General features: G+C 50.9%; 1 protein-coding gene and 1 pseudogene across 3 annotated transcripts in view; both read left to right on the top strand.

Moving 5' to 3' along the window:
- Positions 1 to 6,010, top strand: part of EDN3 (endothelin 3) — a 21,097-nt gene extending 15,087 nt beyond the window's left edge. The window contains exons 3-5 of one of the 2 annotated variants that reach the window (XM_084887858.1): positions 2,136 to 2,309; positions 2,500 to 2,580; positions 4,546 to 6,010. In XM_084887858.1, the coding sequence (XP_084743984.1) occupies positions 2,136 to 2,309; positions 2,500 to 2,580; positions 4,546 to 4,582 (292 nt within the window). In that variant the 3' untranslated portion in view covers positions 4,583 to 6,010. Of the gene's footprint in view, positions 1 to 2,135; positions 2,310 to 2,499; positions 2,581 to 4,541 lie in introns of both variants that reach the window. The other variant, XM_084887859.1, reaches the window with a different exon arrangement.
- A 16,658-nt stretch (positions 6,011 to 22,668) lies between these two features.
- LOC311624762 (CDK2-associated and cullin domain-containing protein 1-like) lies at positions 22,669 to 115,606 on the top strand (annotated as a pseudogene). Its single transcript has 3 exons — positions 22,669 to 22,700; positions 23,665 to 23,805; positions 114,310 to 115,606. The product of its transcript is annotated as a CDK2-associated and cullin domain-containing protein 1-like (transcript).
- The last annotated feature ends 27,992 nt before the right edge of the window (positions 115,607 to 143,598 follow it).

Below are 143,598 nucleotides of genomic sequence, written 5' to 3'. Positions count from 1 at the left end.
CAGATTGATTTACAACCATCAGTTCTATACCTGTGGGAGGCGGGCCCCATGGAGCTGGAACTCCCATTAGGGTGGGTCCCAGGTCGGCCTGCAGAGCGCACACATCAAACACCTGTGCTGGGGGCAGGTTCCGCCTCTCCCTGTGGGAAAGGACGGAGTCCTCCCTCACCCTCTGCATGCTAGCTCTTTGCCCTTGGCGGCTGGTGGAGCGCCTGGTGTCTTTCTATTAACAAAGACCGCACTGCCCGCTTCTCACCTGAAACACCCAGAGTTTTCACGGAGGTTTGGAGCTCCACACACGGAAAGGCGTGATCGGCTGAGGGCAGTTCCGGAACGGACGTCTCGCTGTCCGTGGGAAAGTGGGAGCTTTGTTCTTCCTTGTGTGTGACTTTCACCAAGAAAGGGGGACTGGGCGTAATGTCAGCACCGGGAGATTTAATGTGGCCCCATGACTGGAAAAATGCACCTCGAACCAAATCCTGCCTCACAACAGAGTCTGCATTGTCTGGCCACCCCCTCCCCCACCCCCACCCCCGTTTCCCATTCCTCAAGAAAAATACTGTGTTTTTCTTGCAAAGGTGACGCTCAGAAGAGGCCTGGACCCTGCCTGCTTTCTCCAGCCGGTGAGCTCAGGCTGCTGCGCACTGGGCCAGCCTGGGTCGGAGGGAAAGCTGCCACGGGTGACAGACAGTCCTTGGTGGCGCTCCGCAGCCTAGCCCCGCAGGGCGGAAGTGGGGTCCAGGCGTCAGGTCACAATGGGGCACCCCCCATTTGGCCTCCCCATCCCAACAAGCCTCCATGGCATGTGTTTTAAATTAAAGTAAATTCAGTTTCATTTGACTTTGACAGTGGGGAGAGGACGTCAGATGCCCCTTTGAGATGGGTGATTGATGAGGCTCTGGAGGGATCTCAGAAACCAAGGCGGTTTGTGTTGGGGACCGGCAGGAAAACCGAGACTTATTGGAAAAGTGGCTTTGGCCACGTAAGTTTCCTCTGCTTACTGGCAGTTTATCCTTTGAATCTGGCTCAATGGCCTAATGAGCGAAGCATCTGCTGTGAACGCCCCGGCGCTGCCTGGCCCGGCTGCTCCCCAGCGACTCTGCAGAGGACCTGGATGTGCTCGCTGGAGCGTAAACCCGGTCCGACCCTTATTGTCCGATGGCATGGTCCCTCCGCCCAGCTCCAGCCGTAAACAAAATGGTAAACAGTTTCGGGCCTTTTCTTCTCAGGCCTTTCCCATGGCAGGTCCTGTCATCGCCGCCCTCACCGGCACGAAGGGGCCTCTGACGTTTGTCTCTTCGGGGCAGTGACATCTGAGGCCAGGATGTGTCTCTGCGGCCGTATCTGCATGGTTGTTGTTTGGCTGCAAGGCTGGTGTGGGCACTGAAGAAACTCGAGGACAGCCCTAGCCGGTTTGTCTCCGTGGATTGAGCATCAGCCTGCGGACCAAAGGGTCCCAGGTTCGATTCTGGTCAAGGGCATGGACTCTTGTAGGGGCTCATGCAGGAGGCAACCAATCAATGTGTTTCTCTCACATCTATATTTCTCTCTGTCTCTCCCTTTCTCTTACTCTCTCTCTAAAAATCAATGGAAAAATCTTCGGGTGAGGAATGGATGGATGGGTGGATGGATGGATGAATTGATAGATAGATAGATAGGTAGGTAGGTAGATAGATAGGTAGATTCCAGGACAGGCGGGTGGTGCCAGGCTAAGGGTTAGGAAAGTGTCACTTTGGGTCACTGGGCCCGGCAGGCGGGTCCATGGGAAGTCTGTGCTGGGGTTTGGGTGGGAAGGAAACGAGAACTACCCAGCAAAGGCGGTGACTAGGAAAGCCTGAAGGGCCCATGTGCTCATATGAGGCATCTGCTCCCCCTCAGACCCTCCCCCCCGCCTGGCTGCAGGAGGGTGTGAAGAGGTCCTCTCTAGCTCCCCATCCTCCTCACCTCTCCATCCGGGGCCCCAGCACACTTTCTGGGGGCTGAGCGGTAATATGGGGTGAACAGTCTACTCCAGAAGCACCCTCAGACCCAAAGCGCAGGGGCCGGGTGGGGACCCCAGGTCCCAGGACAGTGCCAGGCCGCGCGGCTCGAGCATCCCGCTGGGACCCGGATGCTGACGACTCTGTGCTTTGCAGACAGACGGTGCCCTATGGACTGTCCAGCTACCGAGGACACGCCCGCGGCAGGAGGTCTGCGGCGCCGTTCCCGCAGAGCCCACAGCCCTCCAAGTGGGCGCTGCGCTGTGCGTGTGCGGCCAGCCCCGACCCCGCCTGCGAGCGTTTCTGCACCGGAACCCTGGCTGTCAGCAGGTACGCCACCCCGGCTGGCTGAATCACTCCCAGGTGTCAGCGGTCCCAGGGCAGTGAGGCCGGGACGCCTGGCTGCAGTGCAGGGGGTGGCCGTGCCCTGACTGCTGGGAAGAGGAAGTTATAACCTGACTCGGAAAAACCAGCCACAAGGAAACGCAGGTGGCTTCACTAAACCAGCCTCTCCCCACAGGAACTCTGGGGCCGAAGAAGAACTGGACCGAGGAGAGGCAGTGCTGGCCAGTGGGGTGGACAGAGGCCCGCATCGGAGGAGGTGACGCTGCGCCTTCGAGGGCACATGGGGGAGGGAGGGTGGCATCTGGCCTGCGCGGCGGCCAGGGGGAACCTCACTGCACATGGGCTGCCCTGTCTCAGGCAGGCAGGGTGCCTTTGGTAAGTCGTCTCTGGAGACAGAGCAGGCCAGGACTGTGGACAGCCACTCCTTGCCCTGCCCCTGGCCAGCCTGCCCTGCACCTTAGGCACTGACCCCGGGCATCCCTTGTGGCATCAATGCAGTGATGTCCACCCTGGAGCTCACTGAACCCGGCACAGCAAGCCAACCGCTGCCCCTCGGAGCCCTTGTCCATCTCCCCTGGCCCACACAACCCAAGGTCTCACAGAAACACAAATAAAACATTTCACAGATAGATGTAGATGTAGATGTAGATGTAGATGTAGATATTGCTTTTAGAGAGGAAAGGAGGAGAGAGACAGAAACATCACTTGTGAGAATCGTTGATTGGCTGCCTCCTGCATGCCCCACAGTGGGGAAGGAGCCTGCAACCCGGGCATGTGCCCTGATTGGGAATCAAACCGTGACCTCCTGGTTCGTAGGTCAATGCTCAGCCACTGAGCCATGCCGGCTGGGCAAAACAAAACATTTCTTAATTTTCAGCCACTGCCTCAGGATAGAGGTGAAGTACGACGTGGCCCCCCAAATTCCTTTCATTTTGTTATATTTTGTACCCCCTTGTCTTTTTCATCTGAGATCCTCAGGGTTTCCTGCAGCCAAACTGGATGTATGTGTCTATCTGTCCGATGACCCACCCACACGGCCGCCATGGGTGGTAATTCGTGTTCCTGGGAACAGCCTGGAGGTGGCTCCGGTTCCTACAGGGACTGATCAGGGGGAGATGAAACCATGCTCGGTATCCAGGAAGCTTTCCAAATTGGTGGCAGTTTGCTCCTTGTGGCCCAGAGAGGGATCTGTCAGCATTCATAATAAAAATGGAGACGGAGGAGGGAGGCCGAGGCAGCAGAGAGAGGTCCCTGGGGAGCGTGAGTCAGGCCCCAGCTGGTCCTGCTTTCCTCTTTATTCTTTCTTCTCTTCCTCGCTCTAGACCCAACTCCTCTTGGCGAGGGAGGGCTGTGATTAAAGCCATCCATCCATGGCATCATTTATGCACCCCCTCACGCATTGGCTCAGCAAAGAGCTGCTGAGCACCTGCGACACCCCGGGCACTGTTCTCGATGCTGGGGACACAGCAGGGAACAAGGCAGTGAGTCTGCCTTCATGGAGCTTAGATAGTGGGGGAAGCAGACGGCAAACAAATACGTAAAACACTGAGTGAGATGCGTGCAGGAGACCAGGGGCCCAGGCAGGAGAGAGGAAGTGTTGGGGCAGGTAGCCATGTGGGTTGTGTAGACAAGGGCTCTGGCACGAAGACCTGAGGGAAAAGAGGGGGTGAACCAGAGGGGTGAGTGAGGGGGGTTTCAGGCAGGGAACGTTAAGTGCACAGGTCCCGGGGCAGGAGCGTGTGGGTGTGCTCAAAGACACAGGAGGACCCTGCCCAGGAGAAGCATGGCTTTGCCTTTGCTGCTCTGGCGGCCCGATCTCCACCAGGGTCTGGAAAGCTCCCGGAAGAAGCTTCGCTGGGGCAGAAAAAGTCTTTTCCTATAAACCAGGGCCCCTGCTTCCTTGTAAGACTTGATTCACGTTGTCAGAGGGGAGGCTGACAGACAGATTCACATTGTCAGAGGGGAGGCTGCGCTGTCCTGCGCTTGTGCTAATCAAAGATGGAACTGGGCTGGGAGAGCTGCTGGCAGCAGCGCCTGCTGGTGTGAAAGTCACACCTTCCTCCGTGCGTGCGTGGCAGGCTCTGAAATTGCCGAGAAGCACTGGCGAGGAGGATCGGTTCAAAACCTGGGGTGGGGAGAAATGGCCTTTTTTTTTTTTAGCCAGTAAAGACGCCTTCTGTAACACTCTTCCTTTTTCTTTTGCCCCCTTTCTCCAAGATAGGTTGAAATCCAGGACAGACAGACAGAGCCGTCTTTAGGCCTCCACCATCACAGGCTAACCACTCCGCCTGCCACTCCGCCTGCTGCCTCTGGAGCCCTCCCAGGAGGCCTGCCCAGCCTGTGTTAGGAAGCCTCCGTTCCTGCCCCCACATGGTTCACACTTCTGCCTCTTTGAGGCCAAAGAATGAGTTCTGCCTGGGGGGGGGGACCCCACCCAGAGGGTCCTCACCTAAACAGCACACCCTTCCCCAGGAATCCCCCATCCAACAGCCCAGTTTTCCTTCTGGGGACAGTGATTCCAGATGTGCCCTGGGCCAGCACCCTCTGTGGCCTTCCTGCTGGAGAGGGTGTGGAGAGGTCTGGCACATTGGAAAACTTTCGACTTGACTCCTCTTGGCGAGTCAGTAACTCCAAGGTAATCCTTTGCAGGTAAACACAAGTCCATCTCGTAGCTGCTGCCGCACGCTTGGATCCCAATGTAGAGCAGGGCGGAGCTGTGTGCCGCACCAGGAAGGGCGGCTGTGGATGCAGTCCTAGCTGCACAGGACTCGAGGAGTTAGAGGCATATAAGACTTAGGCAGACAAGTTTAGCTGTGCTTGAAGAAGGAGGAGGAAATGAAGAAGGAAAAGGAAAAAGAAGCCTTGATGTTTGTGCCAAGGAGAGACCGGTTAGCTGGGAGATTCCGCCATGACCTTGTGTGGAGGAAGCTGCTGGAAAAGCTGCCCCGGGTCAAGGCTGTTAAGTGAATCCCATGTTTGCTTTCATGAATAAATGTGGGTCTTCAGGAAATGGCTTCAAAATAAGCCTTGAACACAAACTATTTGTAAATTATGTAAATTCCTATTTATCTGTATGATTGGGAACAACTAGGAATTGTTACGTGTGCCCTCCCACACCCCAAGGGCCCCCCTCCCCCATCTTGTTCAGCTGCGTGGTCCCAGCCAGGCTGAGGTGACTGTGTCTGAGCCTGTGGTTGGGGGTGAGCTCCTCCGGGGCCCAGCCACCTGTCTCCCCTCCAAGGCAGATTGGCCTTGGGGTGTGTGCTGAGGTCTCGACATGGGGGAGTTTAGGGTGATGAATGACAGCGTTGGCCTTGACCAGATGTTAATTCTCCCTGAGCACCCTAAGTTCTGACAGGTGTGAAGGTGAATGTCTCCCCCCGGGACCCGGAGGGCGGTTGCTGGCAGGCTCCCGAATAGTCTAGAGAAGCAATTATTTATTGTGAAGCTCTTCTCTCCTCCGAGTGCTTTATGCGGCTGTTCAAAAGGAAGCTGTTCTGCATAGAGAGAATTTACATTGTGTTCTGAACCCAAGCTCATGTTTCTTGGAGTTTGAATTACATTTTTTAAATGCATCCTCACAGTTTGGCTCAGTGGCACGACTATCTGCGAGAATTCCATGCATTGTGCTAAACTCACGAAATACTGCCGAATGCATAATAAAAAGGTCTCAATGTTTCCTCAGATTTGTGGGGTTTTTTGTTTGTTTTTTTTCCCCTTGTGTTATAGGCCGGCTATGCATCAGCGTTCCCTGGACCTCGGGGAGGACGGAGGCTGTTAGCGTTCAGGAAGCAGACTCCATCTAAAATCAAGTTTGGAGCTAGGCGAGCAAGGGGCTGCTTGCATACTAAGGCAGGAGAAGGGTTAGGGGGCACCTGAGGGAAATAAGGCTTTCCAGCTGGCCGGGAGGAGACAGTGTGGGGAAAGAGCGGGCTGCTCCCCCTGGCATCACCGTCCACCTCATGGGATGCAGGGCCTTCTGTCCTGGGCCCGGGCAGGCCCCCGAGCAAACAGCCGTGGCCAGCAGCCCGAGGCCGACCTCTTCCCCTTTCTGGGGCATTTTGTTGCGCTCTGTGCTCACAGTTCTTGAGAATTAGTAGCCAGGAGTGGCCACATTTTGTCTGATCTTCTCTACCAATTGCAATGTTCTTAAGCCTTCAGAGACTGAGAAGACATCTCTGGGAGTTGGGAGTGTCAGGATAGAGGGGGCTTTCTTCATTTTAGTTTGCCCTCCCTTTCTCCTTCCCCCTCCCTCCCTCTTTCTCTTTTTCCTTTCTTTTCAGTCAACAACCAGAGACCATCAGAGGCAGGGAACCGGACAGAGAGGCCCAGCTAAAGAGCAGAGAGGAATCCAGTGTTCTGAGTGGGTTTTATCACACTGACTCTGAGAAAACCCAAGAGCCTCTTGGCTTACCTGAACTCATTGTAGAGGAGTCTGACTTTGGTGAACTGATGGGGATGGGCACGGATTTATTCTGCAGGAGGTGAAGCTGCATGAGGGGCTGCCCGTGTTTACCGAAGGCCGGGTCAGGGCCTGGGACCCCGGAGCCCACAGACCCCACAGACCCCGAGGCAAGGGAGGGGGCTGGCTGGGCAGGAATCCGGTCCCAGACGTGCTGGCGTTTCTGAGATCTGGGTGGAGCCAGGGGGGAGTCTGTGGAGCTGCGAGCAGGACCCGCAGCAGGACTTGCAGGCTCCGTGCAGAAAGCAAACGCAGGGTTCCTGGCTCAAAAGCACCGAGGAGTTCAGATGGTGACAGCACAGCACTGAGCCAAGCGGGCCCACAGAGAGCCAGGCCCTCACCTGCCCAGGCTGTACCCTGTGAGCCCCAGCAGAAGGGGCTGCTGAATCTAGAGACCTGGCTATGCCACCAAACCCCTGAGCGGGACAGGCCTTCACCTGAGCCTCCATGTCTTCACTTATAAAAAGGTGGGGTGAGACCACCTTGCCTACCCCACAGCTCCGTCCAGAGGTCAAATGGAGAGAAACGATGGTTTTAAAACTCAGTAAATGTTTTAAAACCCTGAAGGCAAAGGCACAGACTTCCGCTCTGCAAAGTTTGCCTCAAAGTAATCACCAGCTCCTATTGTTACTAAAAGTTTTGCATGGAAGCACATCTTTGAACTTAGAATGTTCTTCAAAGTAATAGAATTTGATTTATCAAAATTGTCAGGATAATTACTTTTTACCCCAGAAGACAGTTATTCTCTAAATCCCAAATTCTTTTATATGACTCTTTAGTATCTCAATGCTTAAGAGAGATCAAGTTACCTGTTATTCAGACCATTATAAACCCACGGGTCCTGCAGTCACTGAATATGCAATTCCTTTATTCTTTGCTGGCAGGAGCACTCAGAATTGTCGGGATCTGAGTGGTTTTCAGTGCGGGGAAATTGTGAGAACCAGGAACTGTCAGGGACCGGAATGAATGAAGGCAGCGCCCTGTGCGAGGCATGCCTCATTCATCCTTCCAGAACAATGCGGCACTGAGCGAGTGACAAGAGGTGGGGGGATAAATGGGAGAGGCAGAGGCATTAAAGCTTCATGTCAGAGAGAAAGCGTCCCATGGGACAGTGGAGGTGTTTAATGATCATGAAATTGCCGCCTCCACTCTGTTCCTTCCTCTTTCTCTTCTCCTTCCTCCCCTTCCCCGTTTCCTCCCCCGTCTCCACCAAAGTGAAGCTACTTCATGCCAATTCCTACTGAGGTGCATGGTTGTCAAGGGCCGGCAGGGCCGAGTCCGGCTTCTGGTGTTGGCAGGACTTGCACGTCCTCCATTGGAGCACCACACTCTGCTCAGGGCTCCTGCTGGGCTTGTCTCCTGGGGGGTACTCACCCCATCTTCTCCCCTTCTCCCTCCATGACACCCTCAAGACAAATGTCCCCTTTGGTTATCCTGGCATTGGGTGTGCAAATTTATCAGTTCTACCAACCCTTGCCCCCGATCAGGTTGGCTACCTCCCTGGAATGACTCAGAGACCTCAGGAAAGTTCTCTTGTTCCTGATTTTGGCTTTATTATAAAGGCTACCACTCAGGAACAGCCCAGTGGAAGAGAAGCAGAGAGCAGGTTCCTGGGGGAGGGGGTGTCAAAGTGGCCAGACCTTCCATGCTCTCTCCAAGCCCACCACCAGCTCAGCACATTGATCTACTCACCAACCCGGAAATTCCCAAGCCCCATTAGGGGTTTTTATCAAAATCTCATTACCAACATCATTGATTAAACAGCTGGCGACTGTGATTGCTGTGTAAGCGCCCCAGACTCAGCCATCTCATTGGCACACAGAAGACAATCAATTCTGAAGGTCTTAGGTTCTTTGTGCCAAGAATTGGGGGCAAAGACCCACTATCGACTTTTTATTACATCATAAACCCACACTTTTTTAAAATTTTAATTTCTTTAATAGATCTGAGAGATGGTGTATGCATCTTGGCCCACTGATGGCAATTGGATGGCTTTCAATATTTTGTTATGACAAAGAATATGAAGAGTAACCTCACAATTGCCAATTCGTACGCGTGTGAGTCTATCTGTAGAATAGATCCCTAGTGAGATTGTTGTGTTAAAGGCTAAATACTTCCATATTTTGGGTAGATATTATCAAACTTCAGGAATGTATCCTTATTACCCCATCTTTAGATAAGTAACCTAGTTGAGGCTCGAAAGATGAAGCAATTTTCCCGAAGTGACCCAGACAATGGAGTAAAAATGGTCCTGACTAATTTCGGAGACAGGAAGAGGGATGGATGGGAACGGGAAGTGCTGGGGATAGCAGGTGAGGAGCTCAGTTGCTGGACCACCGTACCTGTACCAAACAGCAAGTGGAGTGAGGGAGGGAGTGGGAGCCACTGAGGGCTGTGGACCATCTCCCCCTGCCCACATGCTCCTGGAAGGGTGTGGCTTGTCCCAATTAAGCCCCAGTTAATTGATTATCTGTCTAAACTTAGTGGGACAAACGCAGGTGACCAGGAGTCAGCAATAATGGCCTATCCCCTCGTACTTCAATGTCTAGACAGCTGAGCCGAATCAAAACACATGACACAGAGACAGAATTGGTATGAAATCACACAGGGTTTAGTTACCTATTCCTAATGGGTCCTGGGCTCCAGCAAAGGCCACTCGGCCATGCACACTGAAGGACAGACAACGAAAATACAGACAGGCAGGTGGCCACAGTGATTCAGGCTCACACAGCAGAGCAATCAGGGTCTTGTCTCTCAGAGTGACGTGGAGTCCTCTTATCAGGCAGGAGACCTCCACTGAAGCTGGTCCCGGGGTTATATGGACTGTGGTAACCAGCTGTGTCCTTATTGGTGTGGGCCAGACTGTGTGTCTTATCCTGGGAGCAGGGCGTTTTTACTTTAAGGGCCCAGAGCTTTTACATCAAGATATTGGGGTCTTCGTCAATTTTGGAAGTTACAGAGTATTGGGGTTTCCATACAGCCAACATCTCACACAATAATTAGAGGGGTTACGTTATTATAACGTGGCTCCTTGTCGGAACTGTGACGTCATTGGGGAGGAGCATGGAACGTTCAGACCAGCCCCTTTTTCTTTCTGCTCGCTATGGAGTGCGCCCCCCACAGGACTCGGTCGGAGCGGACCACGTGCTTGCTTATCAGATGACCCCCATCTCCCCAAAATCGCCTTTGCATCTTTTTACCCAGAGGAGAATCTTACCTCAGTGAGAATGCAAAGACAAGCTCCCTGTGCGTGTGCACCAGGTATCTGGATTGTCTATAAAGCCCATTCTTTGAAAACAGCCTCCCCCACCCCCAGCGGGAAGATCTCCGGGGCCAAGTGTAAGCAGAGGACCCCACTGCTCTGGTCAGATCAGCGGGGCCGCGCTGCGTGCCTCAGCAAGCTGTCGCCAGGAGTGAGGAGTGGGTGGTGAGAGTGAGGTGAGCAAGCTGGAGGTTTTGTGCCATGTCTCTGGAGCGACGCAGAAAGCGGCCTTGAACAGAGGGACAAGGAAGCTCACCCCTGGCAGAGAGACGAGACAGCAAGCAGCCTCGTTCTTGGTGAAGGTTTGTCTCTGGTTTAACTTTTGAGGACTGGCTTGCTTTAAACTTGGATTTCATGCACTAATGCATTTTCCTCTCTAATAATGCAAAATCCCCCCAGTTCCTGAGCTCATGTAACCGGGTAAAAATGTTCATGGGAACACCCTCCTCTCACTTACCAAGGAGAATCCAGTCATGACCAGCTTTTATTGCCTCAAGTCCAAGGAGGAAGAAAGAGCTTTGTCCTCAGCTGCTCCTGTACAAGTCCTGGCTCCCTGGTGATTGGGCCAACCTGTGTCACATGTCCATCCCCGACCAACCACTGGGCCGGAGGATGCAGTGCAAGGACTGGCCTGGGCTCTGACGCGCACTCAGCTCTTGGGCCGAAGGAAGTTTCCACGATCTTTCCAGAAGGGAAGCTGGGTGAGGGGCTAACAAGCCCACCAGGGCCCATTGCAGGTGCCTGGGAACCCAAGGCCCCGGCGAAGACACCAGACCTGTCCAGAAGGAAGTGATGTCAGTGCTCCTTCCAAGAGAAACCATGGTTTCTGTCCGAGTCCAGCCTGTCACACCCAAACGCATCTCCACAGGCTTATTCAGCGCCTTCTCATCAGCACACCTCTCCCAGCACTGCTCACGGCAGGGCCTGGGACACCGCCCTCCCCACGCCTGTGGCCCACCGCACAGTCTAACCCTAAGAGCCCAGGAACATGCTTTCTTCTCAGCATGTGCTCGGGGCAACTGCCTCCCAAGCTGCACTGCGACTCTAAGTCTGAGGCCAGAGAGAGTGTGTGAAGCTTGATGACAGGGACACCCAGGAAACCGTCACCCACAAGCATCGCGAGGTCATACTCAGGCCAGAGCATCTGAACCTTCAACAACCGGGGGAAATAAACGCCTTTGTAGATATCGATGGATTCACTTGGGATCAAGGAGCCCTAATTACAGTATAAGTGAGCAGTATGGAAACACCAGTGCACATTAGACTGGCTGTTGAATCTTCTCCAAAAGTATTTATTAGCAGAGGTACTTCCTACGGGAGCAGGGAGCTTAAATATGACTCTCGCTTAGAGCTCGGGTGGCAAAGGGTGAGGGCTTCCACTGGCGAGGCGGAAGCCCCTCACTGAGGGACAGTCGCTGCTGGAAGGCAGGTGGGTGTGACTGCTGACCGAGGAGGGGGGCCCCATGGGGCAGGATTAGCGTGTTCTCGGGGCAGGAAGGAGCTGTGAGCAGGGTTAACATTTGAAACCAGACGCTGGCTCATGAGGAAGCTCTGAGCATGGGAACCCCTGGGCCCAGATGGTGGGAAAATTCTCGGAAATCTTCGGGATTTGGGGCTCTGCAGCTGAGCGGCAGCTGCCGGCCTGGAATTGGAGCCAGCCACAGGTGGTGCCACCTGGTGCAGTGGCCACATTTTTCTCACCCTCGGCAGGCGTCTCCCCCTTCAGTCCCCAGGACCATGGAAGATGCTGGAATGAGATCCTTTGTTGAAAGGATTAGGGAGATGGGCCTGCAGCCCAGAGGCTTGGGGGGGATTACCGAAAAGGCCGGGAACAGCAGGATCTGGGCTCTTTCAGGGACGCCTCCATCCAATCAGCTTCTGACGTCACGCTTCCCGCACCTGCGGAGCTGTGTGCTCAGTGCTGGTGGCGTGGACTCCATAAATCTAGAGTTGGTAATTGTCCTGACAGGGCATGGCTTGCATCTTCTCTTCGAATTAAGAAATTAAGAGCGTAGCCCTGATTGCATGGGACGGGCCTGGCCGGTTTACGGGAACAAGCCCCGTGGCCTGCTGAGCTTGTTCTGTGGTCTGTTACCGAGTCCTAAAGTAATAAGGTAACTCCCAGCGCCTTTCCCTGGCCGCACAGTCCCACGGGACAGTCCCTGGTGTTTCCTATGCCTGAAGTCATGGGTTAGGCCACACAGAGCTTTATTCAAAGCAGCTAATCACAGCGGTTCCCTCTGCAGTGAGTGTGGAGGACATCTTCGCCTACAGCAAAGCGTGAGGGGGCGAAGAGCTCCTGTCTGGAGCCATGCGCCTGGGCCCCAGCCCCAGCTCCTCCACTTGCTGCCCCGGTTGGTTCCTTCATCTCCCTGAGCTTCAAAGTTTCCACGTGTAAAATGTGATGGTAACAGTACCCACGGCTCACACTCAGCACCAGTGTGCCAGCTCAGTGAGCCGATCCCCTGGAGGTGGGCCCCCGCCATGCAAGCCTTCCAAGGACCACAGCCTGGATGCCAGACCCCAAGTTCGAACCCCAGCCGGCCACACCCGAGCCCCTGATCACAGCAGCTTTCCGGGTGGTAAGTAAAAGAAGCCACAGCCAGCAGCAAGGGCCTCAGGGGCCTTCTGAGGATGAACCGAGAGGACGCAGAGAAGATGCCTGGGGTGGCCTGGTGCCCAGCAAGTGCCCGAGGGCATGGAGGCGCACGGCCTGCTCCGACGTGTGGAAGGGAAGCACGTGAATTATCAGAATTATTATTATTATTATTATTATTATTATTTTAAAATGTATTTTATTGATTTTGTACAGAGAGGAAGGGAGAGAGATAGGGAGTTAGAAACATCGATGAGAGAGAGTACAGCTGCCTCTTGTACACCTCCTACTGGGGATACGCCCGCAACCAAGGTACATGCCCTTGACCAGAATCAAACCCGGGACCTTTCTGTCCCCAAGCCGAAGCTCTATCCATTGAGCCAAACCCGGTTTTGGCAAGAAAGCCCAGTTCTATCTGCGTCTCAGACAAACAGTGAATAGACGTTTGGTCTGTGTGTGTTCCATGCGACCGCTCAGACACGATGCTGGAAAATCATTCATTGTTTCTCTGAAAACCAAATGTCGCCCTGTGTCCTGTGTTTTACCTGGTGAGCCTAAAGAGGGGTGTGTAGTCTCTCAAATTCTGACAGCTGTCTGTCTCTGGTGCGGTTCATCCTTCCTCCCCTATTGGCAAACAACTGATTTTAGCAGTTACCAAACCGGACACGACACAGCGGGCTGCCATCCTGGGCCATCCTGGTGGTGGTGTCAGCTGACGGGGCCTCCTAGGAACTGTTAAAAAGGTTGAAGGACCTGAAACTTGAGCCTTGGAGGGAGCAGAAACAAGAGGACACAGGAGGCCGCTCATGCAGAGCCGTGGCGGGAAAAGGCGTCCTGGGGAGGAGCCTTGGCTGGTTTCAAAGCAAGTGGGGGGCGGAGAGGAGGGAGGGGACAATTAGGTTCTCATTTTTAAAGTCATTTCATTTGACTTTAGCGAGAGGAGGGGAGAGAGAGAAACCTCGATGTGAAACATGCACCCCAACCTGGAATTGAACCGGACAGCCTTTGGTTTATGGGATGACACTCCCACCGACCACGCCACACCAGCCAGGGCGAGGTTCTCATGTTAGAAAGAGCACTTGGACACCCATTGGCGGTGCAGGGGGTCGGGCGGAGCCCTGGAGAGCCTGAGGCCCGGTCAGCGGCCCAGCCCGGCGAGCAGTGCCGAAGGCTGGATCTGCTGCGGCCCAGCGACCCCCACGCCGCCCACGTGCTCGCTCGCAGGAGAATCTGCTCCGAGAGATTTATGGCTGGTGACGTCTCTCTCCAGTACTTCCCTTTGAGGGGGAGCTTGGCCGCCAAGCTTGCATAAACATGGAATGAAGCCTCTTTCCCAGAAAGCTCTGGAGCCTCAGCGGAGCTGAGTGGCTGGGCAGCACCCCGAGTTCCTTTGTCGCGGAGAGTGTCGTGGGACAGCTGTGATGACAGCCGGCTGTTATCTGTCTGGTCACCCCTCCGATGGCCCGGAGCGCTGTCCGCAGTGCCCCGCCATCTGGCTGGTTCCTGGCCACGCCCGGCAGATGGGTGCGCCAGCAGAAAGGAAATGAGGACACGGTGCTTTGGGGCATGTAGGGCGGTGGCAGCAGTGCGCCCGCTCTGTGTTGGGCCCTCTTGTGCTGGGGCAGCCGTGAACTGCTCGGACACTTGGGTGTGGGCTTGGGGACAGCTCGGTGATGAAGGTCATCGCGCACCTGAGCGCTGTGTCAGGTCGGGCTGAGATCCCAGTCACCATCCCACGGACTCACACTGCACCGGTGTGGGACGTCCCGGGCTTCCTCCCGCAGAAGAGGAAGGCAGGGAGGGCCGGGCACCGGGACCAAGGGACGGAGCCGCTCCTGAGCTTAGGGCCTTTGAACTTCATCGTCATCTCCTTGGACCAGGGCTCCCGGCCCGGGCACCGCTGAGGTCCTGGCCTGCCTCCCTCTGCATCGTGGGGCCACCCTGTGTTGTAGGATGTTCAGTGACAGCCAGAGGTGTTTCCGGACACGGCCAGATGTGTACAAAACCGGCCCTGGGTGACCCTGAGCCACTGCCTCAGGGAGAGGCTGAGTGACCTCAGAGTGTGGTCAGCTGCCTCTTCCTCCGACCCAGCCCGGGCCCAGGCCTGTCTTTGGGCGGAGCTGCTGAAATCAGACCTGATCCCCTGGCCAAGGCGGCGTTATCAGATCTTCTAGCCTGAAGTTACTCTTTGTTTCTCTCTCTCCTTCCCACCGAGTCTGCTCTGGAAAGAACACAGGGAAGGGCGGGCTCCACGTCCTCGAGGCCGGGACACGCCAGCCGCGTGCGTGGCATTCTTCTCCGTGGACATCTGTCTCTCCTCCCTGGCGATGGGTTTACTCAGTCATCTGCTTCCTCATGGGGCCCCAGAGATGTTTATTTTCAGTTCTGCCTATAGTTCAATACCACATTGTCCCGTGTGTCCCCATATCACTCCAGCCTTGACCACTGGGCACCTTCCACTGCTCCCGTTTCCTCCTTTGCCATAACCCGTCACTGTGCCTGGTTATTATTACTGCTATTGTTTGGTATTGTTATTAAGCAAGTCCTCCTTTCTTAAGGTGACCAGACGTTCCGCTTTTGGCGGGACAGTCCCGATTTTTAATAATTTGTCCTGAGTCCCTCGGCGTTTTAAAAAAGTCCCGATTTTTTGCTGAAACCGGGTTGGCTCACTGGATAGGGCGTTGGCTTGCGGACTGAAGGGTCCCGGGTTCGATTCTGGTCAAGGGCACATACCTTGGTTGCAGACACATCCCCAGTAGGGGGTGTGCGAGAGGCAGCTGATCGATGGTTCTCTCTCATCGATGTTTCTAACTATCTATCCCTCTCTCTTCCTCTCTGTGAAAAATCAATAAAATATTTTTAAAATAAATAAATAAATAAATAAGTCCTGATTTTTGGAAAGACTGCACAACAAGCTAGGAAACGGCGGGAGAACCGGAAGGGAATATATGGTTTTCGGTGGCCATGTGGCTATTTAGCCAGGATATGATATATTATTTTTGTTAATTTTATAATGTTAAACTTTAATAATAACAAATAATTGTTGAGAACTGATTATTGAGAACTGCTTATCAAAGTTCATATTGTTGATCAGTTGTTAGAATTCGACCACCATTGTTTGGACTTAATGAACAAAGGCATTTTTGGGGATTGGCAACGATGAAAACATTTTGTAACTGTCTCTCAGACAATACACAATGTAGTGCGTGCTAGTATGCTAGTTAAACAAGTGATGTCATTACAAATCAGCTATTCAGATAATTTAGGTAAGTAATTTATTTATTTATTTCATAAGTACATAAATTTTCTTGAATTTACAGACAGTATTCATATTATTTATATTTTATAGTGGCGGCAAAAAGTCTAGAGCTGGCCTTGAAAGTGACACTTATGACTATACATAATTTTTACTTATTTATTATATTTGTAAATTATACTTACGTTGAAATTTGAAAAAAATATATTACAATACTATTTTTGAGTTCTATGGAAATTTTTGTTGCTCCATATAGACCAAATTTTTAATCAAGAACAGCCTCTCCCCGCTGCCCCCCCCCCCCCCCCCCTCGGGTCAATGGTGTCCCGCTTTGCCTATGTTAAAATCTGGTCACCTTATCCTTTCTGCACTGTAAGGTGCCCAGGTTCCTGCCTATTCCTGTCCAGAAGAAGCGATGGGTCCCAGGATCCGGGGCCTCTCCCTGCGGGAGGCCTGGAGCCCAGGCCTGGGTGCCGGGTGCTCTCTGCTCTGGGTGCTGCTGCTCTCGCTCTCAGCTGCAGAGGAAGGAGAGGGAGGCGAGTATGCCAGCCTGGACACGTAGCTGCAGATACTGCATATGTGACCCCCCGTGTCGACATCCGCTTCCGCGGGGGTTCGTGTCCACTCTGACAGATACTCCTACGTCCCGTCTGTGCCCCGGGGTCACCCAGCACTGACTCCCCAGGACACCGAGGTCAAGCAAGCAGGGAGAGCAGTGCACTCAGCCAGCCCCGTCTTCCCCGTGCACACTGCGGGCTCCTCCCCTGGAGACACCCTGGGAGGGCCTTTACCTCTCCAGGGACTACGTTGGCATCTGAACAGATACAATAAAACAGCAAACGTGTCTGCGGCAAACAACCGACGTTTCATGGGGTGTGTCCCAGGCCGGGCTGCTGGTCACTGTCCTTGTGCTCGTCTCCTCCCCCAAAGATCTTTGGCCAAACAGGCCCCTTTACCCGGGGAAGCGTTTTGGGTGCCAGGAAGCTCTGGGCCTGTGCTCGGCAGGCCACCCGCAGGCCACCCAGCTCTTAAAGATGTCAGCGAGGACGGGCACTCGAAGGGCAACTGCGAGCTACCCTCAGTTCTCTCTCAGGAGCTCCCCTCCCCCAGTCACACACACACTCCCACCCCCCAGCCAAGGGCTGTTGCTGAACTTGCTGGGCAAGGTCTCCATGCTACACTATCTGAGTAACCCCGGGCCGCTCAGAGCCATATCATCATGGAGGTGGAACCATGAACCTCTTTGTCCTCCCTTGAGCATGGAGTCGGAGACCCTCTTCAGCCTGCCGTTGCCTCCTGTGCTGCTCCTTACCCTCCCAGGGCCAGGCAGAGGACACAGTGGCTCTGTGCTGGGGCCTTTGGCTTCCATCTCCTCACCACCTCGTCTTGAGCAGCACAAGACAGGGACTGGGAGCAGGTGGACTCTGGGTGCAGGTCACCTCTGGGAACCCGTCATTTTTTACTTCATTCTGCTAAGCTCAGTCCTCTCATCTGAACAGTGGAAAGAATGATGGCCCCCAACTCAGAGGTATGATTACTATTTTCATTTTGGAGAGGAGGAATCTGCACACTAAAATGGGAGAGGCAATGGTTTAATCATTGGTTGACAAATCATCTATCCTTCTCTTTCCCCTCTGTACCTCCATCGTATTTCTGCCTATCTATCATCCATCTATCCATCCACCCATCCACCCATCCACCCAGCAATCACTGAGTACCTCTGTGATGTGAAGCCCTTAGGAACACAACAGTGATCCTTCTAGAAGACCTCAGCGAATCAGGGTGGGAAAAGTTAATCAAACAAGTACCTCAATTCAGCCCAGTCAGACTCACGATGATTACAGAGGCGCTGGAGGCCCTGGGCCCAAGGGCCCTTCCCCTTGGCAGGTGGGAGAAGCACCTTGCGGTGCTGTGTGCCAGCTTGTTGAATGCGAAGGGAACTCTAGGGCAGGCCTTGCCAAGTGAAGGTAAATTCTAAGAACAAAAAAGGAACAAAGGAGAATGACCCCAACTCCCTCTGCAGCAGTGGCAGCCCTCACAGTCCTGGGGCCTGGAAAGTTCTGCATTTGCTTCACCTGATGGAGCATGGCCACGACATGGCCACACTTTTTGGGAAATCTTTCATCTGAACAGAGGCAGACGCCTTCCCCTCCAGCGGGAGCTGTGACGTCAGCGCTGTGTCAGCAAAGGACTCTGGGGCTGGTCGCCCTGCACTGATCTGGGAATTGATCCTTTGTTCCTAGGGGAAGATGGCGAGCTCATAGGGTCTCCGTCCGTGATGGCGAGATTTCTCCATCACCCTCCAAGAGCACAGCTCCTTCTGCTCCTCCCTCAGGCCCACTGGATTCTGATGGTTCAGAGATTCTGGGGTTTCCTGGGGTCCCCCCCCCTTCTTTGTAGCTGGCATTTCTTTAGTCACTTGGGCTGGTTTTCCTTATAATTTATCTCCCCACCCCATTTCTAGCAGCTCGCTGGGCCAGTTGCACTCCTTGCCTCTAGGCAGGTGTGTATTGCACACACCCAGGTAAAGTCACCGCTGGAGGCCTCCCCCCTTGTAAAACAAAACCCACTGTGAACTGGAATTCACTGGTTTCACACAAAACCCAGGATCCTTGCTTCTCTCCGCTTCTCTCCGGGAACCAGCTAATCTGGACATCCCTGTTTGTCAACAACGGCCTGGGGCCAGCTGCCCCTCTGTGGGGCACGCTCCGCCTGCCTGCGTGAAGCTACATGAAGGATGGGGACCGTCTCCTCCCTGGTCTCCACCCATGCTTGCACCCATGGCATCCCAGGCTCACTGACAGGGAGGCAGAGACGAGCAGATTGAAATATTCTCAGGGTCCTGACCCAACCTCGGGTACTGGCCAGACTAGAGCTGGTGTCCTGGATGAGCTGGAGAGAGAGGGGTGGGGCAATTTGGTGGAGATAGGGGGGCAGGAAGGGCCAGAGGAGGAAGGTAGGGAGCTCGTGGGGTCACCAGCCCCATCTCGTGGGCTGGGACAGTGGGCTCCTTTGTGGGTGAGGGATCTTCTCTACACTTGGAGCCTGTGGAGACCTCAGCACAGCCCGGGGCGCCCACAGTGCCCTTCAGCTGGCAGAACAGGCACCGGCAGTGAATTCTGGTAATGGCAAGAATAAGGAGTGAATTCTGGTGATGGCAAGAATAAGGAGTGAATTCTGGTGATGACAAGAATAAGGAGTGAATTCTGGTGATGGCAAGAATAAGGAGTGAATTCTGGTGATGGCAAGAATAAGGAGTGAATTCTGGTGATGGCAAGAATAAGGAGCAGGCCTGTTCCCGCCTCTCTGACTTGTGGCTGACATTCTGACTGGCTACATGGGCCGCAGAGCCCTGGGGAGCAGAAAGACCATTTCTCCTGCTCTGTGTGGCCCAGGGCTCTGGTGTGGGCCGGCCTGGGCTGGCAGCCACCACCTGGGGGCGATAGCAATTTTCTTGTCTGGCCAACCCCTTCCCCTGGGACTAAGGGAGGTGCCACACCCGGTCTCAGAACCTTGCCCCAGGTCACATGGACTGGGATGGACCCCAGGGTGGGCCAGGCTGAGCTCACCTGCTCCTAGTTGGCAGCTGCTATGGTGCATCTGTTCTGTCCTGTCTGTAAGGGGCAGAGATGGGGGTGCATGGGTCCCTGTTCCCGTGGGAAATTAGCTCCTGCTCCCCTCTGCCTGGAGCTCCACTCTCCCGTCCCCTCCCCTGGCCAGCTCCTTCCTGTCTCAGCCTAGACACAAACCCCGGGATCCTCACCTGAGGCCTCTTGCTTTGCTTCTTAAATGAATGGAATTTTTAAATTTAAAAAGCAAAATCAGACCTATGTCTTTTGCGATAAAAACCATTTCCCCCTCAATTAAGTGTAATTACACAAAGGCATTGTCTTTCCTGACAAGGCTGAGCTTGGCCATAAACAGTCTGGGTTTTGGCTTCCGTGACTTCCTCGCACAGCCCCTCGTGGGCCTGGGGTTCCTGTTTTAAGTGAGTCCCTAGAGCCTGGGGGCGGGCCTCTCGGAGGAGCCTGCGGGGAGGACAGCCCCTCCACCACGCGTCTAGTCCTCCTGTGCTCACGTGTCTGCTGCGGTTTGGTCTCTTTTCGGGGGATGCCATCCCGAGAGTTGAGAATCCCCCCCCCCCCCCCCAGCATTCCCTGTGCCTTGGAGGGGCCGAGTGAGTAAAGCACATGAACTAGGGCAGGGAACCCCATGGGGTGAGTCATGGGCTTCCCGGCTCGGCCCTCCAGCCTGGGCCCCTGGCAGCCGACCCCGGGCGGTGGGCCCTGGACTCCTGGAGCCTCGGTGATTCTCGCGTCTGAGGAGTGGATGGAAGCACATCACCTCTCCCCCGGGCTGACGTGAGCATTCGCTGGGACAAGGCCCGTGCCCAGGGCATGGCAAGAGCTCAGGAAGCAACTATTTTTAATCTCCTCGGTGTTATTATTATTCGCAGCGCATGTGAGGAAGAAGGAAGAAGGCCTCCGGGGGGGACCCCATTGTCACGGGTTTATCTCCAGGCCGCAGGGCCTGGGGGTGGCCCCCCGAGAACCGTGGGGACATCTGCCAAATGGCTCCTGGGATCCAGGAAGACAGAAGGGAAATGCTGCCTCAGGCTGTTTGACCTCTGGGGGGCGGGGCACCCGCTCCTGCCCTGGAAGGTGGGGAGGGGGCTGCGGGCTCCAGGCCACGCTTCCTCTGCCCGCTGCCCATTGTCTCTGGGACAGATGCGACTCTCTCCCCCTCTGTCCCTCCCCCTCTGTCCCTCCCCCTCTGTCCCTCTCTGTCCTCACCTGCTCACAGGGCAGGGCCGCCTTCTGGGGAGCACGAGGCAGTTTCCTCCAGAGCGGGGTGACCCTGCATCCTCCCAGGAGGCCCCCGTGTGTGGGCTGGCGGCTGCCCTGGGAAAACCCAGGGAGCCTGTGTCTGGGTTCCGATGTGGCACAGCCTCGGCCCAGGGGGGACCCCTCTGGGCGCTCCCCCAGGGCCACATCCCGGATACGGCTGGACTGGGTGAGGTCACCGCAGTGTGCTAAATGCTGACTGGGCGAAGGCAGCAGGTCCCCGCTGGGCCTCAGCGGGAAGGAAGGAAGCAGTCATGAGCCTGGCCGTGCCAAGCCCTGGCTGTCACACATGGGGCCCAGCACATCCTCGCCCCTCCCGCCCGTCCTGAGAGGAAGCGGGATGGTCAAGGTCGTCAGCGTGCAAGTGGACACGGTCGGCATCAATCCCACCATGTTTGAATCCTAGCAGCTGCGTGGCCTGGCTGTTCCCAGGCCTCCCTGAGCCCCAGTACCCTCGGCGGGGTGGCTGGGAGGACCATCAGGGATGAAGCCGGACAGGGCCGTGGGGAAGCCTGGCCACGCATGCTCATGCTCTCCCATCCTCACGTTTCAGCCCCGCTGTAAAACAGAAGAGGCCCAGAGGCTGCAGAGAAGGAAGGCCTGGGGCTCCCCGGTTACAAGGGGCAGGGACACAGCACTGAGCTCCGGGCTCTGCAGTCTGGACCTGAGAAGCTGGTGAAATTGGCGGCCCACCTCATGGGAGCAGACTCCTTGGCCGCCTTCCCTCACCTTCACCTCGCACTGCTCCATGTGCTGGTCCCATTGTGTATCCAGCACGGTCAGAGGGGGCCCCTGGAGTGGACTGCCTGCCCCTTTCCTGCCAATGGGTGGCGTCCCTGAGCTGAGCCGTGTTGGCGGGCTCATCACCACATCCCCCAGCCCCAACACGCAGGAGGCGCCTTACAGGTTGATGGATGAATGAATGAATGAATGAATGGAGGTCATATGCAGGTCCTTGGCGCTTGGTGTGGTTTGGGTTGCACGTTCTTTCCCTCCAGCCCTGTCTGCCCCAGAGGCGCAGTGCCCAGTGAAGGCCAATGTGGCTGCTCCTCCGGTGGCTCTGACTGTGCCTCTGGCTCCGCATCTGGTCACGTGCTATGGACTTGGAGCCTACAGGCCGAGGAGAGAGGGAAGGGAGCGCAGGCCCCGGGGTCAAGGCAAAAAGTCACCCAAAAAGCATCGCCTCCCAGCACCAGGGTGCCTGAAGCTCGTTGGAGCCAGTGGTTCCGAGGGCTTTTCCTTCAGGACGGCGAGGGGAAGTGAGTTGCAATCTTGGGAGGTGAGTTTATAGATTCTGGAGGCCTGGTGCTTATGACCCTCCACCTTCACTGGAGCTCCAGGCAAATCCAGGCCCCGACCACGTGCTCATTGCAAATGCCCCGAGGGAAGCAATGCTGTCGTCATCTTGTAGCACATCCTCCATGTCTGACCTTTGGATTCAAAGAATAACTAATGGGGCACTTGGGCGGTGGTTGGAGTGTCAGCGTTTAATTAACACACTGGACTGAGTATATTCAGCTGGACCGTTCTGCCCGGTCCATCCAGTTTCCCACACTCATTATGCAACTGGATTGCGTTTCCCATTACACAGCGACTCTGCTAAACGGGCAGCCATGCTGCAGACAGGCAGCCGGTGCCAGTGTTGGTCAGAGGACCAGGACGGTTTACTGCTGCATGGAGGCGGTGCTTGGCCGGGACTCTGGGGCTGGACATGGCCCCCCTGCAGCCTCCAGGTGGGGGCGGAATTGTGTTTGGACGAAGCATCTCAGCCATCAGCCCTCCTTCCAGACTCGCCAGGGTTCTGCCTTTTGTTAAGTGGAATTGCCTCCCCGTGGCCAAGGCTCCCCCGTAACCAGGCCCCTCTGGATTTAGCAGTGGGAATGGAGGAAAGGTGCTTGTCAAACTCCCCGGACTGGGTGCCAGGATGACGCAGAGCGCGTGCCTGCCAGAGGAGGCGTGAGCCTCCTTCCTCCTCCAGCCTGAGAGGGGGGCCCGAGCCAGTCCCACAGAGTCCTCCCTTGCATGGCCCAGGGGACCAGGAACCCCAGGCCCTCAGTGTGACAGCAACGCGGCCAGAGTGCAGCCCGAGGTCCGGGAACTGGTTTTAGAGACTGGATTGTAATTCAAGAGCCCCCCTTCCCCACCCCCATGGTATCAGGAGTATTCCTTCATTCACGACAACCTTCCTCAGCTTCCATCGCTCCTCAGGGCTGGATCTATGTTTCCCTGATCTGAGACACAGAGGGGAGATGGGGGAGAGAAGGGAGAGAGGGGAGAGACAGTGGGGAGGAGAGAGAGGGGAGAAAGGGGGAGACGGGACGGGGGAGGAGGGGGAACAGAAGAAGGGGAAGTCGCAGTTGGGCTGGTTGCTTCCACACAAAGGCCAGGGAACACCCAGTGCTCGGCAGGCAGCGCACACCTGTCATCTCCAGTCCTCGGCGACCTAGGGCGCCAGTGTTGTGGTATATGCTTTGCTTTTTACTTTTTTAGAGATCTTTAAATTGCTTTTTTAGGGAGAGAGAAACATCAGTGTGTGAGAGAAACATCAATTGGCTGCCTCCCGCACCCCCCTGGTTTCAGGGATTGAGCGTGAAACCCGGGCATGTGCAAGGATCATGCAACCTCCCATTGCACGGGGAGATGCCCAACCAACCGAGCCACCCCAGCCAGGGCTACTTTTCGTTGTCAGGTGATCTCAGACGACGGGAGAATTGCAAAAGGAGTAGAGAGGGCTCCTGGAGAGCCCCCACCCCGCTTCTCCTCGTGTTCACACGAAGAAAGTGTTTGACCGGCGGTCTTCACGGGAAGCTGCGGCCGGGGAGGTGGAAAGGCTGCACCGGGTCACGGAGCGGTAGCGGGATGTGAACCGGGGTCTGGGTGTGGCTGTGCCTGTGAGCATCCTTCTGCCCTCCTGTCCGAGGTCCTCCGAGGAGGAGCAGGTGCGCCTCAAGCAGCCTCTGAACCAGGAGCAGGCTCGGGCTCGGCAGAGGGGGCGCCTGTGCCTGAGCGCCCAGGGGAGCCCGGACTGCATTACGTCCGAGCGGAGGCCTGGCTGTGTGAGGTGCGGGCGGGAACAAGACAGCTCTGGCACCGGCCGACCAGCAGCCACACGCCCCTCCCTGGTTCAGACGTTACCAGTCCTGTCTTTGGGCCCCAAACTCGGCCAGGCAGGCCTGCGCCCAGCCCGTGTGGCCAGAGCCCATGAACATCTAACCGGGCTTGTGCGACAATCCTGTTGGCGAACTGAAGTGTACAATTACCAACAATTAACCTTACCCATAAATGAGCCATCACAAAAGAGGACATTTTGCTTTCGCCAAGTTCTACAAACAGCCTTTCAACAAACACCATTTGATTTCCTGAGTGCTCCGATGAGGAGAGGGGCATGGGCGGTTTAGAGGCATAGACGGTCCGGTGAGGAATACGTCCCGCCATTAACACGCCTACGCCAGGCTTGGCGCTCAGCACCCAACGTGGATCAGCTCTCTGATCCCCTTAAAAATCTGGTGAAATAGGCAGTTACATCCTTAAGAAAGACAACTTTTTAATTTTGAAATAACTGTGGGCTCACGGATTGCAAAGGTAGTCCACAGAGGACTGAGCTGCCCTCCCCCGCCCCCCACCCCCACCCCGAGTGACTGGCATGTGGCCGAACGGCGGGATTGAGGCAGGACACGGAGCGGATCCATCCGCAGCCCTTACTCAGGCAGCATCCCCAGCTTTGCATGCACCACGTGTGAGTGTCTGTGTGTGTGCAGCTGGTGGAAAATGCCTCCTTGCTAAGTGATCTCCTCCAAAGATGCTGCACAGAGGGCACAGCTTACTCCCCAGCCCCCCCCCCTCCCAACCCCACACACACAAAAAAGTATGGCTCAAAGCATCACCCTGTCCGTGCGTGGCCTTGATGCCACGGCCAGGGGGAGGCCACTGTGCAGTGTGCCGGGATGTGCGGACAGAAGCACGGAGGCCTGAGCCGGTAAGCCCACCCCCGCAGCCCGGGGCCTCACGCACCCGGAGAGGAGGCCGCTGCTCACATCCCAGGGCTGCAAATTAATAACAAATTGCAGAGCCCGTGCCCCCGGGGGCTTGCCTTTGTTCCTGGAGCCCCTAGGAATGTAAAAGGTCACACACACACACACACACACACACACACACACATACACACACGGCAATAAATAACGGGGAGCCCTGTTTTGTGCAGAGATAAGGAGAGGAGTGGGCGGTGTTTTAGCAGCTCTGAGGAGGAGGCCTGAAACCATCCTGCTCTCTCCTGCGCTCTGGGTGGCAGAGGGGGTGAGAACTTTCTGCAACTTAAATTAAAAATAAAATCAATAGCACTTCAAATGCTTGTGAATTAGGGGTTATTTGCCGAGGCGTAAGGGGATTAAGGTTCAAACCTAAAGATGATCAATGGGCAATTACTGCCCAGGTGGAGGTGGGCGGTGGAGTGTGGGGTGAACACTGGCAGGCAAGGGGGGCAGGAAGGGAGAAGGCACCCTCCCAGCATCACAAACATGCGGTCTGTCTGCATGTGTCAGACGCCAAGAAGCATGGCCCTAACGCATTAGGGAAGCCACGGCGGGGTCACCAGCCCCGTGAGGACCCAGGCCCTCTGCCCCCCCTCCTGACCTCCCCGGAGCCGCCCCGCCCTCCGGGAGGAGAGGAGAGCTGCTCCCATTCAGACCTCCGCAGGCAAAGACCTGGTGCGATTGAGGCCGCCTCCACGCCAATCAATCCTGGGGCCGTAATAACTACAATTTTCTGATTTGAAGGCAAAACCAAATAACCCAGAGGAGCAATTGAGGCCACATGTGGGCCTCTTCCTGAGAAGGCGCACACATGGATTTTTCTTTTCTAAGCCCAATTTTATGCTGCTCATCGACCCCCTCTGCCCCCTCAGAGCTCCCCTTTCTTCCTGTCCGCTGGAGGCACAATTAACGGATGCTCAGAAACTTTCTCGCTTCTGGTCTCAGTGTCTTTGGTGCAGCTTCACTTTGGCTGGAAGGCTGAGGGAGGCACTGGCCTTGGCCTTGGGAGGGCGCGTCTTGACCTCTGTGAGTCTCGGTGTCTTGACACTAGCTCTGGACCGAAGTGCACCTCCTCCTCGTTCTGAATGAAGCTGGAGCTGGGACTGTGACCACCGGGCCTCCCTCCTTGTCACTGCCCGCACACCGAGGTCACTCTTCTCCTGACCTGCTTGCCACACTGGCTTCTCCCAGTTGGTAGGACTCTCCAAGTTGGTTCCCACCCATGGCCTCTGCCCGTGCTGTCTCTCTGCCTGGCACGCTCTGACCTGCCCGTGGCTACCCCCACCACATTCCTCCACCCTTTGCTCAGCTGTCACCTCCCCTTCTTGGAACATCACCCCACTTTTGTATCTCCGTGGTCCTCATCCTGGTCTGGGATTTTGTCCCTTTTGCTTGTTACCTGCTTTGGATGCCCCCGTCCCACTAGGACACGCTCTTCCCCCCAGCCCCTTGTCTGTCCGTAGCGTGTTCAGGTATGTCAGCTGAGCGAAGGAGGGAAGTGTCTGTGGTCGGACGAGTTGTGGAGGCCCCGGAGCAGAGCAGACCCTCCTTACAGGCCTTTCTGGCTGCGACCTTTTCTGGCCGGCTCTTCTCTCTCAGGCTCCTCATTTTACATATGAGAAAGCAGAGGCAGCGGGGGAGGAGGAGAGGGGGGAGGAGGAGAGGGTTCCTGCTGAGGCGGCTGCTCCTGCGGCCGTAGCAGGGTTCCCTCTCCGCTCGGGGCACCTCCAGGCGGCTTTGGATTCCAGAAGAAGGTAGCTGGTGCCTCTTGGCCTCTGAGTTCAGAAGAGGGGGCCCTGGGGGCAAATGGGACCCTTGTCAATGACTTCCCCCCTCCCCCCCACCACCAAAAGGGGGAGTTGAACCTGGTGCTAGGAGCTGGGTTCCTCCAGTGAGAGCCTTTCCAGGTGGACAAGCTGTTCAGAGCAGGTACTCAGAGGCCTGGAGGTGGGCCTGGTGCGTCCCAGGCTCTCGACCTGCCCCTCACTCCTTCATTAAGAGCTGCTGTCAGCTCATCCCTGCACATTTAAAATGTGTTAGTCACTTCTCCCCTCTGGCGAGCTGCACTCAGGAGACTGAGCCCAAAAGCCCGCTCCTCCAGGGTGGTGGGGCCCAGGGGCTTGGGGGAAGGGTCTGCCAGGGCCTCCGGATTTCAGATTCCAGCCACTGGTGGTGTTTACTTCCAGTCAGAGCCAGGCCTGCTCCACTTCAATGCACAGCACCCACTTGAGACAATCCGTATGTGTGTGGGGGTGGGGGTGGGGGTCCTGGTATTCCCCTTTCCTTCCCTCTTCCTGACCAAGTGACCACCCGTCAAGGCCTGAGCGGGGCCCCTTCCCCTGCCATCAGCCCGGCCCCGCCTCCACCACCGGGAGAGAGGAGATGCTAGCGTGGGTGCTGACACGAAGATTTATGTGCTTGTTTCTTTGTGCTGAAAACTTTTCCCTTTGTTTGGCTGCAGAGTGGACCAGGTGCTCCCACTTAGGTCAAGGAACACTTTCCGAAAACTTCCAGCCAGCCCTGCGCTTGCCCCTCCCCACAAATGGGGCCAGGCTCATGCATGTCCGAGGGGGTCAGGGCACCGCCCCACCTTCGCTGGTGCTCCTGCCCCACCCCTCAAACAGGTACTGCCATGGAATCAGAGCACACAGTGCCCAGGCGTGTGGGGCCACCTATTAGTTGTTATGGAAACTCATTACTCCAGGAGTTTGTTCAGCTGAAAATATAAACAATTTTCCAAAAAGTTTTAGCAAAATTCATGGGTAACAGCCTAATGGCATTATTAGGAGGGAGTAGGGCATGGCAGCCTTAAGCCCTGGGCCCAGCCGCCTCTGGTCCGGTGGGGACCCGCTCGCCCACGTGTTCCTGTGGCCGCCCACCCGCAGCGTGAGGCGGCACACGGCCATCCTCGTGAGTCGGGGCCACACTCTCCGCTCAGATGGACATCCACCCCTATGGACCGACATCTGAGAGGAGAGTGTGTCGGGGTGTCGCCTCTTCTAGGCTTGCTGAACGAATTCCTGCTATTAAGCTGGGCACAGAAAAACATCCACGTGATGAATGATGGTAAATTATGACAGAAATAATGTGCTGGTAATACATCATCAAGCATTCATCATTATTATCGCATTGTATTACTTAACTATATTATTAATGACCAATTGTTATTAACCTTAATTAATAACAGTCCCATAGGATCCCATTATGTGCCAGGCGACTGCTGTGTGAGAGCTATAGTTCTAATCACAGCCCTGTGGGGAGGCACTGTCATCATCCCCATTTTACAGATGGACAAACTGTTGGGCCTTCTAATAGCCCTTCATTCCATTCAAAATATGGCTGAGGCCCTGTGCCAAGCAGGACTATTAAGTTCCCCCAAAGCACCATCTTTCTCTCTCACTTTCATCCATCAAGTACATATTGAGCTCCTACTGTGTGCTACATATCGTTCTGGACAGTGGAGAGGCAGGGCACACACCATGCTTGAATTGCCTTCTACGTGGCTCCCTCCCACTCATCTTCCAAAACCATTATGTTTCTTTCTCCCTTGATGCCTTTTCTGAACTTACCAGTAAATTCTGTATCTCCTCTAGCACAACACTTAGCAGTCCTGGCAGCTTATTGTCTTGCACCTGCCTCTCCCTCTGGAGCTGAGGCTACATCTTTGTCTTTGTGTTTCCAAGGTCAAGCACAAAAGGGACAGCCACTAGATGTTGGTTGGATGTTATTGCTTGGAAATAGGCTTCCAACAGGCTGGGTCTGTGTTGCTCACCACCATATCCCCTAGAACAGTGTCGGGGCAGAGTGAGTGTGAAATACATGTTTGCTGGAAGGATGGGTAGATGCATGAATGGATGGATGGACAATGGATGTGTGGGTGAGTGGGTGGATAGCTGAATAGATGAGTGGATGGGTGGATGGGTAGATGGATGGGTGGATGGGTGAATGGATGGATGTGTAGATGGGTGGATGGGTGCATGGGTATATGTTTGAATGTATATTTGGATGTTAGATGACTAGAAGGATGAAGAAAAGGCAAACAGACAGATGAATGGAGGGTCAGATAATTAAATGGATGAATGTCTGGATAATTAAGTAAATGGATAAAAGAATGTTGGTTATTAGAATAGAGGGTTGGATGATTAAATAGTTGGTTAAAAATCTAAGCATTGGTGAACAAAATGCTTCCCCTTAGCTTGCTTTTGACAGAAAAAGAAAGAGGTGGGTGGGTGGGTGAAAAAAAGAAAGAACCCATCTCCCACCTACAACTCCATCCTTGTTCCCCTCTCATTGACCTTTCTCGTGTTTGGTTCCAGTCCGAATGTTGAAAAACCAAACCATGAGAAAGTGGTGCCTATTGGCTCCAGTCCCGGGGTGTGGAGCTCTTCCCTCCTGTGTGTGCAGACAGCTGAACAATCAAAGTTTGACTTCTGCCTGGATTTCCTCAGCTCGCTGGACATGAACTTGTTCTTGGAGCTGTGAAACTTGACATACGTTATCCTGAGACTTTCAACTCCCAAGTTCGCTTGGCCAAAACAAGCACCTGTGTTTAATCTGCGGGGCTCTCTCCCGTGGGAAGACTGCTGCATCTGTGGCCATTTCTGGAGGCCCCGTATCACGGCACTTCCCCCAGCACCTCCACGGCCTCTTCCTGCCGAGGAGTGTGTCCTCGGCCATTCCAGTCACATTTCTAGAAACTGGAGAAAGATGATGCTGGAAGGATGGTTCACCAAGAGTTGAGGGACCCCACCTGGGTGGCCCTTTAGAAGCTCACGATTTCCTCAGTAGAAACCTAACAGCCTGGACCTTGGCAGCCTCGTGCGGCCGTGGCTGAGACGTTGCTGCCTTTGCACATGTCCTCAGCAGAGCTGGCCAGTGTCCTCTTCCAGGGCAATGCCACTCAGTGTGGCTGCCGCCGGGCGTCTGCAGGGTGTGGTGAGGGTGCTCATGTCCAGTGAGGTCAGGGCGGGCAGCCAGAGGTTCTTAAAGTGCAAACATGACCAGTGGGCCCTCTAAACCTGCAGCTTCCAGAAGCGACAGGGTTCAGAGTGGTGGATAGGAAGTGTGGCCGTTATGTCAGTGGTATGGACAATGAGAAGGATGGTCATTCATTCATTCATTTATTCATTCATTCAGCCAACATCTGCTGAGTGCTGGGTGGTCCTCGAGGCCAGAGCTGGGCTCCTTCTCCTGCCATCTGCCTCCAACATCCCCTCACCCTACAAGACTGCCACATGCGAGGTTGGCCTCCAATGCTCCTCACCCCCACTGCCACTGCCACCCCTGATGGTCCAGCCACCAGAGGCAGAGCAGCTGCTCAGAAGACCGGTAGCTGCCAGGCTCCGGCCTCGGGGACAGAAGGCATGGCTGGACCACAGAGTCTGACGAGTGTGTTCAGGATAAAGTGAAGATGCCGGGGAGGGGGGAAATTCAAATGGCAGTCACGGAAGAAGTGATTGGGCCATCCAGACTCCCAAGGAGCCAGCAGGCTCATTCCTGAAGAGGCGGCAGCCTGTGTCCTGGGCCTCAGTGAACCTGGGAGAGGAGCAGTCCCCCGGGGCACTGCCTATGGCACTCCCAGCGAGCGAGGTGCTCAGCCCCTGGCAGGTGCCCTCCCGCCCCACCTGAGGGGCCCAGGAAGTTCAGGTTACTTATAGTCACAGTTTCTCTTTCGTTGTTTCCATCAGCTCCTCCATTTGTGTGGGCAGGGCTTCCGGGAGTCCTCTCTCAGCATCTGGCGGGGAGGAGGGGCGGGGAGAGGACTGCTGTGTTGTGCCCCAATTTCCCTAGCCCCCTTTCCTTCCAGCCTCCTCTCCCACCGCCCTTCCAAGCATGCTAATGCAGGTTTGTATCCAGGGTTGGCATTTCCCAAGGAAAGTTAGCATAATTTTTAATTTAGAATATCAGGAATCCAATTTACTCACTCAGTCAGTTAATGATGTGGGCTGCTTGAAGAGCACACTCCCGCCGGCCTCTGCGGGTCTGACTTTCCCTCCAGCGTGATGACAGGGACGAGTCCACTCCCATGGACCAGCGGAGGCAGGTGGGGTGGGGGCTCAGAGGGGCTTTGGTTCAGATGGAACTTGCCATTGGAGATAAGGATGAAGCCGGGTCTGGGCAGAGCTGGGCTTGGTCTCAGCAGAGCAGTTTCTTTCCTATTCAAAGGGCAGCTCCCCTCTGCTGCCCCGGGGACCCCCAGCACACAGGCCCTTTGAACTAAGAAAGAGCAACAGTACGCAAAGCCTCTGCAGGGGCGAGGCGTGGACCTCAGCCAGCGGGGCTCACTCCTGCCCTGCAGGCTAGCGGCCTTCCTGGGACACATTTCCTGTCCCAGGCCAGCACCCCAGCCAGCCAGGAAACTTGGGGGAAGGCTGCCTTCCAGACTGTCACAGGCCCGGCTCCTGCTGGGACTTTCCTCTGAGGGGTCAGGACTAGAGAAACCATTCCAGAGCCATCTGCCTCTGCCCGGGGCGTGTTCCCGGCTGGCAGCTGGGAAGCCATGCTAGAGTGATAAAGATATTTTACTGCGCGGTTTTACTTGGGCAACACATTTTATTGTTTAATTCTGGAAATGAAACAGTCCATAGATTGATGAAGGCAAAGTGACCTTGCAGTTGAGCAAACACCTCCGCGTCTCCCCTCCCGCGCAGTGGCTTCACCCAGACGCTCATGATCGTCCCTTAATGGCTGAGTGCGGGCCGCGCGTGCGTTCTGCTTGGGTGTCTGACGTTCCCAGGCCTCTCGGCCACGCACAGGCTCAGCAGGCATGCTTCCAGAGGAGACACGAGACATTATTTAGGGTCTGCGCCTCTGCTGACAAAGCAGGCTCACGCACAACATCCTTAATCGATGGAGCAAAAATCTAATCAGAAAGAGTGTGTGCCCAGGAGGCTAATAGAACAGATTGCCAATGGGGTGCGTGCCAATCAATCCGTCAATCCATACTATTGAACATCCACCCCATCCCCAGCTCCATCTCCCAAACTGGGTCAGCTCTCAGATCAGTGCTATGGGGGACGCAGAGCGTCAGCTGCCCAAAGGGTGGACCAGCTCCCAGGTGTCAGGAGACTCACTCGCCTGAAATGATAATCAGGCCAGAGGCGCCCCGGTTAAGCCGCTGAGAAATGTCAGGAGGCAATGGGACCCTGGCAGACACATGAGCAGAACCGTCCGGGGGACGTGGATGGGAGGTTTGCACAGTCAGAGGGAGTGGCGGGGCAATGAGTGAGGAGGCGGCAGGCTGAGGGTCCCCTGGCTCTGCCACTCTGCACTGTGGGAACCCTGCAGGCTTCTGCCTCTTCCTTCTCCCCTGTATAAGGGTGATCATGGCCCGGGGCCCCAGAGCTCTTCTGAGGTTCCAGGGAGGCGAGGGGTGGGGGCAAGCCATCTTTGGAATGGTTGGGAAATGAGGCGGTGGAGCGAGGGGGCAGGATAAGTAAATATGCAGAAGTGGGAATGTGTGGTCAGGTCACTATCAGCTTGGTGGGCCATTAAGCCTTCCATCCATCATCTGGGAGCTGCCCCTGACACCGACTCCCAGGTGGGCTCCGGGGTACCCTTCTCCCCATAAACAAAATTCCATCACTGATAACACAGACCTTCCTCAGCCTCCGTGCGTGGCTCCGACAGAAACTCCCGGGCTGAGAAATGGCAGGCATAACGTTCTCCATATTAGGCAATAAAACACCCAGAGTGTAATGCAGACAGAACAGCTCCACGCATGCCCTCCACATCATCACAATGGCTCTCTGTTTGCCTTGACTCCCTTTGTGCTTCAGACTTTGTGCTTCAGGCTTCTGACAGTGCCCGCTGCTCCGTGTCCCGGCCAACCCTCAGCTTTGATGGGCATGGAAGGTGTCCCATCCTGAGCTGACGTGTGGAAGGAAGGAGTGTGGAAGCGGTCTCGGTTGCTTCCGCCTGGGGTGCTCTGAGGAAAAGTACAAAGCAAACAAACAGTAACAACTGGCGGTCTGTGAGGTAGAATGAATAATGGAGAGTGTGAGCACAGCAGAAGGCACCTGAGACGGGAGCCCTGGGCAGGCCAGGTGCTGCTCTGAACAGTCCTGTGGGCAGGCATCTTCCAGAGCCCTGGCTTTCAGGGTCAGGCAGGGCAGCTGAGGGTCCCCAGGGGGAGAAGGTGAGGCTCCGGAGGCTGAGTCCTCACTGTATGTACATTGGGTGGATGCATTGATGGCGACTGGGAGGCTACAACCAAGATGGCCACCACCTGGCCAAGAAGGGCTTAGCAGGTGCAGAGAAAGGTCACAGTGATGTCTTTCCCAGGATTGATTTGTCCCCATTGGAAGTGCGAGCTCAATGCTGACGGCCAGCCACCAGCCACCAGGGTCTGTCCCACTCCAGCTCCACTGGCATCTCTCCCTCTCTGAAAGTCCCGAAGCACTGGGAAAGGTCAGTGGGCTGGTCTCGGCCTCGGCCAGGCAGCCTCGACCTGGCTCCAGAGTCACACCCGCGCGCCCCCCCACCCCCCCAGCTGCAGGTCCCCTTCACCACCAGCCTGTGGCTCCCTCTCCAGGCTCCCACCAAGGACATACCAAACCAATCAACAGCAATACATTTTAAAATGAGGAGGATGAGGATGGTTATGATGCCAACCATTTCTCTCTTTTTAAATAATTCTTCATTGTTGAAAGTATTATGTATTTCCCTCTTTCTCCCCTTTGACTCCCGCCAGCCCACCCCCATCCCTATAAGTCTTCAGCACCCTATTGTCTGTGTCCATGGGCCACGCACATATGCACACAAGGTCTTTGATTGATTCCTTTCCACCCTTCCACCTTCTGAGATTCCGCACTCGCCATGCTTCCATGTCTCTGGATCCACTCTGTTCATCAGTTTATTTTGTTACTTAGATTCCACATGAGTGAGATCATGTGATACTTGTCTTTCTCTGACTGACTTATTTCACTCAGCATGATACTCTCCAGGCCCTCCATGCTGTCTTAAAGGGTAAGAGATTCTTCTTTGTTACCGCTGCATAGTATTCCATGGTATAACTCTAACACATCTTTTTTGTCCACTTATCTGCTGATGGGCACTTGACTGTTTCCAGATCTTAGCATTGTAAATAGTACTGCTATGAACATAGGGGTGCATATATTCTTTCTGAGTGGTGTTTCGGGATTCTTAGGGTCTTTTCCTAGAAGTAGGATCACTGGGTCAAATGGCAGATCCATATTTAATTTTTTGAGGAAACTCCATATATTTTTCCATAATGGTTGTACCTATCGGCATTCCCACCAGCAGTGTACTAGGGTTCCCTTTTCTCTACATCCTCACCAGCACTTGTCATTTGTTGATTTTTTATGGTAGCCATTCTGACAGGTGTGAGGTGATTATCTCATTGTGCTTTTAATTTGCATCTCTCTGATGATCAGTGACTTTGAGCATTTTTTCATATGTTTCTTGGCCCCAGTATGTCATCTTTGGAGAACTGTCTATTTAGGTTCTTTGCCCATTTTTAAATTGGATTGTTTGCCTCCATTTTGTTAAGTTGTCTGAGTTCCATATATATTTTGGATATTAATTCTTTATCAGATGTATCATTGTCAAATATGCCCTCCCATACAGTGGCTCCCTTTTCATTTTGTTAATGGTTTCTTTTGCTGTGCAGAGCTTTATATTTTGATGTGGACCCATTTGTTTATTTTCTTCTTAGTTTCCTTTGCCCTGGGAGACATAGCTGTAAACATACTTCTCCAAGAGATGTCTGAGGTTTTGATGACTATGGCTTCTTATACGATTTTTATGGTTTCACGACTTACATTTAAATATTTTATCTACTTTGAGTTTATTTTTGTGTATAGTGTAAGTTGGTGGTCTAGTTTCATTCTTTTGCATGTATCTGTCCAATTTTCCCAACACCATTTATTGAAGAGACTCTCTTGACTCCATTATATGCTCTTGCCTCCTTTGTCAAATATTAATTGAGCGTACTGGCTTGGGTTGATTTCTGGGTTCTTTGTTCTGTTCCATTGGTCTGTATGTTTGTTCTTGTGCCAATACCAGGCTGTTTTGATTACAGTGGCTTTTATAGTATAACTTGAAATCTGGTATTGAGATTCCTTCAACTTTAAGTATCTTAATTCGTTGTTGTTGCAATAGTAAATGGGATTTTTTATTTTATTTTATTTTTTTATTATTTTTTTTTTAGTTTCTCTTTCTGAGAATTCATTATTGGTATATAAAAAGCAGTTTTTTATCCTGCCACATCACCAAATCTAATAGTTTTTTTTGGTGGAGTCCTTAGGGTTTTCTATATATTATACAATATCATGTCATCTGCAAATAATGAGAGTTTTACTTCCTCCTTTCTAATTGGGATGCCTTTTATTTCTTCTTCTTATCTAATGGCTATGAATAGCACTTCCAGGGCTATGTTGAATAAGAGTGGTGAAAGTGGACATCCCTGTCTGTTCCTGTTCTTAGGAGAAATGGTTTTAGTTTTTGCCCATTGAGTATGATGCTCGCTGTGGGTTTTGTCATACATGGATTTTATCACGTTGAGATATGCTCTCTCTATTCCCACTTTGCTGAGAGTGTTTATCAAAAATGGGTGTTGAGTTTTGTCAAATGCTTTTTCTGCGTCTGTTGATATGATCATGTGATGCCAATCATTTCTTGATTGCCTATGGGATGATGGACTCCTTCCCTCACTTACCTACAACAACTATGATGCAGGAGTGAAGGATGCCATTTTGGGAGAAAGAACTGGGCTGGAAGTTGAGGAATTTGACTGAGATCGCACAGGAAGGTCAGGAATTGAATCTCCCAGTGTCTTCTCCATCCGCCTTGTGGGGAAGCAAGCGGGCCCCAGCTGTACCCAAGACCTGTGTGCTCAAAGAAGTCAGAGCAATTAGCTGTGTGTGGGGCAGGGGAGACCTGTCCTGGGCAGGTGTTGGCGCCCAGCTCTGCCCAGCTCACAGCGGGATTTGGAGAGTTCTCTCTTCACTCCTGTCAAAATCCCAAATCCCATGTTTGTGTCTTGGGATACTGAAACAAATATTTAGAAGATTCTGAACCCTGGAGGGGATTTGAGGGAAGCTGTGAGTGAAGAATTGATATGGGACAGAGGAACTGCCCGGGCCTGATCTGATTTATGAGAGGTGCGAGTGAGGACACATGCTGATAACCCAGGCCTGCCATGGAATAGAAAGGAAGAACGTTAGACACAGCATGAAGCTCAGAGTGTGGACAGCAGGCCCTGGGAGAGCTCTGAGGCACCTCTGACCCAACAGGAGGCTTTGTGGAGCAGTGGACTTCCTGCACCATGTGACCCAGAAGGTGCAGCGACACCTAGCCTGCCTGTTCTGCTCTCACCCTTAAAATCTTGCTGGATGGCTCATGTACCTGTGTACAGGCAAAGAAAATCAGCCCTCACAGCTTCTCCAGGAGCCACTCCCGTTCGGGTAGCCTCATTCTACAGATGAGGAAACTGAGTCTCTTGACACAAGGGTCTTGAAGTTGATAGCTGGGCCTTATCTCAGGTCTGTTTGATGTTAAAGGACATGACTGGCTTGTTCTGTGCTGTTGAGCTCTATCAAAATACACAACAGGAGAAATGCACAGATGGGGAACAACTTGAATGATCCCAAAAGGTCCCCGGTTCTCCAACCTCCTCCTCAGAAGCAGCAGTAGATGGCAACGTCTTGCACTTCCTTCTAGGGCCATGGTCGGCAAACTCATTAGTCAATAGTACAAGGACTGAAATTTTTTTTGAGAGCCCAATTTTTTAAACTTAAACTTCTTCTAACATCACTTCTTCAAAATAGACTCGCCCAGGCCATGGTATTTTGTGGAAGAGCCACACTCAAGGGTTCAAAGAGCCGCATGTGGCTGGTGAGCCACAGTTTGCCGACCACAGTTCTATGGACGTGGCATGCATATCAGTGCATACTGACTCTCTTTTTACTTTTTAGCCAAATAGCTGCATCTCACGTGCACTTTCCTGAATCCTAGTTTCTCAATCAGCAGGCTATTTGGGAGACAGTTGCACACCCATGCATGTGGACGTGGCTCAGCCTTGGGGTGGTGTATAGCCTGGTAGGTTGAGCCCTGATTTATAGAGCCTCACCCCACTACTGAATAACTGTAGTTTCCGGCATTTTTCCTGTAACTTTGGGTGCTGTGTGAGAAGGTCTGCTGGACAAATTTCTACCAGAGAAGTTGCCAAATCAAAGGGTGTGTCTGTTTTTAATCTGAATGGGTATTGCCAATAGCTCCTACAAAGTCACAATGTTCAAGGGTGTCAGATGTCTCCATGCCAAGAGATTACAGGGTGTTGCCAAGCTTTGTGACCATGCCAATCTGATAGATGTCTCATTTGCATTGTTATTATAACTGAGGCGGGGCAGCTTTTCATTTACTTTCAAAGCCAACAGCAATTTCCCTGTGTCTGAGCTGTCAAGGTCCTTCAAAAGTCACACCCTTGGCATCATCTTACCCCGCTCCCCGGGGTCTCCTCGGGTGGGCCCCTGGGGACTGGGCCAGGTGGGCAGGACAGGGTCACAGGAGTCTTGGGCTCTAAGGCTGGCGCTGTACCCATCTCTTCGTGTGGTCTTATGCAACCGCCTTGAATGACATTTCCTTCAAAAAGAGGAGTTTGGATCAGATAATCCTAAAAATCAATGACTTTTGTTATCGCCCAGACAGTTGTGGCTGGCAGTTTGCTATCTGTTCAGAAGAAAATGGATCTGCGCTTCAGAAGAAAGAATTTAATTTAGATACTGTGGAAAACTTCCTGACGTCTCAGGATATTAAACTCGGGGATGAATGATGACGGGCTGGGGCAAATGTCTTTCTAATACAAAGAACTTCAAAAACAAGATGACTCACTTGTCCTAATGGGAAAAGTTTCGCTCCAGATCCGAGGTGGGAGCCTGGGGCAGCGCGAGGGTCTCGCTGGCTCCGAGTGGGATGGCTGTCACGTCCCCGGGCGCGTGCCAAGTCCATTGTCGATGCCTGGCCCATTACCTGTTCCCCCTGCAGCTCGGGCTTTATCTAATTTCACGATTTGGCTCATTACACATGTTAGAAGCAGACACACTGTCAGGCCTAACTTAATGAATTACTAAAATTAGCATTATTGAAAAAATGAACTGCAAAGGAGACTGCTGGTTTTAATCAATAGTTCAAGTGAGCATGGTTAAAGAATGTCAAAACTCAGCAAAACCACCCAGAACTGCTGCAGTGACACCCGCATCCGGTGCTCTCTGTGCTCGGGGTAAGTGAGCCCTACAGGTCAGGGGCGCAGGCAGCATCGGGAGCTCTGGGACGGCACTGCCCTCGGACGGCACTGCCCTCGGACGGCACTGCCTCGTTACCAACACGCTCAGCAGCATCTCACCTTGACTGAAGGCCTCGGGGTCCCGTTGCTAATGCAGACCCCCGGGCTCACATTTTGTAGAATTGTAGAATATTGTAGAATATTTGTATTATTGGGGGGGGGGGGCACTCAAATTATCTCACCTGACCCTCTCAGTACAGAGGAGCACCTTCCGGTGGCCTCAGAGAGACCCACATAACCCCCATGGAGGGGTCTCAGTGTCTGGGGGGTGCAAGAGAGCCCCAACTCCCGTCTTTCTTTCTCCTCTGTTTCCTGAGCTCCATGCTCTGTTGCAGGGGCTCAGGAATCGGTGGTGAAACAGGCAGATCGGGTCCCTGCCCTCAGGAAGCTTGAAGTCCATGGCGGTGACAGAGATGAAATAGACCCCCGCAGGACTGACCAGGGAGAGCTGGCCACGAGTGCCTCCAGGAGAGGCACGGGGTCCAGGGAGGTGACGGCGGGTGACGGCGGCGGGACCTGAAGTGCTGCTGTTTCACAGACACCGCGGCAGCACACGTTCCCCCGGGGTAGACTGCCGATCACCGACTCTGCTCTTCCAGCCACAGGAACGCCGGCCACGTGCCTGTGTTCCCTGGAGCCCCCGGCCTCGCGGGCCTGAAGGAGCAGGGTCCCAGGCTCGGTGGGGGAGGCGTGGCCATCCCCTACTCTGAGCCCTAGCCCCTCTGGCCATCCTTCACCCCGCCCTGCTCCCTGGCACCTCCAGCCCAGCCGGGATAAGGGACAAATGGGCAGAACCCAGGAAGCAGGAAGGGTGGCGAGGAATGAAGTTAGGCCTGGGGTTGGGTCCCAGGTTTGGTCACCCCTAGGCGGGTGCTCTCTGGCCAGTCCTGCCCATTTCTGAGCCTCAGGCTCCCCCTCGGTTGGGGCCAAGCTGGGTGGAGAGGGTCTGCTCAGTGGCCTGAGCAGAGGGCAGCACCCATGTGGCCAGGGAGATGGCCCCTGCCTCCGTAACTGCGGACTCAGCTCTGGGCTCCCTGCCCTGGGCCTGGGCCCCTCCTTTTCCTGGCCGAGGACCTGGAAATTGGATGTGGCCTCTGTCCTCTGCTAGAGGACATTCCTGGGACAGGGAGCGGCCAGGGTTCTGAGGAAGGGCTCGCCTATAGGTGACCATCGAGGCATAGGAACAGGATAGCAACAGCCTGAGATGCGCCCCCTCCCACCTCTGCTCCTGGTCCCCTCTGTCCCTTGTAAGGCACAGGGGACCTAGGGGGTGCAGGGAGCCAGGTCATCGCCACCTCGTCCCTCCTCCACCCCTCGCCCTGACAGCAAACTGGCATCTTCCTGGGAACGCAGGCTGCTTCTGGCCAAGTTCAATCCAGTCAATTACACCGCGCTGCTCGGCCTGCTCTTCTTGGCAGGTGCCCGCGAGGCTGACGCAGCCGGTAGCTACAGCGTTAGGTTTGCAATCTTTTCTGCGGTAAATGAATTGTTCTTGGGAGGGAAAAGCCAGGGAAGGTGGTTACACCGGAGCCCTGAGGGGGTCTGGCTGGTGGCGCAGCTCAGACCGTTCATTTCCTGCTTCAAATGGAAACCTGGAGCTGCTCCTTGTGGGCGACACAGGCTGTTCCGGGAAACCATCTTCCCTGGGCACCAAATTAAACGCTAACTGGTCTACTGAGTCGCCTGCCTTCAGCACTGATGAATCTGGCGCTGGTGGTCAGGGGTCCAGTGACCAGAGGCTTTCTCAGAAGTGGTCCTTTTGGGAAGCAGAGCTCACGCTCGGGCCCTGCTGACGGCCAGAAAACGTGCTGTGGGAGCGGCAGCTGCAGGCCTGGGGAGTGGGGCCAGGCCGGGCTGGCTGCTCCCCATTCCCCAGCTCCAGAGCTTCGGCGACATTGCCGGGCCGTGGCGGTGCGTGTTCCTGCGTGTGGACAGTGGTCTGTCTGCTCATCCGCTGTCCATTCCTCTCCAGGTGGAGTTGGGTCAGGGACCAGGAGGGTTTAAGGATTTGACCCAGCCATGCAGTTGCTTCTCCAGCCCTTCGACCCCCCGCATGGCAGGACCAGTCGGAAGGTGGCAGCGGGCTCTCTCACTTCCCACGCTGTCCCGAACCTTGGACTGTTTGCCAGAGCCCCATGACCTCTAGTCTTGGGAGGAAGGTCTTGCCTGTGGGGACAGGCCCGCCACGCAGGCCTCCTGGGGTGCAGCCGCCCACTCTCCCACGCTCACCCCCTTTGACTCTCACTGATGTGATTTTTGCAATTTTTTCTCTAAATCAATTCACCTTTCTTTTAGAAATGACACAGAACTCTTTACAGAGTTTCAGAAGTGGAAAATCATTATTCCTTGCTCAACAATAACCATGAAAAGAGAGGCAATGGAACAAAACATGAAACTTGGATGGCAACCTTGCCTGAGGACGATTCTGAGCCCAAGGCCTGCTTCATTCAAAAGGGCGCTTTGCGAGCATCTGGGGGTCGTTGAAATGTTAGATTGGAAATGCTCTTGATGTAATCAGAAAAATGCCAAAGAATTGGACAGGAAATAAATTTTTTCCTTATGTGATTTGTCATCGCAACACCACACTCTAGCGAACTCCAACAGAGCATAGCCCTTCCAGCCCCAGAGGGGGAAACTGAGGCATGGAGTGGAGATGTGAGAGGCCCCAGGTTAAAGCAGGCCAAAGGTGGGTCTGCCTGGTTCTGTGTGGGACCAGGTGTCAGAGAAGAGCATGAGCCCCGACAGTGCCTAGCCAGCCTCTGTCTCTTCCTTTGCCAAATGAGGGTTCCATGGCTGCCGAGGAAAGCCAGAGCAAACCTGTCCCCAGACACTCATTGTTGGTGGAAGAAGAAGATGCAAATCCTACCAATTCCTCCGCAAAAGCCAGAGAGAACGTGTGGAGGGAAGGTCCACCATCAGGAATGTAAATTTCCTTGCTTCTTCAATCATTCCCTCTGGCTTCTTGGTGTCAGGACAGAATTAGTTTTATCTCTCCCCCTGCCAATTGTCCTCACATTTTGCTTCGTGTCCATGTGCGGGGAGGTGTGTGGGGGGAGGCCACTGCTCAGGAACAGCACTGGGACACGAATGCCATCAAAGCCTACCTCCCTGGGATGTGGCTGTGATCCAGGGCTCGAGGATGTTGGGAGCAGTGTGGGTCACACCTCATTCCTCATGGGATCATCAGGTTAAGTAGGCTAGGCGGCCAAGTGGTAGCAAGCTTCAGGCTCTGCTGGACCCAGTTGATCGGTGTCATCACAGGCCTCGGTCTCAGTGTCTTGTCTACACATTGGAGCCAAGATTCTGCTCCCACTGGCTCCCAATGCCCCAGGCTCACAGTGAAGGAGAATATCTACTTCCTGGTTACTACAGCAAATGTCTCAGAACCAGCCCTGATTGGACAGTCTGGGATACATGCCCATCCCTCAGCCAATCACTGTGGGCAGGACTGTGTTGATTGAGTTCGGGCTGAGCTGCATGACCTCTTTCCCAAAGATCTGGAGAGTCAGCCCCACTCAAACCACATGGACCAACAAGGACAATTATTCCTCCAGGAACATCAGGATATGGTTCCTGGAAGGAAGGGAAATGGATGCTGAGTCACCTTAGGAGCACGTGTCCTCTGTGGTCCTTTTCATGCAAATCCTGATGACACTTTCAGGAGGTGGGTCCTGTTATGACACATTTTGCAGATGAGGAAGTGAGGCACAAAGGTTAACTCAAAGACACACAGTTGATAAATTATAAGAAAGACTCCAACTAAACTATAAGGCTCTTTCTGATGACCCCAAAAAGAATTTCACTATTGTTGGTTCTCTGCTATTCTTTATTTGTGGCTCTGCCATGCCAGCATGGTGCCAGACACACAGTGGGTCTAAAAATGCCCTCAGTTGTGTCTATTGATGTCTCCTTCCAGTGTTTGTATGATAGTTTTTTCTTCAGAGTTTTTAATGACGACAGAGTGTTCCCAAGGGCAAAACACATTCATTTTTACAGCAAATTGTTTTTGTTAATAAATTATATATAAGTTTATGCATTCTAATTAATCCAAAATTATTTATTGCAGCAATTAAAACAAAGTCATGTAAATGACTGTGACTTTAAATTCTTGATAAAGCAGTAAAGTCCACGAGTGCTTCTCGGCATTGCTGATACTCCTGGAAATCCTACTAACAGCCAGCTGTTCTGCCCCCATGCAGCCTTCAAGGAGCAAATTCAGAGTCCAGGCTGGAGGTTACTTCAAACCCCCAGCGAGCTGATAATCAGAATATTCTGAATTGGTTTTACCAGGGAGGGAATTATAACCCACTAGACCTACCAATGCATCCAAACACAGAGATATGGGGGTAGAGGAATGGGGGGGGGGGAGGGGGAGTTACATAGCTCCTGCTTTCAGACAACCCAGAAGAGTCAGGTTCTTTGTGTAACTAACTCTCACTACCCTTGACAGGAGTCACTGTCAGTTGGTCCCATGACATGCCTTCTCTTCCTCACAAGCCACCATTGATCCATCCATCCACCCATCCATCCATCCATCCATCTACAAATTTATCCATCCATCCATCCATCCAACCATCCATCTGTCCATCCATCTGTTCTTTTTCCCCATCTGTATAACCATCCATCAAATCATCCATTCATCTCACTGTAAAAGTGGGATTTCATGAAGACCATACCACCTCCAAGAGATATTTGTGGAGAGAAAAAACACAGGCAGGAGAACAGAAGAAAGGAAAGGGGTGAGGAGAAATGAAATGTGTTGAAAGAAATTTGGGGTTATAATGCAAAAAGTAAACATGTCTAAGAACTCTTCTTATCCCCATTCTCTAGGGGAGTGGAGGGCGAAGAATGAGTAGAGTTGCTAGATAAAATGCAGGACACATAGTAAAGTTATAATTTCAGGAAAACAACAAATTTTTAATATAAGTATGTCCCAAATACTTCATGGTATATACTTATACTAAAAATTATTATCTGAAATTCTAATTTAACTGGATGTCTTGCTTTTCCTCCTTCTTTCCTTCCCTTCTTCCTTCCTTCCTTTCTTCCTTCATCTGGCAACCTTCAGCTCAAGCTTACAGATAAACAACTTGGGTTCATGTTAAGATTCTGCTCCTGGCTGGGTCACTCTGACTCTCTGAGTCTCATCTTTCTCATCTGTAAATATCTTATGACATGTAACCTAAACTGCCCACCACAGGGCCCTGTAGGTGGTGAAGTGTGGAACAGAAGCATGGGAGACACAACCAGAGACCAGTGTGTATAGCCTGCAGGGCACAGTTAAAAATGCTTCTCAAGTCACAAAAATTCATCTGTGGGCCACATGGGGCCCCAGGGCTGCTAATTTGCAAATTTTTGTCCCTCTTGGGTTGTCCAGAGAATCAAATAGGATTGAGTGCTTCAAGCTGATAGACGTGTGCACCAGGGTAGGCACCACAGTCACAGCTGAGCAACGGCAGTCAGGATGACTCTCCGTGCACAGGTGGGTCCTTGCAGTCTCTGAGCTAGTCTTCTGCTCTCCAAGCTCCTCCTTTTCCTCTCCTCTTGTTAGACTCTCCTTTTGTGACCTCACCCTCCCCTCCCCTATCTACTGCTCCTAAATTCCACCCCCAATGGCAGTGGAAGACAAACTTGCAGTTTTTAAAAGGCTCTCACAGGAGCCCATGTTGAGACTCAAGTTTTGGAATGAGACAGACTTGAACATGAACTTGAAGATTAAGTCGTTGAGTACAACTAGCTGGGTGCCTGGAGAGTGGGTGTGAGGCTTCATGGGCATCATCCATGAAGTGGGTTTAATGGTTGGACCTCATAGAGCTTTAGTCAGTGATCCCTGAATGCCAACTATCTCTACAGACCCCGAAACCACACAGGATCTTCAAAGACACAAGGGCCCTTGGATGTGACTTCTGCTAACAAATGGTTTATTTGAGGAAAGCCGGGTTGACTTACAGCTTTTTTAGCCCTTATCTTCTGAAGACAGAGTCAGAACAAGGCGACAGCTTGCTCCTAACAAATTGCACAAGGCTGGGCTCTCACTGCCGGCGTGGTGCTTGTTTCAGCACATCCACCCATCCACCATTTCTCAGAACAATGGCTTTAACCCACCATTCAAATGTGCTGTCAAAATTCTTACAGTTGTAGGAGATGAAATGACAAACTGGAAGAGACTAGAAGAGCAGAAGTTGACTTATCCTATGTAAGTAGCAGTCTGGAGATGAGAGATGACTTAGCAGTAAAACCAAACACTCATGGCCTTCCTGTCTTTCTGCTTCGCCATCCTCATGGCCACAATACAGTTGCCATAGCTCTAAGCATCATGTCCTTACACAATGACACCCCAAACAGGAAAGAAGAGGGTACAAGCCAAAGGGCCCTTTTTAATGAATTTCTCTTTATTCCGGGAGTTCCTGTCTTCCAGAAGCCACTCAGTATATTTCCTTTTTTTGTTTCATTGTCTGACAGTAGCTCATAGTCCCCTCCCTGACCCAATCAAGACAAGGAGAATCAGCTTGCGTTGGGTAGATGCATCAGCCGTCTCTCTATGGAGCTGGGCACTTGGTAGCACAAAACCAGGCTTCTATTCACAAGCACAAAGGGACTGTGCTGGCTGATGCTGGACAGCCAGGTTTCTCCAATGCAGATGAAGCAGCTCCTGTTTGTTGAGCACTTACTGTGAGCCAGCCGCCTGCGGAAGTGTTCCACATGCTGGGTCGGTTCCCCGGAGCGGCTGCAACCCAACAAGCCACGCTGCTTCTTGCCATCTTTAGGGAAGCAGGTGGCCTTTCGGAGCACCTGGCTCCATGGGGGCCGCCCCCCAGGTGAGCCCTGGGCTCACACCCCGTGTCCCAGCAGTCAGCAAGGCTGGGAGGAAAACCAGAGAGCCTGCCAGTGACCCCGCTCCACTTCCAGAATCCCACTGTCCAAGGCCAGGGCTGGTGGGAGAAGCCAGGAATAGCCCTGCCCCGCCATTCTCCAGAGCAGCTGGAGGAGGGGTCCTGGGCCCACACTCGGTCCCCTCAAGTGCACATTTCAAGGATGTTGCCGTATTCTGGGCCAAAGCAATTATTTCCCATCATCAGTATCGGGCCCTTTGTCCCCGCCCCTGCTGAGCACTCAGCGAGACTGAAGACAACTGTTCCTCCAGGGCCCTTCAGGCTCAGACGTGTGAGCCCTCATGGTCTGGAGGCAGCTCCAGGCAGTGGGCCTCAGGAGTGTGCGAGCCCATGGCCACAGGGCAGGTGAGAGAACAGCCCGCACAGGAGTCGCCAGGCGGACAGGAAGTGGCAGGGGAGCAGCACATTGGCGCTTGGACCTGTCCTGGGCCATGAAAGAGAAGCTTGAGAAGACTCTTGGGGGTCTCAACAGCTAGTTCTGCCTCTCACCCACCCAGAGCTTCCTCCAGACCTGACATCCCTGTGGGCAGAAAGCTTATGTCTGTTTCTGTCTGTCTCTCTGTCACCTTGCCTGTGGGTGTCTGCGCAGGGGCGTGCACCTGGCAGGGCCTGAGGCCTCGCTCCCAGGCTGAGCGATGGGTGTTGGCAGGAGTGAGGCCACTTCCCTCTGACACCAGCTCTCATGCATCGCAGGAAAACAGGCCTTCCAGCAGGGCCCGGCTCGCTGCAGAATGGCTCCCTGTCTTTTGCCTGGAGTCTACCATCTGAAATGCAAAACAATCCTGCCTGTTTTCAATTCAAAGAAAATCACACAGGTCCTAATGAAAATGCCCCCTTGCGCTCTCAAAAGGTTTTATCTGACGATTTCTGTCTAGACAATAATGCACCCCTCGCCTGGAGAAGGCACATGGGAGGGAGCAGGAGGACGGCTTCTGCCCGCTGGTCTGTTTGCCTGAAGCTGATAATGTCTATAAGATTTTGTTCAGGAAAAAAAATCTGTCTCTTTCTGCGTCTCTCTCACTTTCTCTCTTCTCTGTCTCTGTTCACTCACACACACTAACACACACTCACACACACTCTCTCACACATTCACACACATGCACACTGTCACACACTCACATACATGCACACTCACACACATGCACACTCACATACACTCCCGCTCACACACACTCACACACAACACCCTCACACACACTCACATGCACAGGCAGAAAGCTCTCTATTGGTTTTAAAACTAGATAAAAATTATTTTCTCATTTAGGGAAGTATCACTTGAGAATTAAAAAAAAAACAGTCTCTATTTGCCAGCACACAGAGAAGTGTGTGTGTGTGTGTGTGTGTGTGCGCGCGCGCGTGTGTGTGTGTGTGTGTGTGAGAGAGAGAGAGAGAGAGAGAGAGAACTTAAAATTTATTCGGTCTCTCAGGGTCTCATTCTCTGCTCAGAAATACTGTCTCCCTTGAGAAAGTATGTGCCAGAGAGAAAAACTTGTACGCACATTCTCTGGACAAGAAAAAAAAGTGCATGCCTGCATGTGTGTGCGCATGTCCTAGTCTCTCTCTGAAAGCAAAAATACATAGGGAGTGTTCTCTCTCTCTCTCTCTCTCTCTCACACACACACACACACACACACACACAGAGAAAACCTCTCCACTGAGGCAGCATTGCTGAGAAAAACGTCTTGCTTCTCTCACTGACCAGGCAGCGCCCTGAAAACCAACACCATTGTGTCTGGACTCACAGCAAACTTCTGGGTATGGGTCTCCAGGCAGCCCCCATGCTTCACCTCTGGGAGCAAAGACCCCCCCACCTGCCAAAGGCCCCCTGGGAGAACCCTCCTACTGGGCTGTCCTTGGACACTAGGAAATGGATGTGTCTTTCCGCAGGCAGGAAAATCTGGATGTCTTTTCTCCAGGCAGAAAAATCTGTCCCACATACACACAGGCAGCACACATGGCAGCACACAGGCAGCACATGCAGGCAGCACATAGGCAGTACACATAGGAAGCACACAGCAGGCACACAGGCAGCACACTCAGGCAAGTACACAGCAGGCACACAGGCAGCACACACAAGCAGCACACAGTAGGCACACAGGCAGCACACTCAGGCAAGCACACAGCAGGCACACAGGCAGCACACACAAGCAGCACACAGTAGGCACACAGGCAGCACACACAAGCAGCACACAATAGGCACACAGGTAGCACACAGAGGCAGCACATAGTCAGCACACAGCCAGCACACAGTAGTCACACAGGCAGCACATACAGGCAGCACACACAGGCAGCACAGAGTAGGCATATAGGCAGCACACACAGACAGCACATAGTAGGCACACAGGCAGCATACATAAGCAGCACACAGTCAGCACACTCAGGCAGCACATAGTAGGCACACAGGCAGCACACACAGGCAGCACACACAGACAGCACACAGTAGGCACACAGGCAGCACACTCAGGCAGCACACAGGCAGCACACAGTAGGCACACAGGCAGCACACACAGGCAGCACACAGTAGGCACACAGGCAGCACACAGGCCGCACACAGTAGGCACACAGGCCGCACACTCAGGCAGCACACAATAGGTACACAGGCAGCACACTCAGGCAGCACACAGTAGGCACACAGGCAGCACACTCAGGCAGCACACAGTAGGCACACAGGCAGTATACATAAGCAGCACACAGTCAGCACACTCAGGCAGCACATAGTAGGGACACAGGCAGCACACTCAGGCAGCACACAGTAGGCACACAGGCAGCATACATAAGCAGCACACAGTCAGCACACTCAGGCAGCACATAGTAGGGACACAGGCAGCACACACAGGCAGCACACAGTAGGCACATAGGCAGCGGGCTCTCTGGCTCTGCACTGTGGGCACGCTCCCTGCAGAGAGCACAGGCGCTGAATCCCTGAGAGCAGCCCTCTCTGAGCCCCCCAGCTGGAAAAGACACGCAGAGATGTCCCGCTCCGCTCCCCTCACTCAGAGAGCCGCGTGTTTGCGTGTGTTTGCGTGTGTTTGCCGGTGCTGTGCAGGAAAGCGCACCAAACAGAAGCCTGTCTGCGGGCCTGAACCCCCAGAGGTGGAGGGTGTGCGTGTTGTTCCCGGGAGAAGAAGCAGCCGGAGCACACACTCGCTCACTCACGCGGGACAAGGCCTCTGTCCACCCCCAGACACGCCAGCTCTGTCCGCTTGCACCCGGCCCGCGGTCTGCGCAGGTCTCCGGGGAGAAGCCTTCCCTCTCACGGAGAAGTGCCCCCTGTGCTTCCTGAGGGCACCTCTGAGAACACCAGTGTGCCAGCTGCGTGTGCAATGCAGTCTCCCCGAGGGCTCAGAAAGAGGATTTTCTTCCAAGTAGGGAAACACCGTTCCCACCACACATGTGTGCGTGCCGGGACAGGGGTGCACACCTGGGGCCCACGCCTTTCCGGTTCCTTGGTTCACAGAAAAGCCGGAGGTCTGCGGCCCGAGGCCTCCTCTGTCTCAGGAAGGCTCCTTCCAGAGATGTCACAGGTAGACATGCCCCCAGCACAAGCAGGAAGCATGCACATTCACACACACACACGCGCGCGCACACACACACACTCACACACGCACACTTACACTCACACACACACACACACCACATACACAAACACACAAACCACATACACTCTGTGTCTATGTCTCTGTCTCTGTGTGTCTCTCTATGTCTCTGCATGTCTGACTCTGTGTGCCTGTCTCTGTCTCTGTGTGTCTCTGCATGTCAATGGAGAGGTTTTCTGGGGGCTTGGGGGATGCACACAGGCATGTCTTTCCGGCTGCCATCTGCTTCCCTTGCTGAGAGCAGATCCAGCTACACACTCACCTCTCAGTAACCATTAACCTGAAGAGCTGCTCTCAGCTCATGGAAAATTCCATGTCTGTTTACGAGCAGAAAATGCAGGCCCCGGGCTGCATCCACTTTATCCCACACCAGGATGCCTACTCATCCTGTGTGTGTGTGTGAGTGACCATATGCCCGCTCGTGCACGCACACACACACACGCACACACACACACACACACACGTGTGCGCACACACAAGGATGAACAAACATGTGCATGTTTGTCCTTTGCAGACATAAACGTGTGTGCTGTTTTTGGTGCAGAAAAACCTCTCCTGCTCTCACACATGCACAGATGTCTCCCTGTCACCCCCTGAGGTCACACCAGCAGCTTTCTGTTCACTCCTTGGTGTGCCCAGTGAGAAGCCTGGCTGCTGCTGAGAAGCCCTAAAGCCCTCTGTCACCAGGCAGACGCAGCCCCTACACACACTCACACACACACACACACACACACACACACTCACAGGAGCGGAGAGAAAGCACACAGGACACGTGTGCCCTCTCTGCACACTCACGTGCGTGCACACCCAGACAGAAGCGTGGCCTTGGGCCATTATTGCACCCGGGACAGCCAGCTCTCATTGCTTCTCAGTCACAGACACTGTCTCCAGACAAAAGTACAATAATTCTTTCTCTGAAAAGCACTTACAATGGGGCGAAATGACCTCCACACTGAAAAGTGTGTGTGTGTGTGTGTGTGTGTGTGAGAGCAAATGACCAGTTTGGGTCTGTCTTTTTGCAAGCCAAAGATATATATCTTTTTCCAGGCAGAAAAACTCACTGTCTCTCTGTCTCTGTGTGCCTCTGTCTCTATGTCTCTGTCTCTGTGTGTCTCTGTATCTCCGTGTCTCTGTATCTCCATGTCTCTGTCTCTGTATCTCCATGTCTCTGTCTCTATGTCTCTGTCTTTGTGTGTCTCTGTATCTCCATGTCTCTGTCTCTGTATCTCCATATCTCTGTCTTTATGTCTCTGTGTCTCTGTCTCTAGGTGTCTCTCTGTGTGTCTCTGTGACTCTGTGTCTATGTGTCTATCTCTCTGTGTCGCTCTATGTCTCTTGTGTCTGTTTCTGTATGTCTCTGTATGTCTCTGTATGTCTCTGCATGTCTGTGTGCCTATCTCTATGTATCTGTCTCTGTGTCTATCTCTCTATCTCTGTGTGTCTGTCTCTCTGTGTGTCTATCTCTCTGTCTCTGTGTCTCTGTGTGTATCTCTATCTCTGTCTCTGTGTATCTGTCTCTCTGTCTCTGTGTGTCTCTCTGTCTCTGCGTGTCTGTCCCTGTGCCTTTCTATGTCTCTGTGTGTCTCTATGTATCTGTCTCTTGTCTATCTCTCTATCTCTGTGTCTGTCTCTCTGTCTCTGTGTGTCTATCTCTCTGTCTCTATGTCTCTGTGTGTCTCTCTCTGTCTCTGCGTGTCTCTCTGTCTCTGCGTATCTGTCTCTGTGTCTGTGTGTCTTTCTATGTCTCTGTGTGTCTGTCTCTATGTATCTGTCTCCGTGTCTATCTCTCTATCTCTGTCTGTCTTTGTGTCTCTGTGTCTGTCTCTCTGTCTCTGTGTGCCTCTGTGTCTCTCTATCTCTGTGTGTCTGTCTCTGTGTCTTGTGTCTCTGTGTATCTGTCTCTCTGTGCGTTTCTCTATGTCTCTGTGTGTCTGTCTTTCTGTCTCTGTGTGCCTGTCTCTCTATCTCTGTCTCTGTCTCTGTCTTTGTGTATGTGTCCCTGTGTCTCTCTGTGTCTCTGTGTCTCTGTGTGTCACACGCACACAGGCATAGGGCATCTCCGTGGCTCACTGACATGACGCATCGCCTGCACACCCGCACTTGAGAGCTGTCAGCTCGGAGGAAAATGCCGTGTTTCCGGCAGAGCATGTTCTCTGTCTCTCACGGAAGTCTCTCTCTAAAGCCCTCTGTCTGCGGGCAAAAATGGCACGCAGGCCACTAATGACACATGCACCAGCAGTGACAAGAAGAGATTCGTGTGTGTGTGTGTGTGTGTGCGCGCGTGCACGTGCGCGCGTGTGTGAATGTGTTACGAGCAGAAGAAAGTATCTCTCTATTGAGCTGACTCCCTGCAAACAGGAAAAAAAAATGTTCTTTTTCCAACAAAAAGCACTCAACACACACACACACACACACACACACACACACACACGGGACCCTTCTCTGTGTTTGTGCTACCTGAACAATGAACGAATAAACAAACAAACAAACACTCTGTTTCTCAGCTTGCAGGAAATTATGTAAGCTTGTTTCCAGGCAAAAGTTTTTCTTCCCTGTTTCCTCTCAGAAACGTCACTTTTCCAAAATCATTGGGAGAGCATAGAGGGGGAAGAGGGCCTAGGAGGAATAAATGGTGATGGAAAAAATAAAAGCTGAAAAAATTAGATCTAGAAAAATAAAAATCATCGGGAGAAATGTACCCTCCCTCATAGAGACCACACCGTACACTTCCTACTCGGGAAAGCGCGCGCGCGCGCGCGCGCGTGTGTGCGTGTGTGTGCGTGTGTGTGAATGTGTGTGTGTGTGTGAGAGTGTGTGTGTGTGAATCTGTGTGTGTATGAGTGTGTGTGTGTGTGTGAGAGTGTGTTTGTGTGTGTGTGAGTGTGTGTGAGTGTGTGTGAGTGTGTGTGTGTGTGAGTGTGTGAATCTGTGTGTGTGTGAGTGTGTGTGTGAGTGTGCGTGTGTGTGTGTGTGTGAGTGTGTGTGTGAGTGTGTGCGTGTGTGTGTGAGTGTGTGTGTGAGTGTGTGTGAGTGTGTGTGAATGTGTGTGTGTGTGAGAGTGTGTGTGTGTGAATCTGTGTGTGTATGAGTGTGTGTGTGTGTGTGAGAGTGTGTTTGTGTGTGTGTGAGTGTGTGTGAGTGTGTGTGAGTGTGTGTGTGTGTGAGAGTGTGTGTGAATCTGTGTGTGTGTGAGTGTATGAGTGTGTGTGTGTGTGAGTGTGTGCGTGTGTGTGTGAGTGTGTGTGTGTGAGTGTGCGTGTGTGTGTGTGTGTGAGTGTGTGTGTGTGACTGTGCGTGCGTGTGTGTGTGAGTGTGTGTGTGTGTGTGAATGTGTGTGTGTGTGAGAGTGTGTGTGTGTGAATCTGTGTGTGTATGAGTGTGTGTGTGTGTGTGAGAGTGTGTTTGTGTGTGTGTGAGTGTGTGTGAGTGTGTGTGAGTGTGTGTGTGTGTGAGAGTGTGTGAATCTGTGTGTGTGTGAGTGTGTGTATGAGTGTGTGTGTGTGTGAGTGTGTGCGTGTGTGTGTGAGTGTGTGTGTGAGTGTGCGTGTGTGTGTGTGTGTGTGTGAGTGTGTGTGTGTGACTGTGCGTGCGTGTGTGTGTGAGTGTGTGTGTGTGAGTGTGCGTGTGTGTGTGTGTGAGTGTGTGTGTGTGACTGTGCGTGCGTGTGTGTGTGAGTGTGTGTGTGTGTGTGTGAGTGTGTGTGTGAGTGTGTGTGTGTGAGAGTGTGTGTGAGAGTGTGTGTGTGAGAGTGTGTGTGAGAGTGTGTGTGTGTGAGAAAGTGTGTGTGAGTGTGTGTGAGAGTGTGTGCGTGTGAGTGTGTGTGTGAATCTGTGTGTGTGTGAGTGTGTGTATGAGTGTGTGTGCATGTGTGTGAGTGTGTGTGTGTGTGTGTGCATGCATACTCCTATGTAGGGGGGAACGCTCCATTTATTAGACTGTCTCTTCCTGCAGGCAAAAAAAGCATGGTTTGCAGGCAGCAAGTCATGTGTGTGAGCCCCCCTAACACACACACACACACACACACACACACACACACACAGCATTGGGCAGAGGTCCTGGTCTCTCACTGTGCACGCACCACCCACACAGCAGGGCTCGGCTCACAGAAACATGCATGTCTCCAGAATGTTCTTCCCGATCAGAAAAGTTTCCCTCTAAAGCCCTCCATCCCGGGCACAGTCACCCCTCTCCCCCAGAAAGCCGGCACAGGCAGAGCACACACGGAAAAGAAGAGAGCTGTGTGCTCATGGTGTGGTGCTGAGCAGAACATACATCTCCTGTTGATCTGTCTCCCTATAAGCACAAGAGCATGAGTTATTTTTCCAAATAGAAAAAAATCCTGTTTCTGCCTGTCTTTCTCCCTCACTTTCTCTCTGTCTGTCTCTCTCTCACACTTTCTCTCTGTATGTTTGTCTCTGTCTCTATCTGTCTTTCTCACTTTTGACTCTCTCTCTCTCTCTCTAACACACACACACACACACATGTACAAAGCTCCCCTTGGGGTTCTGCTCCTAGGCACACGTGGCCCCCACTGTCTCACTGAGTGCTTTTCAGTTTGCAGAATGTTGTGTGTGTGTGTGTGTGTGTGTGTGTGTGTTGGGGGGAGGTAAAAAATGTCCATCCGGTCCTTTCCTTCTCTCCCTCATTCCCTCTTGGAAATGTCTCCTCTGTTGCAGCCAAGAAACACACATCACGTTAGAAGGAGACGTGGAGGAGCCCACTCTCCAGATAAGACCCTTCATGGGTGTGAGGGGAGACCCCTGCCTGTGCTGTCTCCTGCTGACAGGAAGGCGTGTGTGTGTGTGTGTGTGTGTGTGTGTGCCCGCACATCTCCAGGAAGCCGGAAATCAGGGTCTCTCTTCCTCCCCCTCTGGTGGGAAAGGGAAAAGGGTGGTCTGCTGCTCAGACCCGACCCTACGTGATGGAAACGCCCCCTCCTCCAGCCCCAGTCCCCCCAGCCCAGCCCGCTCCCCCTCTCCGGAAGGAAGGGGGGGCCTGCGCTCTCCCACCTCCTCAGAGTCAGGGGCTGCGTCTGTTTCTCTCTCACTGACACACACACACACACACACACACACACACTCACTCTGCAGCTGAAAAGTGTGCTTTTGTCACTGTCCAAGCCCCTAGGCGCCCCTCATCCTGCCAGCCCAGATGGTGACCTTGGCAATGAGGAGGAAGGACATTCTCTCCCAGGGCCCGGGCCCCAGAGCCTCCGGGGTCTCTCTGCCCTCGCAGGCTGCACCTGGGCCGGTGGAACCGGGGGCCCTTGGTGGGCAGAGGTCTGTCCTCCGCCCCCCTCCCCCGGGCTCTCAGTGCCCCAGGCCCACCTCCCTGTGCCAGTGTCCGCGCCCTGCCCAGATGGGACCCTGCCCAGATGGAACCTGGGACCCGCGTCCCCTCCAGGCGGACACGGGATTGCAATCAGAACGCGGGGCACCCCGTCAAGGCCTCGGGGGTCCCTCTTCCAGCCCCCCTCCCAGAGGATTGGCTCCCTGGACCCCCACCTCCTCTGGGCGCCCCCGGGGGAGGCCTGCCAACAATCAGGACCTCGCCGGGACCCCAGTGAGGGGCGCGGGAAGGGGAAGGGGCCGCAGGAAGGGGAAGGGGCCGCCCGCGACCCCCGCCCCCGCCTGGCGCCTGCAGGTCTGCGGGCTTGGCGGTCGGCGCCGCCGCCCCCACGCGCCGCGCTCACTCGCTGCACAACAGCGGGGCCACGCGGCCGCCGGCGGCACTGCAGCCAACCCGCTCAGCAGCCAAAAGCCCACCCTGCAGCGACCACCGCGGGTCCGAGGGTCGCCGGTTCTAACGGGTCTTCTGGGACCCACATCCTCTCACTCAAGGGGCAACTGTGGGATATTTGTGCAACGATCTGTTTCTTTTCTCCTAGGAAACGATTGGAACCGAGACTGTAAGGGAGTCTTTCTAGAACCTTCCACCAGTCTTTCCTTTTAGGAGCTCCACGGCGCTTGACTCTGGGCTCCCAGGGAGAGGGGCTTGTCTCCAATCTCCCCTTCTGGATGTCTGCACCTTAAGGTGTTGCTTTCAACTCACGTATTTAACCTCTAGCCCCCTCCCCACAACACTGCCCCCCCCCCCCCAAATAAATAAATAAAAATAGATTACAGGCATGTGATCCATGCGTTTCCCTAGAGGGAAAACAGACAGGGTAAGATTAGTCTTGGATTCACTCGCTGACTAGGGGGCGCTGGCTTTCTGAGCCTCAGTTTCCCCATCTGTGAAGGCTACGCCCTGGCACTGCAGGGAGAAGCTCAGGAAGGAGGAAGCCTTCAGGGGGTGCCCTGTACATGTGGTTCACACTGTGGTGGTGTCATCGCTTAGCAAACTGGCTACTGGGTGTAGGAAATGGGGCCTCAGGGGCACAGTCCCCCCCAGGATGGCTGTGGCTTGGATGCCTCTGCCCTTTAGAGAGGCTCCTGGGGAGGTGGGAGTCCAATGATTTGTGTTCAGTGTGTCCCCGGAAGAAGTTCTAACCCGAGTAATCTGCTGGGACACCCCCCCCCCCCTCCCTCTTATTGTGGGCGGGTCTTCACCTCTTCGTCCCTCACTTGTCTGTCTTATCTGCTGATGCCCTGAGTCATATGTATGGCTGTTGAGTTTTTAGTTAGGTGTCTTGCTCTTGCCCTAACTAAGTGGCACCCTTAAGGACAGACCTAGCAACTTCTTTTCCCTTCCCCACAGCCCTTGCTTCTAAGGTCCTACCCAGGCAGCTCTCCTGAGTAGCTCCTGAGATGTCTGCTCTGTTCCCAGTTGTATCGGTGCCCAGAAAATAGCACATGGCATGTAGTTTGCACTTCATATGTATTTGTGGTGGAATGAATGAATGAATGAATGAATGCAACATTTGATCTGCTCACTGACAGTTGACCAGATGGCCAAGGTTTACCAAGTCAGCTTCCCTTCCCATCATGCTCCACTGCGTGGCGTTGGCCCACAAAGACCGCTTGCCTTGGGTTTTCCTGCAGAGCCCCTCTCTCTGTGCCTCCGAGGTCTGGGCTGAACTCTGGGAAACCCTGTCTTGGTGGGTGGTGCTGTTGTTTTCTCAACATTCTTGCATGTTGACTTAAAGATCTTCTACTTCCTTATGGAGCGCCTCAGGGAGTGGGGCTGGGTCCACAGTATGGGCTGTTGGCTCCAACTTTGAAATAAAATATTTAAACAGCTTGTCCCTTGATATTTAAAACAATAGTCTAAAATGCATTCTTTAATAGTCATCGATACAAATGCATAATTCCCAAATTACCACTCCTCAGAGGTCACAAGGAAGAATGATGGTCCTGAAACTCCTGCCAACTCTGACATTTCCTGGATGGGCCAGGAAAGTGTTCTCGCTGGGCCTCACTTGAGAATCACTTGGAAGGAGGAGACTTTTTCAATTTGCCAAATCTTACCATGTTTATTTTTAGAAGTTCCAATTCCATAATAATTTTCAAATGAGAAGCGCTTTTTTGCTAGAACTCTCTAAGAGGAGACTTGAGTGCATTGCATTAAAGGGGGAACAGAAGTAGAATTGGGGGGAACATCACCCCCTGGTCACGAATCCTCCCCCAATGCATGTGCCCTGATTGCAGACCCTTATCTGCCATAGTCATCTGATGGAAATGGAGTTATGGTAACCCTTTACACTTTAGTTAGAATAAGAAGCGCTTGTTCCAGCTCTTCACCATAAACCCATGTGAACCCCGAGAAGCGAGACCCTATCTTTTGTCCTAATTTCCCTATGGCCAGTGAAGGAAAGGCAGGCTTGTGGCTGCTAAAGCCTGAAGTTGGCATTGGAGGTAAGGTATGCCCTGGCCATGGAGGCTTTCCAAGATCCCTGGGGATCTTTGAGAAATCCACAATGGGGTCTGGAGAGCCATCCAGTGACATGCAGGGGCCGGTCCTTAGAAGCAAGAACTCCCCAAAGTAGAGAGAGAAAACTAACTTAGGAAGCAGGCACCCTAAATTTGAATCTTGGCCCTCTCCCTTTTCCTAACCAGGTGACCTCAGCCAAGTTCCAGGCCCATAAAGAAACATCTAATTCCAAATCTGCTTCTCAGGTGAGGACACGGGCTAGTAAAAGAGGGTCCTGCCAGATTGTCAGAGCAAGTTATTCTTTCAGACCCTCGGCATTAGCCCAGGGGACCGTCTTCCTCCAGGCTGTATGAGTGGGCCAAGCCTTTCTCGTGATCCAAAGTCATCTGTCAGCTGAGAGCTGGAGAGAGGGTCTCCGAGCGGTGGCGAACACCCCACCCATTTCATCAGAAAGGAGGAAACGGGCGAGGGGCTGCGACAAAACCCTGGTCTCTGCTGAGCTCTCAGGGCCTCATACCTAGATGCATGAGGAAGCAAGATTTTTTCCTGGAGCAATGGCTCCCCCTGGTTGTTGCAATCCACGAAGAACTGGAGAAAAAAAATAGTATTTTCTCTTCAAGATGAGAAGGAAAGAAAACAGTGGGAAAAGAAAGTAAGAAATTAATTAAACGGAGGGGAAGAGGGGGAATTGAGTTGAGGTGAGTCAAGTTAAGTTGAGATCACTTAAGCCACAAAATCAGAGTGGATCTCTCATGGAAGTCAGATTCTTTCTGCCTCTTGTCCAACTGTTTGAGCAATTATTGAGTGCCCACTGTGTACTGGGCTCTGTGCTTACATACTGAGGCTTCAAAGAGAAGCGAGCTGAGTCCTCAAAGAGGCTGGGCTTCCCAGGGACACCCACACTCGGATCCTGGGAACCCCGTGAAGCAGCTCACCGGACCCCCTTCTCTTCCTCTGTGGTCCCTCCTCCTCCCTTCCCCTGGCCCGGCCTGCAGCTCCCTGCCCCTCCCCAGCTCTCCGTCTCTCTGACCACAGTGCACAACTATGTTTTCACAAACTGATCGCGTTGCATCGAGTGTATCTCACCCGTTCCTCCATGTAGAAGTGAATGATCCTGTAGTGCGTTTGTTTGCTTTGTTTTGGCACATGGGACTCTTGATAGAAAAAAAAAAAAATCTTGTCCTCACATTCAGGAATGTGCCTGTCAGACCATCCAGGATGAGACTGGAGGTTCCAGTGAACACATTTCTGGAGGACCTCTCTTAATTCATCAACATGGAGGCTTGGACAACCACCTAGACAAGTAGAATTTCCCCCCTGGGATCCTAGGTAGGACCCAGACCAGAACACAAGCAGTTTAGATTCAGGGGGATTATGGTGCTCAGACTGTTTACTGAATGAATGAATGAATGAATGAATGAATGAATGAATGATGACTGGTGACAGGAGCTGGCTTAAAGGCTTTGTTGATTGGAAAATATCTCTCAAGTGGAGGAGCATACTCCTGTAAGTCTTATTTTCTGTTTAGGCAGATCCATCCTCCTACTGTCAATAAGAACAGAACCAGAAAGGTCACGATTTTTCATTGTCAACAAGAAGCCGTGAGTGAATGGATCGGGGCTGCAGGCTGGAAAGCCAGGAGCAGGAATAGGCCCCCGTCCTCCCATGCTGCTTCCTGGCCCCCGCTGGCCAGCTGGTGCCACCCTTCTGGGGACGGAGGCTTCTGGGCCTCAATACCTCAGTGGTCTCTAGAGACCCCCTTTTTCTGAAGCGTGGGGAAAGGACAAAGAGACAAGACAGAAAGTGGAAGGGCCCCATTCAAAATAGGGATTATAGTCACCTAAGGAGCATACTCAACCCACAATCTATACCTCTTGTTACTGGAACTGTAATCTTTTTTTAAATATTTGTTTATTTTTTTAATTTTGAAGTTAATTTTTTTTTCTGGTTTCCTTTTTTCATTTTTTATGAAGGTATTAGATGTGTACATATCTTACCACTGCCCCCTCCCACTCCCATGCATGCCTGACCCCCCAGTGTCTTGCATCCATTGGTTATGCTTCTATGCATGCACACAAGTCCTTCGGTAGATCTCTTATCTCCCCCACCTCTCCCTAACCTTCCTGCTTTAATTTGACATTCTGTTTGATGCTTTACTGTCTCTGTTCTTTGTGTTCATCAGTTTATAATGTTCTTTATTATCCATAAATGAGTGAGATCATGTGGTATTTTTCTTTCATTGACTGGCTTATTTCACTTAGCATAATGTTCTCCAGTTCCATCCAGGTTGCTGCAAATGGTAAGAATTCCTTCTTTTTATGGCAGCATAGTATTCCATTGTGTAGATGTACCATAGTTTTCTGATCCAGTAATCTGCTGATGGGCACCTAGGCTGTTTCCAAATCCTAGCTATTGTAAATTGTGCTGCTACGATCATAGGAAAAATATATATATATATTTCTTTATTGATTTCAGAGAGGAAAGGAGAGAGAGAGAAACATCAATGATGAGAGAGAATCATTGGTTGGCTGCCTCATGCAGGCCCCCCACTAGGGATCGATCCCACAATCTGGGCATTGCCCTTAGCCAGAATCGAACCCAGGACCCTTCAGTCCAAAGCTCTATCCACTGAGCCAAACCGGCTAGAGCTGGAACTGTAAGATTTTTAATGCTTTAAAAATAATGCATCTTTAAGTAGGGGTGGTCTGAGAAGTTCATCCACACCCCGATCAGCCACACTCTCTGTGGACAAGTTCTCGCCTACCTCTGACCAGGCACAGTGGCTCGTTGGGCAGTGCAGACAGGGGGGAGGAGGCCAGGGCCCTGTGAGCATGGGAAGTCTGGGAGCACAGGGAGGGCCTTGAGGACCAGGCATGCCACTTAGAGGGCCCGGGGCTTAGGGCACAGGAGAAATGGGCTGTCACTTTTTCCCTCGGTGAAAAAGAAGCACGCCATCTAGGAAAGAAATGTGTCTGACCACTGGTGACAGATTACAGTGAGTCCAGGAAGGAAAAAAAAGGGCTTTGGGTTATAAACCCCAAGCAGCATCCTTCTTTCCCCCCATAAAACTAGATATAGATATAAAAACCCAACAACTGGACGCCCATTTTAAAATCCGTTTAATAAGGTTATTGCACACACACACACACACACACACACACAAAAAAAAAAAAAAAAAAAGGAAGAGACAGAGCGAGGCCTCTGATAGCACATCCAGCAGGCCCTTGTTTGAGAGGCCCCGATCCCCTCGGTCAAGTGTGATCTAGAAAAAATTGCCACAAGAATTCATGTTGGCTCAGCAAATACGCTGCCCGGGGAAGCTGATTAATGTTTGTTTGCACGCACCCCGGCCGGCGGCCGGCTCCGGGGCCAGCAGGAGGCGGAGATAGCGGCGGGGCCCACGCCTTATGGACCGGTCCGCCGTCGCCTGGCCTCACTTCATTACCCGCGCTTCATTTACCCGCTTTGAAACGATGATGGGGAATTGACGCCTCTGAGTGTGTGCCTTGTCACGACTGATTTCTCTCTGTTTGTGGAAAAATCGGGCGCCCGTCCACTGTTGCCCGGATCCGGGGCCCCCGGCCGGGTCCCAGCCCCGGGGCAGAGGTGCACCAGCTGCTGTCCGTGCGCCCCCCCCCTTCCCCCCCAGCACTTGGGACCACGGCCAAGGCTGCCCGCTCTTTTGACTTTTCGAGAGAAGGTGCGCATCACAGATTGTGGCTCCATCTGGAGCCTCGGAGCTCAGCAGCCACCGGCCTGGCCCAGAGGGGGCCGAAGGCCGCCGCCCTCCCCGTACGGCCAGGAGCCGGTGCTGAGGACGGGCTCACCGAGGCCGTGCCAGACGCCTGACCCGGAGCTGCTCCGGCTCAGCCCGCTTCCCTCCAGCCCGGGCCCAGGCGCGTGCTCCTCCTTGGACCCCGGGCTCAGGAGCGTCTGATGGCGCCTGAGTTGGGCCGTTTCTCCTTTTGCTCAGCCCTCCCCAGGGCGGCCTTCGGGAGACACCAAGGCTCCCTCCCGGCCTGGATGGAACCAGTGAACAGGGTCCTCCTCCAGCCCAGCGGGGACAGGCAGCACCCAGGCGGATACGGAGTCCTCGTCCTGCCAGACACAGCACCGTCTCCTTCGGAGTAACAGTTACTCGGGAACAAATTTTCCCAAACCGGAAACCTCATCCACTTTCCACAGGCCCGGGAAGAGGCGCAGGGACACAGGCCCCGGGCAGTGAGGAGGGGCAGTGAGGAGGGAGGGGGAAAGGGCTGAGGGAGAGGCCAGGACCCCTCCTGTCCCCCCGTCCGGCTGGCCCACAGGGTGAGGCCTGGGTGGTGGGTGCTGCAGGTCTACAGAGCCGGCTCTGTGTTCTTGTCCTCCGTCCCCTGAGCTGGACAGTGACCCCGCCTGGCAAACAGCCCTGTGCTCTCCCCGGGGGTCCCGGACTGAAGCCCATTTCTGCCCAGGCCCCGGGGCCTGGGGACAAAAAGGAGGCAGCATTTCCTGGGTTTCTGAGGGGTGCGAGGCCACTCCCCACGAACAAATGAGACAACCGGGGGCCCTGGGTGAGGGAAGACCAGGCGCCAAAGCCCTCATCAGCACTTTGCTCACCCAGGAAGGAGAAACAGTCCTCCAAACAGGCCAGAGCTGCAGCCCCGGCTCCCATGGCGGCGCCTGGAGGAGCTCTCTGCTGCCACCTGGCGCCACTTTTTAGAATGCAGCCGAACCATCTAGAAACCCTTCCCTGTTTACAGAGCTGTCCCCCTGAGCAAGCACAGGCTGCTCTCTGCCTCCTGTTCTCCCGCCTCCCGCCTCTGCTCCCCGACTTCCCAGGGGCTCCCCCTGACCCCACAGCAGGTGGGGACGGGCCGGGGCCTTCGGCGGCGTCTGAGCCAAGGCAGCCACAGGGCAGGGCCCTTTAGAAGCCGCTCAGCAGCACCTGGGTGACGGGAAGGCAGGGCCCTGAGAACTCATTCAGGGCCGGGGTAAGAGGGACATCGCCCTGCAGAGACTCCGTCTATGAAAGCTGTCCCTTCTCACCCGCTTTCCTTCCAAACTGCGCAGCCCCCAGCACGCTCCCCCGGGGACACCTGGGACCCTTCAAAGCCCTGGGCTCCTCCACGGTGCAGACCTGGCCTCTGGGCCCTCGTGTCCCTCTCCGAGGGGCTTGGCTTTCGGCAGCCCCAAGGCCAGGACACAAGAGACCCAGGGCCTGGGGGTGCTCCGCTGTCTGTCGTCCACCGGCGCCCGGTGCTGTGGCCCAGCCGGCACCTCCGCTCCCCCACGCACCCACAGGGACACCAGGTGCCTTAGGAGGCTCCGGAGGCAGCAGCAGGGCCGCCCGCCGCCCTCTCCTCCAGAGAGCGGCCTCGTCTGTGCTGTCCGCCGAGTGAGTGCTCCACAGAGGCTCCGTGTGGGGCAGGATGGAGGTATTTATTTATTTTATTTTAATTTAATTTTATTTTATTACATGGGACTTCTTAAATGCTACATAGCACTGAAGTACAACACTCCTACAGCAGCACTTCTCAACCCGGGCGCTTTGCCCTGAGGGGCCCCTGGGCAGCACCCAGAGGCATTTTGGTGTCACATCTGGGAGCAGGGGTGCTATTAGCATGGAGTAGGCACAGGCCCAGGAAGCTGCTAACCACCCACAGTGTGCAGGACGGCCCCGCAGCCAGGAGGTCCTGGTCCCAATGGCAGCGGTGCTGAGGTCGGGATCGGCCCGACGTGGAGCTGATGGTGCCAATCTGAAGTGCACTTGTGGATGGTGTTCACATATGTGCACGTTTTATTCGTTTCCTGGTGCCGCTGGAACAAAGTAGCACCAACCTATGGCTTAACACAACACGGCTGCTATCTCGCAACTCTGGAGGTCAGCACGCAAACCACGGTGTCAGCAGGCTGGGTCCTTCTGGAGGTGGTAGGAGCGAGTCCACTTGCTGCCGTTCCCAGCTTCCAGGGGCCGCCAGCACTCCTTGGCTCACGGCCCCTCCCTCCACCGCCAAAGTCATGGCGTCTTCTGGTCGCTCTCTGACTCTGGCCCTCCCGCTGCCCTTTGAGAGGACCCGTGTGATGGCATTGGGTTCCCAGGTAACCCAGAATAATCCCCCGTCTCCACGTCCGTAACTCGATCACATCTTCCAAGCCCCCTGTGCTGTGCCGGCAGCATTTTCACAGGTGCTGGGACGAGGTCACAGACCTCTTTGACGGGCATTTTTATCCTAACACATCCCCCGGGATCAAAATGAAAGCACGTCCATGATCCAGAGGCTCCGGGATGCCCATGCTCCCCTGTACCTCCCCCAGCACCGTCCTGACTTCTGCCGACACAGAAGAATTGGCTGTTTCTTAGGGTTAATGATGTTCAGGAAGAAACCCTCTCTTTATTAAAGGCTGCATACGAAATGCCGGAACAATTATGAAGAAGCCCCAACCTGGACCCCTGGAAAGCCGCAGGGAAGTGCTGAGGCTGATCATTCGAACCCGGCTCAGGAAGGCCCAGAACTTAATTAGAGCGAGAAGTGGTTATTTTATAGCCAGAGCTTCACATTAATCACGGAAGAGGGGGAGCTGGGGGATGGGACGCGAGTGCCAGTAATTAAACGTGTTCGCAGAGGAGCAGAGCGCAGAGGGATTGTTAAGATGCTTAATGCAGTTTTTTAAGCCCCTGGCACCGATAGGCACATAGTCTTCCTGGTGTTGGGGCATGGCTGCCCCATAGAATCAGAACTATAGACTTCAAGACAGTGAGTGGCAAACCGTCATACTTCTTCTTTTAGCCAGCAACTGGGGTGGGACTAAGGCCGAGCACCTGCCCTCAGAGGCTGGAGGTAGAGGTCAAGGCTGGGAAATGAGAGACCAGACCTAGTCGTAGGTTTAGCTCGCTGTCCCTGGGAGACAGGTGGCCTTCTAAATACTTGGAGAAGCATTGTGTTCTGGGTTCAGATGGACCAGGCCCCCACCTCAACCCTGGGCAACCCCAGATCTTCCATTGTGTCCCTAGTTTTGCCTTTTCCAGAATGTCACGTAGCTGGAATCATGCAATCTGTAGCATTTCGTGCGGGCTCCTTTCACTTAACAACGTGCTCTTAAAGTTCCTTCCTCGTCTTTTCATAGCATGCTGGGCCCTTGAATGTCTAAGTGACTACATGTACGTAGGCACCATGGTTGTTAGGTCTGGGATGAAAGGATGTTCATGGCTGTCAGGGGCGTTGGTCAGTTGTCAGAGAGCAAACTGTCTGCCAGCCAAAAGCTCGGACCCCACAACCCTGCCTGAAGGGTCCTGCATCCAGAAACCCTCCCCCAGCTCCAGGCAGCAATGGCACAAACGTGTCACGTGCTCGTGTCTGTGTCTGGTGGGAGGCCACGGGCCAGGGAAACTCCCCAGAGGGCCGTGGCCTGTGTTCAGAAGAAATTTCTCCATTTTCTTGTGACCAGAAACTCTTATTTCAAGACTTTGAAGAGCCGCATGTTTGGAAGCACTCTGAGGGTCGGGAGGTCGCGGTGAGCACAGGATCTGGTGTCCTCACCCCCCCTCCCCGCGGCCCCGCTGGCTGCTCCCCTGGCCGACATGTCCAGTTGGCTCCCGCCTTCGTGAGCTCACCCTGGAATACACACATGTTGTGTGCAGAGCTTTTCAGCTCTTCTTTTCCTTATTAAAACAATAATAGCCGCGCTGCAAAACTATTACTCTGGCAGTGAATTGTTACAGGAAATTTATTGCTATGGTTGTATTTCAGAAATTGACCGTATTATCCCAGAAGGAGGTACAATTAAACATTTAAGAATAAAAGTCACACAGGATTTGGATGGCGCCTCTTGTCTGAAGGGTTCAAAGACTGTCTATTTTTTTTTCCCATCAAATGTTCTACAGATGGTTTCAGAGGTTGAGAAATGGCAGAGCCAAGTCCAAGGTCAACCATGAAGTCATCTGTGGAACCAGCTCGTCTCATTGTTCCCTCGGCTGTCCCTCGTGGCTCTCGCTGCTGCTGCTCTTGCGTTTTGGAAGGTGCTAATCTCACTGTATGGCCCTCTAACCCACCAGGGCTCCTCGAGGAAGTTTGACCTTGACCTGCATGAGGGTCATGGTGCTGACAGACCAATGGGGAATTGGGGAGCTAATCTGAAAAGGCGACATCTCATGAATAGACATAAGGAGGAAATGAGAAAAAAAAATTATAGAATAAAGGGTCCCATTACAGAACCCCCCTCCAGGTGCCCAAGAGGGAGCATCAGAGTGGACACTGGAGTGGAAGGAAGTCCAGGGCCGTGTCGGGAGTGAGCAGACACGTGTGTAAGCAGGTTTCCGCCCTGGATGAGCTTTCCTGTGTTTGGGGACCCGGGGTAACACACACGCAGAGTGTAATCCATCCCAAACCGAGGAGCTGGACACCACGCGTGGGGGTCTCTGCACGGGGCTCTGGCCCAGAGCAGAAGGGTGAGGAGAGCTTGTTCCCCGTGGGCACCATTGGGACTTCCTGGGGCTGCCGTTCTGGGTGGGTGGTGGTCCTGAAAGCCAGCCAGAGAGTGCCATTCTTCGTCCTTCCAGCCATGTCTGTGAGCCCCATCCGCCTCCCCATGCAGGGCCGAGGAATGCTGGTAGCTGAGCTGGGGTCCAGCGGACGCTGGGGCTCAGAAAGAAGCTTCTGGAGCATTTTCTCCCTCTGCCCTCCCCTCACTTCTGGGACCTGACATGACATCGGTGCTGTCTTGGGGGCAGAGCCCCTGGTCTTGGGTGTCCAGCTCTCTCCAGGGAAGGGACTGCCCAGCAGTCCTGTACCCTCTCAGCCATCCTTTATACTTCTGTCCCTGGGCCCGCGCTGCTACCGCCCCCTTGAGGCTGCGGCTTGTTTCACAGATGGGAAATGGAAGATTCAAGAGGTGCCATGTGGTAGCTGGCCCAGGCCAGCCAGCTAGTGTCAGGGACAGGAGGCGGTCCCAGGATGGCTGAGCCCGCACCCTGGACTCAGGGTTCTCAGGGCCATCTGTGCTCTGAGGTCTGCGACTGTCCCGTCTCCTGTGACCACACAGGACTGGCGGCACTGCGATGGGAGGATAAAAATCACTGATTCTCGAATCAGACCCTTTCCCGTTAGTTCAGGGAAAAAACAGAAAAACTGGAAAAAACAGGCCAGTGACACAGCCCCCTGCCCCATGCGGCCCATAACTCCCCGCTCCTCACCGGCCAATGCATAGGCTGAGTCTCCATGGTTCATTTTATCCTGGGATGAAAATCAAGTGTGTTTCTGTTCTGCATTTGCTTTTCATCTTGGTCTGACTGGTCTGTGTGGACCTCAAAAAGGGCAGCTACGGAGGGTGTGGGTGAGGGGGCAGCAGAGCCAGCCTGTCCGCTAAGGCTGTGGCATGGCCAGCTTTCTAGTTCTCCTCGTGGTGGCTCCACTGGGGTCTTTCTGAAGATGGGGTGACCCTGCGGCTTACCCCCGGCGTCCTCCTGAGCCCTCTGTCCCTGGCTCTGAGGACTCGGCCTGTCACCGGGAAAAGGTCCCCCGAGACAGCCCCCGCCTGCTGGGAACCAGAGGGTTTTTTCCCTCGTCATTGTGAGGATCTGAGGGGGAATGTGCCCCTCGATGCTCAGAGGGGCTGGGCGATGCTGGGCTGGGCAGCTAGCTGGGACCTAATGAGATTCCAACGGAAGAAGGAGAAACGACGGAGAGGAGGGCAGACATTTTCTACTGGTGGGGTGGGGTGCAGAGAAAACCTCTTTCCCGGAGCTGGGAGCGGGCGGGTGGGGCTGACAAACAGCCTGCAGGAAAGCTCTCTGGGCCTCCGTTTAAGGGGCCTCTTGGACCCCACACAGGCCCCGCTCAGCAGGCTCCGGAGGAACGCCCGGTGGAATTAGCTCAGGAATCCGGCCCTTATCAGCACATGGCCTGGCGAGAGCTATGAGCACACGCCCAAACCCAGCCGCCGGGCTGTGCTGGAGGAGAGCTGCTTCTCACATTACAGTCCAGGGGTTTTGTAGGGTAATGGTACAGCCTCCTTCCTGCTTTTCTCAAAGCGCCCATCTTCTAAATAGGCCAGCACCGTGCGGGTCCTCGGCCCCCACTGCAGGGAAACTCCAGGCTCAGCCCATGAGGCTGAAACACCTGCCCAGGTGGACGGAGGTGGAGGCGGGGCAGAGCCGAGGGCTTCTGAGTTCCCAGAAGGCTTCTCAGTGCCTTTCATGCTGCGATTTGGTGTGGCTATTCTCCGGAGGGTGGATCTGGGCCTTCCATTCATCCCACTATTCACCCATCCTACCCCCTATCCATCTATCCCACTATCATGCCATCCATCCATCCATCCATCCATCCATCCATCCATCCATCCATTCATCCATCCATCCATCCCACTATTCATCCATCCTACCCTCTATCCATCTATCCCACTATCATGCCATCCATCCATCCATCCATCCACCCATTCCACTATCCTCCCTCCTTCCCTCTCTCCTTCCCTCCCTCCCTCCTTCCTTCCCTGTCTCCCCCACCCCCAGACAGTGTCCTTTGAAGAGTCTGGAGGTTGCAACTATGGCCCTGTTCCCATGGGTGCTGGCACTCACATGGGCCAGATGGGTGGCACAGCCACCCCTAGCCCACATCCTTCGTTTGGGATCTGCCTCTGACCACATCTCCTCCACATCTTCCAGACAAAGGAAACAGGAGACTGGTAGATGTCTGATCATTAAAAGGGAAGAGTTGGCTTCTTGCACAACATGATGGACAACACTTTATCATGAGCACGTTAGAGCCTGAGCTGATCCCGGTGCCTCCATACCTCCGAGGCTTGAATCTACACTGGACAAGTCAGGAGTCTAGGGATTGGCTCAGACCCACCTTGACTATGTCAAGCCCAGCTAGCCCATTTGATCCTGTGCAGGGTCTTTAAAACACACACACACAGACACACGCACACACATTCATGGAACTCTAAATGCCTCTCTATAGACCACATGTGTCAAACACAAGGCCCGCGGGCCAAATCCAGCCCGCCAGGCCTTGCAATGTGGCCCGCACCGCGCTGTCATCACTGCACTCCGCTGTCAGTTTATGACATTGTCAGTTTATGACTGTTCAGTAAACCATTCGGCCCGCGATTTAGGCTGGATTTTAGATTTTGGCCCCTTCTCTGATTGAGTTCGACACCCCTACTATAGACTGGCTAAACAAATTGGGGTGAAATTCTCATTAGCAGTTAAATTAACGAACTACAGCTCAGCTGATATATATTTAAATGCACATGTACACATAATACTGTATACCAGAACTTGGCAAGGCACCACCCACCACCCGTTTTTGTAAATAAAGTTTTATTGGCCCGCATCCGTGCCCACTTGTTTACACGGATGCCTATAGCTGCTTTCACACTAGAACGCAGAGCGGAGCAGCTGCAAAGAAGACCCGATGGTCTACCAGCTGAACGGTGATTAGCAGGCCACTTGCAGGGGAAGTCAGCTCTCCCTGGCTCTCCATTATTTGGAGGTATATGAACACACAAATACACATCCCAAACATTTCACACTGTGGGTATTTGGTCAGAAAGGTATTTAAGTTCATGGCAGAGCTTGTCTCTGAGTGGGAGTCCAAAGATAGGGAATAAGTAGTGTAAATTTTTCTTTCTTTTTTTTATTTCTTTATTGATTAAGGTACCACATATTTGTCCTCAACTCCCCATTCCAATCCCCCCCACACTCATGCCCCAACCCCCCTGTTGTCCTTGACCACTGGTTAGGCTCATATGTAAGCACATAAGTCCTTTGGTTGATACCTCCCTTTTATCTCCACCCTCCCTTTGAGGTCCAACAATCTGACCCATAGCTCCTTATCTCTGGGTCTGTTCTTGTTCATTAGCCTGTAAATTTTTCTTGATCCTAAAATTCCATCTCGTTAGTAAAGAGAAAACATTTGGAGCAAGATGAAGAAATGTTAACAGTCATCAAATTTCAGTTCAGGGCTCATAGGTGTTGGTTTAATAGTCTTTGACCTTTTCTATATTTAATATATTTTAAGTAAAAATTATCTCTTCAAAGAACAAAAAGACTTTCAGGAATGGGGTAACTGCCACTATATTATACAACTTTTAGAGAAGCGTTCTAGTCATATGTTTAACATGCTCTACCAAGGCTCTCTTCCTGGACCTTCCATGTATTAGCTTCAGTTTCAGTCCAAATTATTTGGGAAGAAAAGATTGCAGTTTCAGGTTTTCTTAAACTTGTGTATTTTATGAATTCCCTTCTCCATAAATGGTTTCTAGGTACAACCAACACATTCACTTCATCCAGGCCCAGTGTTCCCCTGGGGGTGGGGAGAGCTCATCACAGAAGCAATGTATAGCCTTACCCAAGAGGAACTGCCCAATTATGCAGCCAGTGCCTTCCAGCGCATAAATAACCTGTCTAGGAATCCAGGCAAAACTGCCAGGCGGGGGCCTTGTCCCACTTACTCAAATCACACGGACAATTTACGTCTGTGAATTGGAATTTCAATTTGATCCCAGAGTTTACATGCAGAGGCCAAGGCACATTGCAGCAGGGAGAGAGGGGGGAGGCTGGCGAAGTTGAGAAGGACTGGAATTAAAGTAATGAGAAGCAGATGCGGGATCTGGCGGGTGCCCCTGGAGCCAGGTGCTGGGCCTGGCAGGTGAAGCAGAGGCCTGGGGGCGGCTCCGGGGAGCCTGGGGACCACTCTGGGGATGGTGGGTGGGCAGGCAGCTCGATGGGAGACCCACGGTGGCTCTATCTCCAGACCTTCCCACCCAAGGAGCCGAGTGCAGGTCTGGAAATTTCAGCAGAGTATACCCTCTTCTGTACCTCAGGGATGGGTAGCCAAGTGGGCGGCTTTTGAAGACTGACTTCTGGAATTTCCCGGACTTCTTGCAAATAATCCACAGTGGAAAAACCTGAATTTCTTCCCACTCCGCCTGGAATATATACAGTACATTCTTTGTGACTTGGCAGGGCATGCCTGGCCGGGAGACCTCTCCTCCTGGCCCGCCTGTGCATCAGTGAACTTGGTGACCTTGAGGAGATCGGGCATCTTGGGGGGTGGGGGGCTCTGCCTGCTGGGCTGTGGGGTCCAGGGGCTGGCTGAGGGCCCTGGCGGGGGGCAGCCTTTGTCCTTGGATTTCCCATAAGTCAGATGACCTTGGGCGTGGCACAGGATCATGGGGCTGCAGATGCGACAGGTGGGCTGAGTGGGCAGCAACGACTGAATAGAGAGCACAGGCAGCGCTGGAGAGGCTGAGCACGGCCCAGAGCTGGGGCGGGAAGGGCCTGCTCCGCGTGGCTGGCCTCCCCTCGCCGGGCCTCCACCTCCGTGAGGGCCTCTCCCAAGGTGTCCCTGTGCCCTATCGGACCTACTCCTCTCTCAGCCGGGTGTCTGTCCCTAGTTCTCTCTGTCCCTACTTCTAGCCTGTGAGAGCTCAGGGCCGACCTTGAAAGCTACTTCACTTTTTTAAAAAATATATATTTTATTGATTTTTACAGAGAAGAGAGGGGAATAGAGAGTTAGAAACATCGATGAGAGAGAATCATCGATCAGCTGCCTCTTGCACACCCCCTACCGGGGATGTGCCCGCAACCAAGGTACATGCCCTTGACAGGAATCGAACCTGGGACCTTTCAGTCTGCAGGCCAACGCTCTATCCAGTGAGCCAAACCAGTTTCTGCCAAAAGCTACTTCACTTCTAAGGCAGCCATTTCAACCTTCTTCATCTCATGGCACATAAGCTAATTACTGAAATTCTGCAGCTTTTTTTTTTTTTCCCCCCCGATCTGAAATAGCTATAATTTTGATTCATTCACACTGGGTGGCTATTGTTGTGTTAGCTGTTGTTACTTCATTGAATTTGACAATCTGAGGGAAAAGAAGTCAGGGCCCGGATTAAATAGTCAGGAACTGCATGTGTTAAACATCTTCGAGGCATTCGGTGGAACATCGCCGGGTTCCTTGTACAGAAAATAGCCCCTCTCCCCCTCAGCCCCCCACTGCTGCCCTGCCTTTCTCCCACAGCTCCTGCCCAGGGACCCTCTTCCGCAGTTTTCTGGCCAGCTCGGTCACTGCATCCCCTCTTTGTCCCCAGGGCCTTGGCCTCAGCTTTGAAGACAGTCCCCTTCGTGCACAGCGTCCTTTCTTTCCAGCGGCCACCACACCCTGCAGTGAGGCTGCTCCAGGGCACGCAGAGGGCCTCCTTGGGCCCAGACCCCATCCTCACACTGGGAAACGGCCTCGGCCAAGGAGACAGGAACTTTACAGAGATGACATGTCAGTGGGGGACACACAACGCGAGAAATTAGAAGAAAATATGGGCACTGATCATGGCCTCGACTGAAATAGCAGAGGATGAGGTTCGGGAGGGATGGGTGCTGTGGGCAGGCTGGTGGGGAGGCCCCGGAGGCCGTGGCTTTGGGGCTGGGACCTGGCTGACCAGCGGGAGGCAAGCAGCTTGCCCAAGACAGACGGCCCCTGAGGTCTGCAGCCAGCGGGAGGGAGCAGCGGGCTGCGGTGGGCGGGAGGGCCAGGCAGCCGGTGGGCTCAGCAGTGGGCAGTCGGGGCCAAACTCACGGACGCTGGCATCATCAGTGGAGCCTAATTTCCACGTTAGAGAGATCTGGGCTGCCGGTGGGTGGGGAGCGGACCACAGGGGGCGGCGGGCAGGGAATGAGTCTGTTCTCCCCCTCTGCTGCCCTTTGCGGGGGAGAACGGAGCCCACTTTTCTAATTTCAGCGCCGGCGAAATTAAACTAATTTAGCTTCATGGAACCTAAGAATTAATGGACGGGCCGATGACCCCGGAGCCGCCGGAATGCGAGAGAAGCAGAGAGCCTCCGCGGGAGCGGGTAATGGGAAGCGCTGATGGGCTCTGGCCTGCGTGGCCACAGCTGGGCTTTAATAAAATTAACACGTTTGGGAGTTCTGTTGTCGTTCCCTTTCTCAAAACAGCTGCAACAACAACCCAGCGAAATGCAGCGCCCAGTTCCTACGGAAAAGTGCAAGGTCTCCCCGGGCCGCTCCCAGCCCCTAACTCCGTACGATCGGGATTCCTCACCGATGCCCCCGAGCAGAGCTGCGGCTCTTTGGGGGGAGGTGGACTAATTTAATTGTTGAGACTTGCTGGAAGATGCATGTTTTTCTTCGTGTTGCTGAATAGTCATCATGATCACAATGAGGACCGCCTGGGGTCTGGATCTAATTATGCCGTGGTCGTTACATTGTTCCCTCATTCCGCTAAAGGACTAAAGGGTCAGATAGAAAACGACAGGGGCTCTTTTTCTCGCTTGCTTTGACGTTACAGCCTGAGGAGGGCAGCGTGGGGGTGAGCTGGCGCTGGGAGGCCTGGGGGTGTCTCCGAGGCCGCTGGGTCCCGGAAGGACATGGACAGGGTCCCTGACAAATGAGAACCATGTCAGGGATCCCCAGCATGGTGCCTGAGCACCAGCCAGAGGGACCCAGGGGCCTTTTCTGATTGGTCCCCCTGTTGTCTGAACCTTGACTAGACCCCCGGGCCCCGCCCCGCGGCTCTCCCACCGCTTCCCTCTGAGAGCGGAGAGGAGCCGGGCCTGGGAGGAGGGGGGACTGTGTTGGGGACCTAAGAGGTCATGTCACTGCGAAGGGCAGCAGAGGGCCTTCCCTTCGGAGGCGAGTTGAAGGCACCAGAACAAAGTGAGCAAAACCCATGTTTTAAAACACAGAATGACACATCATGGGAAAACTGTAAGGACGATGAATGTGTGACTTTTTGTGAGTAAAATCTCAAGTAATCGAAAAGCCAGATTATCAAACCTTTCCAAAAAGTGTTCGCAGCGGAACTCACCCGTGAAGCAGGGATTCCGGGGTGGGGGGGGGTGGGGATGGGAGCCTGGGGTAGCTCCTGCCCCCACTCGGACCCTGACCTGGCCCCGGACCCGGACCCGGTCCCAGGGGTTCTCTGATGGTTGCTCAGTGAACCCTCTGGGATGGACCACTGAGGAGTGTGAACTTCTTCCTTTGGGCCCCTGGCGGGTGCGATGAAGGCGGCCATGGGGAGAACTATGGGCTGAGGGCACTGCTGCCCGCCCCCATGTCCACGGGGCCCTCGGCATGAACGCCTGCAGCCGGAGGTGGACCCGCAGACCTGGAGGGACCGGGAGCACATTGTCCGGTCCTGTGCTCAGACGGAGCTGCCCCTCGAGCCTCGGTGAGCGTGTCTCTTCCCACCGCTCCGCTTTCCCCTGAGTAGCCGAGCGGTGGTTTCCTCCAAAGCCCGAAGCCCAGCTGTTACCTGTTTGGGGATTACAAGGCGACAAGGGACCCTCCCTCAGGAGCCTATGGGAATTGTGAGAGATTGGCCCATGAAAAGCTGCTGGAGTACCTCCAGCACTTGCTGTCCTCGTCTTACACCTCTGGCCAAGCCCACACGGCCATTCTAACTCCGCGGCCCTCCTTCCCCCAGTGAGTAAGCAGAAATGCCAGGCCAGAGACTCATCCCCCATCCCTCCATCCATCCATCCATCCACTCACTCGTTCAACCACACAGGTCCCTCCTGGCAAGGACCTCTGCCCACAGTGCTGCAGACAGAGAAATAAGTCATCCCGCCACGTGGGCAGCATGCAGAGGGGGCAGTGCCCGGTGGTGGGCTGGCAGGATCGGCCTTTCTGGGCACCCAGGAAGGTGCCCTGCAGAAGGAGGGCACTCCCTGCAGAAGGAGGGAGTTCAGCAGGCAAGAGGAGCGAGGTGGGGGGAGGGGGGGGGCCGCGCCCAGAGGCACGTGACCTGAGCAGAGGGAACAGCGTGAGCTGCGGCCAGGCGTCGAGATGTGTGTGTGAGAAAAGGAAAAGCCGGGAGGTGAGGGCAAGGGCAGACGGGCACCTGGCTGTGCCGCCAGGGTGGGCAGCGAGAGCCATCTCTGCTGCTCAGATGTGAGGCATTGGCCAAACCACCCTTGAATTCGAGAGGTCCGAGTCCTGCAGTGGCTCCCTGAGGACCTCGCTCTGCTGGGGTGCCGCCGAGGACCAGACCTGAGAACAGGACGTAAACCGGGAGAAGGGAGGCTACCAGAGTCCCCGGGATATTTTCCTCGTGTCCTTCCAGAGAGAGGCACCGCAGACCTGTCCTTCGATGAAAGCAGCTCTTTGGCCAAAGAGGACAACAGCAGGCCCCGGAAGATTCCGCAGACTCGGCCTGAGCAGGGACACAGCGAGTTGGAAATCCAGGCACACAGTGACTCTCCAGTCCCCGCTGTCCCCTCCTCCCCACACTCCCCTCCCCAGCATGGACAGACCCCTGCAGGCCCTTGAGAAGCAAAGAATGGCTCCAAGAGCAGGTTCAAGCACATTTAATAGGGGCTCAGATGGCAGCCATGGCAACGTGGAGTAAGTACATGAGGCTGGAATTTGCAGCTGGAATTGAGACAGGAGCCCTGGCCATGGGGATAGGGTCCAGCAGGTCAGTCCTATGGGCTTGCCCAGGGCCCTTGCCAGGGGCACCCCCACTGGGCCTCGTTCTGGGCTGTCATGGTGTTGGAATTGGTGACAACTGTGGAAGCAGGACCTGCCTCTCCACCAGACCTGGCTGTAAACATGGCTGCAGCCCTAGCCCACCCTCCAGCCTCCTTTGAAATGGCCTCTTCCCCACACACGGTATTCCACCTGGAGTGTCAGGCAGACGCTTTTGCGGTAGCGTTTTCTCTTCATTCCTACTTCCCTGGCCTATTAAATGAAGGCGAACCGCGTTAACAGTACACACAAACGTCTGAACCAGGGACTCTCTGTAGGGTGAGTCCCTGTGAGGTGTGAGCATCTCTGTCCCCCCGGAAACTCTCGGGGCGCCCTGGTCAGCCGCCAGCCGTCCACCCCATACCGAGGGCGCCATGGCGTTCTTCTCCCCCAGAGAGACTTTATTTCCTGTCCCAGCTCCTTCTGGTGGTTATCCGGGTCTTTGGGAGTCTCGATAACGTTAGGGAGAGAAATGAAAGATAGAACTATTTTCAAGAACTTTGGCCATGGCAGAAACACCCAACGTTGAAAGACTATCCGAGTCTTTCAAATCACGTAGGACATAATTTCACGTTGAGGGCCCATTTCTGCACTGAGAAAATTGGGTCCTTTATACAAGATGCGTTTAGGCACCCGGAACCAGGCATCTCTGAAAGGGTAGATCATCTTTAATTACCTTAATTGTCTCATTAATGGGAACTTGATATAAAGTAGCCTCTTCAAGGGCAGGACCGAGGAAGGTGTGGAGATTAATGACCTAATCAAGCGTTTGGGAAAAGCTGACTAGAAAGGGCACTCTAAAAACTTTCATTAAAAAACGTAATTATACTGATTAGAAAGACGCTTCCCTTTGTTTCAGAGAACAGATCTTACAGTTTGAGAGTGTTAAGCTGCACTGATAGAATATTTAAAGTGCGATTTTCTTAATTGCGTAAAATGTAATGTCCAGGCTTTTACTGCAGAAAAAGTTGGGTTTCTGGAATCTTCTGCCATTTTAATGTGGACTTGGGAGTGGCCGTGGGTGTTAATCGGATGGAAAGCTCAAAAATGGAAGACTCTTCTGTCCCATCTTTGAACGCAGCACCCACCTTGCGGCAGGTGCGGGTGCAGGAGGGAGCTGTGGGGGCTGGCGGCGCCGGGAGCCGCACCAGAGCCTCCTTCCTGGATAACGTTTTCCTATGATGAAGAGCCTCCGCCCAGTTTTTAACATCTTCCTTGCAGTGTCGCATTTATATTTTTGTGGGCGGGCTGAATCGTTAAGCAAGTCATCGGCGCTGAGACAAATGAGAGGTGAGCTGGGAAGGTGGCCCTCTGAGATAGACTCTGGACAGTGAAGCAGGCTGGCCTCAGGGGTCCTCTCTCTCCTGGTTCCCGGGCTGAAGGAAAGGCCACCGGCCAAGGAGAAAGCTTGCACGCGGGAAGATGCTCAGGGCCTCGGGACGATAGATAGCCCTGGAAATAAAGCGCCAGCACGCTCGCACACGGCCACAGCCCTCCGCCTGGGCCACCGGAGCGCCTGCGACCAGGACCCGGCCGATGTCCTCGAGCACATGTGTCAAACACAAGGCCCGCGGGCCAAATCCAGCCCGCCAGGCCTTGCAATGTGGCCTGCACCGCGCTGTCATCACTGCATCCGCTGTCAGTTTATGACATTGTCAGTTTATGACTGTTCAGTAAACCATTCGGCCCGCGATTTAGGCTGGATTTTAGATTTTGGCCCCTTCTCTGATTGAGTTCGACACCCCTATCCTAGAGCCTGTCACAGGCTCAGGAGATGGTGGGTGCAGGCACCTGGACAGTTGGAAAAAGGAAGGGAGCTCATGTGTCCGGTTTGTGGGGCTCTAAGGGGAGGACTTCTCCCCTTGATTCGGCTTAAAACCAAATCTTTCAGCCGGGCTGAACCTTGCAAATCATAGCAAACAGCACGGCAGAAGCACGGGAGGTGGGGGTGCGGGTCCCGAGCGGTGGGCCTGACTTGTTGGTAATCGAAGCGAGGCCTGGCCGGAGGGAGGCTGTTCCTACTGAGGGTTCATTAGTTCGCGTCTCTCGGCTGTATTTTGGGGAATTTGTTTTCTGAGTGGAAGTTAGACGCTCACCTTAGGCAAACGGTATTGGAATATCGATTCAGGGTGAGCTCTAGACACAGCTGGCTGCGGGCGGCGCTCCCCTTTCTCACTCCGGCAGTTCAGTTCCTTCGGCCAGGTCTGTGTGAGCGCTGACACTGTGAAACACCCGCTCCCGCACCCCCCGGGCCACAGGATGGAGGCGAGGTCCAGGCAAAACACAGAGCAGGGTGTCAGGGGGACTGTGAGGGCTACGGGGGTGATACTCAGAGACGGAGCCGATGAGGGAGGGAGGAGGAGAAGCCTTGATTCGGGGACTTCTCTGCAGAGCCAGAAACCCTCCATGGTGCTGGGCTGCTCCCCCGTGTGCCATGACGGCTGGGCCCTGGGAGTCCCTGGGGTAGGAATGTCAGTGGAGCTGAGAGGCCTGAGAGCCTGTTCCATTTCCTTCCCTGCTTCCCGAAAGGCTGGCATCAAAAAGAACACAAAAATCCACAGTGCAGGAGCCCCCCCAGGCCCTGCATCTGGATTCCCGTGTTCTTAATTAGAGAAATGAAGGCGCCCGCGCCTGCCTCCTGCCTCCTGCATAACTGCCTCCATCCGGAGAGGCCGTGATGCCGGCGGAAATGGGCCGTCGCAGACGCGCCCCATGAAGCACAGCTCATCTGCTCCCTCCTGTAATCGGACCCCATGCGCCCGCTGGATTGGTGTGAGAGCCGCCGGTGCCAGGCGGTGGGTGCGTGGCGGGGATGGCATCCATGCACGCGTGTGCCTTCCTTTCACCCGGGCTGGGGAGATGGCTGGGTGGGCGTGGCGGAGCCCTCGCTGGAGACCCGGGGGCCGGGGGCCAGGACAGCCCGAGACAGAATCCGTCTCCTTCCGAACGCTGGGCAGAACCAGACACTCTCGCGTCCAAGCCCCTGTGGCCGGACGACCCATTTTCTGGGGGCTCATGTGATGCCTCTTGGTCGCACAGCAGCGCCTTGGCTCCAGGTGGTCCCCGGTGTCTTACAGAAACAACAAATGCGTGTCCAGGGCCTTATCCCTGCCACGAGGCAGGCAGCGAGGCTTGGGCTGGGGCGAGTCGATGCAGTCGGATAGGTGCCAGACACACGCCAATTCGGCTTCCGGGCTGGGCAGGACCTCGTTCTCCCCTCTCAGATTATTCCTCATCCCTCATCCGCACCAGCACCTCATCCAACAGCCCGGGGCCCGTGATCTGAGGGTGGGGCCCGGCTGCGGCAGTCACACACTCTGACATCTAATGGCGGGGCAGTGAGGGAGGGGCGGGCGGGCTGGCGGGTGCCCGAGGCCGAGGCCCGGGGCCCTGAGCTGCTCCCTTCCCGCCGGTGAGGACGGGCCCTGGCCCAGGTAGGAGGCTTTTGTTGGCTGGGGCCACCGCCAGGCAATTCCATCTAACCAGACTGTGAGTCAGTTCAGCAAAAATGAAGGCCTGTGTGTTTCCATTTCTTCTAATAACGGCAAATGTGAGGTTTCCTGAGAAGCTTGCCTGGAAAAAGAAAGTGGTCTCGGCTTCCACAGAGGAGTGCGGAGGGAAGCGCTCGGAAAATTCCTCGCATGGGCTTGGTGCTGGCGGGGGCAGGGGGTGAGGGGTGCAATTCCACCCGAAAGAGAAAAAAAAGATGCACCGCCCCCCTCATCCCCCTGCCCCCCCCCCAGGCTCGCTCCCAGTGCCCGGGTGAGGGCCGGCTGAGGAAAGACCTCGAGCCACGGAGGGCTGTCTAAATGCCAGGCTCCGTCAGGCCCGAGGGGGCGGGAGCCGCACTCTGCGAGCAGGGCTGAGCAGTGGGGGGCGCCCGGATCCGAGCAGCCGACCTGGAGGTGAGGAGCCTGGGAGGAGAGGCGCGGCAGGTGGCCAGGCTTCGGTAGCTGCAAGCCAATTGGAAGGCCTCCTGTTGCCTAGCTTCTCTCATTTTTCCTCTGCCTTCAGAGATAATCACAAAAACGATTGCATTTGTCTTTCACGCTGGGAGAGAAATGTCGGTTTAACGGCCCTGAACAGGCCTGTGTGGTGGCCTCGGAGCTGTTTCTCTGAGAGAGAAAGCTGCACCCTTTGCTGCCCGCATCTCCCGAGGTGCCCCAGTGACCCTGTTCCCAGCCACAGGCTTCCGTTCCCACCCACCGCGCCTTGGACACTGCCCGCGCCTCTGTCCTGGTCCTGGCCGGCCGGCCCTGTTCCTTCCCGGATGGAAAATAGCATCGTCTCCAATTTTCCAAGCCCAGCAGGGTCACCGCTCATTCCAAACTTGTGGGATGAATTTTAGCCCAGCAGCATAGCACTGCCCGGGGTCAGAAGGCGGGCAGCAGGGGGGCGCTGGCGGAGGACCTGGCGTGCAGGCGCCGAGAACACCGAGCTGTTTCATCCCGGGCTCAGCGGGCGCCCACAGTGAGCTCCTGACGGGGGCAGGGGGCTGAAGGGGGCAGCGGCAGCGACACTGGAGCGAGCACCTCCCTTATTCTGTGTGTTGACCTTCGGATGATGCTCAGAAACCACAGGAGCTGCCTCACGGTTCCTTCTGAGCAGGGAGGGATGCAGGCCCAACCGTCACTGCAGTCCGGGCTGCCCTCTGGCTACGGTGGGTCCCCTGAGTCCCAGGACCCACCGAGGGCCATTCCTCCATCCCCAGATGTGCATTTGGGATTGACATGCTGGCCGCTGAGCCACCCGCGTCAGGTCCTTCGGCTGTGAGGTCAGCCAGCTCAGTGGGGAGGTCAGGAGGAAACAGAAAAGTCCTCCTGGGCCTGCAGCCCACAGGCCACCTCGAGGGGGCAGCCAGCCTGCTGAGAGCCGCCGGGTCAGAGGGGACCCCCCTCCTGCCTCTGATGCGCCCACCTGGGGTCACCATCACAGAGGGAAGTGGATGGGATGTCAGGGACCGGTCACACTGTGTGCACTGTGAGGTCACCATCACAGAGGGAAGTGGATGGGACGTCAGGGACCGGTCACACTGTGTGCATTGTGAGGTCACCATCACAGAGGGAAGTGGATGGGAGGGACCGGTCACACTGTGTGCACTGTGAGGTCACCACCACAGAGGGAAGTGGATAGGTCAGGGACCGGTCAAACTGTGTGCATTGTGAGGTCACCATCACAGAGGGAAGTGGATGGGATGTCAGGGACCGGTCACACTGTGTGCACTGTGAGGTCACCATCACAGAGGGAAGTGGATGGGATGTCAGGGACCGGTCACACTGTGTGCACTGTGAGGTCACCATCACAGAGGGAAGTGGATGGGTCAGGGACCGGTCACACTGTGTGCATTGTGAGGTCACCATCACAGAGGGAAGTGGATGGGAGGGACCGGTCACACTGTGTGCACTGTGAGGTCACCATCACAGAGGGAAGTGGATGGGACGTCAGGGACCAGTCACACTGTGTGCACTGTGAGGTCACCACCACAGAGGGAAGTGGATGGGACGTTAGGGACCGGTCACACTGTGTGCATTGTGAGGTCACCATCACAGAGGGAAGTGGATGGGTCAGGGACTGGTCACACTGTGTGCATTGTGAGGTCACCATCACAGAGGGAAGTGGATGGACCCAGCACAACAGGGCCAGAGGGTGCAGGTAAGCTGTGGTAGGCGGGACACCTCTTAGACTTTTGAAATAAACTGGTGTCTTTTCCCCTCCCTCCCTCCCTCCCTCCCTCCTTCCCTCCCTCCCTTTCTCCTTCCCTCCTTCCCTCCTCGCCTTCCTGAGACACGGCTGGGGCCCAGGTCCTGAGCTGTCACCTGGGGTTAACAGTGGGAGGGGGTCTGTCTTAGCCTTCATAAACTTCCCAGTTTGCTGCCAAACAATAAGTGTGAGTGGTGGATTTCACAGACCTTAAGGAATAGGATGGCCTTCCTAGGAATTTTTGTTTTTAAACGAAGTGTCACCAAGCATTGTGTACATGGTGGGGGTTGTGTAAGTGTGGGGTTTATCCATAAAAATGCATACACAGGTCCTGGCCAGCTTGGCTCAGTGATCAGAGCATTGGCCTTCCGATCTAAAGGTCACGGGTTCAATTCTCAGTCAAGGGCAGGTACCTGGGTTGCCGGCTCGATCCCCAGCCCTGATTGGAATGCTACAGAAGACAACCAATGGATGTGTCTCTCTCACATAGATGTTTCTCTCTGCCCTCCACCCTGTGCTCCCTCCCCTCCATTCTCTCTCTCTAAAAAAAATAAATTAAAAAAAATCAATGGACACATATTCTTGGGTGGTGATTTTTTTTAAATGCACACACAAGTGTGGAAATCACACGCATGTGTGTCTGCTGCGTGTGCCTGTGCCTGTGGTGACACCCCTTAGTCCCGGGGACCCCTGAGCGTCATGGGGGCACTGAGGGGTGGTTTCCGCTGTCTTTCACGAGCCCCCGCCCCTGGGACAAACCTGCACCGACCTGTCCTTCCTGCAGCTTCAGTAACCGTCTGCGAGAGCCTCTTCCCCCCTAACAATCCTCGGACTGCCTGCAGGAATGCGGGCAATGAATCCGTGACCTCTCTGAGCACAAGCCCGGAGCAAGGGCGCAGGGAGGGCGAAGAGAGGCTCCTGCTTCCCCTCACAGAACCGGTTACAGAGAAATGCCCCCTTGTCCTCCTCCCTGCCCTTTGAAAGCCAGGGCAGCCTTTCTGGTCCTGTCTTCTGAGAAGCGCTCTCTGCTGGCCGCTCTCTCCCCTGCAGGTGCACAGCTCGCAGACACCTTCCCCAGGCCCAGCCCTGTCTCCCTCTCTGGGGGGCTCTCCGTGGCCTTCTGGGTGCAGGCACGGTGCTTTTTCTCTTAGTCCGGAGCCGGAGAAGGTAACTGAATGTGCCCTGTGACTGTGGCCCCGCGTGTCGCCTCCCGGGTCTGCTTCCTTTGGCTCCGCTGTGGCTTCACCAGCACCGGTGAACCGTCCTGCGACCTTCTCAGGGAAGTTTAAAAAACAAGCAAAAACCAGGCCAGCGTTTTCTGGTCTGTCTACCGCACACTGGCCTGGCTCGGGATGCCTGGATTTCCGGGCAGGACTGCGGGGACGAAACAAAGAAAACAGGGAGGAACCCCACCCTCTCTGCTCCAGCCTTGGCCTGGACAGTACATGACAGAACACACTCTTTAAAGGCACAGGTCTTCCCCACGTCAAACTGTGCTTCGACCGGCAGGTAAGTGTAAATGTCAGGGCAGCGAGCTCCGGCCTGGGCGAGGCTGGCGGTGCGCGGCGCGGCGCGCCCCTGAGAGCGGACGTTTCGAGCTGTCACATGGGAATGAGAAGTTTCTGGAGCCACGGTTTATCTAACCTATTGGATCCAGATTTTGCAAACCACAAAAATGTCATCCCGAAAACCATACGCAGACGTGTCTGCTTTGAACTCCTGGCGTGGAAGGCAGCTGTCCGCGGCAGATCTGAGATGCCGCCTGGACGCGCCAGGCACGGCGGCCGCGGCGGGCCCCTCAGGAAGGGGCTCCTGCCTCTCGGGCGGGGCGCGGGTGGGCGGGGGGGGGGCGCCCTCCTGAGTGAAGGCCTGTGACTTCTTAAGACTCAGGAATGCGGGGTATTTGGATCAAAAGAGGGGGAGGCCAGGGTTCCTTCTCATGTGTTGCAACGTGGCTTTGAGGATTTTCCCTTTATCTGGCCTCGATAATGCCTGTCAGGAGGACTATGGTCTGCGCCCTGAGCTCTGTCACTGCCAAAGGGCAGGAGGGCAGGAGGGCGTCCGGAGTTTGGCCTGGACACAGATCTGCGGGGAGACAGTCCGTGCTGACGAGTCCCACCTGGAGGGGTGGCCACGGGGTAGGGTGACGCCCGGGGCCAGCCGCCCAGCTCGGTGGCCTCTCCTTCCCTGGCTGCATTCTTTCTCGCCGTGGCCTCACGTCGGCCTCACTAAATGCGGAGAGCAGGCCCGCTTTTCCGCAGGGAAAGCGCCCAGTGCGTTAGGAATGGCCTTCCCAGCCATCACCGATGGTTTGCACAGCCCTTTCCCTTTGTGCCCTGGGAACTGCGGTCTCAGCAGGGTGTCTGTGACCTGGCCGCACACCTGCGGGGCTGACAGCAGCCCTGGCACCCGTGCTGAGCGCTCCCAGGGGCATCTTACCAAATCCTCTTCAAGCTGTGGATGGGGAAACTGAGTCACCAGCAGTGGAGAGATCACACGTCTGCAGAGGGTCAGACAAAGGATGAGACCACCGCGCCTGCTGTCAACAAGGTGCCCCTAGGAGCAGCCACCAGCCATCGGCGACACTAAAATCTAAATGAGCTCCAGTGAAATTCCAATTCCGTTCCTCAGTGACATGGCCACGTCCCAGGTGCTCAGTGGCCACAGGGCCTGGTCGGTGGCTGCCACGTCGGTGGGACATGCGTGAAGTCCTCCCGTTTACAAAGCAGGGTACTCTGGGCAGTGGTCAGTCATGTGTGGAAGGAGAAGTGTGGGCTCCCGGAATGAGCTCCCAAGCCATTTCCATGAACCAGGGGATTGCAGTGTCTGCTCACAGACCATTGGCTGCTTAACAGATGAGGCTCAGCGGGGAGAAGGGAGGGTGTGTTCCCACACCGAGACTGTCTCCCCCACGGGGGACGCCTGTCCGGGCAGCGAGGAGGGTGAAGACGGGGTGCGGTCCTCACGGAAGTGGGCGCCACGGGCAGTGGTTCCAGGCTGCTGCTCCTCTCTCCCTCCAGTGACTCTGGCCTGAGACACAGAAGGGCCCTGATGGTGGGACGGACAATATCAGTCTCTCGGGACAAGAGAATTGTCCTGTGTGCAACATGGATGTGCCACGAGGGCCGTGACCGCTGGCAGTGACGGTCCTGTTACCTCCTGTGGTCCCTACAGGGCTCAACGCCAAGGCCTGAGTCTTCCCCGCGGAGGGCTGTGTATTTTCTGGAACGTTCTCATCGGAGGCTGTTGACGTTTCAGCATCTGGTTAACCTTGGCGCAGAGCCCCCTGCACAGCTGGGGTGGGAGGCCCCACCTGGGAATCGGGCTTGTGGGGTCTCCCACATGGAAAGGTTTTGGGGCGATTTGGGGGCCACGTCGGCTTTCGTGGTAGAAGCACCACCCCTCCCAGGAGGGAGCAGGGCGGCCGAGGTGGCACGGGCTCTGCACAGCCTTCGTGGCTTCTCCCTGGCCGAGCTCTCGGAGCCGGCGGGCCGCGGAGGGGTGGGAGCGAGGCCAGGCCGTTTCTAGAAGGAGGATGGAGGCGCCCTGGCCAGCGGCCTCTCCCACACGCTGGAGCCCGGCAGTCTCGGGAGATAAATAACCTCGCTCCTCTCTTCCTCGGGTTAAGTTCCTTCCATCTTGGACCCGTTTCCACCCCGCTTCTCGGCTCACATATGTTCGCCTGGATTTAATTAGGATGAAGTGGCCGTGATTCAGCGCGCTCCCCGGCAGGGGAAGGACTGTGTGCCGAGCGGGGGGAGGCAGGAAGCCACGCTGGCGAGGCCGGATCACCTGGGGTGCCTGGCAGGTCGCTTCCCGGCTCCGGGCGGGCTGCGTGGGAGCGGCCCTCGGGCCCCAGCGGGGAGGGCCTCCGGTGGGCGCGCGCCCTGCTGCGCGCGGAGCGGCGGCGTGGGCTCTGCGGCTAACCGTGGCTTCGTGCTCACCGGGACTTCCCGGGAGGGGACATCGGCGGCGTCCTCATCGCACGGGCCCCTGGGGAAGGGGATGGCCAAGGTGGTGGGTCGGCCGGCTCCTTGGTGGTGAAGTCTCTCCATAATGGATGTCTGTGGACACAGCGCGCGTGCACCTGCACTGCCTCGTGCTGGCTTACCGAGTGCCGCCGGGAAAGCAGGCCTCCTGCTCGCTCTACTTCCTGCTGACCCAGGTGATTCCTTTGCGAGCAGGAGGAGGCCATTAGCAACCCTCCCAGGCGCCTCCTAATGGACCGAACGATTGAAACGCACCACGTGCCCCTTCAGCTCAGACACCTTGTCGAAATGCGGCACCATGAGCATTCGTCTCTCGCTGCCGACGAAGCGTGCTCCCAGCGGCTCCCACGTGGAGGACACAGCTGCTGACCGGCCTTCCGGCCTGGCCGGCGTGGGAGGCCGGGCTGTGACTAAGCCCGGGTCCTGCAGGCCCCAGAGCCACGGACACCGACCCACAGTCCGCTCTGACCAGAGCGAGGAGGTGCCGTTAGGAGTTCTCAGTGTGGGAGGATGACACTGGGGAGGTGGATTTTTTAATTTACCACTTTCCCAACCACATCTTGGTTCTCCCCGTGGAGGTAGGAGTCTTTAGAGAGTTCTGAAACTAATGAAGGCGTGGTAGGAAGCTGTGCCCTTTCCGGAAAGGGCAGTTTCGCTCCTCTTTGAGTTTGGGGGAGAGATCCCCAGTGCCTCTGTGACTTCTTTGAAGCAGACACCTCCCCACCTCTCTCATACCCCGCTCCCCCAGACCAGATAAACACCTGCCTGCATCTGGGAAAGCGTGGTGGCGCCCGGGTTGGACCTCCAGGGGCAGGTTCAGCAGAGCATCTCTGTCCCAGGGACCACAGCTCACAGCACAGCCATTCTCAGTGCAGAGTCAAAGCTTCATGAAAAAGTACTAGATACAACCCAGGCCCCAAGACCCCCGCAGCCACCACGACCCAGAGCCCACAGTGTCTGGAATGGGCACAGCCATGGAGACTGGGTGCCAGTCTGAACATGGGCATCAGAAGGAGAAGGACAGTCCAACAGGACAAGATTATGTCTGTCCTGACGCCATACAAACCGGTGGCTGGGTCATACAGTGGTTTCTTCATCCCCTCCCTCCTTCCTTCTTCCTTCACTTTTTTCTCCTTCCTTCATTTCTTGGCTGGAACATTCCAGCTCCATTGTGTATAGAGCTGAGATCAACAGCCTAATCATCAGCTCTCCTCTCTGCTTCATAATCTTCGATGTCCCACCTGAGCTAAATGCTTACTCATGCAAGATAATAAGAAGTACAGAAAGCCACAGAAGAGACAAACAAGTTCTACAATTGCCTCTTTGGGACTCAAGTTTAAAGTCACTTCCGGAAGGTTCTACCTTCCTCCTCTTCACAGGGGCTGCCACACCCCCCCCAACCCCCCTTAAAATGTCCAGGGCCGCACGCCGAATGTGGATGTCTGCCGGGGTCAGGCCGGTAAGACTCACTCGGTGCCTCAATTACTTTCTCATCAAAGGAGCAGAGGGTGGACAGGAGGCACCAGGCCAGTCTGCGGAAGTTTTAATTAGGTACCAAAGGGCAAGAGCAAATCCCTGACTCTTCCAAGAGCCAGCACGAAATTGCTTACCCACAATGCCTGTTGCTAATAGAGCGCCCCGGGGCGAGTGGGTGGGCCGTGAACGCGGCCGTGGGAGATGACTCCGACACGACACGTCGTGCACACAGCGGTCCTGCTCTGTAGGAACCAAAAATACTTTCCAAAGATGGTTGCCACCCAATGGGAAGAAAAATGTGTTATTTTCATGACATGTTATGTGCTTTTTCCCCGTCACTAATTATGCTATTTCAAGAAAATAATTGGAATTGGCTAGAAGAAATTAAGAATAGAAACTTGCAAATTATATAACCTAATGAGTCCAACTTTTGTTAATGAACCTCGTTGCTACTTAACACGCATCACCGGAGCCCACATTAGACTGAGGGGCCCTCCTAATTCTTCTAATTTAGCTGTGCCATTCTTAATAATTCATAATTAAGTCTGGCCCAGAAATGATAGTCTCCATGGCAATATTGATTTATTTGCTTTCTGCGTCTCCGCCAAATGCTGGAAATGACAGACTTTTGAGTCATTGAAGGCGAATGTCATCAACAAAGATCAGAGAGGCAAGAGCATCGCCGAGAGCTCAATCCAAAATCCTTCCCTCTGTACTTCCAAGAAAGATGAGATAAGGAGTGGAATGTGGGGCTTACGGACCCACCCACTGGTCTTAGCGTGAGATAGACAAGCTGGGACGGGTCCGGGAAGGCCAGACGCCCATGGAAATATGCCTGACCTCAGGGAAGGCTCTGGCCCCCACACACCCAGCCCAGCTCACGTTCTGCCCGAAAGGTCACAGAAGACCTTTCTGCCCCTCAGGAGAAGATGAGCGAGTGAGGACAGACTGCAGTCATGCCCGCGCTGTGCTCCCCGTCTCCTCAGCCCTTCCGTGAAGACACTAGGCTGGGGACCGTGTGCTGCTAACACACACAGACTTGAAAACCCCAAAATGTGCTCCAGCTGAGATGGCTCGATTCGCCTGTTCTGCTCCAGCCACTACGCTCCCCAGACCCACCGTCTGCACCCGGAACTGTGACTCCGAGGGAATGAAGTCGGCGCGGGCGAATGCACGGTCCTATGGTGCACTGCTCCTCTAGGGCACGTGGCAGTAGAAACAGTAACACGTGCAATAAAAGTAACGGGCTCAGGGAAAGCTCTCTTGGACGCACACAGGTGAGCAGTGCAGCAGCCTCTGCTTTAAACGGCGGGTTCAGAGTCTGCCTGCAGCCCTAGCCTATTTGGCTCCAAGGGCCACAGGCTCAAAATTCTGGTCAAGGGCACATACCTCGTTTGTAGCCCAATCCCTGGCCCATGTCAGGGTGCGTGCAGGAGGCACCAATGTCTCTCTCACATTGATGTTCCTCTCTGTGTGTCTCTCCCTCCTTCCCTTTCCCTCTCCCTGTAAATCAGTAGAAGAATGCCCTCAGATGAGGATTAACAACAACCACACAAAAAGAGTCTGCCTGTCAGGGCCGCAAAGCGAAGTCCTGCCCTCAAAACAGGCTTTCTGGTCAACCCGGAGGATGTTCTTTTAGTGGCTGACCGTGTTCTTTCCTTTCACAACCTCCAGCCAGTTGGGCAACAACATTTCATTGAATGGGAGTCCGATGTGTGTTGAATGTTGTACCAGAGGCTTTTAAAAATGGCTTAAAGTAGTCCAAGGCCATCACCATTTTCCAGACGAAGTTGCTGAAGCGTCAGATGGATGGGGTGTCACACTGGAAAGGCGGGTTTGGCTCACACACACACCATCATGACTGCGTGTGACCGTGACCGTGGTGAGACTCCAGCACAGAGCACGATAGAGCACGCGTGGTGACGTGCCCAGATAGCAGAAAAGGAGCACACGGACCCCACCCTGCCTCCAACCAGTGGTGTGACCTTGGCCAGGGCCCTGCCCCTTCTGAACTCCCACTTCCTTAGCTCTAAAGTGGGGGGCCTACCTGCTTCCGGGGTGGCTGAGGAATTCCCAGGGCGCGGGGGTGGGGAAGCACAGGGCCTGCTGGAAGCGGGCTGCGGAGTCAGCTCCTCCTGTCCCAGCTGTGTGACCTCTCCCTCGGCGCTCCCTCTCTGCGCCTCCTTCTGACCCGGCAGGGCATCGGCCTCGTGGGCCTGGATGCATCGCTGTGGAGGCCTCTCCCTGCCACGGTCACTCTTTCATTGAAAAGCAAAGTGAAGAACAGATGGTCCTTCCCATTCCAAGGGGCTCTGCTTCTGCCTCCCATCCAAGCCCTCTCTGGAGCTCCTGGGTGCCCGCATTAGGTCCTGAGGGACACCACGGCCCTCAGACAGTGTGTCCATGGTGTCATTTAGAACAGCACGCGATTCCCAGGAAAAGATGGAAGCAAGCGAAATGTTACTCTCAGGCACGGATGGTACTGCTGCGTCTGCGGGGGGCTTCGGGCAGTGTAGGCTCGTTCACTCAGAAGTCAGCACGTGTCGAGCTCCGGCTGTGTGTGCAGGGGAGCAGCGGGCGAGGGGTTACAACGTGGGGGGAGATGACCATAGAGCAGGGCACTGCATAGGGCAGAGAAAAGTGGGGCGAGCTGGGAGCCCACAGGAGGGGTGCAGGGCGCCGGGGGAGAGACAGACTCAGAACTAGAGGCTGAATCTTGAGCAGATGGAGAAGGGTCAGTCCACTGAGGGCAGAGCACCTGGGAGGGGCTGCCTCTTGTGAGCAGGGCGTGGCAGGGAGGGTGAGTTGGGAGGAGCCTGAAAGAGCCAGTTAAGGACTTTGGGTCTTCTGCGAGGGGGGGAGCAGTCCAAGCGGCTCTGCCTTGGGCAGGATGCCAGCTTGCCTCCACTGTGCAGTGAGGTGAAGGTTGGATCAGATAGGGTGAGACTGAACTGAGGCCTGAGCTGCCCTGAGCCTGGATGGGCTGCCCTGGGCCCAGATGGAACAACTCGTCTCCCGACCTCAGCGCATGCCAGCAGGTGCCACTCATCCTCAATGAGAGAGCATGGGGGAGAGTGTCTCCCCACCACCAGCATGCCCTGGGGAGGCCAAGGGAGGGCAGAGGTGGAGACCAGAAGGGGGCTTAATTGTGTGGGAGGAGCCTGGGGGCCAGAGAGGTCTGCTCGCCCCTTCCTTCATGCCTCTGGGCTTGGCTTTCTGGACTGAAGGGAAGGGTGATGAAGCGGTTTCCAGGCTCACCTCCTGGGGGACCAGCCGAGGTGGTTCAACCACCTCATCGCCCTGGGGAGCGGGCTGCGCGTGACGAGCGCCGTGCTGTTCCGTTCGCGCTGAATGAATTAATCGGCAGGAACACGGGGAGCGCGGCGTGGGCTCCTCATTGATATGCGGCATCGGGAAGAAGGAGTCACCCGCAGAGAGGCTGTGAGCACCCTCAGCAACCCCAACGTGGCCACCACCTTCAGCCCACTCCGTGGTCAGCCTGGTCCCCGCCTCTATGGCTTCTTTTTCTACTTGAACTTAAGAAGCTATAGATGGCCTGGCTCACAGAGCCTTATTTTTTCTATTAAAACTTTCTCGAAGTTTGGAAAATAGAAAATTGCTCCCTTGGGTGTAGAGAACACACATTTCCAGAATGAGTAACCTGGCAGAGTGAAATTAAAAAGCTGGCTGAAGATGACACAGTTGTCAGGCACAAGCCTTTGGTGAGCCAGATCCTGGAAACCAAGCACGAAATGAGGTTTCTCCCACCCGCACGCCGGGGCCTGTTAGCTTGATCTCCAGCCCAGGTTTCCCCTCCTCGGGACAGCCTGCAACACCTGCGCAGCTTCATATCTGACAGTGTCACTCTCTCCCTCACTCCCTGTTTCTTCCTCTGCCCCGCCGCTCTCACCCTCTCTGTGTCTCTCCCTCTCTCTCTCCCTCTCTCTTTCTTCCTCCTGTTGAACAAGCAAAGTCCGACCACGTACTTGTCCTCTGAAATTGCTAAGATGTAAAGTGTCTGAAATATTTTTTAAATGCCACGACATCAGAAGCAACCACCACCACACAGCTACTCAGGTCTCCGAGGTCCCTGTCAGCCACCATCCATGGCTGATACTCCCGCTCTCCATGCCTGAGCATGGGCTTGGCCGCACCGCCACATCTCCGAGGCCAGATGAGGGAGTGACACTTGGGAGTGGAGCACTCTCCAGTTGCAGAGGAAACAGTGATTGCTCTTGGCACGGACACTTGGCTCTCCTGCCTCTCTTGAGGACACTGGGCTGGGGTGGACGTGCAGCTGGGAGGGAGGGTGGATTTATTGCTTCACCTCACACGAGACGTGATGCACATAGTAGCCAGCACTGGGCTCCTCACCAGCGGGCGTGGAGATTCATCCTCTGGTTGTCAAAAAACTGTCAAGAGGCAGCTGGCTGGGAAGCCAGAGGCTTCAGGGGGAAAGCCTCCACTGTTTACCAGTTTGGTTATTCAGAGGGCAAGTCAGCCCCTTTAGGCCTCAGTTTCCTCATTTATGAATGGGCAAATACTGCTTGCATGTGATGTCAAGATCCATGGACTGTGTAGGAACAAAGTTCCAGCATGATGTCTGCCTCATCCATCCGTCCATCATCCATCCATTCACCCATTCATCCATCCATCTATCCATGCATCATCTATCCATCCATCATCCACCCACCCATCCATCTATCCATTCATCCATCAGCCATCCATCACCTACCCATCCATCCATCACCCATCCCTCACCCGCCCATCCATCCATCTGTGCTCCATCCATCATGAACTCCAGCGTAACACTGGCTCTCCATACAGAGCTATGAAAGTAGAGGCTTTCCCCCTTGCAGAGCTCACTGTCCAAAGAGGAGAGAGACAGTTACAGACTCTGTAAGTGCTGGGGAGAGAAGACAGGTGGGGGAGGCTCAAAGAGAGCATAGCTAGTGACAGCACCTCTCTGGGTAGGAGGAGGACTGAGTGCTGAGTTTGAGTTCTTCATGCAGGATCAGGCAGTCTAGTCCTCCTGGTCTCCCCAGCTCCTCTTTCTGACTCTTTTCATCCTCCATGGATCAGGAAGGACCAACAGGGGCCCAGTGGGGAGTGGGGGAGAGCCCAAGCTGGAGGTGGCTGCTTCCTGTAGTCCCCTCCCTGAAAGTGCTCCTTTCTCACATCACTTCCGAGGTGGCATGAACAGACGTGTGGTTCTCTCTGCTTTCTTCTTACCCCTGGTTCCACAGGACATAGCCCATTCACTACATTCGCCCGAGGCAGAGTAACCCAGGAACAAAGGCAGTTTTCACAGCAAGGCTTATAACTGCAAAGCATTTGGAATGGTATGCATGGGTGGAGTAGATCACGGCGGGACTTCTCAGCCTGCCCTCCTGGCATTTGGACCAAATCCTTCTCTGTGGCTGCAGTGTCCTGCGCGTGGCAGCATCCCTGGCCTCTGCCCGCCCGGTGCCAGGAGCCCCCACCCCAGTGTGATAATCCAAATGTTGCCAAATGTCCCCTGAGGACAGATATGCTATGTCGTGTTATATGGCTCCCAGCGGAGAGGGGAGGCCTGCACTGACTCAGAATCCACGCAGGCCCAGAGGGGCCTCCCTTGAGACAAGGACCTTGGTGTCACCGTCAGACAGCAGAGACAGTGGCCACATCCACCGCGCCCCCCTGGCCGGCTCTCCGACTGCATTAGGAGAAGAGCTGAGGAAGTGAGGAAAGGGCCGGCACAGATGATCTTGTATGTGCCCCACGTGGCCCGGGGAGGCTGCTCTGAAGCTGCCATCCCGTGCACCTCCTCATGGCCCAGGAGGTGAGCCACGGCTCCCTGACCTCCAGCCTGCTGGGGCGGAGCAAGTAGCCCGGGGCAGGTGTCAGTCACCAGAAAAAGCCCATCCTGGGAGTCGCCTGACGCCTCCAGGATTGGTGGGCCCAGTTGATCCCGGTTGGAGTCAGATTAGCAAATTTTGTCTACCAGTGGCTAATTTTTGCAATTGGCCCTCTCTGGTCTTATTTATAAAACCTCAGTGTGGCCCCGCGAAATGGACCAGGTTAGCTGGCGGAGCCGTGCATGTTGGGAAAGCGTCCCTGTTCACGATGGCCGCACTGACGTCGGCTTTTCCATAGAGCTGGGCGTGGGAGAAGTCAGGCTAACGGCCGCCTCGACCGTTTTCCATCTCCCCCCCTCTCTCTCAGCACTTGGACGTGAAGAGAAAACACACATTTCCCCGCTCCCTGCCCCGCCTGCCTCGGGACTGAGCCTCGCTTCTTGCTGGCTCAGCAGGAGCCGGGGTGAGACCTTGGCCGGCCGCGCTGCAGGGGGAGCCAGGTGGCCGGCCGGGGCCGAGTTCTCTCATCGTGTTCTCTCCTCCCCCAGATGGGGAAAGGGTCCCTCTTAGGTCATAAAAATGTGGCTTCAAGACAGAACATCTGGCAGGAGCTGACTGCTTAGCGGGAAATTCTCCAAACATCCTCTGCGAGCCAGACCCCCGCCCGGCCCACCCAGGGCCCACCAGAGCCCGGGCTGCAGACCCGGCCTGTGCCACGTCCCCAGCTGGGCAAGTCACACATAAACGCCCCTGCCCCTCCACGGAACGGGACGTGCCCTGGTTCTGGAGCCACCGAGACCCGGGCCCAAACGCTGCTCTGCCTCTGACGGAGGCCTGTGGCCAGGGCTGGGGACGAGCCCGGCTGAGATCCCTGCGTGGGAACCAGCACATCTCCTCCCCGGGGTCTCTGCGAGGATCAGGCGAGATGCTTGCAAAGCATTATCTCAGGGTCGGATTTGGCTGCGTTTCCGCACTTGGAGCCGTTGGTGACACGTGGCCACTCCAGGCCCAGGCGGCGGCCCCTTGCTACACGTTGCAGCCACTCCTGGGATCAGTGTCCCCTCCCGCTGATAACTCTGTCTCCCTCTCCCAGGCCTGGGCATGTGGGCACCAGCAGGGAGGAGAAAGGCCAGGATGTGTCCGATCCCGGACCCCGGACCCCAGGCCCCAGGCCGAGCCCTCTGCAGCTGCAAACTCCTCAGAGTCTTTGGACTGCAGAGGGATTTTTCTTTCCCACCAGCCTTCCGAGTGGCTCATTTGTGAGGCAACAGCACCCCCTCTGGTCAGAAAGCAGTATTTTCTCTAGAACTTTCTCTGGGGTTTCAGAGAAAGAGTAGTGGTGTGCTAGGTTAGGGTGTGGCCATTCAGGGCAGATTCATCCGGGGAATGAGGGCAGCTCAGTCTCCCCAGCATCCTCGGGGCCATCGCATTCCTTGGTTTCACCTTCGGCACCTATTTGCTGTTTCTCCTGAACTTCTGATGACGGGGCGATGGCCCAGAGTGTCCCCCATATCCCCCCCTGGGAGGTCCCTTCCCCAAATCCATCCCAGTTTTCCCTGGGCCAGCACCACTGGACAGAGCTATACTGTTACTTGCTCTGGTCTCTGCAGTCCTAGGAGCCCCTGCCCAAACTGTGTTTGGTTTGGGACCACCACGAGCCGGGCTCCCTGGGGTGGGCGTGCTGGTCTTTATCGCCCGTGGGGAGGGAGAGCAGCACGTTCTTCCTGCTCAGAGTGCCCCAGCCCCGGGCCACGGAGGCGGCCAGCGGCCTCCTGGACAGTCACGAACGGCAGCAGAGTGGGTGGCGTGGCTCCTTAGAATCCAGCGCTGTGACCTCAGGCAGGCGTGCCACCTCGAAGGGATTTATTTATTTTACTTAAAAAAAAAAATAAAAAAATAAATATATATACATATATTCATATATACATACATATATATATATATATATATATATATATGTTAATTGATTTCAGAGAGGAAGGGAGCGGGAGAGAAACATCAACGCTGAGAATCACTGATGGGCTGCCTCCTGCATGCCGCACACTGGGGATCCAGCCTGCCACCTGGGCATGTGCCCTGACCAGGAACTGAACCGTGACCTCCTGCTTCGTAGGTTGACGCTCAGCCACTGAGCCACCATGCCAGGCCCTGGGACCCCTTTCTGTCTCAGTGGGGCGTGGAGAGGAGGCAGGGAGCAGGCAAGCCCGACCTTCGCCTGGCTGCTGCCGGCTCACTGCGGGGCCTGCCTGCAGAGCACCCCGACAGCCGGCGGTGGTGCTGCCCCCGCCCGCGCCCGTGACGGCGGCGGAGAACTGCCGGCCTTTGTCAGCTCTTCGCGGGTCGCTATGAAGAAGCACCTTAGCGATTGTCCCGGAAGGGATCCCGCTCGGGGTCTTTGGAAGACAGCTAGTGAACTCTGTGAGTGAGACTGATGGCGATGCGGGCTCTGCCGCGCCACGCAGCACCGATAACACGAAGTCACCACCCACAGGCTCTGTCCGGAGACCCACCAAACGCTCCCACACCCTGAGTCCCACTCTGGGAGATGGAGGCCTGAGAGGGCGGGCAGTTTTCCAGGGCCACACGGGACCCGGGATGGCAGCTCAGGCAGTCCTGGTGCCAGGGCCTCGCCGCTGTGCGCTGCGGTGGTGATGCTGTTCACTGCTGGCTCACGACGCTCGTCTGTGGCTGTGTGGGGTGGCTTGTAGGCATTTTCTCTCCAAATCATCGCTCAAGGATGCTGCATCGTGCCCACTTTACAGATACAGAAACCGGGGCACAGGGAGGCATCTCCAGCTAGAAGAGACAGAGATGGTTTCCAAAGCGAAGCTTGACGGACCCTTATGGCGCCCTTAGCTACAAGGTGACTGCTAAGAGTGCCGAGCCGGGACGATGGGGTTTCTCCTTGCTGCTCAGGACCCTCGGAGCCAGCAGCCTCCTGAGACCCATCCGGTGGCTCATCTTGGAAGCGGAGTGCCAGTTCGCCCCCCGCCCACCCGGACCGCACACAGCGCTGCATCCGCGCTCAGCTGCGTCCATGACGCTCCCGGCCCTGCGGGCGCCTTCCGGCCCAGCTCATCCCCCGGCCTGGCGCTCTTCTGAAATAGTCTGTTCCCGGGGCCCGAGATCCATGTCTTAGTCACGGAGCCGCTTCGTGTTCCCAGGATGTTCAAAGTCACCGCCGGAGGGGGCCGCCGGGGGCGTCCGGCGGGTGTGAGCGCTGAGGAGCCCGAGCGTCCTGCTGGCCCGGAGGAGGCCGCTGCTGGAGAGGCAGCTGGGCGAGCGCGGAACAGAAGGGAGCAGACAGACGGCGGGGATGGCTCCGGGGCGCGGGGAGGAGGTGGGCTTTGTTCTGAGATGCAATCAGAGCGGGGAGCTGGTCTCCAAAGCCCAGGCACATTCTCAGCTCCCTCGGGGCAGGGGCCCCTGCCTGGGCAGCCCCTGCTCCAGGTTCTCCCCTAGGGCCTGGCTCTTTGGAATGCGAGGTGGATAGGTGACAGGAGGGGCAAGGGGAGTGACCGAGAGAACTGTGCTCGGGAGGCCCTGCGAGGTCCACCGCTTACACATGGTGAGCTGGAGGCAGCAGGGTTCAAGGCCTCTCAGCGGCTGCAAAACTGCCGTCCTGTCCCCCGCCCCCACCTCCGCCTCTGCAATGTGACTGTGCTGCCCCTCTGTCGAGTGGGAAGTGAGGCAACAGGTAGACTGTGCACTGTGACTCCGGCCTGGCTGGATCTCGCTTTGACAGGTAGAATGAGGCAGGAGGGATGGTGCCAGCGCTGAACCCAGGTCTCAGGAGCCCCTGTGACCTTCCACCGTCTCTCACCTCTACGCCGGGAGGCCCAGGCCAGCCTCCGGGACACCCAGAGGCAAGCTGGACAGCTGAAGCTGCCAAGGCCAGGGCGACGCAGGAGCCCAGCCAAAGGGGTAGGGAGATAAATAAGTGACTGTAGGTGTCAGCCATTGGTATTGGGGTGCCTGTTCCACAGCAGGGCCGGCAGGGTCTTGTGTGGAGAAGTCTGGGTACAGCGCCCGCCTGCACCTGCAGGGCTGGGACTCTCACCCCCTTTCCTTCTCCTGGGCCGCTCCTGCCATGGCCTACCCCCAGAACCCTGTCTTCCCTCCACGGCCTCGGAAACACAGGTCAGGACCACACCCTGGGCACCCTGCCTGGCCGTGTGTCCCATCCACACTCCAGTTGTGCAGCCTCCCTGGAGTCCCATCAGATTTCCTTCTCACAGTCTGTGTGAGCCCCATTTCCCACCTGCAGCATGAGCACAGAACTGCTCCGTGAATGCTGCTTACCTGTACAGACATGGATGAGCACCCAGGTGCAGAAACAGGGATGGATCTGGATACGCACATGGCATACAAGTAGCTGGTATGGATCTGGATACGCACATGGCATATAAGTGGAATGTAGTTACACTGTCACGTGGCCCCCGGTCATAGCAGGGGTGTGATTGGGAAGGGGTGTAACTGAAGATAATGAGAATGTAGCCAAAGAAGCCACCTCCACATGCACCGTGAAGATCCGTAAATATTCCAGCGCCCGGCACTAAGAAATAAGGAGGAATCTCAGAAATAAAGACATACATTACTATTAGTTAAAATAGCAGCAATAACATTCTAATATCATTACAGAACTGCTAACGTAAAAAAAAATTCTTATGGAAACTGATGCCAAAAGAAATGGAGGGAAAAAAGCGTCCTCTTTGTCTCCAGCTCAGGGGAGGGCAGCCTTAAGGACAGCCACGGACTTTCTGCTGCCCTCTGGTGGCCAGGCCTGGTAATGCTCTTCTCACAAGCATGACCCCATCTTTCCAACACCCTGACAGTGACTGCTGGAAACAGACTCTGGAATTGCTTTGCAGATGGAGAAGCCAAGGTTTAGAGACACCATCATTGAGCACCTACCGTGTGCCTGGACCTGGGGATGCAACAGCAAGTTAATTAGAAATTTCAGGTCCCTTCCTGGACCTCAGAGAGGAAGTAACTAGCTCCAGGTCACACAGCTCTCAAGGACATGAGCTGGGATTTGTGCCAGGTCAGCCTGACCTCAGAGCCTTTGTTCTCTCCCTAGAGTCACCTGGCTATGGCCAAGGAACCCTCAGAGGTGGGGACATGGCAGTGTCCGGACTTCCAAGTCCCAAAAGCTGCTTCCCGCCCCTGTCTCCCTGGTTCTGTCAGATTCCTGCCTCTGACTGAGCCCAGGCCCTCCAGCACTGCCTGGTCTTCAGCAAGGTCACCCACGCACCAAAGCTGTGCTGAGATGCTCGACAGCGCCCAGTTCCTATGGTTGATTCAGAGATGAATGGTGGGTGCTCAGAAGTCACATGTCCCCCGAGGTCACAGGGGAGCCTCAAGGATACCCTAGGCCTAGCCCAGAGGTGCCAGGGGCTGTGTTGTGTTTTTCATTTTTGTTTTCATTTAATCCATAAATATTCCAGTACATGGAAATAAGAAATAAAAGAACGCTCCAACTGGTAGGTTAGCTTGCTGCTGGGGTCCGGCTGATCAGTACTGAGCAAGACAGGCTTGACACACCCCGAAGCCCTCCCGTGGTCCCTCCCCAGCTGGCCAACCTCCCTCGTCTCTCCCTGACCCTGACTGTGCACCAGTGGGGTCCCTCGGCCTGGCCTGTGCCCTCTTGCAATCCAGGACTCCTAGGGGAATGTCAGAGAGCTGGTTTCAGCCTGATCCTGCAGGCCAGGCCAAGGGACCCTGCTGGTGCACGAATTCATGCACTGGGCCTTTAGTAAAAAATAAGGAGAAATCTTAAAAATAAAGGTAGTCCCATACATTACTATTTGTTAAAGTAATAATGATAACATTCTAATATCATTAAAGAGCTATTAATGCATAAAACATTCAAACCTGTAAAGAACTTTTGTGAGTTTAGCCTGAGCCAGTTTGGCTCAGTGAATAGAACGTTGGCCTGTGGATCAAAGGGTCCTGGGTTCAATTCTGGTCAAGGGCATGTACCTCAGTTGCAGACTGCTCTCAGGCCAGGGCCCTGGTCAGGGCTTGGGCAGCAAGCAACCAGTTCATGTAATTCTCTCACACTGATATTTCTCTCAGTCTTTCCCTCTCTCCCTCACCCTCTCTCTAAAATTCAATTGGAAAATATCATCAGGTGAGGATTAAAACAAAAAAAGATTTTCTGTGAGTTTACTTGAGCCAAACTGTCAACAAATGCCTGGAAGTAGAATCTCAATGTATTGAGATAATGTTCCTGAGAAGGGCAATTTTCCCCTATTTTATACATTATAATCAAAGGAGGAGATGTAAGTGGGTTACATGAAATCCATTGTTGATAGATTAGAGAGAAGAGAGAAAGCAAAATGGGGTGGGGGAGGCTCTTGGGTTGTTTAAAAAGTAAAATGAAGGACGTCAGTGTAACTTGTAACTTTCCTCCTTTCCCTCTAGACATTTACTTAGGGGTGTACCCACTCTAGACATTTACTTAGGGGGTACAAGACAGTTAATAGTCAACAACTAACATGATAGCAATAACAATGAAGGAAATTATGGCTGTGCACTGGAGGGATATGAAAAGAGGGAAGTTACAAGTTACACTGACATCCCACAGGTGTGTTATCTTAGATGTAAAGAGACAACAGGCTCAGTTAAGGTAAAGATGGACCTTTGTGGAGAACCCTGATAACCAAGGATGGCAAGTGGAGACCACATAGCAACCAAGGAGGGCAGAGACACCAAAGGGCTGGCCAGGCTCCCAAGACAGCAACTGAAGTTCTGCAGAGATATCTCAGCTGTGGGGGTTGCTACTGAGAACTCTGGTGTCTAATCCCCAAGCTAGGCCACCCAGCAGAGAGCACCAGAACTGAGAAGGGTGCCCACATAACATCTGGCTGTGAAAAGCTGTGGTTGTTACCTCAAAATGAATAAAAGACTTCAATGTAAATGCAGAAACCATAAAAATCCTAGAAGCCCTAGGCAGCAAAACCTTAGGCATCTTTCCTAGAGCAAAGGAAACTAAAGAGAAAATAAACAAATGGGACTACATCAAACAAAAAGCTTCTGCACAGCAAAAGACACCATCAAAAAAGTGAAAAGTGAGCCACTGTATGGGAAAACATATTTGGCAACAATACACCTGATAAAGGGTTAATATAAAAAAAAATGAAGAACTCATACAACTTAACAGAAGGAAGATTAAACAATCCAATTAAAAATGGGCAAAAGACCTAGCCACTTCTCCAAAGAAGACAGATGGCCAAAAACAAATGAAAAAATGCTCAAAGTCACTGATCCTCAGAGAGATGCAAATTAAAAGCACAATGAAGTATCACCTCACACCTGTCAGAATATCTACCATCAAAAATCAACAAATGACAAGTGCTGGCGAGGATGTGGAGAAAAGGGAACCCTAGCACACTGCTGGTGGGAATGCAGACTGGTGCAGCCATTATGGAACACAGTATGGAGTTTCCTCAATAAATTAAATATGGATCTGCCATTTGACCCAATGATCAAATGTCTAGAATATATCCAAAGAAACCTGAAGCACCACTCAGAAAGTATGTATGCACTCCTATGTTCATAGCAGCACAATTTACAATAGCTAAGATCTGGAAACAGCCAAGTGCCCATCAGTAGCTGAGTGGATAAAAAGCTGTGGTACATTTACACCATGGAATACTGTGCAGCAGTAACAAAGAAGAATCTCTTACCCTGTGAGACAGCATGGAGGGACTGGAGAGGATCATGCTGAGTGAAATAAGTCAGTCAGAGAAAGATAAGTGTCACATGATCTCACTCATGTGGAATCTAAGTAACAAAATAAACTGATGAACTGAGTGGATCCAGAGACATGGAAGCATGGAGCAGAGGGTGGAATCTCAGAGGAAAGGCAAGAGAGGGTGGGTGAGTGGGAGGTAATCAACCAAAGACCTTGTTTGCATATAAGCATGGCCCATGGACAAGGGCAATAGGATGCTGATGACCTGGGTGAGGGAGTGGAACTGGGAGGGGGTAGAAAGGAGAGTGGGGGAAATGGGGAGATATCTGTAATACTAAGCAGTGCAGTTGTGTGGAGTCCGCCTGCGTGTGGTGCTCTTGCGGCTGTTCTGGCCAGATATTTCAATAAATCTTTGCCTGCGTTTTTTAATAAATCATCAGCCTCTGGTGGTCTTATTTTGAACCCAGGATTCGACCCCACAACAGAAATACGCAAATAGCAGAACAGAAGAGGGAAATAAGGGTGATAATGTCAACCAGATATAATAACAAAAGCATATGATAATTAGAACAGACAACCTGGGGCTGCAAGAGAAGCCCAGGTCCCCGGTGCCTGCTGGAGGCAGAGGAAAGCCCATGTCTTGAGTGCCAGAGGGAGGCCAGTGCCCGCAGCCAGGGAAAGGGATGCTTACTCTTGCACGTATTTCGTGCATTGGGCCTCCAGTTAATATAGAAACAGCATTGTTGTCCCAAGTAGATCCCGGGAAAGGATCTGGGGTGTTTAAGTGAGGCGTCCCTTGAAATAAATTTTCTCCGCACAGGAGTTGGGACATTCAAGTAGTTGCTAATGAAGAGGCTGCTCTATGCCAGCAGTACCAAAGGCAGGCCTGGGACCGAAAAGACCAGAAGCCTCCGTTTCAATTTTAAACGTATGAAAAATAATTCAAGCAACTGCCAGAGGAATTACAGCACATGAAACATACGCAGTTGCAAATCACACAGCACTTTCTTACTCAAACATGTTCCTGATGCTGAGGGTACAGGCTTGTTGGGACCCCTGTGGTGCTGTCCTCTGGGGTTCGGCACTTGGGCTGGGCTGGTCCGATGCAGGGGGCCGGCGTTCCTCACCTGAGAGCTTGGTCCCGTCTCCATCAGGAGGTACCAGCCGTTCTTCTGTCGTCTGGCAGGGAGAGGAGCGTGGATCGGTGTGGCTTGCTGGAGGACTGACAAAAGGACGTGCCTTTGTGGTTGTATCGACAGGCAAGCACCCTTAGCTGGCCAGGACCTATTGTTAAAGCCTGTTTCGTACCTGCAGCAGTTCAGGTGGCTATCAATGAATGACGCCAATGCACCCATGTTAATCTCAGACAGGGCGAGGGGCTGCATGTGGTTATTAGGGGGAGTACATCACCCACACAAATGGTATCTTAGCAAGTCACTCTGAGTCAGTAACTGAAGTTCAAATCCTTATCTCTGGGGTACACACACCACAGGGCAGTGGGAATGTGTCCTTAATATCACACTTTAAGTTTCAAGAAAGTTAACTCAAACATTTTAAACCTTTTTAACATTTTAGACACTTTTAAAGCATTTTAAAACATTTCTACATATTACTACAACAAATGGTTTTGCTGCTGGGCAGTTTTGCTCTGACTCACAATTATCTGGAAAGCGGTTGCACTGCCCTCTGGTGGCTGCTACAGAGATTGCAGTCTCACTTTCCAGCTTCCCAATCTGTCACCTGAGGCTCCAGGGTCTCTGTGATGAAGGGTTTTGGTACACTGCCTACATATCTTAAATTTGTTTTGCTTCATCTTTCAAAATTAATGGAAGCTTCTTGTTTCAGCTTACACAATCTAGACGTATTTGTGATGACTTAAGTCAGTGTTTCCCAAACTTTTGACATATATGTACCCCTTCTATAATTTTCGTAACGCTGAGTACCCCTGGTACTCATGAGAACGTAGAATTAGGCACAGCTAAGCACGGTGCAGTGCATATCCCCACCAAACTCCAGTGCAACGCGTACCCCCACCAAATTCTTCCCGTACCCCTGGGGGTACGCGTACCACACTTTGGGAAACACTGATTAACTGATCGCATTTTTAATTTTCTTATTATAAGAAACTAAAGGCCCATTGCATGATATTTGTGCAATGGACCCCTGGCTTCACTCCCAGCCACCCAGAGCCAGCATGTCCTCGCTTCTGTCTGGAGCACCACTCCAGTAACTCCCTCAGCCGCCCCCCTTCTCCTCATAGCAGACTTCACTCTGCTCTGCACCTGCATATGCAAATTAACCCCGATCTTTGTTTGAATAATTACTCTGATTGGCTGTGGGTGTGGTGGAGTGATGGTTAATTTGCATATTTCTCTTTTATTAGGTAAGAAAGGAGCCCAGGTGTGTCCTTTGACTTCACACCATTACACCACCTGGACAAGGACTCCTGAGGGGCTGTGGTCACAGCCTGAGAGGCATGGGATCTGAGCCAGCCTTCAGTCCTCCTGCCAAGACCTAGGAGCACTGGGGTGTGCTACAGGCTCACCCCACCTTCCTATCCTACACCAGGACCCTCTGAAACCCTCCAGGCCCAAGAGGGCATCTGAGCCAATAGGTTGTAGGGACTTGATGCCATATCTGTTCCCATTTATCAGGTGGCTCTTGTGTGCTGGGGTCTTGTCACTCTCTCCCACCATCCAGTGAAGTCAGCACTCCCAATCATTCCACAGAGGACATGGTGCCAGTCCTATCCATGGACTCCCCCAGGACACAGCCCAATTTTGGCCCACTTTCCTCGGCCACATGCTCATCTCCTGGGCCCAGTTCCTTCCCCTCCTGCTCCAAACCAGGTCCCGGTCCCACTATCTAATTTACAAGCCACTGTGAGCCCAGGAAGCATCTTTGAAATGAATGTGGTGTGAATTCTCCCGTGACAGTGGATGTGATGGAAGCACAGCCCCCATAGGAGGCTTCATGCCCTTGGGAGGGACCACACAGTCCCTGTCACTGCATCCCACAACGCCCAAGGTGAAGGTTATGCCTCTCATCCATAAAGGCCATTTTGGCCCCAAAAAGGTTAATTAATTTTCACAAGGTCACACTGCCGGGTTGAGATGAATCATTCTGGGTGAAAGACACTGGTGTCACCCAGGCATCACTCTTGAACTGGGGCCGAGGGTCTGACTATCTTTGTGCCAGGACGAGGTCTGTGTGCTGCATCCAGACCCGGAGGGACAGACTTACAGGGACAGACCAGGGCAGGGGGGAGGGGGGTTGCAGAGAAGAAGGGGGGAAAAAGGTGGCCACAGTGGAATAATGGAAAGTGGAATCATGATGCTGGTCAGGGCAAGGGAGAGGAGGTGGACACTGATAGATGACCACCATACCCGTGTGTCCAAGAATGAGCAGTTCCTGGGTGTGGTTGGCTGAATAAGGGCACCCCAAGATGTTCACTCAGACACTAATCCCTGGAGCCTGTGAATCGGTCACCTTATGTGACAAATGGGACTTTGCAAGTGTGATGAGGTGACTGGCCTGGAGATAGAGAGCCCTCCCGGCCCATCCAGGTGGGCCCAGTGGCACCTCCAGAGCTCCTGTGAGAGGCCATGGGAGCCTCTGAACCAGAGAGAGACTGAAGGCCTACCTGCCCGCTGGCTTCGAAGACGGAGGAAGGGCAGCAGCTGCGGCAGGAGGGTAGCTTCTGGACTCTGGACTAGATGAGCAGGGATTCTCCCAGCTTCCAGGAGCCTCCCTGACACCCTGACTGAGGACCGCTGTCCCCCAGAGCGGACAGAAAGCAATCCTGCTCTTTGATTGTTGGTTTTTTTGTTAATCCTCACTTGAGGGTGTTAACATAAAAAACATTCAAACTTGTAAAGAATTTTTGTAAGTTTATTTGAGCCAAACTGTTGACAATTGCCAGGAAGCAGAATCTCAACAGATGGGAATAATGCTCCAGAGAATGGCAGTGTTTCATATGTTTGTACACATTACAATCACAGGCGGAGAGGGAAGTGGCAACATGAATTCCGTTGGTGATAGATTAGGGAGGCAGAGAAAGCAAAGTAGGGGGGACCTCTGGGGTTGGATAAAAAGTAAAATGATAGACACATAGTTTTTCACTTAGGTGGGGACAGGATAGCTAACAGTCCACAATTGACTCAATAACAGTGACAATGAAGGAATTTATGGTCTCAGTCCTAGAGCCCTGGTGCATTTAGCTGTGCCCCAAGGGGTGCAGGAAAAAAAAGATAAGTTACAAGTAACTCAAGACATTTCACAGGTATGTTATCTTAGATGCAAAAAGACAATAGGCTCAGCTAATGTAAAAATTGACCTTTGTGAGGGAAGATGCTGGCCTAGGACATGACTACCCACTATAAACTGCTTTTAGTTAAAGTTTTAATTTCAGACCATCCTTTGTGTCTGAGTTTGCAAGACTGCCATGCAGGCCTTCCCTGAGCTGGTCAGGTTAGTGTGGAAGAGTGGGGCCCAATGCGGACCTGACAAGCTCAGGGGAGGCCTGCATGGCGGTCTTGCAAACTCAGAGACCTAAAGGAACCACAAAGGATGGCCTGAAATTAAACTTTAACTAAAAGCAGCATTATCTCAATTTGTTGAGGTTCTGCTGCTTCCTGGCATATATGGATAGTTTGTCTCAAATAACCTCACAAAATTCTTTACAGGCTTCAGTGGTTTTTTACATTAATATTACTTGGTGTAGTCATAGCAGGATTCCAAAGAAGTTCACACAGGATCATCCCTTGGACTTGGATGGAGCTAGGATCCGGCAAAGGGCCCATTGAGGCCACCAGTTCTCCGCCCATTGGGTGAACTGGGTGAGTTGTCTCTTGGATCCAGAACCTTCCCTTGCTTTTGGTAGAGGGTCTGACTTTCTTTGTGTTTAAAAAAAGGGTTGACAGAACCCAGGCTAAGGTGGGAGTGGAGAAAAAATAATGGGTGGCTGGTTTTGATTTTGGCTTTTCAGTTGGAATTGCAGAGAGTCTGAGCAAAACACCTTCACAGTATAAATGAGCTGAACTCATTCAGCTCTGCAAATAAGGGGCACATCCTCCCTCCAGTCTGATTCTAGGGTGCTCTTAGGTGACGAAGAATCTTTGTGGAGGTGTCAGAAGTCCAGGAGCCCCATAGTGGAGTCCCAACGCAACTACAATTAACTAAATGGTTCATCTAGGAGGCCAGAATAAGGCTTGGTCTGCCTGGGCCCTGAACCTTTCCTGTGGTTTTAGACAGCCAGGAGAGAAACTGTTGTATTGTACCCCGAATCTCACCAAGGACACCTCAGGAAGTCAAATTATGGAGTCATTTATTAAAGGCTGGCAGCATACGAGAGGCAAAAGTGCTCCAAATCTCACAGCCCCGAAAAGCTGGCCACATCTGGCTTACATAGGCAGAATATCACAAAGGTATCCATTACCTTTTTGGGTTTGGAATGAGGAACCTGGTTTGCACAAAGCAGTTACAAAAGCAAAACTGAGCAAGTTAGTTATCTATAAAGATTATGTATAGTTTTGGGTCTATGGATCACTGAATCAACAGAAACACATAATCTGGGGCCACTGAGGCAATTTAGAATAATTGTGCTGTCCGGATTCCGGGACCACTGAGTCAACTCGAATGCATTATCTGTAGCTACTGAGACAGTTTAGGGTAATTGAGCTGTCCTGGGTCCCAGAAGAATGTGCTTTGATGCCAAATGAGATCACAATCAATGGGATATTCAAACTACCACCAATGGAGTATTCAATTGATTGGAATAGCATACATAAAGTTCAGAAAATAAAAATAACGTTCTATTGTTTTAACAAGCAAATAAGTACAGAACCCAAATAGCAGGGTCAAAATATTAAACAGCATTTTTTACCCACTTCATTCCCCACTGGTTTTATGTGCACAAGTCAAATCATGGACTCATCTTCATTAGTTAGGGGATTGTACTGCTCCTATCTTCAAGTAGTTTGACTACATTAATTTTTTCTAAACTGCCTGCTTGGCACAATTAGTTTTATATTTACTCACCCCACTTCATTTAAGGGCATTCTCTGTTCTGTTCCTGCTCTCCTGTCCCCCAGCACATCTAGCCCTACTTGGCCCTGGACTTTCTCACTGGCTAGCAAAAATGTTCTTAAGTTACCAAGGCCCCTAGTACCACAGTCCCTGTCAGTACTGTCTTCACTGAAGCCCAATTCCCCTCCTGCAAGTGTCGAGCCTCCTCCTGGCCTGTGTGGAGCCCAGGCTAGGGATCTCATGGGTTGCCAGGATCCAGGCCATTTTCTGGTGCAGGAGCTGGGAGTGGTGTAGCCCAGTCTGGGTGCCGTCTACTTTAACAGCCGTGGGCATGCTCAGGATAACGGTGTAGCATCCCTTTCAGGTTGGGGTGAGTCCTTGGGCAGTGAACTTCTCTACCCACACCGAGTCCCTGGGCTGGAAGGGATGTACAGGGTCCATGGTGGGCACTGGCAGTGCATCTCAAACATTATGAGTGGCTCCCTGGGTATACTGCAGAGCCTGTAAGAACGTGAGCAAGGAATTGTTATGATTCCAGCTTTCAGTTTCTCCTTGACCCTGGGAAGGATGGGGGGAGGTTGATTCTACATGATCTCAAAAGGGGAGAACCCCTCCAGGTAGGCATATACCTGGCCCATAAGAGGACGAATGGCAGGAGGTTGGTCCAGTTTTCACCAGTTTCCAGGACAAATTTAGTTAAAGTCATTTTTTAGAGACCTGCTCATGCCTGTCCTGAACTTTCTGGCTGGTATACACAATGGAGTTTCTAATTTATGCCTAAGGCTTGAGCTATACTTTGAGATACCTTGGCTACAGAGGCGAGGCCGTTATCTGATCCTACTGGCTGCCTGAATCTAGGTATGATCTCCGGGAGTAATTTCTTGACTACTATAGAGGAAGTTCCTGTCTTAGTGGGGTATGCTTCAACCCATCCCAAGACGGTGCCTATAAGAACTAGAGGTACTTGTACCCTGACCTGGTGGCTTAATCTCTGTGAAATCTGCCTCCCAATGCTCTCCTAAGGAATTTCACCCCGGGCCCGAATTCCCAGGAGGGCCCTCTTACCTTGCTTAGCACTTACCTGTGCACAGATAGTACATCTAGTGACTATGCTTTTAATTATCTTATCTAAGCTTGGTATATAGTACCTGCCTTGCAGAAGTTCAGAAGTCTTGGTGACACCTAGGTGGGTAGCCTGGTGTAACTGGGCAACTAACATCTGACCTAGAGCCTCTGGTACCAACAGTCTGTCATCTGGTAGGATCCACCAAACACTTGGTCCTATAACAGCTTGCTTCTGTTCTGCCAATTCCTCCTCTTGTTTGGTGTAGGAGGGCGTCTGTGGTAGGTCGGGGTCCAGCAGGGTTACTAAGACATGTAAAGGCCCCACTGGTTGTGGGGTAGCTTCCTTGGCAGCTTGGTCTGCGGCTCTATTTCCTCTGGCATCAATTGTCTCCCCTTTCTGATGTCCTTTGCAGTGCACTATTGCAACTGCCCTTGGGAGCCAGATGGCCTCTAATAAGGCTAAAATCTCTTCCTTATTTTTATTGTCATTTCTGGCTGCAGTTGGTAACCCTCTTTCCCGAGAGGATGACACTGTGTCCCTATTGGAGGGCCTGGATCAAAGCTCAAAGTTTAGCTCTTTGTTCTGATGTCCCCATGTTTAGGGACTGTGCCCAAATCGTGTGGTCCAGGGTGACTACCACTGCCCCTATATATCAGATTCCATCCTGAACATAACTGCTCCCATCCGTGAACAGTACCTCATCTGGTGATGATAGCGGGACATCTGTCAGGTATGGGCGAGCTATTTATACTGCATCTGTTACCTCTATGCAGTCATGGATGGCTTCCTCCAGGTCATCATCTGGAAGCAGGCTGGCAGGGTTGATGACCAGGTCTTATGGAACCAGATGTGGGGCTGGTCCAGGAGAAGGGCTTGGTACAGGGTGACTCTGGTGTTTGACATCCATCTCTCCGGAGCACCTCAAAGGAGGGCCTCAACTGCATGCGGTGTTGTCAGGGCTAGTTCTTGGCCCAGAGTCAGCTTATCTGCCTCCTTTACCAGCAATGCTGTGACAGCCACTGCCCAGAGGCACACAGGCCACCCTGCTGCCATGGGTTCTAGCCTCTTAGATTTAGACAGATAGGCTACAGGTCTCTTCCAGGGACCTAGAGTCTGAGTGAGAACCCCTTTGGCAATGCCCCTTAGCTCACTCATGTAGAGGTGGAAGAGCTTTGTGACATCTGGCAAGGCTAGGGCAGGTGCTGAGACGAGAACCTTCTTTAGCTCCTCAAAGGCCCATTGTTCCACTTTGGTCCAGTTCAATGGCTGAGCTGGAGTGGCAGTGACTTGCAATTGGATTACTACAGGAGCTTGATGACTTGCCAACCCCAGAGGATTGTTTTCTGCTCAGATTAAAGAATAGAGATGCTGTAATTCCTCCAAGTAGGTGGAGGGTTTATGCTCTTCCCCTGGCACCACTTTTTCTGTTTCCTGCATGAAATATTCCTCTGAGAGGGGACAGGTTAAAAGAACACAGGCAGGGGAGGATGTAACCGGACCTGGGTTCCTTGGATCAAAGGATATGGTGGCTTGTAGTTTCTAAGGGAGGTCATGTCCAGGCAGGGGTATGGGCATTCTGGCATGACCAGAAATGAATGTTACTGTGTTCTTTCCGAGATCCGCAGTCCTTTTTGATGTCCAAGGAATAATTACAAAAGAGTGTGTAATATAATCTTTGGGTTGTGTATATTTGACAGTCTTTCCAAGTTAAATTTTAAGACAATAACCAAGAGATAGCTTTGGACACTTCAAGGGCCCTGGAACGACTTAAGGATTTATGCTCTCTTTTTAAAAGAAATATTTTTGAACGAAATTAGGCTGATTTAATATCTAGTCATTACATGGGAAGCTTTGTCAAATAAACATTAATAATAACTATGTTCTACCTTGTTTCCCCCAAAATAAAACATCTTCCAAAAATACGACCTACTTACAGGTTTCCTTCTGAGTGAAATATAAGGCATCCCCCCGAAAATAAGCACCCCCTAGGCTCTGTTTCAGAATGAAAATTAATTTACTGTAAACTGGTCACTAGGACCTCCCTGACTGGCGTTTAGCAACCAGTGACGTTATGCAGAGTCCTGACGTCACTGCTGTGTGGAGGCGGAGTGGAGGTCAGAGTGAGTGGTAAGCGTGGGGTGGGAGAGAGGAGGAGACTTTCGCAGATGCGTGTAGAGGAACAGGAGGATTAGAGCGGAGTGGAAGGTGGTGAGTGCTGGTCTGTCTCTGGTGACACTACCTGATGCTCGCAGCTGCCCTCATGATCCAGGCTCCAGCAAGCCCAGTGACAGTCCCCAGGCAGGCCCCAGGGGGTAAATGTCTGATAAAGGGGTAGGGGGGATGTCTGGTGAAGGTGTTCAGTGGCACAGGAGTGGGATCACTTAAAATGACCCAGGAGGATCAGAGGGGGCAATCAAAATGACACAGGAGGATCAAAAGGGATTACTGAAATGGTAATCCCCCCTCTGATTCTCCTGTGCCATTTTGATTGCCCCCTCTGATCCCCCCTGTGTCATTTTGAGTGATCCACCTCCCCCAACCTTGATACCCCAATACCTTTTTTTACCCCTAGAAATGAGCACAAAAAGAAAAAGCTACTCCGTGGAGTACAAGAAAGGAATCGTGGAAGACTCTTGGGGCCAAAATCTTACTGCTTTCTGCAAAGAGAAGATGTTGAGTATCTGATTGGTCCGAAAATGGTGAGCAGGGTATGGTAACCTCATTGAACAAGTGGACAAGGGAAATGCTAAAAAGTGCAAGTGTGGATCAGGTGGGCAACCATTATTTTCCGAGCTGGAAGACCTGATCTGTGAATGGGTTGTTGACAGGAGAGCAGAGGCTTTGGTTGTGAATAGGGCTCAGATTTAAGAATTTGCCCTTGCAATGGCACCACAGTTTGACATAGCCCCCGAAGACTTTAAAGCATCACAACACTGGCTGGATAATTTCCTTCAGCAAAGTGAACTGTCTTTAAGAAGATCTATAACATTGTTTAGATTGAAAGATACTCAAGTTATTAAGCGAGCACTTGCATTCAAGTCCTTTATTGATGATGCTGACTTCTCTAAATACAATCTTTCCAACATGATTGCTATGGATGAAACTGCAGTGTTTATGGGCCAATCATCTCAAACAGCAATTGAACAGCGGGGTGCTTCCTTAGTGTACATTCCCTCCACTGCTTATGAAAGTGCACGTGTTTCCTGTATTTTGGCAATTCGTCTGGATGGCTCTAAAATCCCACCTTTAATCATTTTGTGTTTTGGGCGTTTTTATTCTTGAAACTGAAAAAGCCTGGGCCACACAAGCAGTTATAAGGAAGAGGGTCGATTAAATGCTGCTGCTTGTTATGCGAGGGAGCCAAAGAGGTCTGCTAGTCTGGGATGCAGCCAGCATTCACTGTGCTAAAGACATGAAGACATTTCTTCACGAAAGAAAAATAGATCAGATAACGATTCCTGCAGGAATAAAGGCCTATCTCCAGACTCTTGATATTGCAATAAACAAGCCATTCAAAGACAATTTGCGCATGGAAATTAATGACTACATTCAAAATAGAATGGAGATTAATCTGCGTGGAAACTTTGTGAAACCTAAACTGTTAGAAGTTGTGACTTGGGTGAAGAATTCAGGGGAGAAAATCACTGACAGTTGCATTGCAAATGCACTGCAAGCAGGCTACTTTGACAAGAAGTACTCATTTAAAGACAGTGCTGTTGCTAAACATGAGAGATTTGGTCCACTGATTCTGAAAGAAATGGAGTCACAAGAAATTCATCAGGAAATTCAGGAATTGGATTGTTATGATGATGTTCCAGAAGATGATGACATGATTGTCATTGAATAAATTAGTAAATTCTTGATACTGTAGGATTCACAGTTTGTCTGGTTTGTGTTGACAACTACCGTACTACCGTATACAGGTAATAAATTTCCATTATTTTCATTTAACAATAAATGTGTATCGTATTTTTCTTCATGAAAAAATAAGATATCCCCTGAAAATAAGACCTAGCACATCTTTGGGAGCAAAACTTAATATAAGACACTGTCTTATTTTCGGGGAAACAGGGTATTTATATACATATATTTTGTTAAAATGAAAATTATAGAAATTTCAGTCTGCTTCAGAAAGGAACTTGCAAAGATTCAGAGCCAAGTTCAAACAGGAAGCTCTCAGGGGGGAGCAGGTGTCCAGTCAGGGACACCAGGCAAGCCAAGAGCAATGATCCCCTGTGGGGGAATCTGCCAGTGATACTCTGGGTATTTGCGTTTCACAGATTGGGAGTTTATGAATTATTTTCAATGCTCAATACACTTTGCAATAAGTCATGTGCCACATTTTAAAGTCTTACATATTATTCTTTATATGTTGAAATTATATTTGAATCTAAGGTATACAAATTTTATATTATTCTCTACGTCATTTTACAGGAATTGTTATTTACCAATAAATTGTCTTAGAATGTTATATTTTATAGAACAGCAAGTTTTTTTTTAATCAAATCTATAATCATGCCACTTTAAAATTTTGTCATTCATGGACAGCTGTTGCTTTACTGTGATGCATTTGTAGGTATATTCCATGAAAAGGACTCTGACTTACTCTAAATTGCAGGCATCTAAGCAGGTCATATCTTTGAACTGGGTGAGGATTTATAGAACTTCAAGGAATAACTGAATTTAAAAAAAAAACTACTGGAACATAATCAGGATAAATAAAAATAACTATGGCACTAAATGAATTGAGGATAATTATTCGTATGACTCTGTTTAAAATATCATTGACTTTTAAATATTTTGTTTTCAAAATATAAAAGTGAAAGGCAGATATTCTGCATTGTAAGAACTAACAAATTAGTAACTTTCATTTCACAGTACTCCTAGGAGACAAAGATTCTGAGATCATGACAACCAGAGATATTTTTGCCCATTGGGAAAGACGTTAATGAAATACTCTTTCCAACAGTGTTAAAGGAACTTTACTTATCAGGTACCTAACCACCAATGGACATCTGCTCCTGTCTCTGACACTCACCTTCATCTCAAGAATGAGAAGCCACTGGCTACAGAGGAGGTAGACAGCCATCCCAAAATGTCAACAAGGCCTGTGTGCTCACAGATTTATGCTGATTAAACCTTGTTCTTGTATCACCTAATTGTTATTGATTGAATGTATATAAAATGATATTTATACTGTCATTATCCTCCTTATGGATTTTTAGTGGAAACAATATCTGTCTCTAGACCCTTTTCCCTATGAGACATGAAAAATTTTCCACCTACTAGACAGTGATATTCTGACTATCAGCTATGATAATTAAGTTAATGGGTTTTGTTTTTTTTTTGGCAATGCTGGTAGTCTTCTACTAACAATATAAGTATTGGTACATATTTTAGGCTGTATCGATTATAAAGAACCTACCTTGGACAAGGACAAACCTCTCCAAGAACACCTCCCTAATAATTCCTCTGGTAAAATAATATATAGATCTAATCTAGATAAGTATTTTAGATGAATATTGTCTAAATATAGAAATGGATGAAATTAACTGCTCAGAAGAAAAAAAAAATGGAACTTCTGGATAATAGCAGATACTCATTTTCCCTCCAGTCATTCCTTATCTAATAATAGACATTTTTTGCTCCTAATCAATGTTAAGGTTTATTATTGTTACCTTTATTCCTGGTATGTAAATGTTATAGCAGATGCAGAAAAACAAAACTTGACAAACAGCAAAAAGATTTGGATCATGGTGGCTCAAAAATTCGAAATGATCCAGAATGCTTTTGACAAGGACATATGTGATCTGACTGCTTCCCATTTATTTGCCCTTTTTGAATGATAATAATTTGACCTTAAATGCCATCTAAGGTTATGGTCTTGCCCCATCCCCAGTGGTTCACCCTGTTCCAAAAGATATGCTGACAGCGACATCCTGCCAATGAGACTTCCTAGCACCATGGGACTCCAATATCCATCCAAAGGGTTGATCATCAATGCATTCTTTGGATTGATTTATGACCAAAAGGGGGTGGGCATACGAAAGGGGCCACATGCTGACTTGACAGGCTCAGGGGAGGTATGCATGGTGGTCTTGCAAACTCACAGACCTAAAGAAATCACAAAAGATGGCCTGAAATTAAACTTTAACTAAACACAGCTATGGTGGGCAGTTACATCCTAAGCCAGTATCTTCACTGACAAGGCCAACCTTTACCTTAACTGAGCCTATGTGTCTTTTTGCATCTGTAATAACACACCCTTAGAAATATCTGGGTAACTTTAACTTCCTTTTTTCCGAACCCCTTGGGGCACAACCTAATATGCTGGGCGCCAGGACAGATACCACAAATGTAACACAGATGTAACCCGCCATTCTCCATTCCTTGAGGTTCTTCTTCCCGGCATATGTCGACAGTTTGGCTCAAATAAACTCACAAAAATTTTTATAGGTTTCAATGGCTTTTTTACATTAACATTGGCATGTGGCCTCTTTCATCCACCTGTTGGTCATAAATCAATCCAAAGGATGCATTGATGACCAACTTTTTGGTTGGGTAATGGACTCCCACAGTGCTAGGAAGGCTTATTGCCAGGATGTCTCAGTGTCAGCATGTCTTGTGGAACAGGGTGGACCACTGGGGATGAGGCAAGACCATAACCTATAGTAGTTAAGATTAAATTATTATTAAAAATAAAAGTCAGGTGAATAGGAGACAGTCAGATTACATAATGAGCTAACATGAAATGTGGCTCTGAGTCTGTGATTCAAATAATCTAACATCCGTTTTCAAAAAAAAAAAAATTTAAAGAAAATCAGTCCTTAAAGGAAATGAGTCTGGACAAGGCTTACTAGTGGTGTCCATGTTGATTCCTGGCAACCACACAGCCTTTGCCAAGCACATATAAGACCTCTGGTTGGTCATTTATCTGTAGCCAAGCACCAATATCCATCTTACTTCCGGTCTTTAACTTCTAAAAAATGCTCCCCTTTAATTAGGACTTTCATCTATCTCCATTTTTCTGGTAATTTCTCACAAAATACATGATGTGACCTTGAGACCATGGGTAAAAATCCCAGATGACTTGGGATGCAGATTTAGGCTTCTGAAGGTTCCGTGTGGTTTTTCCACCTAACTCAGAATTCAGGCTCTAATGCACTCTCAGTAATGACTATTCCACACTTTCTAGTTTGCAGGGTCATTCTCTGATGAAGATGGAAAGCAACACATGCCGATATGCTGAGGCCTTTCTGGCCTATTAATATTATTCCACCTGCACAACCACCTCCTCCATTTTCCATTCATGGCTTTGAAAGCCTTTTTCATCCCACTGTGCACCTTCCACAGTTCCCTTTCCCTCTGTTCTTTCGCCAGCCTGCCCCTGTTCCATAGGCCCGTGCTACTCTTACTCTTTGCTATTACTTGCTTTGGTGATGTAACTCTTCTTTTATTGGCTCCAGCATCTGAAGATCTTACCACAGAAGACATGGTCAGGACAAGTAGCGGTGGGATGTGCATGAAGACAAAAGTGCAAGAAGAGAGAGTCCAGCCAGCATGACTCAGTGGTTGAGAATCAACCTATGAACCAGGAGGTCAGGGTTGGCTTCCGGGTCAGGACATATGCCTGGGTTGTAGGCTCGATCCCCAGTGTGGGGTGTGCAGGAGGCAGCCAATGATATTTCCAACTCTCTCTCCCTTTCCCTTTCTCTCTGAAATACATTTTTAAAAATCTAAAAAATAAGAAGAGAGAAAAGTATGAAACTCTTATAGAGTTCATGAAGAATTTGACCTGCCCACTTAAATAGCTGCCACTTCTGGCACTGTCAGTCTCCATTCCGAACTTTTTAAGAGTTAGCAGCAGCTCTACTGCCATATAACTGACAACTCAATAAATCAAGTTTTGAATAAGGAAACTGACAGTCTCCTGAGCCAAGGCTTTTTGACATTTGCACGGAAGCATCATGCTGCAAGGAAGTTTTAGTCACCGCCAGCCTTGACTAGAGCAAGTGGCCTCCACGATACCCGTTGTTGGCATGAGGGAAGTTTTATGGCATCAATCCCCACCCTTCCTCCCTCTCTCTCACACACAGACCATGTGAAGACACCCATGGGTGTTCACACACGCCTGTCCTTGCTTACCCTTCACGATGAGGGAAAAGAAAGAGGGAAGCAACAGACACCAGCCATGCAGGCCAACTGATCACAGACAGGCATCTGAAAAGCTGTTTTCACAACCAAGAGCCCCACAAGCCCCCCCACCATCCTCAGTCCTAGGAGACAGCGTGCCTCCAGGAAGAGGAAGACTAAGGTCTAAACACCAACTTTCTCATTTCTCTTCTTTGAGCCTCAGAAGCCTCTGGGGAAAATAACAAATACCTTGCCTGAAAATTTCCTGGAAAACATAATGTTTGCACAGGTACAGAGCTGGGATGCAGTAAACAGTAGTTATTATTACTAAGATCTACAAAACTAAGTGCTTTAGGACCAAGATTAGCCCCATAAGAGTTACCACGTCCAAACTCTGGTGTGGATTCCCAGTGGACACTCCACAGGAATCAGCAAGGGTGAGCACATGTTTCCTTAAGGGTGTTTAATGGTTTTAACTTGCTGCCGACATGAATGCTTGTTCTGTCATATAACTGTTGGAAAGTAACTGTTCCCCCATCTCCCAGAGTCACCCCGGCAGAGAGCAAGCGACCTGGCGCCCCGCCGCCCGCCCCGCCCCCGGCGCTGTGGCTGGAGGAGGCCGCGCTGCCCCCTGGCCCGGGGCCGCTACGGGCGGCGGTGCCTGTAAGACGGCGGTGCTGGGCGGCCGGCAGGAGGGAGGAGACCATGGCGGAGGAGGAGGGGGCAGCTACGAGGCGATGATGGACGCCCGGAACCACAAGTGGGAGCCGCGGTGGACGGCTTCCGCAGCCCCCGCCGCCCCTCTCCGACGCCAGCCCCGCCCGCGAGCCGCCGGGGGCCGCCGCCGCCGCCGGGGGCCAATGGGGTGGTCATGATGGTGAAGAGCTGCGACGCCGCCGCGCCGCGGCCAAGGCGGTCCCCGCCCCCAGCCCCGGCTCCACCATCAGCATCAACAGGTCCACCTCCAAGTTCCTCATGAATGTTATAACTATTGGAGATGATAAGAGCACATACTGGCCAAAACTGGATGGTGCCATAGATCAGCTTTTAACCCAGAGTCCTGGTGACTATATCCCCATATCCTATGAACAGATATACAGTTGTGTGTATAAATGTGTATGCCAGCAGCACTCAGAACAGATGTATAGTGATCTGATTAAAAAGATACCTAATCACTTAGAGAAGTCTCAAAGGAGCTGCAGGCCAGCCCTCCAGATCTCTATATTGAAAGATTTAATATAGCTCTTGGACAGTATATGGGAGCATTGCAGAGCATTGTGCCTCTTTTCATATATATGAATAAGTTTTACATCGAAACAAAACTTAACAGACACTTAAAAGATGACCTTATAAAGCTGTTTACGGAACATGTTGCAGAAAAGCACATTTACAGCCTGATGCCTTTACTTTTAGAAGCCCAGTCAACACCATTTCAGGTCACACCTTCAACTATGGCAAACATTGTGAAAGGCCTGTACACTCTCCGACCAGAATGGGTTCAGATGGCTCCAACTCTATTTTCTAAATTTATTCCAAATATCCTCCCTCCGGCGGTGGAATCTGAACTTTCTGAATATGCTGCTCAAGATCAGAAACTTCAAAGAGAACTCATGCAGAATGGTTTTATGAGAGGTGACCAGTCCCGGAAGAGAGCTGGGGATGAGCTGACTTATAACAGCCCTCAGCCTGTGCGAGTTCCAGAGGCTACAGATAGTGACTGCGTTGAAGGCACTTTCCTTCCTGCCACAAGGACACACCGGAGCTGCAGAGACTTTTCCCAGCACAGCGGGTCCTGCTCTCAGGCGCTCTCCCAAGGCTGCTCTCAGAAGAGGACTTCGGACTTCTTTGACTTGTAATTTTAAAAAACAAAACAAAATTTTAACAAAAAAAACTGTCAGTTGCTGCTAGACTCGGGGATGATTTTGAAATGGGACAATCTTTTAATGAAACCTATTAATCCATGAGGAACAGGCATCTTGAAAGTGACCGTTGCTAAGTGAAATCTGGCAGCCCAAGTCAGCAGCTTCCTCCAAAAATATAAGAGCAGAAGAATTTTTCTAGCACTGTTTTATTCATTTGTGGACTTGGCGCTCGGCATAGTCATGTCACACAGCAAGATACGTTTAGCTTTAAAATCGAGCAGATCATTACAATACAGTATTTTTCACCCCTAACCAAAACAAACTCCTTTAAAAGAGTTGGTCTTTGTTTAGCTTTAGAAAGTCTTGTGAAAGGAAAATGCTAATTCTGCTTTTGCTATCCCTTCTCACCCATTAGTTCACAACTTCTTTCTACTCTGTGCCTTGAGCTTTGTGCACTTTGCAACTCCATGACCATGTTGTCAAACTCATAGATGCTTCCGGAAAAAGCTTATGGTATCCTGGGTTAACCCTCCAAAATGTCAGGAGGGGCTTCATAGCAGGATGCTGAGTGAGTGGGAAAACGAAACGTCGCCTATTGGTCAGATTGCCCCCGCGTCACCATGGCAAACTCATGTTAACGTCAGGGGCCAACTCTTACCCAACATTTCCATTCCCTCTGCCACTTACCATGACTTCACCAGCTGCTGTCGTATTGGCATCGCGCTAGTCCAGGCGTGGCCAGCACTTCGGCAATAAAGCTCCCCTTTCAATGTGGAGAATCATCCAACAGAAAAAGCTGGCTCCCGCGATGCTCTAGGAAGTGGATATGGTTATTAAATCACAATGTAATCAGTGGTGTGGGATTCCTGATCCATTCATTTTAAATGGGTAGGATAAATACTTTTTCTTTTTTTAAAGTTTGTAGTCTGCATCTTGTGAACAATGTGTCTAAGTCTGAAAAGAACTAGCGCTGCTGTGTTTGAGGCCCCTTCCGGCTGTGGCCAAGCTGTGTTTTGTTTTTCTACACCCACAGTGCTATTTAGTTATTTAGGCTTTGAAGCATATTCTAGCAGTTCTTGAAAGGCAAAGAAAAAATAGAAAGATTTGGCCAACGGGAAAACATTTTCTTCTCAATTCTGTTTGACTGTAAATGGAGCGCTATGCTTGAGTCTATGAGGCTATGTCAGACTAACGGTCACCTCTTCAGAGAACTTGAAGCAGAAAAAGAAGACGTTAGGGATACCGTCACACTTCTGACTTGCAGGATTTTTTTAGAGTTGCCTCTGCCAATTCAGTTTGTCCTTTCTTTAGGGAGTGGGAGAGAGAGAAGTGTGATCCTAGGAACATGTAAGTCATCTAATGGAAGTCCTCAGTGTGAAGTCATTACTCAGAGAAGTAAAAGGAAAGGTGGTCAGCTTTTATTTTTCTAAGCACTTGTCAACCAGAGTTGATAGATTTTGTGGAGGACGTGAGTTAGACTAATTCTGTGAGTGTTTTGGATTGTGTTGCTGAACACTGAATTGCTGTAAGAATATACACGGGTACTACCTGTGCCCTGAGTAGTTTGATTTGCTGCACCAGTAACATTCTAGTACCAAGGAAAAATTCCATTTTACCACGAAGGCCAACTTTTATTTCTCAAAGGACTGCTTGCTGCAGGCTTATCAATAACGCCTGCAACTAAAGTCTCTCCTGAGTGGTTTTAATAATAACTTCTTCGGAAATAAAATTGGATTTTTAAGAAAAATGTTGATAGGTTCTCCAGTAATTTAATAATATACCCAAATGCTTTTCTGGGAGAGACTATTGTTTGGCCAACAACAACAGAACTTTCCCTATAAACGCATTTTATTATGATGTGAATTGGCATTAAAACGTTTGGATGTTTTTGTATTAAGTAAATTGAGGAATATTTTATAATATTGTCTTCTTTTTATTATAGTATATGTGTAAACAAAAAATGGGCAGAGTAGAGTCTGTGAAAGTTAGTTTTTCTAAAGTTTTGGGCAGTGACTGAGCCAACTCTGGGTAAGGGTTGGTCCTGCAAAGCCGGAGGGAAGGCCCTGTAGGAGGCATCTCCACGTTCTCCTGGCCCATGTGACCTGTCGTTTCTCATTTTCACCCCCGAGGTACATTGCAGTATGAAGAACCCATTTCTTTATTTCAAGCCAAAGTTGGCCTTGTTTAATTGGAGCTCTTCGCTAAATTCTTAGTTTGCAACACGAGAAGAAATAAGATTTGTCCTCCATGTTTGTTGTGACGAAGCATTGTTTGCCAGGAAGTATTTCCTCATGTTTCCCTATTCTTGCCGGGATCGTATATAGTTTCTCCACCCAGTTGACTTGTGTGGGGCCCAAGTCAGAAAATTGTACATGCAGGTCGATTGTCAACAAGTTGATTTGGCTAAATTGACAAGTGTGTGTGTGCAGCCTACAGCTAAACCCTTCCAAAAGCAAGCCAGTCCAATCCCATTGGAGTCCTGGCATGAAAAGGTATAAATAGAAGATAATGGTTTTGAGAGACGGTACTTTACAGTTGGCTCGAATCTTCAGTAACAGGGTCCTCTGATGCCCTCTGTTGTCACGGCCGTACCCTAGTCTACTTTGTTTTTTGTGGGGCAGAAAGCAAACCCTGACATACATAGTTCTTATGTAGAATCTGTGAGAAGAAGTACCAACCTGGATGTAGGAGTTGTGTGTTATTACATTTTACATGTTTCCTGTCCCTTTTACAAGTTTGAGGCAGCTTCCTCCATTTCTTTGGGGCACAGGATGGAAACCTATTTGTGAGTGAGAGAGATTGCAGGAGAAAGGATGCCCGAGGCTGTGACCACTGCACTGCAGCCCCAGCAGTGCAGCCCCCTCAAGCTGCCGGTCCCCTGTTCCATGCTTCCCGCCGGGTTGCAGATTTGCACACATAAAGAATTCCTCAGGAAGAATTGGCACATACATCACCTTGCAGTATTCTGTGCTGACTGCATAGGGATTCGAGCGCCCTTCACACAAAGAGTACTTGGAGTAGCGGTCCGTGCACACGCGCTAGCAGAGGGACGGTGATCCAGCGGACACGAAGGTTTCTGCAGGTATGAAGTGAGCAGGAGCACTTGTATCCTAGTCTTGCATAAATCTGTTTAGTCTCCCAGGGTAACCTTCCAGGTTGGTCATCATCTTATGGAGGCTGGCTGTAATTTCTTCTGTATTTACTCTGTTTTATCACAATTATTTTCATGATTATCATGCTAGAATTACTGCCCTTAAGCCAAAAGTCAATCTACCTAATAAAAGAGTAACATGCTAATTGACTGTACCTTTGCAACACCCACTAGCCAATCAAGAGTGAATATGCAAATTAAACCAACAGAGACGGCTTTTTAATTTGCAGGTGCCGAGGGGGGGGGGGGTAGGAGGCTTGTATTGTTGCCATGGTGATGACACAGGCATTCTGCACCACCACAGCAGCTCTGGGCCTCTGGGCAGCGTGGGAAGGTGGAAGGCGGCTCCTGCCATAGAGAAGGCAGTGCCGGTGGCCAGGAGAAGGAAGGCCCATTCTTGCATGAGTCTTTGTGCATCGGGCCTTTAGAAGTTTAATAAGCAGCTATTGTTAAAATAACTGAACATTGTTTTAGAAATATACACTAATCTGAGATACTAGAAAACTTTACAACTGAAAAACCAACACAAGATAACCCACGTTAGCTATCCAGTCACTGTTTGGATGTTTTCAGTTGATTCTTTTTATGGTGTCTCATTGAGCTTCAGAGTATTATGTTTACTCCAAGTCTAGGCCTCTTGAAATTGAAGATCAGAATGTGAATTCTGTGACTGACACCTGTAAGAGATATGACCTTTTTGGTTGTGTTACTGTTTTCAGTGTGATTGCATAAGGTGAAGTTGATGTTTATCAGAAGTTAAAATAGAGGTCACAGTAGTTGATGGAGAACTGGGTTTCTTATTATTTTTATTACTTTGTTGAAATTTGCCTCAAAGTAGTTTTACCATTGTTTGTATGGAAAATACTACAATAATTAATAAATACTACAATAATTAATTACAAATAAATTCTTTCGCATACTCACAACTGTAAACCTCCTTTTGCCCCCATCTTTTGTAGTCTCCACAGCTTTTAAGCAGTCAATTTCTAAGCCAAGACATAGGCCAAAAAAAAAAAAAAAAAAAAAAAAAAAGTGAAACCAGAATTAAAACAGTAATTTAAGGTAAGAAGACATGTATTTTATTTGCTTTTATAATATTCATTAACCTCCAAAACACAAATGTGGTGACTCATTTTGTGGGGAAGACTAGCCATGACATTGCTACATTTCTTATCTGAAACTAACAAAGTTCCTAAATCTAAGGTTTAGAATGCATCTGTAAAATGAAGTAAAATGTATTCAAAATGAGGGGGGGAAAACTTCTGAAATAATTATTTCACTTATATATTATCTAGAGAGAGTTAAATCAACCATACTGTGCATTGCCCTGCAGAAGTACGTAATTAACATTGTGTTTTACCCTAAAATGCTTCCCAAAGCGACGACAGAGCTTCTGCATGTCTCAGAGCGCCAGCACGGCCCCTCCACCCTCTGGGTCAGAGCACAGCATGGAGTCTGTTTACTGTGTGCCTGTGCCTGTTCAGCCACTGAGGAAATTGGGCGACTACACAGGTGTCCTGCCATTTAGGGCAACCAGGCATTTAGGTTTTACAGATCTAACCTCACTAGAGAGGAACAATGGCTAAGGTGTCTGAAGACGCCTTCAAAGCAGTTACATTCACACCTGCTTCCTGGCCAGAGGCCAGACAAGGTTGCTATCTATCCTCAAAAAAGGCATGCCTTGTGGGAGGACAGTGGTAATAAAGGCTGTAATAAAGGCTGGCCTGAGATGGTATTCTGAAGGTGTCAACAACAGAGAATCACTGGAGAAGAGAAAACAGCTGTGGGGGCTGTGGTACACAAGACAAGATTGCTTGTAGAAGCAGCTTACTATTAAAGGACGATATGAGCTGAGGAGGATGTCAATTCCCAGCAGTAAGGGGCATTTCCGGAGAAAGGCCGCTGTCCAGTGCGGTCTTTGGAACCACCACACTGTCCCTGACCCAGCTCAGCTCACAGAGAGAATGCAGGCAGCACCTGGGGGCAAGAGAGAGGCAGGCTCCACGCGACATTCGGGAACAGCTTTGTGCTGCCAGGGAAAGACAGCCAGATCCTTCCCAGAAGTGCAACTCGGGCCCCAGTGTGAACAGAATTCAAGAGGAAAGAGAGTGGAAGCAGCAGTCAGATTGGAAGAGTAATAAGACTGTCAGGGCAAGGGGTGACTTGAAAGTCTGCACACAGCTGGAAGGGGTTGGAGGTGGGTCCAAAGAGGCAGGAGGGGCGGGGAAGTGAAGGCAGAGTTTTGTGTGGGCCTTAAGGATGGTTTCATGATCCCACAGCTCCACCACAATGCAGGAGATCTTCAAAGGCGGAAAGGAAATAACAAGAAGCATCTTTCAGCCCCTGAATCAAACATATTGCTGGGGATGAGCAGCCTCGGGATTTTATAATATTTATTGTAATTGCCATAACTCATAAGAAAATCTTGTCAGAAAAAAATCAGTAAAAAAAAATACCTTTTGCATGTATTTTTTAAATGTTTCGCTACCGAGTAGGAGCAGGAGGACTTTCCATGAGGTCATTTTAATGCACCAATTAACATTTTAACTCTTAATTACAGGAACTGAGGTCACTACGTTGGCATAGAATAGATGAAGAAGAAAAATTTAAAAATGTATTTGAGTGTAACACTATACCGTAGAATAGCCATTTTCAACCGGTATGCCTCAAGAATGTTTAAAACGAGCACTACCTGACTATTAAGTACAGGAAACTGACCTCTTTTCCCTTAGATTGCTAAATTAAAAAATGACAACAGCACACAATAATAGCCATTCAATGTGAATGAATCAAAATTATACCTTTTTTTTTTTGGTCTGATCAGCCAAAAATAGAATATATTGTTTGATGTGCAACAGAATTTTAGTCATTAGTTTGTATGCCATGAGATGAAAAAGGTTGAAAATCACTGACTTAGAGCGTGTAGGCCCATTCTCTATCTGTGCAAAAGGAACCAGCCGAGTAGACAAAGGAAATGTAGGCACATAAGGAAAACACTATTTGCAATAAATAAATAAATAAATAAATAAATAAAATCAGAAAACTAAAATTTACATATAAACAGATAATATGAACTCTTTACATGTATTGTCGGATGGCAGGAAAAAAGTAAGCAATAGTTGTAAGAATGCTGTCAACATTTCAACAAAAGGCTTTTCAATGAGAGGCTTTATTATTTTAAGTAACAAAAATTCATACTCTAAGCTTTTCAATATCAGTTGTTACAATGAATATGGAAAAAGAACAATTCGAATTAGTACTACTCATGAACTTTCCTTTTGTACTTTGAATACATTAACCTCCATCAAGAATCAATGCTAATGTTAGCTGCCTCCAGGAAAGGAAATGGTATTGGGCCAGAAAGGGAACTCTAAGTGCTAACTCAAAACACTTATCTGTTATTCAGCTTCTTCAATGAGTGTTATTCATGTATTACTTACATAACTTAAAATGCATTTTCATAATAAACAAGTCATCCACTGCGTTCCTAGGAAACCTTACCATAAATTGGAACTGAATCAAAAACCTGCTGTGCTTCACTGCTCAAAGACAAATAGAACTAAAATGCCTAAAATATTACAAATCAGGTCATTAAAAGGGGGAAATGAAGGCTAACCTCAAGATGAATATTTGTTGTAATTATCTTTGGGGCAGTGGAAATTAAAAGTTTCCCTGAGTGAATTCCCTAAGTAGTTAAGTAACAACAATTCATTCAAAGCAAATAAAGGACTATAAGTGTTCTTTAGAATTTAAAAATTAATATTTCAATAAGAAAGTTGTATAATTAGGTAATACAGACACTGTCAACAATCTTGTAGTTGGGACACAAAAAGTAAGCTAAAAATAACTGGACATTACAAATCTGCCACTATAAAAATAAAAATCTGATTACCAAGAGGCATGTGTTTGGTGTGGGATATTTTCCACGGGAATAAATTTGGCATGAACTCCAACTGGTCACTTGAAGTGCCTAAATTTGCTACATTAGTAACCACACACTAAAGCCGAAAGCTGGATTATTATAACCACAGGACTCTCTTCTGTGTTTTGAAGAACATGCATTATCTTTAAATTCCACATTAAAATGTTGGCACACATCTAGCTAACCCTATAATGTAGTTCTTTTAATTTTATCTTTATTGTTGAAAATATTACATATGTCCCCCTTTTTTTCTCATTGATCCCCTCCACCCCGCTCAGCCCCTGCTCCCCACCTCTCCCCCAGGCCTTCACCACACTATTGTCTGTGTCCATGGTTTATGCATATATGCATGGAAAATTCTTTCTTTAATCTCTCCCTACTTTCCCTCCCCACACCCTGAACTTCCCTCTCCCTGAAAATACACTCTTAAAAGTCAAAAGGAGATTAACCTCTGGATTATTCTTCACCTATGAATCTCACGAACTACATCTCACATTAAAATTTGAAAACAAAGCAATGCTCTTTTGAAAAGATGGGAAAGACTTAATCCAGCATTGTCCACCCTGGCACCACTGTCCTGGGCACTATAGGATGTTCACCTGCAGCCCAGGTCCCTACCACTAGAGCCAACAGCACCCTCCCTTCCCCCATGTTGCAGCAAACAAACTGTCCGGAAGCAATAACAAAAGTCCTCTAGGGCAGTGTTTTTCAACCTTTTTTGGGCAAAGGCACACTTGTTTCATGAAAAAAATCACGAGGCACACCACCATTAGAAAATGTTAAAAAATTTAACTCTGTGCCTATATTGACTATATATAAAGTAATTCTCTTGAATAGGAATCAAATAAACACAAAGAAAGTATTTTATAATTACTTTATTATGAAATATTAAGTAAACAAAATAGTGAAAATTTATAAAATTCTTGTCTTGTCTGCACCTACGGCACACCAGGCAACATCTCGCAGCACACTAGTGTGCCGCGGAACAGCGGTTGAAAAATGCTGCTCTAGGGGGCAAAATCACCCCTGGCTAAGAACCACTGATAATCCAATGCTTGGATACCACCCAAAAATTTTAGAATTGTGAATAAGGGTAATTTTGGTTTTTAAAGCTGGAAAGAATTATAACTGAAGACAGACAAGGGGAAGTGGATCCACTCACTATGTGAAATGAGTCAAAAATACTAAGCTACACATAACACACTCTTGTTCAAAATGAATGATTTAATTCAGCCATTTCAACCTTCTTCATCTCATGGAAGACATAAATTAATTACTAAACTTTGGTGGGACACCAAAAAATATACACTAGACAGCTATTGCTGTGTTGGCTATTATCTTTTTTTTTTTCTTTTTCTTTTTTTTTTTCTTTTTTTTTTTCTTGACACCTAAGGGAAAAGAGGTCAGTGCCCCTGAGTGGTCAGGTAGTGCATGTTTTAAGAATTCTTGCAGCACACCAGTTGGCAACGATAGGTTTGTTCTAATGACATCTCAGTATAGAACTACTACTTACACTTGGAGAAAACCACTTCCTTCCACCACCACCACCACCACCACCACCACACACACATACACACACACCCCTTGCCACCTTTACTCTCCTCCTCATCATTCACTGGACCTGCCCATTGGTTCTTGGGCCAAAGAGCTTCCCTCCAAGTTCAATGGTCACCACAGTTGTCTCATCATTCTGGATCCTTTCACAACCATCTGTACAACCTTCCCCACTCTCTTCTACTACAGTACATGTACTCTGATTTTAATTTTTAAAACATCATTCTCAATCATTTTTTCTTCATTTTTAATCTTCTCACTTTTCTTAACAACACTTTAATATAAATTCTCTTGGGATCTAAATCCAAATATATAAATATACATAATCTCTTACATATGTTCTCTTGGGGCATACACACACACACACACACACACACACACACACACACACATATATAATTTCCATAGCTAAACCCCCTAGTACTGATCTCTTTTCAGGCACTGGAAGTATTTATGGAGTACCTTCTCTGAGTCAGGCTCTGTTCTAGAAGTACATTGTGGGATACTTAATTGCAAAAAAAAATATCCACTGAAGACCCAGGTTAAGGAAGCCTCAAGAGGAGACAGAGCCTGTGGAGGTGAGTGTGATGGGATCACTCTTCATGCAGATATTTTCCATTGCAAACCCAGGCGTTTTGGAAACTCTCCTTCTCCACCTTCCTCACAGGCAAAGTGTTAATATTCTGACATTGACTTTTATCACTTTCTCCTATGTCCTCACATGTATCCTTTCCTCTGGGGTTTTAACTTTGCTTCTTCATCTGTAGACATTTTCATACATAGCAAAGGATCCCATTTCTGAATTTTTGTGCACTTCAAACTACCTGCTTTTCTAATCTGATACTCTCTGTTGAGGGTCTTGTTCAGATTTTTCAACTCCAAATATCTAAAACCTTAAAAAACAAAAAACAAAAAACAGCCTCAAAGACTCAGGTATCTGCTGTTACCCAAGAAACTTCAAGCACTCTGAGTTACCCCTGCAATCTAGTCACCAGTCTGTCTATCATGCGAGCTCCTCATCCCTGAAACATTATTTTGACCATTTTTAAGTATTTTCTCTTATCTTTGTGTTCTTTAGCACAGTAAACATACAACTTTGGTAGGCAAGTTATAAATCCCAACTTAAGTACATAATAAACATGGCACTAGAAAGAATCCAAAATATTCAAATAATAGATATTTGAATCTTACATGGTAACTATTATTTTACCCTGGAATAAACATAAACTCCTAATGGCCTCTAGATTTACCTCAAAAGCTCTCAGTTTGGGGATAATTTCTTCAAGCAAATGCACATCTTTGGAAACCTTGACCTTCGCTTTGTTCCACTTTCCTTGAACATCATTACATTCTTGATTATACATTTTTCCTACATCTGGAGAAACATTTTTCTCCAAAGCTTTTGTTTCTTCTGCAAGTTTAAATAATGTAGCTTTTTTATCCTCAAGAATTTCTTCAAGAGCCTGGAAGAAAAATTTTAAAGATTAACAATATGCACAATGATTTGCCTGTACAGATGTAATAATATGATCTATAAACAGTTAAAAGTCACCTTTAAAAAGCATTGAATAATTTTTTTTAATTAAGAAAAAAACAAAACTCAAAACTGTGGTCCCACCGACGTGGCTCAGTGGTAGAGCACTGACCTCTGAACCAGGAGGTCACAGTTAGATTTCCAGTCAGGGCACATGCCTGATTACTGGTTCGATCCCTAGTAGGGGGCAGGCAGGAGGCAGGTGGTTGATGATTCTCTCTCATCATTGATGTTTCTAACTCTCTGCCCCTCTCCCTTCCTTTCTAAAATCAATAAAAATATATTTTTCAAAAACTGTAAAAAAAAATCATTAAAAAAAGCACAAATCAGAAAAGTTAAAGCTTTCCCTTCATGAGTTGTATGTGGGTGAGTGTACACGTAGTGTAGTGTAGTGTAGTGTAGTGTAGTGTAGTGCATTCTCTACACTAAAAATCTCTGTAATAACTCACCCAGTGAGGGACCAGGGTATAGGGCTCACTCTGTGGCTACTTTATCTGATGAAATGGTTCAGAGCAATGTATCCTAAATGACCAGAGAAGCATTGTTCCTCAGCATAGAAAAAGTACAACACTTCAACTTAATTGATATTGTTCATTTTGTAAAATATATGTATTTTAGTAGATTATAAATAAGTTGAGAATTTTAAGCTAATTACAATAGAAGAAAATATAGTTTGATTCTATTAAAATATTTAATATCATTATCTTTTCTTTTAGCTAAGGTGCCACATTATAGTAGCTTTGAATTGTAAGGAATTTTTGACCAATTATGACCAAAAGCGACCAATGTTTTTTAAATAGTTGAAAAACGATTTGGCTCAGTGGATAGAGTGTGTAGGCCTGCAGACTTTGATTCTGGTCAAGGACATGTACCTTGGTTGTAGGCACATCCCCAGTAGGGGGTGTGCAGGAGGCAGCTGATCAATGTTTCTCTCTCATTGATGTTTCTAACTCTCTATCCCTCTCCCTTCCTCTCTGTAAAAAATCAATAAAATATGTTTTTTAAAAGAAAAAAATAACTAAATAGTTGGAAAATATTTTTCAAAATATGTGACGTATTAGAAGTGACTATAGATTTCTAAGATCAAAAATATATATTACCTTTTTTTCCTGCAGCACCTTCTCCACCTCTGCAGGTTCATTCATATTATCCAATGATGCCTGGGCCTTACTTACTCTAAATCACTTAGCATATCTTTCAGAGTTTTCAACGTTTCCAAATACAGTGGTGCCTCACACAACGAACTTAATTCGTTCCAGGAGCAAGTTTGTTATGCGAAAAGTTCGTTATGTGAAATGCGTTTTCCCATAACAATACACGTTAAAAAAAATAATTTGTTCTGTAGCATAAAATATGCCAAGATGACATAAAAAAAGATAAATTTTTTGTTATTATTTTTATTTAGATACATCTAAAAACATAATTTTTTTAAAAAAAAAAAACACACATTTTTTTAATTTTAAGACAGACTAAGTAGAGTCTACCGAATCTTGCACATCTTCATCCATTTTCTGCTTTTTGGACGATGGTTTCATGAAAAACCTGTCCAAAGTCGTTTGTTTTTCTCTTTTCTCCAACATCTGCCGGAAATAACGGACAAGAGTATCGGAGTAAAGATCGTTGATCCTGTTTGCTTCAGCTGAATCCGGATACAGTGTATTGAGTTTAACTTAAAAGGACGACTGCCGTGATACGTGCGTGATTTAATTCGTAATGAAGAACGATTGCCGCGATACGTGCTTAAGTTAAGCGCAGTGACTAACGACTGCCTGCAGTGCCTGCGCGGAAGGATGCAATACATCGGCAGCGATCGTGGAAGCTCGGGCGAAGCAGTCGTGGAAGCTCGGGCAAAGCGGTCGTGGAAGCTCGGGCGACTTCGTTGTGTGAAACGAAGTTCGTTGTAGGAATCATGAAATGAAGTTCGTTGTGTGCAGCGTTCGCTGTGCGAGGCATTCTTTATGCGAGGCACCACTGTATGCATGTCCAGGTTGACTCTTCATTTATGTTTATTTAAAAATACTTCATTTGAGAAAACAATGCTAGAAGCCTACTATTACTGTATATAATATTAATCTTCTGTATATAATAAGGAAATTCTAGTACATAAGAAGTTAAACACTGTAATTAAAATTTAAAAGGGTTTCTGTTAGCTACTGGCATTCCACTGGCATCTCTGAGAGTCAGATAGTGACATCATTCCTACAGATGTTGAAGTTTGAAATATTAACTAACCCGCTATCATTTTTATTTATTTTGTCATGATGAAATGTCTCTCTGAAGACGGTACTATAATGTTTCTTTGTCTCACATAATCTCTTTTTCCTCAGTAGCTATACAAAGAACAAAAGAAAACAAAGATCCCTTCAGCCAGTCTTCCTCTAAGCACAACGTGCAGACTGACTACCATTGCAGAGTGGTGAAACATTATATGGGACACCACAGCCAGGCTGCTGCAGGCACCCTGAGAAACAATGACTGCAAACGCCAACTGCACCCGCAAATGTAAAACCACAGATAAGCAACACTTGTGTGGAAAGGAGTAAACTTATTTGAAGCACAAAGTGGTCAAACCAGCTAGCAGCAAAAGTAAACCTAGCAATATTACTCAGAACTGGCAAAAGGTGAAAACACCCAAATCCCCATCAACAAATGAATGGGTGAGCAAAATGTAGTGCATACACACAATGGAATATTACTCAGCCTTAAAAAAGGAAGGGAATTCTGACACATGCTACGGCATAGATGAATTAGAGAATCTTACACTAAGCAGAACAAGCCAGTCACAAGAAAACAAAGACTACACGATTCCACTTATATGAGGAATCTAGAGCAAAAATTATAAATTAACTACAGTAAAAACAATGAAAAAAAGTCAAACACTTGGAGGCTAATTAGCATACTATTAAACAATGATTGGGTTACCAAAGAGATCAAAGAAGAAATAAAAAGCACCCTGGTACCAAATGACAATGAAAACACAGCAATCCAAAATCTCTAGGACATAGTGAAAGCAGTCCTGAGATGGAAGTTCATAGCTCTTTAGACCTACATTAAAAAAAGTGGTAATAGGTAAGTAAAGTTCGTTGAGCAACTCTGGCCAGAGAAACTCGGGGAGGGCTTGTGGAATCTCTGGTGTACACGTGGTGGTTTGAAACACGGGTGACCACATGGACTTGCATCTGGAGCCTGGACAGGAGTTGGTGCAAGAGGAAAAGGACAGAGTCCACACCTCCCAAATTGGAATCTTTTCTCCAACACTTTGAAGAGAAAGAAAACTACATAACCAGACATGCAGAAAAGAGAGAAGGTGAGACAAAGAAATAGCCTGCATGTGAAAGAAAACCAGACATTACCAGAAAAGGAAGTAAATGAAATGGAGGCAAGCAACCTGTCAGAGAAAGAATTCAGAGAAATGGTGGTAAGGTGAAAGACAAATTCAACAATATGTATAAGAACCAAGAGGAAATGAAGAAGAACCAAGAAGAGATGAAGAAAAACCAAGAAGAAATGTAAAATGACTTGCTGCTATAAAGAACTCAATAGAAAGCATCAACAGTAGACTAGAAGAAGCAGAGGACTGCATCAGTTAACTAGAAGACAAGGTAGGAAAAAATACTCAAGCAGAGCAGCTTCTAGGAAAAAAAAATTAAAAAGCAAGAGGAGAGCCTAAGAGAACTTTGGGACAACATGAAACAAACAAAACAATCCACATAATAAGGATGCCAGAAGGAGAGGAAGCTGAACAAGGAAAAGAAAACCTGTTTGAAGAAATAATGACAGAAAACTTTCCTGATATAGGGAAGAAAAAGTTCACACAAATCCAAAAAGCTCACAGAATCCCCAACAAAATGAACCACAAAAGACCAAAGCCAAGGCACATTATAATTAAACTGAGAAACACCAATAACAAAGTAAGAATATTAAAAGTGGCCAGAGAGAGACAGAAAATTACCTACAAAGACTCCCCCATCAGACTAGCAATACAGAGTAGCTGACTAGATAAAAAAATAAATAAATAAAATGACACATATATCTGCTGTCTACAGGAAACCTACCTCAGAAAAAAAGACACACAGAGACTGATGGTGAAGGGATGGAAAAAAGGTTTTCAGGTGACTAAAAATAGAAAAGAAAAAAAAAAGCTGGGGTAGCAATACATATATCTCATAAATTAGATCTCTAAGTGAAAGACATAAAAAGAGGTAAGGAAGGCCATTTTATAATACTAAAGGGAACAAACCAACAAGAAGAAATAACTGTGGTAAACATATATGCACCCAATACAGGAGAAACCAAATATATATACAAAGAAACTTCTGGAAGATATCAAGGGAGAGATTGACAGCAATACAATCATAGTAGGGGACTTTCATACTCCATTATCACCATTAGACAAATCATCTAAACAAAAATTCAGCAAAGAAACATCAATCCTAAATGACTCACTACATCAGATGGAATTAATTGACATCTTCAAAACATTTCACCCAAAAGCCACAGAATATACATTCTTCTCAAATCAGAAATGAAAGAGCAGAAATAACAACAGACCCCACAGAAATACAAAGGATCATTAAAAAATACTATGAACAACTCTATTCCAACAAACTGGACAACCTGGAGGAAATGGACACATTCCTAGAAAAATACAACCTTCCAAAACTCAACCAGAAAGATTCTAAAAATCTCAATAGGCTGATAACTATGGATGAAATTGAAGCAGTCATCAAGAAGTTCCAAGAAAACAAAAGCCCAGGGCCAGAAGGCTTCACAGAATTATACCAAACATTCAAGGAAGAACTAAAACCTATCTTCCTCAGAATATTCCAAAAAATTCAAGAGGAAGGAACACTTTTAAGCTCATTCTATGAAGCTAGCATCACCCTAATACCCAAACCAAATAAAGACAACATAATGAAAGAAAATTACAGGCCAATATCACTAATGAACATAGATGCCAAAATCCTCAACAAAATTCTAGCAAATTGGACCCAGTAGTACATCAGAAAGATCATACACGATAACCAAGTAGGATTTATCCCAGGGATGCAAGAATGGGACAATATTCGCAAAACAATAAACGTGATTCATCACATAAACAAATTGAGAGATAAAAATCATATAGTCATATAAATTGATGCAGAAAAAGCATTTGACAACATCCAACACCCCTTCTTGAGAAAAACTCTCAGCAAGGTGGGAAGAGAAGGATCATACCTCATCATAATATGACAAACCCACAGGCAACATCATACTCAATGGTCAAAAACTAAAACCATTTCCCTTAAGAACAGGAGCAAGACAGTGATGCCCAACCTCTTCATTCCTGTTTAACAAAGTATTGGAAGTACTAGCCATTGCAATCAGATAAGAAGAAGAAATAAAAGGCATCCAAATTGGAAAAGAAGAAGTAAAACTGTCCTTATTTGCAGATGACATGATATTGTACGTAGAAAACCCTAAAGACTCCATCAAAAACTATTAGACTTAATAAATTAATTCAGAAATGTAGCAGGATACAAAATTAATGCCAAGAAATCTATGGCATTTCTTTTTTTAAAAATATATTTTATTTATTTTTTACAGAGAGGAAGAGAGAGGGACAGAGTTAGAATCATCGGTGAGAGAGAATCATCTATCAGCTGCCTCTTGCACACCTCCTACTGGGGATGTGCCCGCAACCAAGGTACATGCCCTTGACCGGAATTGAACCTGGGACCTTTCAGTCCACAGGCTGACACTCTATCCACTGAGCCAAACTGGTTTCAGCTTATATGGCATTTATTTACACCAAAAGTGAACTTACAGAAAGAGAGACTAAAAAAAGCAATCCAATTTACCATCATACACACACAAAAAATTAAGATACCTAGGAATAAACTTAACTAAGGAGGTAAATGATCTATATGCAAAAAATTACAGGACACTGAAAAAAGAGATAGAGATTAACATAAACAGAGGGAAGAACATACCATGTTCATGGATTGGTAGAATCAACATCATCAAAATGTCCATACTACCCAAAGCAATCTACAGATTCAATGCAATTCCCATTAAAATACGAACAGCATATTTTGCAGACCTATAATGAACTTTCCAAAAATTCATTTGGAATAAAAAAAAAAAATACCCTGAATAGCTGCAGCAATCCTAAGAAAGAAGCACAAAGAAGGTGGGATCTCAATACCAGATATCAAGCTGTATTACAAAGCCACTATTCTTAAAATAGCCTGGTACTAGCACAAAAACAGACATATAGATCAAAATTGGGAACCCAGATATCGACCCAAACCACAATGCACAATTAATATTTGATAAAGGAGGTATGAACATACAATGCAGTCAAGACAGTCTCTTCAATAAATGGCATTGGGAAAATTGGACAGAAAGATGCAAAAAAAATAAAACTAGACCACCAACTTACACCATACACAAAAATAAACTCAAAATGGTTAAAGAACTTAAACATAAGATGGAAAACCATAAAAATATTAGAGGAATCCACAGGCAGCAAATTCTCAGACATATGCTAAAGGAACTTCTTCACAGATATTGCTCCTAGAGCAATGGAAACTAAAGAAAAAATAAACAAATGGGACTACATAAAAATAAAAAGCTTTTGCACAGCAAAAGAAACCATCAACAAAACAACAAGAAAACCCACTGTATTGGAGAACATATTTGCCAATGTCATCATTGATAAGGGTTTAATCTCCAACATTTACAGGGAACTCATACAACTTAATAAAAGGAAGATAAACAATCCAATCAAAAAATGGGCAAAAGACCTAAATAGACACTTTTCGAAGGAGGGCAGAAGGAAGGCCAAGAGACATATGAAATCATACTCAGAGTCACTAATTATCCAAGAGATGCAATCAAAATAACAATGTGGTATCACCTCACACCTGTCAGAATGGCTATCATTAACAAATCAACAAACAACAAGTACTGAAGAGGATGTGGAGAAAAGGAACCCTCATGCACTGCTGGTGGGAATGCAGACTGGTGCAGCCACTATGGAGAACAGTATGGAGTTTCCTCAAAACACTAAAAGTGGAACTCCCAGTTATCTCACTTCTAGGAATATATTCCAAGAAACTAGAAACAGAAATCAGATATATGCACCCCTATGTTCATAGCAGCACAATTTACCATAGCTAATATTTGGAAACAGCCTAAGTGCCCCTCAGCAAGTGAGTGGATTAAAAAAGTGTGGTACAGCTACACAATGGAATACTATGCTGAGATAAAAAAGGAGTTCTTACCATTTGTAGCAGCATGGCTGGAACTGGAGAGCATTATGCTAAGTGAAATAAGCCTGTCAGAGAAAGATAAATACCACATGATCTCACTCATTTGTGGAATATAATGAACAACATAAATTGATGAACAGGGACAGATCCAGAGACAGTGAAGCATTGATCAGACTGCTAAACCTCAGAGGGAAAATAGGGGAGGGTGGGGGTAAAACCAAAGGACTTGTATGCATGAATATAAGCCTAACCAATGGACATGAACACTAGTTTATTGAGAGCATGAGTGAGGAAGGGTTGAGGGGTTAGTGCTGAGATGAGGACACATACGTAATACCTTAATTAATAATGAGATTTTTAAAAAGAAAGTGAGAATGTGTTTAAAATCCTACCTAATAAAAGAGTAATTGCAAATTAACCATCACTCCGCTACACCTACAAGCCATGCCCACCAGCCACACCCACCAACCTATCAGAGCAAGTATGTAAATAAACCCAACCAAGATGGCTATAGCCACAGAGAGCAGGAGGGTGGCTTGGGTTTCCCAGGCAATGGAGAAAGCCAAGCTTTCCACCTGTCCTTGTTGGCCTAAGCCTCCATTCAAGGCTACAAAGTTTCAATTATAGAAGGTAAACAAATCCAAACAGAAATGGTGGCAGCCACAGAGCTGAAAAGAATGGGAGGCGAGGGTTGCTCTGGGCAATAAAGAAGCAAAGCTTTCGACACACCCTGCCAAGCCCAGGCCTGCACTTCAAGCTACAAAGTTTCAATTATAGATGATACATAAATTCCAACAGACATGGCTGCTGGCCACAGAGCAAGCAGGAGGCTTGGCTTCTCTCCAGGTACAAAGTTTCAATTGTAGAAGGTAAATAAATTACAGATATCAGGGCCTCTACTTGGGTCACCAGGGGGCGTGGCTGGCCTGCAAACCACCACAGGCTCCTCACCCAGGCCGCTCCACGCCCCAAGGGAATGCCCACTGTCATCCAGAATACCCTTCAGGGCAAACCAGCTGGTCCCCACTCGTGCACCAGGCCTTTATCCTATCTAATAAATGAGCAATATGCAGATTGACCATCACTCCAACACACAATAGCTGCCCCCATGTGGTCAAATATCCTGTCCCTATGTGGACACAAGATGGCCACCACAAGAGGGTCAGCAGGAGAGGGCAGTTGGGAGGGACCAGGCCTGCAAGGGACGGCAGTTGGGGGCAATCAAGCCTTCATGGAAGGGCAGTTAGAGGTGACCAGGCCAGCAGAGGAGGGAAGTTGGGGGCAAACAGGCTGGCAGGGGAGCAGTTAGACATCAATCAGGCTGTCAGGGGAGTGGTTAGGGAGTGATCAGGCTGGCATGCAGAAGCGGTTAGGGGCAATTAGGAAGGCAGGCAGGTGAACAGTTGGGAGCCAACAGTCCTAGATTGTGAGAGGAATGACCATTTAAATGGACAGCCGAACATCCCTACAGGGGTCCCAGGTTGGAGAGGGTGCAGGCTGGGCTGAGGGACACCCCCCATCGCCATGCACAAATTTTGTGCACCGGGACTCTAGTATTTTATAAACAATTAAATTCTAATAAAACCTTCTGAAAATTACTGGGACTACCCATGACCCCTCTATATATGCAAATAAGCCTAAGGATATACTCTTTAAAAATATAATTATAAGCTTAATAAAAAGCAGAAATTAAAAAAATTTTTAAATCTCTTCTACTAATAGTTACAGGATAAACTAAAGATTGTTGTTAAAATACTAAATCTGACAATAATGACAGTCATCATAAATGAAAAATCACTTGAAATATATGGCTAATCTATTATAAAGTACCTATCTTGTACAAATCCCTCCCAGAACACCTCCCTAGTAATTCCCCCTGGTAGAATTGTATATGGATCTTGTGGGGAGACTGTTTAGAGTGCACCAGCTGGTCAAGGCTTCCCTAAGCCTTGGAACCCTTATCAGCCTCTGAACTTGGGAATCCTAATCAGGCCAAGAAACCATGAATGGGTGCAAGGACACAAGGTACGCTGTTCCTTTTAGTAGCCAATATGATAGATGTAACTATTGGCATGAAGCCTTCTTGGTCTAAATGGTATAAAAGTAGGTTACTGACCAGCTAGTTGGCTGGAGTTGGCTGAGGTCAATCCCGGAGGTCCCCTCTCCCTTTGCTTACATTAACACCCTCATGTGAGAAAAAGTCTGAGGGAAAGAGCAGCTGGGCAAGAGAGACAGGAGAAGCTGCCGAGCCGGAGAGCTCAGATACCACTACGATGTGAGGCGGTGAGTCTAGGAGGCAGCACGTGGCTGTGAGGATAATATCTGTGGGGACAGAGACTGGTGCTGCTTTATGGGAAAGATAGATGCATTTACCAGATGGTGTCTGTATGGACTTCGCTGTGCGGACAATTCTTGTCTAATAGCTTGATGACCTCTGGCTTCAGCAACAAGATTCATCCTTATCACTCCCAACCTCTCATGGCTTCTCTGTCTAAGATCTGGCATCCTAGGAGGTCCATCCCCAGGCAGAGTGGCTCAGACCCAACACCTGTTACTAGTGAGCAGAGGATATAGGAGAAACTTGGACTAAGTTCCCAACAGTTAATACACAGGGCATAGTTCAAATGGGAAGCAGCCCTGGCATAGTTGCATAGGAGAATTTAAAAGATCACATAGACTCACAGCCACTCAGAGCTGTAAGGTGCTCTTGTTGTGTGCTCCCACAGATCTACACTGAGTGCCCAGATTATTATGATCTCTAATGCAAAATAATCTGGCCACTCAATGTATCTACACTAATAAAGAGTAAGATGCAAATTGACTGTACCTGTGTGACACCCACCAGCCAACCAGGAGTGAGTATGCAAATTAACCCAACAAATATGGTGGGTTAATATGCATATGCAGGCACAAAGTGGCCACTGGGCAGTGTGGTAAGGAGGAAAAGCAGATCCAGGTCAGAGCAAAAAGGTGACTCTGGCCAGAGCGAAGGTGGTGCTGGCAGCCAGGGGAAGGAAGGCCTATTCTTGCACAAATCTTTGTCCTTTGTCCATTGGGCCTCTATATACACAAACACACACAGTATACACACACACACACACACACACACACACACACACACATACACACACACACACACACTATCGGGCCTCTAGTGTGTATATACCCTGTGTCCCCGAAAATAAGACTGTCTTAAATTAATTTTTGCTCCCAAAGATGCGCTAGGTCTTATTTTTAGGGGATGTCTTATTTTTCCATGAAGAAGAATACGGTACACATTTATTGTTAAATGAAAATAAAGGAAATTTATTACCTGTATATGGTACGGTAGTACTCAACACAAACCAGGCAAACTGTGAATCCTACAGTATCAAGAATTACTCATTTATTCAATGACAATCATGTCATCATCTTCTGGAACATCATCATAACAATCCAATTCCTGAATTTTCTGCTGAATTTCTTGTGACTCCATTTCTTTCAGAATCAGTGGACCAAATCTCTCATGTTTAGCAATAGCATTCTGAGACAGAGCCTAGGGGGGGGGCCTTATCTTAGGTGGGATGCCTTATATTTCACTCAGAAGGACACCTGTAAGTAGGTCTTATTTTTGGAGGATGTCTTATTTTCAGGGAAACACACACACACACACACATATATATATATATATATATATATATATATATGAATTTGTGCATGGGTGGGGTTTGGCCAGCCTGGACAGGGGGAGGGGACATGGGCTGTTGGCTGGCCTGTCTGCTAGTCGAACTCCTGGTCGAGGGGACAATTTGCATATTAGCCTTTTATTATATAGGATATACACTGAGTGGCCATATTATTATGTGTTCAGAGATCATAATAATCTGGCCACTCAGTGTAATTTAGATAAGTGTTTTAGATCAGTATTGTCTAAATATAGGAATGGATGAAATTAACTGCCAAGATGAAAAATTAGAACTTCTGGATAATAGTAGATAGTTGATCCCCTCAGATCCTTCCTTGTCTGATACTAGACATTTTCTGTTCCTCATCAATACTAGTGGTTTAATATTATTGCTTTTGCTTCTGGTATTGAATAATAGGCCGTAACAGGATATGGTGTTTATAGGATATTCATCTTGTTCCCTTATTCTCCATTTTGTGTTACCTGTGAGAACCGCTGTTTAAAATCTTTCCACTGAATGCAGGTGTCATTGTGCCTTTAAGATCCTGGAAATACCAACCCTCTGATGAGCTCACTGGATTCCACTGAATCGTTAATGTGGCTTAATTTAGCTTCTGTAATATGCTTAGCTAAGCACAGGTTCCCACTTTGTTCTAACCAGGATGTAGTCTTTGCTTTTTTATTTTTAAAATATATTTTATCTGAGGTTCTTCCTCCTCCCAACTGGTGGGCGGAGTTATGACATTACTGGCATCTGTCCCAGAGACATCCCCAAGACACTGAACCACCAATCAGCACGTGCCAAAGTGTCCTGGAGCCCACCCCTTTCTGTTCCGCCCTGGGTCCAACCCTAGCCTGTTCCTCTCCTTAAAAAGACCCCCAGACCAGCTATGTGCTTCAATTCTGATTTCTCTACCTTCGTAATGAGTCCCGCTCATTACTGGGGAATAAACTTTACTTTAAAATGTCTTGGTGGTCAGTTTCCTGCGCCTCAGACCTTACATTTTATTGATCTTTTTTACAGAGAGGAAGAGAGAAGGGTAGAGAGTTAGAAACATCCATGAGAGAGAACCATTGGATCAGCTGCCTCCTGCACATCCCCTAATGGGGAATGTGCCCACAACCAAGGTGCATGCCCTTTACTGGAATCAAACCTGGGACCCTTTCGTCTGCAGGCTGGTGCTCTATCCACTGAGCGAAACCGGCTAAGGCTAGCTTTTACTTTTATAAGCTAACCTCTGAGCTCACTCAGGGCCACGAGGTTTTGGAGAGACATTAGTCCTCTTGCGGTCACCAGCTCTTGAAATAAAGGCTCCTAATTTGTCTCTTTGATTAGGCGTCTTCTGTCTAGCTCACTGGATTCCAATATAACAGTATGTAAATGTTAAATGTTATACTAGATGCAGAAAAACAAAACTTAAGACAAGCAGCAAAAAGACTTGGGTCATGGTGGCTCAAAAATTAAAAATGATCCAAATACTTTTAAACAAGAACATATAGGATCTGACTGCCTCCCATTTACCTGCCTTTTATTTTGAATAATAATAATTTGTCCCTAAGTGCTATCTAAGGTTATGGGCTCCCAGGCCTGGAACAGGCCCCACCCACAGTGATCCACCCTGTTCCGCAAGTTGTACTGACACTGCTGACACTGAGACATCCTGGGAATGAGCCTTCCTAACCTCATGGGACTCCATCATCCAACCAAAAGGTTGGTCATCAATGAATCCTTTGGATGATTTATGGCCAAAGGGAGGATGGGGGGATGAAACCCAACAAGCTCAGGGGAGGTCTGCGAGGCCTTCTTGCAAACTCAGACACCTAAAGGAACCACAAAGGACGGTCTGGAATTAAACTTTAACTAAAAGCAGTTTATAGTGGGTAGCCATGTCCTAGGCCAGTATCTTCCCTCACAAAGGTCAATCTTTACCTTAACTGAGCCTATTGTCTTTTTGCATCTAAGATAATGTACCTGTGAAATGTTAGGGTAACTTGTAACTTCCCTTTTTCCGGACCCCTCAGGCCACAACCAAATGCACCAGGGCTCTAGGACTGAGACCATAAATTCCTTCATTGTCACTGTTATTGAGTCAATTGTGGACTGTTAGCTATCCTGTCCCCACCTAAGTGAAAAACTATGTGTCTATCATTTTACTTTTTATCCAACACCAGAGGTCCCCCCTACTTTGCTTTCTCTGCCTCCCTAATCTATCACCCACGGAATTCATGTTACCACTTCCCTCTCCGCCTGTGATTGTAATGTGTACAAACATATGAAACACTGCCATTCTCTGGAGCATTATTCCCATCTGCTGAGATTCTGCTTCCTGGCAATTGTCAACAGTTTGGCTCAAATAAACTTACAAAAATTCTTTACAAGTTTGAATGTTTTTTATGTTAACACCCTCAAGTGAGGATTAACAAAAAACCAACAATCAAAGAGCAGGATTGCTTTCTGTCCGCTCTGGGGGACAGCGGTCCTCAGTCAGGGTGTCAGGGAGGCTCCTGGAAGCTGGGAGAATCCCTGCTCATCTAGTCCAGAGTCCAGAAGCCGCCTTCCTGCCGCAGCTGCTGCCCTTCCTCCGTCTTCGCAGCCAGCGGGCAAGTAGGCCTTCAGTCTCTCTCTGGATCAGAGGCTCCCATGGCCTCTCACAGGAGCTCTGGAGGTGCCACTGGGCACACCTGGATAGGCCGGGAGGGCTCTCCATCTCCAGGCCGGTCACCTCATCACACTTGCAAAGTCCCATTTGCCACATAAGGTGACCGATTCACAGGCTCCAGGGGTTAGGTTGTGAACATCTTGGGGGAGGGGAGAACACCTAATTCAGCCAACCACACCCAGGGAACTGTCCATTCTTGGACATGCTGGTATGCTTGGTCAACTATCAGGTGACAAGTCCCCAACACACAAGAGCCAGCTGATAAATGGGAACCCATATGGCATCAAATCCCTATAACCTATTGGCTCAGATGCCGTCCTGTGCCTGGAGGGTTTCAGAGGGTCCCGGTGTAGGACAGGAAGGTGGGGTGAGCCTGTAGCACACCCTGGGGCTCCCAGGCCTGGAACAGGGCCTTGGCAGGAGGGCTGCAGACCAGCTCAGAGCCTAGGCCTCTCAGGCTGTGGCCACAACCCCACAGGGGTTCTTGTCCAGGTGGTGTAATGGTGTGAGTTCAAAGGACACACCTGGGCTCCTATCTTACCTAATAAAAGAGAATTGACCATTACTCCGCTACACCCACAGCCAATCAGAGTGACTATGCAAATTAACCCAACAAAGATGGAGGTTAATTTGCATACGCAGGCACAGAGTGGAATGAAGCCTGCTATAAGGGCAAAGGGGGGGAGGGGTGCACGGAGGGAGATATTAGATTGGTGCTCCAGACAGAAGCGAGGATATGCCAGCTCCAGGTGGCTGGAAGTGAAGCCAGGAGCCTATTCTTGCACAAATATCATGCAATAGACCTCTAGTATCTTATAATAAAAAATTAAAAATGTGATCACTTAAGTCATCACAAATAAGTCTTAGATTGTGGAAGCTGGAACATGAAGTTTCCATTAATTTTGAAAGATGAAGCAAAATAAATTAAAGACATTAGGCAGTGCACCAAAACCTTTCATCACAGAGGCCCAACCTCCATGGGCACCTGGAGCCTCAGGTGACAGATTGGGAAGCTGGAAAGTGAGGCTGCAATCTCTGTAGCAGCCACCAGAGGGCAGTGCAACCGCTTTCTAGACAATTGTGATTCAGAGCAAAACTCCTGATGTTTAAAAATGCTTTAAAAGTGTCTAAAATGTTTTTTTAAAAAGTTTAAAAATGTTTGAGTTAACTTTCTTGAAACTTAAAGTATGATATTAAGGACACATTCCCACTGCCCTGTGGTGTATGTACCCCAGAGATAAGGATTTGAACTTCAGTTACTGACTCAGAGTGACTTGCTAAGATACCATTTGTGTGGGTGATGTACGCCCCCTAATAACCACATGCAGCCCCTCGCCCTGTCTGAGATTAACATGTGTGCATTGGGGTCATTCATTGATAGCCACCTGAGCTGCTGCAGGTACGAAACAGGCTTTAACAATAGGTCCTGGCCAGCTAACAGCGCTCGCCTGTCGATAGAACCACAAAAGCACGTCCTTTTGTCAGTCCTCCAGCAAGCCACACCGATCCATGCTCCTCTCCCTGCCAGACGACAGAAGAATGGCTGGTACCTCCTGATGGAGATGGGACCAAGCTCTCGGGTGAGGAACGCCGGCCCCCTGCATCCAGACCAGCCCAGCCCAAGTGCCGAACCCCAGAGGACAGCACCACCAGGACCTGGTTTGGAGCAGGAGGGGAAGGAGCTGATGCCCAGGAGCTGAGCATGTGTCCATGGGAAGTGGGCCGAAGAGGGGCTGTGCCCTGGGGAAGTCCATCGAATAGGATTGGCACTGTGTCCACTGTGGAATGACTGAAAGTGCTGACTTTGAGGGATGGTGGGAGAGAGTGGCAAGTCCACTTGAACCACAAGATACATGGGAGCCCATATGGCATCAGGTGCCTATAACCTACTCTCTCAGATGCCCTTCTGTGTCTGGAGGGTTTCAGAGGGTTCCGGTGTAGGACAGGAAGGTGGGATGAGCCTATAGCGCACCCCGGGGCTGGCACAGGGCCTTGGCAGGAGGGCTGTAAGCTGGCTCAGAGCCCAGGCCTCTCAGGCTATGGCCACACCCCCTCATGAGTCCTTGTCCACGTGCTGTAATGGGGTGGGGTCAAAGGACACACACCAATACACAAGATGTATCTTACTAGAGGCCGGATGCATTAAAATTCATGCATTGGAACGGGGGTGGGGGGGTGCCTCAGTCTGGCCTGCCTTCTCTCACAGCCCAGGAAGCCTCAGGGATGGGAGGCAACCTGGTGATCAAGTATAGGTGACTCCTCCATCACACCTTTGCTTCTGCCACTGCCAGCAGCACCTGCCTCGGCCAGCCCTGTTTACCTCGGGCCTTCCCCGGGAAGCTGGGCAGCTGACATCTGAGGCCCGCCATTGCCTTTACTCAGTCACCCACTGCCCTCCTTTGCCATCCTGCCCACCCCCCCAACTATCTTCCCCTACAGGCCTAGTCACCCCCAACTGCCCTCCTCTGCAGGCCTGGTCCCTCTCAACTGCCCTCCCCTGCTGGCCTGATCATCCACAACTGTCCTCCTTTACTGGCCATCTTGTGGCAACCATCTTGTGTCCACAAGGGGGTGGCCATCTTTGACCACATGAGGGTGACCATCTTGTGTATTGGAGTGATGGTCAATTTGCATATTATCTGTCTTTTATATAGGATAATAACAAAATTAAAAATGTGATCACTTAAGTGATCACAAATATGTCTAGATTGTGGAAGCTGAAACATGAAGCTTCCATTAATTTTGAGAGATGAAGCAAAATAAATTTAAGAGGTGCAGGCAGTGCACCAAAACCTTTCATCACAGATGCCCAACCTCCATGGGCACCTAGAGCCTCAGGTGACAGACCAAGAAGCTGGAAAGTGAGACTGCAATCTCTGTAGCAGCCACGAGAGGGCAATGTGATCACTTTCTAGGACTGACAATTGTGAGTCAGAGCAAAATTCCTGCCTAGGAGCAAAATAATTGCAGTTTATATTTTAATTGTTGACATCACCTTTATTTCCCTCTTCTGTTCTGCTATTTGGCTAATTCCCTGCCTTGGATGCTCTTTCCAGTGAGCCAGGCAGCCTTTAAGGACACCCAAATGCCAAGGAGATCCACTTCAGCTGAGTCTACAGGAACCACATAGGATTGTCATTTTTTTTCTTTTTTAAGTATATTTTTATTGTTGACAGTATTACAGATATCTCCAATTTCCCCTTCCCTTCCCCCCCTCTTCCCAGCCCTTATTCCTCCCCACAGGTCTTCACCACCCCATTGCCCATGTCCATGGGCTACACAATCCTATATAATAAGAGAGTAATATGCAAATTAACCATCACTCTGCAACAAAATGGCAGTGCCCATAGCCACAAGATGGCGGCGCCCAGTCCTCTCAGGCTGGCCAGAGTCCCCCAGTTCCAGGGAGGGCTGCTGCTAAGAGCCGAGGCATAAGCGGCCTGGCGGAATGCTGCCCAGAGGCCCTCCCGACCCTTTATGAAAAACAAAAACAAATCCATTCCCCTTGGAATGATCCCTCACATACACACCTGCAGCCTCAGGTCTTTGCCTTGGAAGCGCCCATACCCCCACAGAGCGATCCCCTCCCAGCCGCAGCCAGTGCCTCCCTCCTTTCCTCCCCCCACCCACCCCTCACAGCCCCCCCCCCTTACACCCCCACTCCCCAGAACGATCCGCTCTCAGCCACAGCCTAGGGGAGTCTGCCTTAGAACTTCCCTTGCCCCCAGCTGAGTGATTGGAGATGGGGGAGCCATCTGGGCTCTCCCATTGGGTAGAAATTTCTGACCAGGTTAGGAAGGTAAATGGGTTTTGTTTAAAATCTTTAGAAACCAAAATGGAAATGTCTGAGGTAGGGTTTCACATCGGAAGTAACTTACAACTAATTTCTGAAGGGAAACGGGGACATTGCAGTTACACAGTTACATTGCTGGAGAGCACCCCTGGTCCGGAGGTTGGCTCTGCAAGGGTGATGCTGGGTGCTCCCCACCCTGGCTCCTCAGCACCTCAGGCAGGGTTTGAGCCCACCCAGGAACGCCTTTTCCCCTACAGTTTTCACCAAGGCAGGAGGTTTTGTAGACATGAATAAGAAGAGCCCACACACAAGTCCTGAAGATGCTGGGGCTGGCAGAAGTGAAAAACAAACCAGGGAAAGAGCAAAACCAAAAACACCACCGATCCCAACAGAAATCATCTTTTTCTTCAGAAGACCGTGTGTTTCCCTCTTTTTTGT

The sequence above is a fragment of the Pipistrellus hanaki genome, assembly GCF_964339955.1.
Source record: "Pipistrellus hanaki genome assembly, chromosome: 6".
Classification (NCBI taxonomy): domain Eukaryota; kingdom Metazoa; phylum Chordata; class Mammalia; order Chiroptera; family Vespertilionidae; genus Pipistrellus; species Pipistrellus hanaki.
The sequence above is the reverse complement of the archived record's forward strand: the minus strand, read 5'-3'. Positions and strand labels throughout refer to the sequence as shown.